This window comes from Anastrepha obliqua, chromosome 5, assembly GCF_027943255.1.
Source record: "Anastrepha obliqua isolate idAnaObli1 chromosome 5, idAnaObli1_1.0, whole genome shotgun sequence".
NCBI classification, from domain to species: Eukaryota; Metazoa; Arthropoda; class Insecta; order Diptera; family Tephritidae; genus Anastrepha; species Anastrepha obliqua.
This window is the reverse complement of record NC_072896.1, coordinates 12,593,478-12,737,656: the sequence shown is the minus strand read 5'-3', so window position 1 is coordinate 12,737,656 and position 144,179 is coordinate 12,593,478. Positions and strand designations below refer to the sequence as shown.

Here is a 144,179-nt window from a genome sequence, read left to right as displayed (position 1 = left end):
AGCTTCTGGCAGAAATATTTTAATTGGTTTTCAAACCACAAATTTCTCAACTTGAATTCGGTGCTTCTTCCATCAATACCAGTAAATTCCTGCATTTTTGATATAAATATTTATGTGGGTATAATATGAAGTCTGCGCTTCCCCAAACAACTGCACTGAGCCATATTTGAGTGAATGTCAGAAAATCTGTTTTTCGTTTAACAAAAAAAGCTGTAATGGAACCACCTGCCCTTCTTTGTAATGGATAAGCAGCAGCCAGGCATGCAATTGGTAAACGAAAAATAAATAAATAAATAGACTCACATACACACATACATACATATATAATATATGTAAAAATGAGGGTGGCGTCTGCTCTCTGCCAAAAAAAAAACGAAAATAAAAAATGCTTTACAAATACAATAAATATTTGTGTAATGTTTCGCATTGTTTTTTATGCATTGTGGTTCTGCTATTACAACATTTTTTTCTTCTTTTTTTATTCTACATTTTTTTTATTTATTTATTTATTTTTGTTTTTGTTTTTGCTTTTGTTTACACCCTATTTGGCGGGACTGCATTTCTGCAAACAGCTGCTCCACGACGCATACTCGCCTCTTTATTAGCCCTTTGGCAAAATGCGCTGTTGCAGCTAAGAGGGTGTGCCTCCTTCACGCCCCACATTGCAGTGGAAAAAGCTCGTTTGCAACACGTTCGGCAAACACAGCGAAAACAATTGCTGAAGTGTTGCAAACATTTATTTATTTTTGTTGTTGTTTTTGTTGTTTTTATAGCAGTTAAATGTTCGTATAGCAACAATAAAATGCACAGCAAGCAAACAATCAGAAGTGAGAAACTTCAAACAAAACTACACATCAGCTCCATGCTTATATTTATTGTTATTTTTTTCATTATTGCACAGCAAATAGTCGCATATTGCCAAAATGTGCGACAACAACAATGGCACTGCTGCCAAATAGCTAAAAAATTATGAAACAAATGTGTGTACTCGTATGTGTGTGTGTGTAGTAGGGAGTACTCATATGAATGTGTGTTAACGCCTGCTACAAAGCTGAGCGGGCGCGTTGGTATAAAGGGTGGTCCATCTAGCACTTAAAACTGAAATTCATGCGGGTTTAAGTAAAGCTTGGCAAACGTTATGCATGGAACTTCACTCAAATGACTTCAAACGGCTGGCGTTTTGAGTAGACCATTGCATTACATATCTCACAAGTGACTGCTTACCTTCCAACTTGAAACTCTTCACTCGTTTAACGGTAGTTCGCGTAAACCATTTCCTTTATAGTGCCCCCCAATTACAGCTTTTAGGCGGCCTATTAGCACCACCGTTTCAATTGATTACTCGATTTTCGATATTTTCCATTGATTCTTTTAAATTTTCCAGTGTTGATCAAACGAAAAAGGACACCTTTTTCAAATGCCTAAGCACAAACTGAATTCTTGACACATCACAGTTGTTATCTTTGCCGTCAAATTAAAATAACTCATAAGAGCATATTCATAACGCTAGATGAATGACCCTGTATCACAGTTTAGCCAAGGCGTGAAAGTGCAAAGGTGTGAAGTAGGAGTGAGTAGAAGTAAAAAAATTTTGTATTTTTGTCTGCGTGCGTAAAAGTTACGCGGTTCTGGCGGTTGGGAACGAGGGAGCTGTGTGCTAAACTGCCAATAACGTTGAGCAGGTCAAGTGGCTGCATGCAAATTCTCACTTTTGCAACTTTTCCAGCTTCCAGCAACAAATTATTTTGTTGTACAAGTTCGTGGTGTTAATTTTTCAAACAGCAAAATAAAAATAAAAACCGAGGTGTAAATAAAAATATGAATATAAGTAAGAAAATAAAGTTGAATAGAAATAAGATAAATAATTAAATTAAAAATAAAAATAGAAACATAAACATAAACATAAACGTAGATACAAATGCAAATACAAATACAAATACAAATATAAATGAAAATAAAAATGTAAATATAAAAAATTAAATTAAAAATATTATAAAAAAATAAAAAAAAAAAATTAGAAAAAATTAAGAAAAAACAAAAACAAGTTAAAAATAAAAAAATAAACAAATTAATAATAAAAATATAAACATAAACTTAGATACAAATAAAAAATAAATAAATATCAAAACAAAAATTAAATAAAAATAGTATAAAAAAATAATCAAAAAATTTTTTTTTAAATTGTAATCAAAAACTAAATCAAATCTTTATATTCAAAGCAACATTTGAATAAAATTAAAACTAAATTACTACAAAAAATATATAAATAAAGGTATAAAAGCATAAGAAAATATAAAAAAATGTTAAACAAAAACAAATGCAATGAATAAAAAAATAAATACGAATAGAAATGAAAAAAATAATTAATTTAAAAATAAAAATATAAACATAAATACAAACATAGATTTAAATACAAATACAAAAACAAAACAAAATTAATATAAAAACAAAAATAAAAAAAAATATTAAAAAAAAATAATCAAAAAAAATATAAAATTTTTTTTAACCAAGTATTTAAATTCAAACTAATATTTATCATAAGTAAAAATTAAAACTTAATTACTACAAAAAATATATAAACAAAGGTATAAAAAGAAGTAAAATTAAAACATGAAAGTAAATTTGCAAAAATATTAGGCTGGGGAATAAGTTCGTAGAGTTTTTACCGAAAACTTTACACAAAAAACAATAATTATATCAATAAGTAGTCAATTATTTATTCGCTGTTGCAGTTTAAAACTTCTTCCCACCTCTCGTCCAATTTGTTGACGCCGTTCCGCCCAAAATTACCTGGTCTGGTCTCAAAGAAGTGATTGAGCCAATTTTTAAGGAACTCTTTGTTATTGAAGGTAACACTCTTCATATGGTTTGACAGGGAGCGGAAAAGATGGTAACCCGTCGGTGCAAGGCCTTCTACCCCTACAAGTTTATGTTAGGTAAAAATTGGGGACTCAAGCCACAGGTCGCGCTGTGGATGTACAATGCAGTAGTTTTGCCCATTTAAACGTATGGCTGCCTAGTTTGGTGGGAAGCTCTTCCGAAGGGCTATAATAACACTAAACTGGGGAGGGTGCAAAGGACTCCGTGCATTGGCATCACCGGTGCATGTAGTGCTGCCCTGAATGTCTTTTTGCACTTACTTCCCATCGATTTTTCCGTCATTTCCATCGCAGCTCAAAGTGCAATCAGGTTAAAGGAGGTTGGCCTCTGGAGGCAATCTCTCAAGGGCCATGGTAGCATTTTCGGGCAGTTAACACCGTATTTCTCCGAACTTCGAACAGATCTCTCTATACGCAAACTAGAGTTTGAGGATCGTGCTAGGGCTATCTTTACAAATAGGCTCGAGAGGAAAACCTGCAACGAAGTTTGCAACTCTGTCTTCACTGACGGTTCCAAGATGGAATCGGGAGTCGGAGCGGGGGTTTTCTCTAAATCATCAAATCAAAATTTACCTATCACAGTTAAGCTGCCGAACACTGCTAGAATTTTTCAAGCAGAAGTCTTTGCGATCCTGCCGGCATACAAAATGCTTATGGAACGAGGGAGATATTAAGATTTTCCGCCGCGATCAAGGCTCTGGCGACGCCATGGTGCAGAACGAAACTAGTAAACTCCTGTGAGGAGGCGATCAAATCTCTTGGGTGTGCAGTTTACATTTCTCTTATCTGGGTTCCAGAGGGAATTGAAATTGTTGATGAGCTTGCCAGGAAGGAGACTGAATTGGCCTCAGAGTCTCCTTCCGGGCATCGGCATCCTCCTGACAGTTGTTAAAGGGGAACTGCACAAATTATTTCTCAGGAAAGAACAGAAATGATGGAGCTCCATTTCTTCATGTGTTATTTCGAAAACCTTTTGGCCTCAGTACAATATACGGAGGACTCTGGAGTCCATTGGGTGCTCACCATTCAGTTTCCAAACTCGTAGCTGTGTTCACCAGTCACTGGACGCTTGGCGCACACGCGGAAAAGTTAGGTTTATCATTTAACCCCCATTGCAGAAGCTGTGGGGATCTTTCAGAGAAGGAGACTGTTGAGCACTTTCTCTGTAAATGTCCGGACATTTTGGGAGCTAGACGATTAAGATCACTGGGTGTTCCTTTCTTCGACAGCCTAGGGCAGTGCGCCAACCTAAATCACATCCATCTTCTCCATTATATCAACAGCTCTGGCTAGCTGTAGATATCTGCCTGTTGGAGGTCTCATAATGGATCGAAACGGCGCTTTAGTGCTACTTGAGGGGTGCCAAAACGGAACTTCAACTATCTCACTTATGGTTTGAGCATGTCGATCAAGTATTTTCAGTCGAATAGCCTCACTCACGCGGTGCAGATACGCAATGTAGAGAAGCTCCTTGTTGACCGTGGCATTCTTTTCGAGCATTTCCCAATGCTAAATCTAAAAGGCTTTGGCGTATCTTCTGGAGCCACCCACTACTTTCTTTGCTTCATATTGATGTATAGGCACCATTTCTCATCTCCGATGACGATTCGTTGCAAAAGGCCCCGTTTATGACCGCGTGTTGCTCGACGACGGGCGAGTTGCTGAGAAGCAATTTAAAGGCTACTTTCTTTGAGTATTTCGCTGAGCTCGTAAGGCACCCAGGCTCCCAATTCCAGAAGGTATATCCCATTTAATGAAGGTGATTGTGAATCATTTTATGATCGCAGTTCATTTTTTCCGCCGATTCTCAGCTGATTTGGCGATAATTCTCCTTCAAAAGTGATTTGAGACTTTCTTCATCGAATTCAGAAGGCCTTCCACTATGGGACGTGTCGTCGTCGTCAAAGCCGCCATTTTTGAACCAACTTCGCAAACCATTGCCGTGCAGTAGACTCACCTATGACACCTTCTCCATACATGTCGCAAGTGTCCAGGGCAGCTTCGGCAGCTTTTTGTCCTCGAGAAAAAGCAAAGAAAAGCAGGTATCGAAAATGTTCACTTTTGCCTCCTGGGTATCCCAGTTCTGAGCCTCAAATCTAATAAAAAACTACAATAAATAACTCAAAAATACAATTAACATAGTTTTGTAGAGCAGAAAGAGTTCTATCGAATGAATAGGTACCATTTGGCAAACAGCAAACAAATCGTTGAAAGAGAAAGGGAAATATAAAATCGCTATGAACTTATTCCCCAACCCAATTCATATCCAATCTTTGCATGCAAATACAACAAAAGTGCAATAAACTATTCATAGGTCGATTAATCTAAGCCAATGCAACGTCCAGTGCCATGCCGTTCAGGCCGCTTTTGAGTATAACTAAGTTATTGTCTTAACTAAGACAATTCTGTCAAATTTTGTTTTAAGTTTAAAAACGCTTACTTAGGTTGACAAAGAAACAATTTCTAGAAGAATGAAGAGAAAACAATAAGTAGGCTCAAGCCATAATTTGCATAGTTAAGCGCTATTTAATTAAAATAATGATAATATCCTTGAGTTACGCCAGGCTGAAATAAATTGTTCACTCTGATATCTACATTTTCCCATTAATAATTGGTCACCAATTTCTATGCAAGGCAATGCCAAAACTAATTGAAAATCGCACTCGTAAGAGTTTACGAATTTCGTATGCCTGCAGCAAGATTAGAGCACGTGCCGCATTGATAACCGAAATTGTGGACCCCTATTAGTGGAAACCCATCAACGCCTTTGTTCGCTATCTAAATAGAGGCGATAGCAGCAATTAAACTACCCGCATGGCATTAATTACACCATTGCCTAATTAATTGGTAAAGTAGAGATGAAAGCAAAGGAGCGAATGAAAAGTGACTGAAAAAATTGTCTGAAGCTCTTGCTAAGATAAATTTATTGAATTATATTCAGCCTCTTGGTACGCACTGCTGCCTCCTACACCACCACTCAATCACTCTACAAATTTTGCCATTTAGCAACACTTCAGTGATGTGACTGCGACCAAAAATGTGATCAAATGGCTTAAAACACCCGACAGCTCCAATGAATATTCAAATGACAATAGCGAAACCGTTGGAATAAGACACCGGAAGGCAAAGGTTAGCAATGATGATGATGGCTGCTAGTAGTGTTGGCAATGCTAGTTGGAAAGTTTTGACTATATAATTTGTGTGCGTGTATGTGTGCTTGTGAGTGTATCTTCCTGTTTTTTACAGCATTTTCACATTTAGCCGTTGACAGTGAAAAGAGCAAATTGAGATTTATGCAACAAACGTATTGCAATACATCAACGTTGCCTGCCTCTCTAAAAGTTACTCTCACATACATACATACATTTCAGTAATCCCAGTAAGCAAATGGACTGTGATGGACTGTATAGTATTATCTGCAGTGCCGATATGGCTGGAGTAAAAGAAGTGAAACCCACGGTAGCAGGAAAGGCGGTAGAACGAACGCGATTGATGGCCGAATGGCAAAGAAGATGGGATGAGTCAACCAAAGGCCGAAGGATGTACAAACTCATACCAAATCTTGATGGGTGGATGAATAGGAAGCATGGCAATATTGACTACTACCTAACTGAGATACTCACCGGACGCGGCTGCTTCCTTGAATATCTACACCGTTTCCAGCTGGCCGACAACCCTTTTTGCCCGAGTTGCTCGTATACAGTCGAGAGCGCAGAACATGTGGCCTTTCACTGCAGACGTTTCAGTAAAGAACGAGCAATGCTGGCGAAGGCATTCGGACACCCGCCATCCCACGCAAGTTTTGTCCAGGATATGTGCTCGACCGTCACTAAATGATGTTTCCGATATTCCATTCCCCCCATAACCGCTTTCGAAGACAGTGGGAGGAGTGTATACTATCAATGGCGTAAAATCTTCATACGCTCACAAGAGCGCAACCTGGACGCAGGAACCTGTTGTGTCAATAGACATAAATGCGGCTCCACCTTGAAGAAATGCTAACTCGGTTGCAGGGTGGAAATCAGCCGAAGAGGAGGAATGTTATAATCGCAACGAGACAAAGCATATGTGAAATTTCGGGCAAATGCCCGATGACAAAAGAACATGCCAAGATAAGATAAGATATGATTATACCTCAAGCAAATATGCACAGGAGTAAAAACGCAGACCTGCTAATGGAGCGGATGGTCTTAGGAAAAGGAGTTTAAACAGTACTGATAAACGAACAATATGCTCAATCCGAGAAAGCTTGGATCGAAGACGAGTCGGGAACTGCCGCCATCTGGCTGCCTAGCGGCACAAATTTCGTAAAAACCGCGAAGGGATCTGGCGATAATTTCGTCTACGTTCAAAACAGCCAATTCACAATGATAAGCAGTTATCTTACACCGAACGATAATATAGATGAATTCACCTGGAAACTGGAAAGTATTAAAGACAAAGTCCTTAGCTTAGAGGGGCGACTAATAATAGCGGGAGACTTTAACTCAAAAGCAACCGAATGGGGCTTGGCGACAACGAACTCAAGAGGTAGACGAGTACTGGATATGGCAGCCAGACTAGCTTTAGTGGTGCTCAACACGGGAACGACTACGCACCGAAAGCCAGGTTGCGAAGGCAAAACACCCGACATAACCCTAGCATCGGAAAGCATAATCACCTTTACTAAAAACTGGAGAGTCCTGGAAGATTACAATGGGAGTGACCATCAATACATCACGTTTTACATTGAAATAGAAAACCAAAAAGCGCGTGAAAATCGAAATAAAAGTACACGCAAATGGAACATTAACAAGCTAAACCCAGCGACACTCCTTGCAACTTGTAATGCATTACGATAGGTTGCAACGCATCTATGCCTAAAATAGATAAGGACAAAAAAAGAAACGCTGTATACTGGTGGACACATGAGATCGCAGAACTTAGAAATATGTGCATCCATATGCGTAGAAAGTATACTAGAGCCAGAAGATTGGGCCCGGCGATAACGGAATCCGAAGAATACAAAAAGAGCAGAAAAAAATTGAGGAAAGCTATAAGCCAAAGCAAAAAAGACAAATGGGAAGAGCTACGAAATGATCTAAACAATAACCCATGGCGGTTGGGCTACAAAATCGTTATGAAAAAGCTAGGAGCCAAATCCCCTGCTGCTGATATGGAAACCGAAATGGTAAGCAAAATAGTCGATACACTCTTCCCAACACACCATGCTGAGAGAGAAGAGCTCGAGTATGAAGCAACGGAACCTGTCCCATTCACAGAAGAAGAACCTATGGATGCTGCAAAAGCAATGAAATGCAATAAAGCCCCAGGACCTGATGGCATAGTTGCAGAAATATTGAAACTATTGGCAATCAAACGCCCTCTTTTGCTGCTAAATATGTACAACGCATGCCGAAAAGAAAGAATTTTTCCAGAAATATGGAAAAAACAAAAACTGGTACTAATCAGTAAGGGGAAGGGAAACCCAACATTAGCGTCCGCCTTAGACCGTTATATATGCTGGATAGCGCAGGAAAACTCTTTGAGAAACTGATAAAGCACAGGCTTAGCGAAGCCGTAGTGGCGGCCTCTCCGACAGGCAGCATGGTTTTAGAAGTGGCCGATCAATCTTAGGAGCCATCCAAGATGTAATAGCTAGCGTAGAGCATGCCCAGGCAGGTAATCGATACTCCAATACTTCAACAGTTTAAGTTGGAAAGACGTAATTGAGGCCTTAAAGGTAAAATTCAAGATCCCGAATAATCTATTGAAGATTATTCGCAGCTATCTAAGCAATCGCGTAAGACCAAACAAATAACAGCAGGTGCGGCCCAAGGATCAATACTCGGATCTGAACTCTGGAATATAAGCTACGATGAAATCGTTCGAATAGAGATGCCGGAGGATGTGCATTTAGTGGGATACGTAGATGGCAACGCAGGTGTAACAGTCGCTCGAAACACCGACGAAGCCAAAATGAAGTTAAATCAGGTGATGATCCGAGCCCAGACATGGCTAGAAGACCATGTATTAAGGCTGGCCACAGAGAAAACAGAGCTAATCCTTCTAACAAACACACGTATCCCATTAGAAGTAGACATACAAGTACTCGATGCCACATTATCCACAAAAAGAGTGGTCAAATACCTAGAAATGCAATTAGACATACCACAAGAGCTGCCAAAGTAAGCTCATGGCAAACCTTGGAGGTCCAACGTAGAACAAGCGAAAACTTTTAATGGACACGACGAACCCGATTCTCTTATACGGGTGCGAAATATTGGCAGATTCGCTAAGGGTGCAATGCCGGCATAAAACTCTACAATCTGTGCAACGCACCTGCGCTCTCAGAGTGGCTTCGTCATACAGAACAGTATCTGAAGCAGCGGTGTTAGTTATCAGCGGAACCATCCCTATAGATATTCCAGCACAAGAGCGCAAACGGAGATGGGAGGCAAAAAACACAGGAATCCCAGTAACACGCTTCTCCGATATTAGAGTTCAAACGCTCACACTTTGGCAGGCAAGATGGAACTCTGAATGGTACGGTAGATGGACAGCGAGACTAATACCCGATCTAAAAAAGTGGGTAGAAAGAAAGCACGATAAGGTCACACAGTTTTTGTCCGGACATAGGTCCTTTCGCAAGTATTTGTGGCGAATGGGAAAAGTGAGCCAACCAAACTGCATATTTGGAGATACTGAGTATGATGATGTGCCACCTTCTGTAAATGCGAGAGGGGAAACGTAGAGAGAACAGGTCTGCAACGAGCTATTGGTGTATTTATACCTGAAGAAATTATCGAGAAAATGATGATAGACGAAGAAAAATGGAATGCCGTCGCAAATTTTGTGGAGGATATTATCCGAAAAAAGAAGCGTGAAATGGAAAGTTATTCTGAAGAGCATTGGGCATAGGTTTCTCAAAACAGGCAACCATGGACGCAGGGTGAGTAAGTAAGTGTCCTTCTTAGGACGCCGTCTTGGTCCTCTACCTTGAAGCAATGCGGAAGCAGTCCCGGGGTGGAGGGAAAATCCAAGAGAAGAGGAGGGATATTTTCAGTGGAATCACCACAAACGTTGTAGCGACGGTTACTATATGGTGTTAAGGCATTTTTAACCCAACATCACCGCCAAAAAAAAAAAAAAGAAATAAAAATAAAAATAAAATTGCCGAGAAGTCCACTTAGTAGAAATCAACACACTTACCAGAATGGAAAATCATATGACTCAGGCTGACACGATCTTGTTAGCAAAATGAAAGTCTGGCTGGAAGCTTGGGTGTAGAAATGCAAAAATTCACAGATTTCAATTGTAGAGCTAAAACTTTCTCAAAGCTTGTTGAAAACACTGTTTCGTGTTTATTGGGATGTTTTTTTTTATAAATATACACACACAAACATAAGTATGCATACATATTTAAAAGTATAGTTTAACGTCGCCAGTTCAACAAAACGAAGAGAATCAGCAGCAAAGCAGGAATGGCAAAAATAAGAAGTCGTCAGGCAGCAGTACTCTTTCTCACCACTGGTGTGGCATATCGCATAATTACAACTAATTAGTTTTGTAATTTTCCTGTCATAATACTTTGGCAGGAATAAGAAAATCCTATTTATATTTTATACCTCCACTTCATAAAAAACTTTACAACTTAATTGCCTTTGAAGTGGTAACTTTTTTGTAGGAATTGAGGCCACACTTTGCAACAAATCATGCAGTTAATTTGCTGCAAGACAATTTATAAACTTAAATTTCAAAAACCGAGCACTCGCTGTGAGAAGTTTGCCATCAAATTCAGGTTGTTAATGAGGATGGAGGAGATAGTGCGCGAGAAATTGAAGAGATGCAAATAAAAGTTTGCTTAAAGTTAAGCTACGGTTATGGGATTTGAGCAGCTGTTTACCGAAAATTTACAAGGCGAACAAAGAAAGCATTTTTAGATTTGTTCGAGGAAATGAAACGTTAAAATTTATTGATGCAGAAACTTTCGAAATTTTAACTACCTTTTTATGTAAAGAAAACTAGACAAATGAAAAACACGACCCAAATCATGGTATACTTCATTTTGCTTATGCCTCAGCTATACCTACATTTTATTTGCAGGTAAATAAATTTAAGCTCATGAACGGCATAGGCGCTGGCGCCTGAATATCAATGAGTAGGTACAGAGTTCGATGATATAACAAATGACAGCAATAACCAAGGATGATGGATTTACTAGGTTTGCTCTTTAACTATGGTAAAAAAGCAAGGCGAATTGAGTACTACAGGTGGCGCCATTAAACATCAGTTGATGCTTTCCATTTCAATTCAACCGGGCTATTAGGGTCATGTTCTTCGATTTCGATGTAACTCAAATATGTTGGTCTCTGGTCAAAATATTGAGACATGTATTTTTTTGTACGCCCGAAAAAAAATTTTTTTCAAGATTTATCGGCGATTTTGTTTTTCGGCCCAAAATCGATTTTTTTTTAATTATACTTATAACAACAATTTTTTTAAATGCTCATAACTTAGTCAAAAATGAACCGATTTGAATGCTTCTGGGTTCAAAATGATCATTATTACTTACACAAGCGACTTCATGTAGAAACAATTGCAAAAAGGTAGTTCAATTTTTTCTATTTTGCAAAAAACAAAAAGTGCGAAACAGGTTTTTTACTCAAAAATTCTTTACTCAAAAACAACTAATTTTAGTTACTGGGCATTCAGCTCAATCGAAGTTTGAGGTGTCCTCTTCATTTGGAAAAAGTTAAAAAAAAAAAAACAAAATACACTTTTTGAAATATTGAATTTCGAAAAAATTTCGAATTTTTGTTTTTTTGTTGTTTGTGAAAATTCAGTGAATGGTATTGCGATTTGTAAGACTAAAACTAAACAAACCAATGCAAACGTGGTGCCGCATTTTAAACTGTTAGGGGGACATATACCTGTAAAATTGCGAAAAAAAATTTTATTTTCATAAAATGCTAATATAACCTTTTAAGAATATGTCCAAAAAATTTTAGACCGTAAATTTAAGTATTTCTTATATTATAGATCGTCAACCGCGACGACTCTATCCTTTGCGTTCGAGCGCTGGGAGAGGTACAGTTACGTTGTATTCAAATTTTACCCGCGTTTTTCTCAAAACCATGGTTTTCAAATTGGTGTACACGATAACTCGAACAGTTATTCACCGATCTCCCTGAAATTTTGCACACATCTTTTTTATGATATCATTTTTTATGTGAATTTACAATTTCGTAAATTAAAAAAAAAAATTTTTTTCGAAACAACAATAGTAGGAAAATTTGCCCAAAAATTCATTTTTTTTTTTTTTTTTGAAGCATTTTATTCCGCGCATTTTTTTCCATGTTTTTTTAATTCATATAGAAATTATGTCATTAATAAACTGACTCCGACGCTAAAATGCCCGCCGATTGAGAAGCTCCGCTGCGATCTTCCTGGAAGAATTGAGTGTACATCCGCCATTTTTAATGATTAAAATAAAAAAAAATTGTTTATATTATTTTAATGTATAAATAAACTGTATGCCAATTTTGAAAAAAAAAAATATATTGATTTCTTCATTTTATATAATTTTAATGAAAATCAGAGAAAATATGGCCGTTTACTGGTATCTATCCCCTTAAAGAACAAAAGAACAAATGCATATAAAGCCTCAAAATCGAGCTTTTTGCGTATTTATGCGGAAAATGCCTTAGCTAGAAAGTATGTGTGTGCGTATTATTTCTTGTGTTTGGTTGTTTCCATTGCTTTCGTATATTCTTCTTCTTCACAAGCAAGTAATCCCCCTTCCTTACCATTTATTTATTGATGGACTCCTACGACACGGCGAATTCGAATGGCGCAGTCTTCTTCTTTATCATTCTTGGTAAAAGGAGAAAATAATTCAGAGAGGAACCTTGGATGCCACTCCACTTGGGGATTCGGCAGCCGAATTCTTTAGGATCACAACGAAGCAACATGAGACACCAACAAAGCAACACGAGTCAAGAATCTTTTCATTTTTTCCGTATATCACTCACACAATCTCAGTTTATTGCAAATATATTTCTTGTTACGTTAGCCAATCAGCTGCTTCTGTCAAATTTTCTGAGAGCCGAGAACCTCTAAAAATCTTTTCCCCATTGCTGAGAAAGTGCCGAGTATCAAAAGTTACTCGAAGGTTCAAGGTCACTAACGCGCTTAAGCACACAACTTGAGAAACTGAAAGCTGAAGGTACAATATTAAACATCTTTGAGTAAGTCATGTGAATACAGAGAAAGTCGGAGACAGCACAAGAAGGTAATCAGTGCCGCCAAAAAAGAGAGCTGGAGCGAATTTTGTTCGTCAATCGAATCCACCAGGGATTCTGCTAGACTCTGCCATGTTCTTTCCAAAGACCATTCAGTGACTTCTTGGGTTAAGAAACCTGATAGAACTTGCACTGCTAGAGCTTCTGCTAAACACACATTTCCCGGGATGCAGCGCTCACGAAAGTGGGAGGGGAAATATTAGGCGGAGCCAATATAAGCCACAGCGTCTTGCAAATGAAATTATTACCAAGGAGAAATTCGCATGGGCAATCAAATCTTTCTCTCTCTTTTAAAGCGTGTTTAAACTTAGGCCATATTCCAGATAGTTGCAAATTAGTCAAGGTCGTCTTCATACCAAAAGTAGGTAGGAGGGGTCTTTCGTCTTTCTTGTTAAAAACTTTTGAAAGACTTTTGGATATGCACCTCAGAAGCTCTTTGGAGGGCTCTGGTATATCAACTGCACAACACGCATACCTTAAAGGCAAATCTACAGAGACAGCGCTTCACGAGGTAATCCGAACAATATAGGGCTCTCTAGAGAGCAAACATTATACCAGGGCGGCATTCTTGGATATAAAAGGCGCCTTTAACAATGTTAGTACAGAAGCCATCCAACGGGCGTTGATAGACCTAGAGGTGGACAGTTGCATTAGTAACTGGGTCATCTCTATGCTAGACACCAGGATCATCAAAGCTAATATGGGTAATACCAAAATAACCCACAAGGTCCACAGGGGCACTCCACAGGGAGGAGTATTATATCCACTTCTTTGGATATGTGTGATCAGCAAAATCTTAATAAAACTTAATGGAAGTGGGGTAAAAGCGGTGGCGTACGCTGATGATGTGGTGCTAATGCTGTCAGGACTGTGTCCCAATACGATCAGTGCGATCATCCAAAAAGCGTTAGAGGAGCTTAACTTTTGGGCCTCAAAATGTGGCCTAAGTTTAAACCCACGTAAAACCGAACTTATGCTTTTTACCACCAGATACAAGGTACCAACTTTTACCCTACCAATTATCAACGGACAAACTCTTTCACTATCACCCAGTGCAAAGTACTTAGGGGTAATTCTGGACTCCAAATTTAGCTGGAAGTTAAACATCGAAGAACGGATCAGGAAAGCAGAAATTGCTTTATATGCCTGCAAACGTATGCTTGGAAGAAGATGGAAGATGGGGTATTCAACCTAATTATGCTTTATGGCGGTATAAGGCTGTTATACGACCTATTTTATCGTATGGCTCGGTAGTTTGGTGGAAAACTCTAGGGAGAGATTACAATACCAAATTACTCGACAGAATACAAAGATCAGCCTGTGCAATAACGGCCAGTGCAATCAGATCATGTCCTAGAGAGGCTCTCAATGCACTGACACACGTTATTCCAATAGGCCTACACATTAAGAAGACGGCAACCATGAGTGCATTTAGGTTGCATGAAGCGGGTCGCTGCAAAGAAAAAACGTATGGTCACGCTAGTCTATTATTGCGACAAGCTCAGTTAATCACGATGAGGACTGTATTGGTGGGACCAAGTTGGTGTTATTTATTATGAACTCTTAAAACCAAGCGAAACCATCACTGAGGATCGGTATCGACTTCAATTAATGCGATTGAGATGAGCACTGCCCGAGAAGCGGCCGCAATACACGGAGAGGCATGAAAAAGTGATTCTACAGCATGACAACGCTCGGCCTCACGTTGTCAATCCCTACCACGTTAAAACCTACCCGGAAACACTGAAATGGGAAATCCTACCCCACCCGCCATATTCTCCACATATTGCGGCGTCCGATTATCACCTGCTCCGATCGATGGCGCATGGTATAGCTGACCAGCAGTTCCATTCATAGGAAGACATCAAAGATGGCTTGAGCAGTGGATAGCCTCAAAAGATGAACAGTTTTACCGCGACGGTATACGAGATGTACCAGAAGTATGGGAAAAAGTAGTAGCCAACGATCTGAAATACTTTCAAAGATTCACTTGTAACCATTTTTTCAGAACAAAGCTGTATTCTCATCAAAAAAACAGCGAGAACTTAGTTGCGCACCTAATACTTCTACATATAAACCGCACGGGACTAACGTTAGCACATTAACATTTTGACCAATTTCGCTTATTTTCGTTCTATTAAAAAAAAATTGTTTATAGTAGTATAGCTCATTGTCTAGCAAAAACCATATAACACAATTTCCAAATTTTAAGCAAAATTCATAAAAAATCTACAAAATTTTAGCCCAATTCTCCGGCTTTTAATTAAAATTTATATTAAGGTTTTTCGTAAGCAGTTTTAAAGTCTATTAAATTTTAATAAAGTGCAAGTTTAAAGCAGCTAGAAAATTTCGTTGATTTCTTGTAATTTTTTCGTTGACGGTGTTGCGCAATTTCCCCATATAGCATTAAAATCATATTATGAAAGAACTCTGTGCATATAACAGACATTATAGATGCTTAGTTTCCCCTGCAAACACCTCTCATACAAAATATGTTTCCATATCTTTACATTTGTCTCTGTGAATCAAGGAATTAAAGCTCGTTATACGAGTACATAAAGCATCACAGGAGTTTGCTCACAAAGCGTATGCGTAACATTATTTTGCTCTGTGCGCTTACGTACATACACATGCACACACATGCGCCTATGCACATTTCTCTCAATTAAAATAACGACACAGAGACAAAAAGTAGCAAATAACCTTCACACTAACGCAAAATCATCTCATTCACCTTTCATCTCATCAAATTGGAGAAAAACGAACTAAGGTTAGATGCACAAACACAGCTTGACTACAAAAAAGAAACAAAAACAAAAACACGAGTAAACCTTGTATTGACGTCTTTGAAGCACATGAAATGAAAGGAAATGTAATGGAATGCCAGATTTTGCTTTGCCTTTTGACTAAAACTTGCATATTTTTGTTTGAAAATTATTCCCATGTGCAAGTGTTTGAATGTGTGCGTACATACGCAAATATGAAAGTATGTATGTGTTTCCTCTGTTTGTGCATCTAACTTAATTACGCACCACTTAAGAATGAAGACTTGGATGACGCAAATCATAAAGGGGAATTGTTAGAGCAGTGAAAAAAATTAGCAAGTGCACGGACTTAAATCTCGAGATTCTTTTTTAAATTCAAAACAGTTTCGTTATGTTTCTTTATTAAGGCACACGATGAGACAGACCTCCATCTGTCTTGCGCTTTTTTTAGAAAGAAGTTGTGTAGTTTCTTTTTAACAACGGTCAAGGGGGATCCAATGTCTGAGAGGGGGACAGCTGAAACCGGTTCTGTCGACCCCCTCCAGGCTTACGCGATTTTGGCCAAGTTTAACAAAGCGAACCAGTCGTTTCTTTCTCGTGCTAACCGGCGCCAATTGGACACACCAAGTGGGAGGAGGCCTTCCTCTTCCTCTGCTACCACCAGCAGGTACCGCATCAAATACTTTGAAAGCGGGAGCGTTTGTATCCATTCGGACGACATGACTCAGCCAACGTAGCCGCTGGATCTTTATTCGCTACGCTATGTCTATGTCGCCGTGAAGCTCATACAGCTCATCGTTCCATCGTCTGCGATATTCGCCGTCGTCAACGTGCAAAGGTCCAAAAATCTTACGCAGAATCTTGTACGCTCTTATAAAATATTGTCCCTGAGCGATTAAGTTCTGCGGCTCGTACGATGCTCTCCAGCATCAGGTTAAATATCAGTAAAGATAGTTCTCATCCGAGGCTTTGTTGCTGTTTTCATTGGGGGAGCTTTTTAAGTGGCGGGTCCCAAACCCAGCGCGCAACCAGCTATCCTGGAATGCTTCACCTTCTCAGAGGATAGGTGGGCTAATCCCGGACGTTGTGACCTGCTTGAGCCATATGCCGAAGAATCGTTCTGGCCACTACCAAGTGAATGGCGACCAGTAACTTTCCCCACTTGCGTAGACTTCTACACATGGAACCATCCTCTTCCCCAGCTTGGACTTGTCTAAACTCCCCACAAATCTAATCTAATCTAGAGTGGCATGTAACCTTGACTCGTTGCATAAACTTTATTTATTTTCTCGATGCTTTACGCGAGATGCATCTACCGAGAAAATGATGGATTTTTTTCTTTACTGTTGTTGGCCTAGTGCCACCAACTTTAATGAATTCGCCTTGACTCTTTCTGCGAAAATATCTCAAATTAAAAAATTGTTTATATCCTAAAAATTCTTTACTGATTTTCGTGATTTGGAGATAAGCAAAAAATAGCGTCAGCGCAAGAAATTTTTTTTTTTATTTTACAACCTAAAGACAATTAAAATTATGATGCCACAAATCTTCATCGAAGCCAACATTTTCCTTTTCCTTTAAGAAATAACTTAGGCAATAAATTTACTGGTCATAAAAGCCTTACAGCTCAATCGTGGAAATAAGCAATTTTAAAATTCTCAATTTCTCTTCACCCACAGCTTCATGACTTAAATCATAAAGTTAAAAATAATTACAGCCAAGCAATGGAAAAACGAAAAGCAAAAGGAGAGACAAAAATTACCCATCTCTTAATTACTCGCCACACTCACCTGTAGTCCGCCTTCGCATAGCAATGACCCAGAAATCGGCACTGCAGCGTATTGCACTGATACGCCTTTACCTCCTGTTGCACCTCATAGGTAATATTGAAGCCATACACATCCAACAGACGATCCAAGGCGCGCAAATGTGTGCCATCCAACGAAGACATCGTGAAACGTATCTCCAAATACTGGCTACTAAATTGCACCCATGCCACCTGAGTGACGTCATCCTCAGTGAGCGTGAACACACGATGAGCCGGCACTTTATAATCATCCGAATAGTACATATATTCGGTGAACTTGAGGCCACCCAACACATACAATTGTGTTAGATAAACGATAATAGAGATGTTGGCCCCGCCACCGCCGCCGCCGCCGCCCGTAGCCGTTGCAGCAGCGGAAGTTGTAATTGGCAGTTCAGAGGCATCAATTACCCACACGCATTCAATGGGTGTTGAGAATTTATGTGGAAAATTTGGTGTCTGTATGTTGCCATAGCGAGACTTGAGGACGCCGCCGCAAAGCGAATTTGTGCGTTGTGTGACTGAGGAAGACCCAACTGAGGAGCTGCTGCCGCTGCTGCTCATGCCAGCAAAGGCAAAGGCATTTAAAATGTTGCCGCCGGTGCTTTGCTTGGCGCCACCACTAAATGGTGAAATTGCGAAATTACCAGGAAAGGGTGGTGGTGGTGGTAGGGGCACAGCTGGTAGTGGATTATAGTGCGTTGCCGTATTCGTGGAAGAGGAACTTAGGCTGCTGTGTAATGCGCTCTGCTGCGTTTTGTGTGAGAGTGCGCTTTGTTGCCGTTTAAAACGTTGCGCTACCCATTGTGAGTGCTGTGAAAATTCTGTGTTGGGCTGATAATTGATATGGTTTGTGGGTGTGTTGAGTGCACGCAAAAGCGACGGCGTTGCAGTTGTTGGGAGGAGTGTTTTGTATCGGACCTTCGACTTGATATAGGCTACTGCATTTAAGGTGATTTGATGTTCGAAAATTTCCTGTAATCCGAATTTTTTCTCCGCCACACGCGCTTGTATTGAATTTCTCCCACTGCTCGCATTAAAGAAGTTTTTCGCTGTCACACCTTGGTTTACGTCTATGCTAAGCTGAGTATCACTCGTTGTTGTGCTTACTTTTGTGTCTACTCTGAGAGGATTTTCTCTCTTTTTCAGCAAGTTCTCCGCATCGCTTTCTTTTTCCTGCGTCTCTTCCGCATTTGTATGCGCTTCATTTTTACTTGTTCCACTCGGTTGGTTTGCCTCTTCAGCACTTTCTATTCGCCATTTTTCGGTACTACGATAGTTCGGAACCTCTTTAGTTGCCTGTTCTGGGTAAGCTTGTTGGCTACCAATTTCTATAAATCTTCTTGTTATTCTGTAATATTTCGTTTGATGAGCTCGTTCTCTAGTTGTTGCTGTGGGGTGTAGTAGTGCGGTTAGCAGCAGCATACAAAGCGGCAACTTGAAGGAGAAAGCCGTCATCGATTCCGGTCCACTTGATCGCACACACAGCTCAAAATATGAGCCGTTTTACGCTCCGCTCGCTGTGAGAGGCAATGGCTTCTTAATTTTCGCTCAATTTTTTCGCTGTGTCAATTATTTGAGTTCAAAGATATGATGGGCCTATCTGTAACCGGGTACTCTCAGGAGCTATACCAGCAGCTTCATTTGATTATTTGTATGAGTCCAGGGAGTTATTGGTGGATATTGAAACCGTTTTTGTATGCATTTTCATCTGGAAAAAAGACGAAAATAATAAAAAAATTATTGAAATGGCGTTTGAAGTGATATCTATATGGTATCTATATGTTTTTCTTAAGCTGATTCTTTTAATATATCATTCAAAAAAGTCCTTTAAGTTATAACCCTTTATCTCATTTTCACTTCATTGATTAGAGGAACATTTGAGATGTGTAAACAAAGCTGCGGAAATTCGTCAATAAACCACTAACACATTAAGTAACGACCAAAATTTGATCATCCCCTTACCCAATACCTTCTTTTAACACTACTCAATGTCAGCTGCCGAATGGTGCAGCCAAAGATGACGCTGCACACACCTTTAGAAGAACGTCGAAATCTGGAGAATACTGTCGGTCATATAACCACTGAAAATGTAATCGTTAAACTGCTAAGCCGAGAAGAAACGTGGGAAATCCTCAGTGGATTGGCGGAAAAAATCTCCGGATATGAAAGCGGCACCTGGACGTAGGCTCACAACCATACGAGTAGACCTTGTAATGATAGAACGCCACTCTGGAGTAATGCAAACACGGTTCCTGGGTGGACCATGCTTCCAAACAAGGGGGAGTTTTATAGTCTCTCGCCACACCATTGCTGCCATGGCAGCTTTGATGACGCAAGGCATTTTAAACCCCCTCATCCGCAAACAAGAAAAAACAAAACAAGAAAAATAACAGTCGCCCTAGTCGAATGGGTTTTTTGGTAACCATGGTCTGACAATGCCCGGGTTCGAAACCCACTGACGGCAAGAAACACCAAAATGAAAGAAAAGGATTATTCTAATAACAGTCACTCCTCGACAGGCAATCACAAACCTCCGAGAGTATTTCTGCAATAAAAAATCTCCACGTAAAAAGTCATCAGCAGTTACCGCATCGAGCTCAGAGCGCTATTAAGTTGACGGAGATTGGCCCTTGGGATCAACTTCATAGTAGCATCTTGAAGCAGATCTCCCCTTCCTTCTCAGTTCTTCGCACTGATTTTTCGCAAACTGGGTTTTGAGGGTTGTGCTAGGGCTATCTTTCCGAGCAGGCAAGACTGGAAAGAGGGGAGAGTCGGCACGGATATAGATACCTCTGTTTTCACTGACGGATCCAAGATGGAGTCTGGAGTGGAAACGGGGGTTTACTCTAAATCCGCCAGTATTTTGATCTCCTTTAAACTGCCGGAAACAAGCAGCGTGTTTTAAGCAGAGGTCTTCGCGATCCTACATGCATGGAAAACGCTTCGGGATCGCTGTTGGGAGGGAGACATTAATATTTTTTCCAATATTCCTTCAGGCCCTGCCGTCGCCGTATTGCAGCTCTCTTCTGGTGAACTCCTGTAAGGAGGAACTCAAGCATTTCGAACGTCTATGGCTTCAATACGAAAGAAACAGAACGCATAAGATGATGGGAATCCCCCGCCATTCAATTTCCAACCTCATTGCGGTGCTCAGTGGTTACTTCCGTACAACCTCTATTGCAGAAGTTGTGTGGATTCTGCAGAGAAAGAGACTGTTGAGCACTTTCTCTGCAAATGTCCGGCTCTGGCAGCTAGGCGCTTGAGATTCCTTAGCGTGCCCTTTGGGGATGGCTTGAATGAATTATCCAGCCTAGATCCCTTTTCTCTCCTCCACTACATCAACATCACTGGATGCCTGTTGACGGTTTTTCTCTTTCCTAAATCTTTTAAAAATAAATTTGTTTTCAAATTTTGGTGCTCTGATTGCCAAACTTCCAAAAAGGAAATCATTTTTAATGATGCCAATACATCTCTAATTGAATGGGCTCAAAAATAAGCAAAATATTGTAGTAAAATCGAAAGTGACTCACTAAGATGCGTCACTTACAGCGCGGTCGCTATTGCACGATTTGTTCTCCAATGAACCAACAAATACTTCACTTACACAATTTTCTTAGTTCATTTCAAAGTTCGAGTGCCCTTAGTAAGAAATCCTCATAGCAGAGTAAGACTACGCAGATAACGTCGGACTTATTGTTAGTTAAAAGGTATTTAGATACTCTGTATGAATTCACAGGTCTGCTGGTGAACGAGGGCAACACGAAGTGCCCACTGTCATCAAACAAACAGTCGTCCTTGGACGATGACCACATCCGATGGGTCGTCCCTTGGAGTGTTTGAAAGAAAGAGAAAGTGGACGATTTTTGATCTCTTGCATGCTGGTGACGGCCAATATCGCAGGCGATGGAACGATGGGCTGTATAAACTTTACGACGACAGAGGTATAGCGCAGCGAATAAAGATCCAGCTGCTACGTTGGCTGGGCTATGTCGCCCGAATGGATACAAACGCTCCGGCTCTGAAAGTATTCGATGCGGTACCAGTTGGTGATAGCAGAGGAAGAGGAAGGTCTCCTCTGCGTTGGAGATATCAGGTGGAGAAGAACTTGGCTTCACTTTGTGTGTCCACTTGGCCCCGGTTTGCCCGAGAAAGAAACGAAGTGAGCGCTTTTTTAAAGTCAGCTAAAATCGCGTAACCACTTCTCGCGCCATAAAAGAAGCGTAGTCGGGGAATGTTTTACTTCCTTATCGACTACATCCAAATACGTCAATAAAGGGCTCATTTGGGTTGCTGATCAAAGAGATCTGAGCTAGCTAGACAATTGACACTGGAGATGATTTTCTTGCCAGGACTAGGGTCCCCTTGAAAACTGTGGTCTGCACCTGAAAATGTGGGCTTCGCGTCAACTCAGTGAGTGCTGGACTAGTGCTCAAACCTGACAAAGATGGTAGATCCATCTGGCCACGGGCAGATCGAAGATACTTGAGGGAACTTCTAAATATAACAAAGCCGCAGCAGTCGAATTTTGTGGGTGTGCTTAGCGGACATAGTCTTTTAAGCTTTCACGCGGTGCGACATTGTGCGGCTTCGAGTTCTTTCTTCGGCAGCTACCTGGTAGGATAGATGGAATCACCTCAGCTTTCCAGCTCCAGCTGGGCTGAGATTCAGACATCTTGGCTCTCACTATTTTGCTACACCTCTCGATATAGCAGGCCCATCTCGTTCTGGCCAAAGTGGCAATGCTATTTGCATCACGCAGTTTGTACATTGAAAGGGGCAGTTTGTACAATCTCCATATCAAGCGGGAGGCGAGTGGTAGCGCCCTCTCTTGCTAATTTATCTGCCTTGCAATTACCTGGTGCGGGATGAACTTAGTGACATCCCCACGAAGATATTTAATCGCCGCTTCGATATCATAGTAAATATGCATTTCCCTGAAGGTAGTCACATTTTTCCTTAACCAGCCTATTCCACATTTATGACTAGAATTTCAACCTGTAATTCGCTACAGTGACTAGGAAGGCGAGCCGAAACGCTTACTTTTTACTTCTTACAGCAGACGCCAAGGCCAACTTTGTCGTCAACCTATGATCTAGCAGCAAAAAACCATAAGAACTTTTTCCAGCCAAGTCTTGGTCAACCCACTCACGTCTTGCTGGTATTCTAGCACTAAATATCCTCTTAAAATATGGTTTATTCAAACAATAGTCAACAAGATTTGTTGGATCTAAAACGAGTATTACGGAGGAGTGTGCAACACCTAAACCGCGCCATTATTTAGTTAGGTCAGACCAGCTACCAGTGTTACCTGCATACTGTTTACCAACTAAGTCTAGTGGAGGTAATAAGAAAAGAGTATTCAGAGCAGCAGAGGGTGTGGTTCTAAGAGCGCCCCTGATATATTGGGTTGGGGACTAAGTTCATAGCGCTTTTATATTTTCTTTTATTTTACAACCACTTGTTTGCTGTTTGGCAAAGAGTAAGAATTCCTTTGATAGAACTTTTCCTACTCTACAAAACTATTTTAATTGTATTTTCAGTTCTTTAAAATGGAAAAAATGAACTGCGATCATTAATCGAGTCTCAATCACCTTCATTCAATGGGATTTACCGAAATATTAGGAGCCTGGGTGCCTCACGAGCTCAACGGAAAAAACAAAAAAAGTCGCCTTCAAATCGCTTCTCAGCATCTCGCCCGTCATCGAGCATAAACAGCGCTTTTTGTACCGAGTCGTCATGGGAGATGAGAAATTTTTCCTAAACATCAATAAGAAAGCAAAGAAAGGAAAAGGTGACTTCAGTAGATAAAGCAAAGCCGAGAGTCAAGCCGGATCTTCATGCAAAGAAAATCTGGATGTGTGGGACTGGCAGGGCACGGTGTACTGAGAAATAATCGAAAAGAATATCACGGTCAACCACGAGCTCTACATTGCCCAGCTACACCGCGTGAATGAGTCTATTCGACTGAAAAGATCTGGTCGACATGGTCACTCCACATTGCTTCACGACAACGCCAGGCACCATGTTGCACAAGTCGTCAAAGACACACTCCAAGAGCTCGATGGGAGGTCCTTCAGCATCCGCCGTATTCTCCGGGTCTTGCACCGACCGATTACCGTATTTTCCGCTCCCTGTCAAACCATATGAGGGGCGTTACCTTCAATAACAAAGAGATCCTTAAAAACTGGCTCAACAACTTCTTTGACACCAGACCAGGTGATTTTTGGTATAATTATTGCTTTTTGTTTAAAGAAAAGTCTTCGGTAAAAACGCTACGAACTTTCTGAAGCTTTTTTCTAATTATAGTCTTGTCAAAAGGCTTCCACCAGACTACAATCGCTCCTATTCCTAGCCTTACCCTTTATATTTCCTAGAGAACAGCACAAATTCTGTTTTCTGTTTAGATCCCTTCTAGAGCCGTCAGCATTAGGTTGTTTATAGTTGAAAGATATTTTCCACATATGGCAGCAACGAGGTATTCTGCGCAAGCAAACGCACACGCAGAAGGACAACATCCAGGTGCACATCACAAAATTCCACCCCAATTGAAGCTATCGCAGTCTATGCGTGAATTTCGATTTCTTGCATGCATCTGGTAACACAATAACCTGATTCTGCTTTTTAACCCTGCACAAAAACCATGCCATTCAAATCAAATCACGAGGCAGCCTCCTAAATATAAAAAAAATCATTGTACAGCAAATTGCCGTCTTATCTTTTTTATCGCACTCGCATATGGAGTGAGTACGCGTCACTTTCCCATCACACTGTAAGCGGCAAAAAAAGACAAATAATGAAAAAAAAAATCGTTTTCCACATTCCTATATTTTGCCACTAAAACGCCTAAAGGTAGCGTGGAAATGTTTCCTGGTACAACACAAATGCAACCCTGCGTACTAGAAAACCAACTAACAAAAATTGTTGTATGCAAAAACCACTCTCAAATGAAAATTCAACTAAAATCAACAATTGTTCAAATTGTTTCGCTATTTTCTCTATGGTTGGCAGCCAACAGGCTTCTTTAGCCTTCACCGTTGCAGACACGGTTCAACGAAACGCGGCCATTGCGAAGCGAAACGTATAATTTTCATTCACCTACTGGTGTACTTCATGTATGTAGAGGTGCGTGCGCGACCTAGTTGTGTATGTGTGCGAAAACCCTTGCATGTCAAGCGGATGCAACTGGAAGCGGAAGCAAATAAAACGCACCAGCCTCCAAAGGCACACGGCTGGGTTAGTTCCATCAAAGCGAGATCAACTAATATGTTTCTTTTTTAATATCTAGCGGCTGTATTCCGGCTTGTCAATGTCAAGCAAACATGGTCGTGAGCGCGCGTACATAGAAAAAAATGCGCTATTCCGTTGAGGCAACTGCACTGACATGGAACAATAAAATCCAATGTGGCTTTCATTTTACTGCATATTGCAAAGCAATTTCAGTACTTTTTAGAAAACAAAAAAAGTTAGCTATTTGGTACAAATAATTTTAGAATACGTTTCTTACATGTAACGGAGGACTATAGGTGGGTTCTGGCGTGTTTTTAATGCGTGAACTTTTTAATATCTTGAAAAGACGTAGTGCGGACTGACAACTTTCATTTCTAAGACCATTGGAGCCCCGAAGATGCGATACTATTTATTTATACTTTCTTCTCCACGCCTAGCCCTGCAAGCACTCTACTCTCGAGAAAGTATAAATAAATAGTATCACATCTTCGAGAACTCCATTAGTCGCAGGAACGAGGCAGAGTAAGCGGTGTGTAGCATTTGGAAATAGAACTCTGTGTACTCTTTCATGGATGACTCGCAGTTCGGCAGTAAAGTTAGTGCAGGAGTATTCAGCTCAGAGCTCCCCATGAAGCTTTAGTTTTGGCCGCCAGTTCATTGCATTACAAAACTACGAGGCGCAACTACTCAATAAGCCGTGTAGTCTTCATCGTTGTCTAGTATAGCCTGGCTTCTTCTCGGCATGCTTTGAACCAGCTTTTCTGCGTGCCTCGTCGACAAACAGGACTAGATTTTGCGAACTTGACAAACGAGTTGCTTTAAATCATGGACTGGCCTTCCGGCAAGATGTGTTTTCATAGTTCGCCACACATTTTCAATGGGGTTAGTGTCTGGGGACTGGGAAGGCCAGTCCATTATTGTGACGCAATTTTCTTGTTATGTTGTTTCTCAATGTTTGTTTTTCAGAGAACAGCGGTTTTGATGATGTGGAACGGTAGGATATCTTCGCCTCCTTCACTCGACGTTCGTTAGTATTGATACTCACATCTATTTCCATTTTAGCAAGAATTTAAGTGCTTAGCGTAGTCGCAAAGAAGTATCCCGCTTAAAAAGTTGGACGATCTCTTTATCCTGCTTTTTTGTCGTCACTCGCCCCAAGCCGTGCTGGGAAAAGTTATCAACATTTTTGTACAGTTTGTACCGCTGATTCCACATCACAACAAATTTTTTTGATTTTTTAATTAATTTTCCAGCGCCGGCGTAATTTCGGCCCTTTCGAATGCGTGCATAAAAATACCGCCTCGAAACGCTTCCCGTACTTCTCACTCAATTTTGTTTGTTTGCGTTTACGGGAAAGCTTCGCACGACCCTAACCTGAGTTAGCCCTGGCGTCGTAGCCCTTGAGTTGGACTTTTACGCAGCAAAAAGCAGAACGAAATATATCTTGAAGTTACAAGGAAAAAACCGGTTCTTTTCTTCTGACACAGACTGTACATAGCTCTAAAGCACGGTGTGAGCCTCAGCTTCCTCCACAATTCTTCTCCATGCATCTCGTTCCGTAGCCATTCTACGATGTTTGATCACTCCTCTGCCTCTAAAATCGTCCTCAACGACGTCTAGCCATCTTCTCCGCGGCTGTCCTCTTCGCTTTTCATCATAAAAGAGAGGTATTATTTCATCTGACATTCTGCAAACATGTCCTAGCCACCGGATGCGCTGCAATTTAACAAACCGCACGACCTTTTCTCCCTATAGGAATTATTCTAGCTTGTTATTTTATCTGGTGCTGGCGCCGTACTTTGATATCAAGTTTACATGGGTTCCTGATTACAAGCGCATTGCTTGGCAGATGAAGTGGATAAGCAGGTAATCCAAGAAGGAGTTCCTTCTTGTAAAGATAAGATTGCGGGCTCCCTGATTATCAGCGTTCTACTCCTGGAATTGTGGCCTTTGCATAGCCTTAGTAAGTGCTAGGCAAGAACACCAAATTGTAAAGTTGAGAGATCACCTTGACCAAGCGTGAGGCACGGCGCTCTAAGGAACTCGCAAAGCCAATGATGCTTCAAGCACTAATAGTAGTGAGAATTCTAACCGCGCACTGTTCATTAGGCGGCCATTCGTTGAGGCTTGACATTTCTTCGAACAGCTTTTACCGCGGCTACCTGAAGGATGAGATAGAATCGTCTTCGAACCTACTCCTGAGCTATCCTGCTTTCGCGCGACTAAATATTAAAAACCTTGGACCTTACTGATACAGAAAAGCAGGCCTCTATATTAACCAATTACTGAATTTCATTATCTGAGTTCATTTTTTTTTTTTTTGAAAGAAACTGTAACAAAAGTGATGAAGCAAGACAATAAATCGGAATCCTTCAGAAATAAAACTGGAGAAAGACAAGGGGGATACGCTCAAAACAGTCACCTTCAAAGTAAATAACACAAGGACTCGACAAATATTAAACAGAACTACCCAATTATTTACATGAGCGATTGAACAGAAAATTAGCAATTGGAATTCGCGGAATCTTTTACCTACTTAGTCCTCAAACTGAGTAGACACAATGCAACAAGCCTCACCATCGATGAGAGAATTCAAGCAACTAGCAAATCATGCGCGTCACTAACGAAACTCTTCAACACGAAACTACTGTACAGACAATGCAAATTGGTTCCGTACTAAGCCAGAATTATTGTTTTTCCTTGTTCACTCCTCTCGGGAGCATACGGCCTCGAGAAGACTCAGTATTGCGTTGGTTTTGTTAATCTATTTTGATTTCTGACAGGGTAGATGATTAGCCTGGCGCTATCAGTCCTAAGTAGTGGGAGTTCCCACCTGTCGTTGCTTAGGAACAACGCCTTCTTACTGCTTAGAGCGCCATCTGTGTTTCATATTTTTCTGCCAGAAGGATCGCACAGATGGCTGATGACTTCGCTAAAGGGGTGTGTCTGCGCTATTACCGCAGCTTCCCGCTTCCTCTTGCTGGCACCACTAATGCAATGAGTAACTGTGTGTTTTTCTTTGTTTTTGCTTGTTTAGCAGCCACAATGCAAAGAATGCGCTAACTATTGTGCGGGAGTAAGGATGGAAAGGAAAAGTTTTTGGAGCTGATGAATGAGATTTTTTTTTAGAAACATGGAAAGTAGGTAAATTTGGAAAAGTGCGAGGACCATGCTTTACGTGGGATTGGAACCCACAACCTCTGAGATGGCAGACTAGTGCACTTACACTAGACTACCGAGGCCGAGGCCAAAACCAGCATACCAGTCGTATACTGTGGAGCTGAATCGTGGACGCTAATTACAGCAGATAAAGCAAAGCTGCAAACTTTCCAACGAAATATGCACAGAAAAATGTTTGGAGCGACGAGCTTATAAATGGCGAAAATGTTATACGTTTCTCAAAGCGCACCGGTTAATATGGCTGGCATATAACAAGAATGGACGGCACAAGGGCGCAGAAGAAAATTGTATAGGCGTTCAGCACTAGCGCAAGAGGAAGACCGCAAAAAATATGGGCCGACGAACTAGAGGAAGTGTTCTCATGCCGGCAGAAGTCAAAGCTTGAACTACCAAATAACAGAGAATTATCAAACTAATTATATATGATATATACAATATATATATGTATGTAATTGGCACTTACACCCTTTTTGGGTGTTTGGTCGAGCTCATCTTCCTATTTTTAGGGTGCGTCTTGATGTTGTTCCACAAATGGAAAACTAATTGCCAAAGCAAAAATTACAATTTTATGATCAAAATAAAAATATATGCAAATGTTGTAAGAGAAGTTCATGATTTTAATGGATTTTTGGAGGAATAAAAATAACCGGAAGCAAAATTAAGAAGAAATAAACTCCAGGCATTCCAAAAACAAAAAAAAATTATGAATTTTAAATACTAAAATTTATAAAATATCGACAAATTAGTTTAAGGTAGTAGCCCGGTGGGACGGGTTCAAAAAATCGAATTTTGTTTTTAACATGTTTTGGAAGAAAAAAATCTTAAAAATATGCTGTAAAAATTTAAGACAGAAATTTTAATTATTTTTAAAGTTATAGCTAAAATAAGAGAGTGCGCCGTAGTGTGTATGAAAGCGAGTGACACGCCAGCAGCAGCTGCTTTGAAACTTTAAACGCGTTTTTCTCAAAACCATGTTTTCGAAATTTCGGCGAATCACTGACTCAAAACTAATATCAACCGATTTGGCTAAAAATTTAACCCGTTATTCTAGACCCACATATCAAGATCCCGGACCTTTAAAACATTTAATTTTTTAATTATAAACTATTTATTTTAAACAATTTATGAAGGGAAAAAATTAGATTTTGAGAACTTTTTTCACAAGTCCGCCATTTTGAATTTGTTTTTCTTAGTTTTACGTATATTTTAGGTTCGGGACCTAAAATAAAGTCTACAAAATAATAATCTCTTTGAATTTTTTATTTCAGATGACTTTGGAAGGCTGTGTGTTTCCCCAAACCAACTCATCTTTTTTTAAGGACTCCACTTTAACGTCAAAAATTTTAAACAAATTAATATAAAATTAACTTTAAATAAAATTCTTTTAAATACTTCAAAATAAATAATATAAAATAAATAAAATAAAATTATATACTTAAAAACATGTAAAAACTGTAAAACGATCGCATTTTATTTTCTTTTTAAAAAAGATTAAGAGGATTGAAATCATACTTTGAAATGGCAGTTTCCTCTAATAATTTGTTGTAAAATTAAAATATGTTCGTTTACATATTGGGCTTGCATGTAACCAACTCTAGTGAGCATGCAGCAACATGCACTGTCATCATACTCATACTCATACTTATATGGACAGCGTACAAAAATAAAATATCCGTTGCAACCGCGTTAAAATACACCAAAAAACGAATTCCCTATCATTTCTCATATTCTCAGAAAAACAAATATTTTTAGCAGCCAAAGCAAAATACACCAAAAAAAATTCCCTATCATTTCTCATATTGCTACAAAAACAAATATTTTCATAAATTCTCTCGATAAACAAATACTGCACTTGTCGGTTCTGTTCGTTCGATTCGTTGTTACACTACAGGCAAACAGCCCCTACAAACTACTACTAAACAGCTACTGTTACTGTAACATTCTCTGCTAATAAAAACGGCGTGCTGTTAATAATTATATGCCTTTACCCCTACAAAAATTAGAAACGTGCATAAAGAAATTTTCACTAAAAAAAACACAAAAATAAACACAGAACACAGAAGTAAGCGTATGGTACTTGCCTTATCAAGGGATCAGAGTAAACTTTTAACAGGTTGGGACTTAAATCAGATTGTGCACTAAAGCAATTAGGTACTGAATACACCCTCCACCGTTGAATGATTTTCTTAGAACTAACTATTCGGGAGCGCCGAAAATTTTAAGCTGGCCACAATTTTTTTTTCTCTCTCTTTTTTTCTAGGCGTAGAAAATTAAAGAGGATTTGAAAATAGACGTTTGAGTAACCAACCATAGGGACACATTTTTTTTGTTTGTTTTTCTCTCTTTTTTTTCTAGGCGTAGAAAATTAAAGAAGCTTTGAAAATCAACGTCTAGTACACCTGACATAGGGCATACTATTTTTTGTTTTTTTTTTTTTGTGTGTGGGAAATCCTTCAAATTCAGTACTCTTCAGTAACGGACACGATAAATTATTACTCACTTTAAAGTGTCCTTTGATTTTGTTCATATTTTCAGTAATCTGTCGCAGGTTTGCCATTGCATGCCGAGAGGCGACAACTATTAAAAAAAACTTTTTCTCTCATTTTGCTCTTTAGTGCACGGAGGTTCGAACCTACGCACCCCCTTATGGTAATCACGCATTCACCAACCCATTCGGCTACGGTGGCCGCATTGCTTTACTAGGTGCATCTAATCAGCTAGCTTACGAAAATATTAGAGGACTTGCCTTCAATTCGCTTTTATACTAGATTCTAATACATACCAGATTCTTTAAACACATACATTACGAATCTATATACTTATAAATGTACAATAGGTATGGAAACTTTAAGCCTTTCATACTACCAAGCAAATATTTCCCCCAGGAGAAAACTTGTACTTCCTTCTTGGAAGATCCCAATGGGCGCTTTAAACAAATTCTATAAATATTTATGGAATTTTATGCAGGCATGAAAAATTTTAAGTCAGTTGAACTAAGACCTGAAGTTTTTTGTATTTTATTGTTTGTGTTTTTTCTTTGTTATTTTTAATATTAGCACTGTCGATATTTGTGAAATTTAATGCTTCGAAGCAAGTGTAAAGCAAATCAAAGCACATTTTACGTCAAAAACATTAAATTCCATTAATAATGGATATGCACGTATGTATTATAAAACACACACACACACATGCGTAATAAGATTGGTATGCCATGGACTTAAGCTCTTTATAGAGGCTTTGTCGGGGAACGGTAAAAGCGGAAAGTAAATAACAGCAAACTCAGAAGAGAATGCGTGCGTATTTGCGGAAAACGTATGAAATCTGCACGCACAGGTGCTGGAGAGAAGGGCCAATAGGAAAATCCAGAGCAAAAATGCAAAGGTAAGAAAACAATTGGAAGAAATGAAAGATTGAGGTAATAAAATAGTTTCAGTAAAACACTCAAAACGGAATGAAAATATTTTTAAAATAATTTTTTTATCCCGGTACACTACTAAAATAAGAGTAGAACAAATTCTAGGTATATGGAGCGATTCTATCTCTCATTATCTTTTTAATATTGTAAGCATAAACTATACTTAAAAAAAGATTATTTGAGAAGCCACCTTTATTTCTTTTTCGACATTTCTAAAAAAAGATTTTTTGGTAATTTTTGAAACACCCATTTTTTTTGAATAATCGCTTACCTTATGCTCAGTAATCGTATAGAAAATCTTTGAAAATAGAATAAAAAAAACAATTTTTACAAAAATGTTTAAAAGAACCGAAAATACATATTTCACTGCATAAACTCTGTACCATAATTTTCAACTTTGAGTAAGTCTCAAAGATATAAACATTTTTTGAGTTTACATCTTATTTCTCTGAAATCTACAAAATATTTCTCTCAAGCCTACAAATTTTTAGAAATATTTGGGTATGCAGCTTTACAGATCGTCGAATTTTGGTACAAGTACAAATTTCAAGTGGGTCGAGAATTGCATTGATTTGTTATCATTTTTTCTGCTGACGGTGTTGGGTGCTTTCTTCCATATAAAAACATCTACAGTAGGGGTTATATGGAGAAAATTCACAAAACTACATACGTCCAAAAAAAAAATTTCAAAAATCGATGTGAGTTTTGGTCTACTAGAGGTTTCTACTTTATTATATTGTACTAAAACTAAATTGTGAGACTGCGTACTCGTAATTTTCCCATAAATTCATATTAGAAATTTCGTTGAAAATTTGCCGAATTTTTACAAATTTTATGCAAAGTCGGAACTCTGCTTTATATGGCTCTTGTTGTAGTATGAACAATAATTTTATAAAAAAAAGAGGTTGTCTGTACAGTCGGTTTACTGAAGATAGTTTAACGTGACAACGTCATAAGAAAATACTGATGGAATGGCTGCATTTTTCAAAACAAAATTTTAATTTTATTTGTTTGACAGACATTTTGTATGGATATAGAGGAGGAGGTAAATGGAATCGCAATGGAATAGGTCAAGTTACATTTACACAAACGTGAAAAATGACGAAACATTTATCAAATTCATGAAAGATATGTTCAATTTCGATTGTGCATCAGACGTTAATAAGTCAACAACACTAAGAGGCAACATCATCGATTTGACTTTTTCAAGACACATTACACTCGAAACACCCCCTTTCATTTCCTACTTTTCCTATTATCGTCCTATTCTAAACACTGGAATGGTCTATTACCATGCACAGAGGAAGAAGGCATATGCAACACACAAATATGCGAATTTATATACAAATGCGCATATACAAACATATATATGCTCACTCAAGTAGGAGAGAGCCAGATGTCGAACGTTGCCGAACACGGGGACGATTGTGCCTCTTTGTCGTTCGTTCTGCGCTCTCGCTTGCTGTTCAAGCAAGATAACGACGTATTTTTTGGTGCATGCAGCCGGCTACATCGAATTATAAGACATTATCACGTCAAAAAAATTATTCTTTTAAATATTTTAAATATAAGGATGCATTTTTAAAACACTGTTTTCTCTATACAGTCGATTGTACATAACTATAACACTTTAAAAGAAAAACAAAAATAACGGACGCAGTAAAGACAATTTGTCACGCATACAAAGATCTTTAAGTTGTTCAATAAAAATTTGGTATTTTCTTTTGTTTAAATGGGCACTTTAATGCCTTTTTATATCGAAAGCTAGGCAACACTGCAGTTGCGAGAGAGAGGTTTGACTGCTCGAATGAGAAGAAGCAGAAGAAACTTGGAAAAAAATTCAAATAAAACGAAGGAATGTCACACACAAATAAACACCAGCAATAATCGCAATGGCTGATAAAGTGGCCAGCTGATAAAAAGTAAAGCTAAATAGAATCGAGTAAATTAATGAACTCACTTAAAAAAATTATATTTTACAAAATTATAAACATTAAATTTTTTAATATAATGTCAGGAAGATAAAACTAAAACTTCGAGGTTAAAAAACAAAAACAAAAAAAAAATAAAATCAAGTTATGGAATTTTGTAATCTGTTCTCACTAATCACCAATTGCGCTAGTGAGACGTCACGAAAATCAGCTGCTATAGTCAAATTCGCTGATAGCAAAGTAACGGTGCCACAGCATTATTCTCTCCATCGCGAGCTACACTGTTAGAAGCAGGGACGTTAACAGCTGCAGAAAAATCATTCCTGCAGGCAATCAAATGGGATAGATGATTAAGCTGTGTGTTCATATGTATATATTTTCATGCTTCTACCTATTTATTATAACACCTCTCGGAGCACACACTTCGATTATAAAAAGTTAGATTCTGCCTGCACTAAATTTTATGCGCAATTATTTCGCTGATCAAATTTCAAACTCAGAATAGTAATAAATTTGCGTGTACTTGGAAAACCTGGTTGGTGCCAACCATAAAATCACATATTTCTAAGTACATATATAAAAGTATGTATGTACCTCAGCCGCCATAAACCTTTCCCTATTGGGTATTCTGCTACTCTACTGAATTCATGTACGAACTTTCAGCTAAGTGCATATTCATATAGTACATATGTGAATATGTATATATATGTATGTATGTATGTATGTATGTATGCACGTTTGTGCTCAGTTTCACATCCGGCAAGTGGATTTGTACATACATTATCCTTCCGCTTTTCTGCTTCACAAGCCGACGCTACAAAGAATGTGAGTGCGGGGGTGTATGTGTTGATGTACTGGGATGGCGCAACAGCGGATGTATACCGGCAATGCTAAATTTCCCAAAAGATCAAGAACAACCCAAGCACATACGCAGCACACCAACAACAACAAATTATATTGAGATGCAAATTTAGCGCAAGAGTAACAAGCACACACACACACCTGTATATGTGCATATGTATGTATAGCGTACAAATAAACAAATATGAAAAACAAATAGCAACCCAAATGTAAACAAAACGCACCGAAAAAACAACAGCAGACATCGCATCAGGCGAATAATGTGGCAAAAGCAAATACGAAAAGCGATGGCTAAACAAAATGTGGAATTCGCCAAATGGGTTTGAATTTAGAAGGAGCGAAAGTTTCCGATCTGAAGACGCAATTTCCGCAAGCACTAATACACTTGAAAACTTGCATGCGTGCGTGCATTGGATTTCATAACTAATTTTATTAGGGTAAGTCATTGCGTTCGACACAATTTTCGGGAATTTATATTTAATGGATTTGCAAAATGGGATATTGAAACATGAAATTTGTGCGCACTTAGATGGATAATTCCTTAAGAATGCAGGATCTATTTATTTAATCTTTTTTTTTTTTTTTTGATAATTGGAAATACAGCACTTCTTATAGACTACATAAAACGGATTAATGCTATATAATCAAGTTCTATTAAACGATTCGTTTAAAAATAATTTAAAGTCACACTAACATAAAGAACTTAAGAAAAAAAAACAAATTTAAAGAACGTTACTCGATCAAATTTTGAGTAAAGTTAAACAAAACGAGTACCGAAACCATTGGGCTACTCAAGGAGGCTTACGGGGACCAATCTCCGTCCAGTGCCCAGGTAAAACGGTGGCACAAGTCGTTCAAGGAAGGCCAGGAGGACGTCGAAGACGAACAGCGATTTGGAAGGCCTTCGACGACGCAAACAGACGAAGATGTGAACCGGGTTCGTGAATTTTTGAACATTGAAATGCGCAAAGTGTGTGCCAAATTGGTTCCAAAGGTTTTGACTGATGAACCAAAGCAATTGCGTGTGGAAAAGAGTCGTGAAGTATTGGAAAGTGACGAACAAGATAATACTTTAGACAATTGTATCACAGGAGATGAAACCTGGTGCTTTGAGTACGATCCTGAGGGCAAGAGAGAGAGAGTGCGGAGTGGCGCACGAGCCAGTCGCCACGACCCAAGAAGGCGCGCATGTCGAAATCCAAGGTCAAAACTATGCTGATCATCTTTTTCGACTCTCGAGGCATCGTCCACAAGAAGTTTGTACCTCCAGGAAGCACTGTAAACGCGGCATTTTACAAAGAAGTGCTCCTTCGGCTGAAAAACCGCGCCACCTGGGTTCGGTCCGACCTCGTCAACAATTGGACCCTTCATCACGACAATGCGCCGGCGCACACCGCCTTCCTCTGCACCTCTGCATTGGCCAAGCTGGGGGTTCCGGTGCTTTCCCACCCTCCCTACAGCCGAGACCTGTCCCCTCCGGACTTCTTATTGTTACCGCGCCTGTAAAGAAAGCTGAAGGGGAGGCGTTTCCTCCATCGAGGCTATCCAAAAAGCTGTAACAACCGAATTGAAAGCGTTTCCGGCGGATGAGTTTAAAAATGTTTCCTGCAGTGGAAGGACCGCTACCAGCGGTGCATTCTCTGAGAAAGACAAGGTGCCCTACGGGCCCTGGATGCATTCCAAGTAACATCAAGGGGTGTCTTACGTTGTCGCCAATGTCTAAATGAGATGGCCAAACAATATCGTATTATCTTATGCTGGATTCCGGGACACAGAGATATACCAGGGAACTGTAGGGCTAACCGACTTGCAACAGTAGGTAGCTGTAATTTTAAAGTACCATAATTTTATGGGGGTACCTCTCTCAACTTGTAAGCTTCTTATTATGGACGCACTAATCAGTTCTGTAAATCAAAGATGGATTAGTGTCAATACCTGTGAAATTGCTAGGCAAACATGACCAAGGCTAAGTCTACGTTTATCCAAAAATATTATAAAATTGAGTAGACTACAAATTAGAACCTTAGTAGGGGCCCTCACAGGACAATCTCTCATAGGAAGTCATGCAAGGAGATTAGACGTTTACATGCATGATTTCTGTCGTAGCTGCAGGAATGAGGAGGAGTTGGAAACAATTCAACACCTTTTTTGCACATGCAGCCAGAAGCAGAAACCGATATTGAAGATCCTACTTCTTAATAAATATGGATGATCTAAGCACTTTACGTCTCAACAAACTATTACGCTTTGTCCAAAGGAGAAGTGGAAATGTAACCCAACCCCTGAGGCTCACAACGGATCCATTTCGTGGTCTAAACCTAACCTAGCCGAAGTCGCGCGAGAACCTGTGGTCCATTTTAATTAATTACACTGGATCACAAATTTCAACTTTTTTTCTGCACCAGAGACGCCGATATGAAATTCCTATGTAAAATCACCGTCTGATTCCGAAAATCAAGGTTATTTTTTATTCTATGGTAACGTTTTTGAGATATTTACGAATTACCGTTATTTCAATAAAACAAAAAATTGGGCCCACTTAATCATATATATCTCGAAAACGAATTGAGCGATTTCAAAACCGTTTAAAGCTTTTAAAAGGTAATAAAATTTCTTATAAACTGTGTGTAAAACACTTTTTGCTAGGTCCTGCAGATTCAAAGATAACGAACTATCATAACGGATTTTTTAAATTTTTTTTGTAAAAATATAAAAAAATTTGTACTTTGAGAGAAAGGATCTCGAAAACTGTTTACTTTTTCGTGTATTTTTTGTTTTCACTCTAAGCTCTGTTTTATTACAAAAAAAATAAACTTTGGTTAAACAAAATCGATGAACTAATACAAAAGTTACAAGCATTCAAGTAAATATATCCATATAGTAAAACTTAAGTACCCTACAAATAATAGCATATGTACATATGACTCTGTCTTAACTCTATGATCTTATTTTATAATTGAAAAAGTTATGTGTCTTGTTTTGACGCAAATTTATATAAGGATCGGTTTCTCTTATGAGAAACCAACAGTAGTCACCCATCATAGCGACATCCCAGAATCCTTGATACCGACTTTCAATCATTTTCATTTACTGGTGAAACCTTTCGCCGTGCTCGTCGCTAAGATTTTGCGGGAAAAAATTTAAATGGGAGTGGAGGAAATGAATTTTTAAAGACATATTTACTCCTGAAAGAAAATTAAAAAGGGAATTAGATAAATACATAAGTGACACATTAATCTTCCAATTCAGAACAAATTTTGGTCGTTCTTGTTTGTTCGGAGCAGGGCAATAAATTCAGATTAAGGGCTATATATTCTCATGTAAATTTAAAAATTTGCTTTCAAATTTTTTGTTTAGTTTTAAAGTTAACTGAGAAAACGGTCTTATATGTGTTTTTTATTTACTCATTTCTGCATAGTTTTTGATTAAATCGTTCACTATCATCTCGAAGTTAGGACTTTTGTATTTGCCTAAAAAAGAAGTAACGACCTTTTCAAAAGAGTCCCACGCCGCTGCCTCCACTGGTGACAATAGTTCTTTGAAATGGGTATTGGCCATTATTTTCCTTATTTGCGGCCCCACAAAAATCCCTTCCTATATTTTTGCTTCTGAAATCTGTGGAAAGATTGTTTTCAAATAATGAAAAGCTTCGCCTTCTTTGCCCAAAGCCTTGACAAAGTTTTTGATAAGGCTGAGATTGATGTGGAGCGGAGGTAGAATTATTTTTTCCTTTTTTATAAGTGGTGAGTATTTTATGTTATCCACCCCAACTTGAAACTCGATTCGTTCTGGCCAATCCTTTATGATGTAGTGTTCTTGACGTGCTCGGCTATCCCATTTGCATAGAAAGCAACAGTATTTTGTATATCCAGATTGTAGACCACATAGCTTTCCAGCGACTTCTAGATCGTCACATATTTTCCAATCATGTTCTTCGTATTTAATGAATTTAAGCAATTTTTGCATTGTCTCATATGTTTCCTTCGTATTTACTGCATGCGCGATCGGGATAGATGGCTTTTGGTTGCCAATATGCAATAATACGGCCTTTAAACTTAATTAATTGCCGTCTATGAACAATCGCCACTCTTTTGAATCATATGATTCACCAAACTGTTTAAATAGACCAGCAATGTTTTTGCAATAACAAACACTGTCCTTCTTCGTATAGTGCTGGGAGAATTGTTCGTGACGAGTCCTATAATATGTTACCTTAACATCGGATGAAACAAATTTAAATTGTTGCATACGAGGGGCGTGTAGTTCGGCATTTTCTTTTGACAATTCCAAATCCCTTATCCAATCAGTGAGTTGTGCTTGTGACAAAGGGTTTCTTTCGTTTTCCGTTTGCAATTCAGTACAACATGATGCCGCGTAATCAGATACTGCTGTTGACAATGAAACTGGAGCCGAAACTAAAGTTAAATTTGATTCTGGCAATGTAGCTTCCGTTGAATTTAGTTCTGGTAATGACACTGTAGATATGCTCGCATAGGTTACTTTTCTAGACTTTCCAACCTCAAATATAAATATAGCAGTCCGTTGAATGGCAAGTTGGTTCCCTCCACTTCATTGGTGTAAATGTCGCCTAAATAGATAGTTTAAGAATCATATGTACATATGCTATTATTTGTAGGGTACTTAAGTTTTACTATATGGATATATTTACTTGAATGCTTGTAACTTTTGTATTAGTTCATCGATTTTGTTTAACCAAAGTTTATTTTTTTTGTAATAAAACAGAGCTTAGAGTGAAAACAAAAAATACACGAAAAAGTAAACAGTTTTCGAGATCCTTTCTCTCAAAGTACAAATTTTTTTATATTTTTACAAAAAAAAATTAAAAAATCCGTTATGATAGTTCGTTATCTTTGAATCTGCAGGACCTAGCAAAAAGTGTTTTACACACAGTTTATAAGAAATTTTATTACCTTTTAAAAGCTTTAAACGGTTTTGAAATCGCTCAATTCGTTTTCGAGATATATATGATTAAGTGGGCCCAATTTTTTGTTTTATTGAAATAACGGTAATTCGTAAATATCTCAAAAACGTTACCATAGAATAAAAAATAACCTTGATTTTCGGAATCAGACGGTGATTTTACATAGGAATTTCATAACGGCGTCTCTGGTGCATTTTGGCTGTAAACCAGTGTTACAAGGGAAAAGTTGCATTATCAAAAAGTAGTGAAGTATTAGGCCTATGATGTATTGCCTGGAGAGAAGCTAGTGAGCCCTCAAATCACGTATCGACGCTTGCTCTGGGATGGAACATTCTTTCCATTTGGCTGCAGGGAAGTTCCAAACACCATTCCTATTAACTTCAAACTTGGATGAGGACCTAATTCCGCGGCTTGCAAGCCAACTTAGATCTTCCAGAATAACAGCGATTTCAGCTGAAAAACAGTTAAATCTTGTTATACAATGAAAATCTATACAAGGTAGTTTGGAAAGCAAGATATCATTACTTGAAGATGATCATTGATGATTGAGGACAAACGAACTTCAGAGAAGACCACAAGATATGTGAGAGTTGATCTACCGGTCACGAAATCGTTTTGCTTTACTGGAAAATACACTTTTTGTTTAACAATATATACAAATGAATAGAGAAGCTTTGGTTCAGTCCCCATCGCGTGTAAAAACATCTGCAGATGTTGCGGAAGACTCAGTTGAAGAAGCAGGCAAAAACCAAGTCGAAATCAATATTAGAATAAAAATACCAAACAACGTAGTGCCAAAGATAGCTGAAGAAGTAACCAAAAGCGGGGTCACTGTAAATGTCGGCCCTACCACACGAAAGTATGGGATAGCGAGCTCGAGGCACTGTAGCTACTCGGTAGAAGAAACTCGCAAACATATCCAGACACTAACGTATAATCGGAGCAAAAACCTGAGAAAACATATTTTACCGTAGCAGGAAATAAAACGCAGTCAAATGAGGCAAATAGTAAAATTTATTGAGAAAGGTGGGCTCATAGAAATACTTTGAATATTTGAAGGTAACTCAATAGATTTTTAAAGTCCCTGTGCTAAGTCCCCTCATATGATAATATATTCAAACATTTTTTAAACCGTCGATGGTTTGGAAATAAGCCTATAAGTAGCAGCATTTCCCTTACTCTTCACTCTTGGATATATAGCAAATGAGACTGATTTCTAAAGCATCCATAAGCTTGCAGCTATCAATCGATTCTTTAACCATAATTCTCAGATTGCACAGAGAGATTGATATGCTGAATGCTATCCTCTAAATCACTAAGGCAGAGAATACGGACACCAAAATTAATGTCGAATCAGTCAACAAAAAAAAAGTGCGTGGAGCGAAGTACACATAACAGAAGTGAAACCTTACAGGCAGACAAAGAGAGAGGGAGAGACCCGAGAGAGAATGAGAGAGAGTAACCTCGTATACAAAAAGATGTGAAAAAGGCGCATTGCGATCTTTAAGGCTATTAGCCCTAAGTAGGCAATAAAGCAATACAAAATATTTTTATACCAGCACCCGCTCGTTACGAGGGATGCCTTTTATGTGTCCGGATTAGAGAACAAAAACAAATTTAATCATCGAAAATCACTTTATTGTTTTTCAAAATATTCTCCATGAAGATCTATGCACTTTTGCATGCGTTTGAACCAATTGTCGAAGCACTTTTGCCACTCTGAATGAGGTACTTCCAAAACATGCATTCTGAATGCCGCAACCGCTTCTTCAAGTGTCGAAAAACGTTGACCTCTCAGTTTGTTTTTTACGTACGGGAATAAAAAGAAGTCATTCGGTGCCAAGTCAGGACTATACGGCAATGGGTCATCCGCCATCGATGTTTTGGGTGCTCAAAAATTCAGTTGTTTGAGCCGATGTGTGAGAGCTCGCATTGTCCTGGTGAAGAGTGATCCGTCTTTGGCGATTGGTTTTCCTAATTTCTTGGAAGACAACTGGCAAACAAATGGTTGTGTACCACTCAGAATTTACTCTTCTGCGTTGTTCTAGTGGAACGGTTGCGACATGTCCGGTTTTTCTGAAAAAAACAGGCGATCATTTGCTTGGAAGTGCTTCATGCGCGAACAACTTTTGTTGGATTTGGCTCATCTTGAAACACCCATACAGTCGACTGCTATTTACTTTCGGGCTCATACGCGTAAATCCATGATTCATCACCTGTCACGATGTCATAGACGTGTTTCGAAGCACCGCGATCGTATTTTTTGAGCATTTCCTTCGACCAATCGACACGAGCCTTTTTTTGAGCGATCGACAAATTGTGTGGGATCCAACGCGAACAAATTTTTGTGACAGTCAAATGTTTATGCAATATTGAATGTATGCTGGTTCCACTAATGCCTAAGATTGTCTCAATCTCACGATAGGTCACATGACGATCTTGCAATATCAGTTCGCGCACAGCATCAATGGCTTTCTTAACAACAACTGATTTTGGACGACCTTCACGAAATTCGTCTTGGAGTGAACTACGACCACGATTGAATTCACCATACCATCGATAAACACTGGTCCTTGATGGAGCTTCATCGCCAAAAAATGAATTAAGTTCATCCATGCAATGTTGCTGAGTTAATCTACGTCGAAAGTTGTAAAAAATAATCGCACGAAAATGTTCACGATTTAATTCCATTTTTGGACCGAGATGAATCTTTTAAGTTACTGTAAACAACACAAATAGCGCTGGTATTTCAAAATGTTCTGAGTACGTAAAAGCCAAAAAATGTCAAACTTTGCGATACAGCTGTCAGTTGCCAGATTGCAACACCAGGGTTGCCAAATCCCGAAATATAAAAGGCACCCCTCGTATAATTTTGTTTTATTTTCCGCTTTTATAGAAACATCTCGACTTTTTTACGCTGCTGCTCAGCAAGTTTGACTGGGTTATATTTCCACCGTTGGTGTTAATCTAAGGACTAGCAGTCTTATAATCAGCACGCCTCTTTCATCAGTAACTTTTTTATTTTATACATTTTAATACAGGATTGCCAAGGCCCTCTGTTTCAGCGACAGTGACCTGAAGAAATATCTTCAATAGGTAAAATAGTCTCTAGAAGCCAGATCTGGTGAACGCAGAGGATGCTGAGCTGAATCACTTCGCAATTTCTTTCAGTTTAACGCCATTTTCTTGGTGATGAATGTCTTCGTCATGCAAAAATGCTGCACCCAACGCTCGATAAACTTACATTACATACTCTAATAGGCGGAATGCCCATTCATGCCTCCACGAATAATCACTTCGACACTCCACTACTTTTGAATTTTTAAAATATTTTTCGGAGTGGTGGCATTAGAATGGCGTCTACTAAAGTATTGGTGCGACCGCGTTGAAATCCACACCGTAGAGTAATGTGAGTAAAATAAACAGAAAAAACAAAACAAAAAAAAAACTCAACCCCTTTTCATTAATTTCAAAAATTTTATAATTTCTTTTCGTGAATTTCGTGCATCAAAACATAAACACCCTTTGTATACAGATTTTCCATAGTACTATATGTATTCCAGCAGCTAAACAGCAATTACAAGTTGACTTCAACATGTTTAACATGCAAAAAGCGTCTTTGTGGCCGTTGTAAGACATTTCTCATTATAAACGCTGGATACATCACACAGCGCCAAGTGTGTAGCTGACATGACGGACGTACGCATAGGTGCATAACTACCTGTCAGGAAATAGAATGTGTAATAATACAATAGTATTAATGTGTTTTTTGTTCATTCCCATCTCATAACAAGGCCAGCAAAGCCAATGATTTTTTATGCATTAGTTTTGTTGGTCCCACATAAAACTAGCCCCTAGAACTCTATTCTTCATTTAACTCATAAACCGGGAAAACGATCGCTGAGGTATACACCGCCACGAACATCCAAGTCTAAGAAGTATTTTTTTTTCATGAAATTATTTTCTTCCAATTTATCAAAACCTTCATACTCCTGTTGCTGTAGAGCATTCCCCAACGTACATTTTTTTTTATTTTTCGCAGCCCGCATACGTGTAAGGTATTTGATTGTTAGGAAATACTTAGAGCTCAAAAAGGAGCCTATTTGTTATCCACTGGTAACGTAACGTTGCTTGCCTCCATAGCATATTTTGCTATGAAACTTGCCTCTAGCTTTAACAGCGGTTGTAAGAGGTAGGCAAGTATCTCTGTCAATTTACTTAAAAATATATGCATTTTTTTTTTGTTAGAAATAGCTGAAAAAAATTTTGTTTGTTGTCATTTTTGACGTCCTTCAAAATTTGAGTCTTATTATGACTAAGAATATTCATTATCGTTCAATAAAAAACGAAAATATTAACCCCTCGGTGACGGAGCCGCTCGACGTGCAAATGGCGCAGCGACTATATGCCGACCCGCGTCCCCAAAGGGTTAAAAATAATTCAAATTCATTCATTTTTGGACAAAAACTTTTCTTGTGACCGCCTCAGTAAATTTTTGTTTTTTTTTGTTTGTTTATTGAAGTGCGCAGTAAAGAAAATAAATACGCTGAACGTTATAAAAACTACGGCTTTCAAAACTAAGACACAAACGGATTTCACTTCTACTTCGCGAAGTAATGCCGTCATCTTCCGTCTTATCAGATGCAAAGTAATATTCGTCAGAACTGTCACTATCTAACGTATCATCTCTAGATCGCTTAGCCATTGTGCGTAAGATAAAATATAAAATATATAAAAAGCCTGCTGCTTCCTGTAGCAGTGAACTTCGTTCTGGATCAGCCGACGTCTCACATCGCAAGTTTACATTAGAAGGAAGATAAGACTTGATCGCTAGTGGCCCCTAATGTCTCTGAATGAAAACGCGACTCTTTTACTATACCTACAGATGCGTATCTATCGCTCAGAACGACAGACGTCGCAAGCCTTGGTTGGTAGGTTTAAGTGGTGATTCTTCCAAAATCCAACTAGCGCATCCGCACCATTTTGTTGCCACATCCTCGTTGCCAACTTGTTTTCCAGTCATTTACAGCATAGTCATAGTACATCCAGTCTGTGCGGTTCAGGAACCTTATCAGGTTGTTGACATCTAAGCCAGACAGCTGTTTCAGACTCTCGAACAGCGGTTAACATTATGTCCTTCCATTGGGCAGGGCCTTCGCAGAGGAAATGGAAGATTGTTTCCTTTTTCTCCGGTTGTTTACAACTGTGACAGTACGTGGTGTGGGGGATGCCCATTTTGGCTGCTTGTTCTCCCACAGACCAAAAGATTTTGAAGAGTCGGCCTCAGTTTTTTTCTTTTTTTTTTTTTGTTTTTTTTTTTTTTAATTATAGGAATTATACTCCATTATTCTGCAGTACAAAAACATTATTTAAAAAATATATATATTTTATTATTCATTTTGGACACCACCTCAGATTTTTGTTTTATTATTAATAGCTTAGACTATAATATTGATAAGTTTGTGATATATTTAATGTAGAAAATGTAGAAAAAACAGTTTAAGTTGGGACGACGTTTCAACAGTTTAAGTTGGGAAGACTCAATTGAAGCCTTAATGGTAAAATTCAAGATCCCGAATAATCTATTCAAGATTATTTGTAGCTATCTTCGAATAGAGATGCCTGAGGATGTGCACTTAGTGAGATACGCAGATGTCATCGCAGCTGTAACAATCGCTCGAAACACTGACGAAGCCAAAAGGAAGTTAAATCAGGTGATGATCCGAGTCCAGACATGGCTAGACGACCATGGATTAAAGCTGGCCACAGAGAAAACAGAGCTAATCGTTCTAATGAACAGACGTATCCCATTAGAAGTAGACATACAAGTACTTGATGCCACTTTATCGACAAAAAGAGTTGTCAAATACCTATGAGTGCAATTAGGCACAAGGCTAACTCACTAGGCTCACATAAATCATGCTGCCACAAGCGGCATGTTAAGTAAACTCATGGCAAACCTTGGAGGTCCAGCGCAGAACAAGCGAAAACTTTTAATGGACACGAAGAAATCGATTATCTTATACGGATGCGAAATATGGGCAGATTCGCTAAAAATGCAATGCAACTCTGGAATCTGTGCAAAGCACCTGCGCTTTTAGAATGGATTCGCAATATACCACAGTATCTGAAGCAGCGGTATTAGTAATAGAGCGCAAAACGGAGATGGGAGGCAAAAAACACAGGAATCCCAGTAACACGCTTCTCCGATATTAGAACTCAAACGCTCACACTTTGGCAGGCAAGATGGAACTCTGAACGGTACGGTAGATGGACAACGCGGCTAATACCCGATCTAAAAAAGTGGGTAGAAAGAAAGCACGGTGAGGTTAACTATTACCTCACACAGTTTTTTCACGGACATAGGTCCTTTCGCAAGTATTTGTGGCGAATGGAAAAAGTGAGCCTACCAAACTGCATATACGGAGATATAGAGTATGATGTTGCGGATCACATCTTTTTTAAATGCGAGAGGTGGAACATAGAGAGAACCGCTCTGCAACGAGCTATTGATGTATTAACACATGAAGAAATAATCGAGAAAATGATGATAGACGAAGAAAAATGGAATGCCGACGCAAATTTCGTGGAGGATATTATGCGAAAAAGAAGCGTGAAATGGAAACTTATGTTGAAGAGCTTTGAGCATAAATTTCTCAAAAACAGGCGACCCTGGACGCAGGGTGAGTAAGTAAGTGTTCTTCTTAGGACGCCGTCTTGGCCCTCTACCTCGAAGCAATGCGGAAGCAGCCCCGTGGTGGAGGAAAAAATCCAAGAGAAGAGGAGGATTATTTTTTGTGGAATCACCACACACGTAGTTGCGACAGTTACTATTTGGTGCGAAGGTATTCTTAACCCAACCTCATTGTCAAAAAAAAAAAAAAACCACAACAACAATTGTAGAAAATTATGGTACAGACTTTTTTGAAGTGAAATATTTTTGGTTAGTTTTAATTAAAAAACAAAAACTAGTACATCTCAAGATAAAAACTACTTAAACCAATTATTAAAAAACTCCATTTTTTCGTTCAACGTTTTTCAAAAAAGAAATTGTTTTTTGTCATTTTTGACGCGCATTCAAATTTGTTTCTTATGGTTTTTTTCCAAGCTCAGAAATGTGTTCAGTTATTTTTAATAAAAAAAAAATTGTATTTCTTAAGATAAAATATACTTAAACCAATTATTTAAAAAAATCAATGTTCCTGTTGAACATTTTTCGAAAAAAAAAATATTTCTGTCATTGTTGACGCTCATTGAATTTTTTTCTTATGGTTTTTTACAGCTCAGAATATTGTGTTCCATTATTGTTCAGTAAAAAGCGAAATTATTAAACAAAATTTAGATCTTTTGTTAAAAATTTTTGGGCAATATATATTTTTTTGGCAGTTTTGACAGCACCTCAGATTTTTTTTTTTTTTTTTAATATCTTAGACTTTATACTCCATTACTCTCCAGTAATATACCTATCCTGTCTTCACAATGAGGACTCTGCAGAGCATTTTCTATGTTTGCTAGAATCAAACTTAGGTTATTGGGGTGCAATATTCTGAGTATGGATAAAGTTCATACTCTTCCTATTCCGAACCTCTTAAGATTAATTCAAAAGATTCGCGGTCTTACCATCGGGGTGTACTACAATGGTCTTCTTCACTGAGTGCTGCGTATTATCCAACTCCCCACAAATTTAATCTTATCCAATCTAGATTCTCCAATAAAAAAAAACTTATTTAAAAAATAATATTTCCTTCTGAAAAAGTTTGGAAAACTAATTTTTTAGTCATTTTTGACACCCCTTCAGATTCTTTTCTTGTATTTTTTTAAGGCTTAGGCTCCATTATCCCCCAGTAAAAAAAAATAGTTTTTAATTTTTGAAACCACCTCAGATTATTTTTTAATTTTTGTTTTTACTCACAGTTTATACTATTATGCTCCTTCACTGATCACTAAGAATTACATTTGTTTTTTTTTTGCTCACTCCTCCCAGGAGCACACAGCCTCGACAAGACTTGTCTTGCGTTGGTTTCATTAATCTGAAAGGGTAGGTGATTAGCCAGCCGCTACCAGTCCAGTTCACTTGTCGCTGTTTAGGAATAACACCTTCTTACTGCTTGGAGCGCCATCTGTGTTTCACAGTTTTGTGCAGAAGGATCGCACAAATGGTTAAGGACTTCGCAAAATTTGGTGTGTCTGCGCTATTACCGCGGTTGCCCGCTTCCTCTTGCTGGTGCCACTGATTCAATGTGTAACTGTGTGTTTTTCTTTGTTTTTGCTTGTTTAGCAGCCACAATGCAAAGAATGCGCTGACTATTGTGCGGGAGTAAGGATGGAAAGGTTAAGTTTTTGGGGTTGGGAAAAAGATTTTGTTTTAGAAACAGGGAAAGTAGGCAAATTTGGAAAAGTGCGAGGACCGTGGGATTTGAGCTCACCACCTCTGGAATGACAGACTAGTGTACTTACGGTAGACTACCGAGGCCGCGAAAATTAGATAGACGTATCAAATTTATTTTTTTCAAATTTTTTTGGGTTCTCCAATTTTTAGCGGAATTTACGACAATGTCTGAAACACTTGGATTGCTTGGCATGGAATCACTTTGCTTTACATTACAACTAAACTTGGTATTTCCTACAGGGCACACCACCACATACGTGCACGTGCATGTTTACGTAGTTTAAACTTGAAAATAATCACAAGGGGTGTTAAATTGTTAAAGCAAGGAAGCAAACTGAGGCACAGAAAATAATCGACAAGCAAAAGGAATTTCCATCTACCAGAGAATATAGGCAAACAAGTAAGATGGAGTTGTGCGAAAGTTCGCTTGCAAGTGCTTGCAGAGCTACAAATACACACGTGCATGTATAGGTGAAGGCATGCATGCATGCCTGATAAGCAGATTAAACGGGCGCGCAGCTTCCCCAAGACTTAACCATCAGCTTTGTTGTTACGTGATGTTGGTTTAATGAGGATAATGATGATTGAAAAAACAAAAAAAAACTGAAAAACAAATCTAAGACATGTGAAGGCTAAAAGTCGTAAGAAGAGTTAGAAAACCAGAAATGCGAACAAAAAAGTCGAAAGATAGCGGCAGTGAAAAGGAATGAGAAAAACTTATTTATTTCACGCAATTATTTTTCACAGCAAAAAAACGACAGAATGTCAGTGCGCGTCTGCGGCAAATGCGCCGCACTAAGCGATATACAGAAAGTCGAATGGAATTTAAGTTTATCGCATGAAATTTAAAGAGAAATTAAAAATACATACAAGTATCTACATACGTACATAGAATATTTACAAATTTAACCACTTTTCGCCAACTGCGACAGCGAACGAAAAACAATTTTATTATTTTTTCATTACACGCAAAATTTTGCCAAAACAAAATTTAATTAAAATTTAGTTTTGCAGCAGGAACAGCAGCGCGCAGCAGCGGTTACGGTACTTGACGTTGATTAAAACAAAAACTTCAAATAGTCTAGCTACCGACCTACCAAAGGCAATCCACACTTCTCACTCTGCACTTCTCAAAAGCCAAACTCGTCATCATCATTTCACCACTCAGCCAGCACTGGCATCCGCTATAGCTGAACCTCTGTTTGTATGTATTTGAGTGTGTTTGTAGATGTCTGCATGTTTGCATTTGACTTGGCCGATGTTAACTTGTTGCTTTGAAGTCATTTTGGGCTAGCCAAATTTGCTTAACTCGTTGAGAGGACGCACGGTGAAATGCACTTTTCTCTGTGTGTGCGTGTGTGTGTGTGAGTATGCGCGCATTTTTGATTAAATTACACACGCCAGCTGCACAAGTCATCGCCCGTTGGGCAAAAGCGTAAAAATAGTGAAGAGTCGAGCCGAGTAAGTAACAAGCAAGGAAGGAAGGCAAGAGAGCAGGCCGAGAGTGGAAACTACAAAACTAAATTTGCGCGCAAATGAATGAACTTTTGAAACAAAATGAACAGAAAAAAAAAATTACGAAAAATATTAACTGAATGCTTTCAAGGCACACTTTGTTTAAATTTTCATTGCTACTTAATCATAATAAAATTTTATAATAATAAACTGGCACGCACACACATACCCACTTGGGGATTATTTAAGCAAAGCCTGTCTTACGATTTGTAGTATGCGCCCTGATGCTGCCCCACAATTGTGCATTAATGCAAATTACCAGCTTTTCTGAACAAAAGTGGAAGATCTAAAATGTCAGTTTACTATTTTTATTTTTTTGTTTTTTTTTTTTTCATTCCACAAACTTCAACGCAAAGCCGCAAATATTTTGTCTATACAAATTTCAAGTAGCGCTGTAAGGCTAATTTCAAATCATTTCATCGAATTCTTGATTAGCTCAAAAACTAGTCACAAGTTCAGTAATACTTGCGCAACTTAGCGTGGATTCTCAAATTTTTGCTACTAACACTGTGCAACACAGAAAAAACATACAAAATGAAAGCTGTAAAAATCGAAACTAAGCGATGGCGAAACAAGCTCCAGAAGAAATTTTGTCCTTTATATGTATTTCGGTCTATTTTACGCTACATTGTAATGAACTGCGATTCGGTGGTACGCAACCATTTGTTTACCACAAGTTTTTGGAGAAATAAAGAGACCCAACCGCCGAAGACGAATCGTCCTTCAACTAGACAATGGTCATCGTTTTTCAATGTATTTAGAAGCTGTTAAAGCCCTTAAACAGCTGGTTTTCGAGATAGCCACTTATGAGTGGCAAATGTGTTTCGAGATATTGATTCAAGTAAATGCAGAATTGTACTGGCTCCCAAGGAGAATATTTTTAAAAACAACAAGGCAATTTTCAGAACTATTTTACTGTGGTTTCATCATTGGGCGATGTGGGGTGTCTCCACACGCTGGACATATGTTTAGAGAAATTCAAAATAAGAAGTAAGAATAAATAACACTGTGCGACAGTGAAATTATACTTTTATAGAGACCTAGTACAACTTGTAGGTATAGTAAAACTAAGAAACATGGTATAGGAGAAATTTCCAATACACCCCCAAAATCTCATTTTATGGCCATAAAACCGTTTTTCAGTAGGTTGATGTGAACAATCACTCCTAACTTCGCCAATTTCCATCCGATTTCGAATTTATTTTTTTAGTTCGAAAGAACAAAAACAAGCCTTTTTGACAGTGTGTTGACAATTTTTCTGAAATGACAACTGACGAGACTGTATACGGAAGTATTCGGAATTTTTTTATTTTTTCTCTATTTTTTCAACTTTGCCATCATTTTTGCGATATTATCCGATATTGAGGATGTTTTTTAGTACACTACTGTTATAGTGAATTTAATTCTGCGTCGAATGGGCTATATTTGACTGTAATTGAATTAAAATTCATAGAGTTGTGCGAGTTGTGCGAGTTTTAAGATTTTATTTTTTTTACTAATTTTATAGCAAGTGTCAGTATAAACACATCATCAGTACGAAACAGTACAGGTTTAGATTTTAAAAGATGTCGGGAAAAACTAATCTTCATTTCAAAAATGTTTGCTAGACCTGCTCCGTTTATAAGAGTCATCACTTGTTTTACGTTTCAAGGACCAGCAGTAATCAGCAAGCATGTTGATGGAGTTCTTCCCTTGAAAACGTTTTTCGATTACTCCTATCTCCTGGTGAAATCGTTCACCCTGTTCATCGCTCATCTGGCCCAGGTTTTCCGGGAAAAAATTCAAATGTGAGTGCAGGAAGTGTATCTTGATGGACATATTGCATTCCATTTTTTCGTACGCACTCAAAAACTCTTTGACGACTTCAACATAATCAGAGCTCTTTTTATTTCCAAGGAACTTCTCACACAATGATTTAAAACTTTCCCATGCCCGTCTTTCCACTGCACTGAGCTTACTCGTAAATTTCTCATCTCGCATGAGTTTTCGAATCTGAGGCCCGACAAGGATCCCTAAAATTGTAATAAACTGTAAACTACTATTAACAAATATGAGAATAATGTGTTATCTCCTTTTAGCTTTGCATCGCTGACTTTAGGGAATGCAACTTCTTTCAGGTGACGGAATGCTTCGCCATCGACTTTTAGTTTTTTCAAAAACTGCTTCGCATACCCAAGTTTCAGGTGCAGTGGTGGCAAGATAACATTTTCTGGTCGGACAAGTGGAGGGTTCAAAACATTTTTTTGACCAATTTTGTAGAGTTGACGTGTTGGCCATTCAGATTTTGCATAGCGATTCGGGGCACGGCTATCCCACTCACAAAGATAGCAAGGGTACTGTTTCGTACTGATGATGTGTTTATACTGACACTTGCTATAAAATTAGTAAAAAAAATAAAATTTTAAAACTCGCACAACTCGCACAACTTTATGAATTTTAATTCAATTACAGTGAAATATAGCCCATTCGACGCAGAATTAAATTCACTATAACAGTAGTGTACTAAAAAACATCCTCAATATCGGATAATATCGCAAAAATGATGGCAGAGTTGAAAAAATAGAGAAAAAATAAAAAAATTCCGAATACTTCCGTCTACAGTCTCGTCAGTTGTCATTTTAGAAAAATTGTCAACACACTGTCAAAAAGGCTTGTTTTTGTTCTTTCGAACTAAAAAAACAAATTCGAAATCGGATGGAAATTGGCGAAGTAAAGAGTGATTCTTCACATCAACCTACTGAAAAACGGTTTTATGGCCATAAAATGAGATTTTGGGGGTGTATTGGAAATTTCTCCTATACCATTTTTTTTAGTTTTTCTATAGCCACAAATCGTGCTAGGTCTCCATAAAAGTATATTTAATTTCTTTTTTTGTCACACCGTGTAATAATATATATAATAAATAATAAGTAATAAGGGATACTTAACATTATCGAATGGCAAATACTTAAAGGCAAATCGAAAGTAGAATAAGTTTTGATTACAAGAACTCCTATAGCCAGCCCCAATAGGTGTACAACGGATGAAAGATTACTGGGGTTTGTCCATCAGATATGATGAAAAAAATTGTGAGGGCACCTTGAGTTGTCACGACATCGGGCAACGGTCTGATCTTGGCTACACCTTTTGAATTATTTTCACCATGATTGAAGATAGACTACCAGGTTTGGCATGATGGAAAGAATAGTGAGATGTCGCCTATCGTGGTACCATTACTTAGCTCTCGCTCATAATTGGTGACCAGTATGGCCAGATTACCATTTTCGTAACTTGATTTAGCATTTTTTACTGTGGGCAAAAAGTAAGGTGAATTTGGTTGTAAACTGAAAAATCTTTATTTATTCTTGTACATCAATTTCATCCCCTTCAAAATAATCCCCTCTCGATGAAATACACTTATGCCAACGATTTTTCCAATCCCCGAAACATGCCAAATAGTCCATTTCCGGTATAGCCATCAGCACCTTCTTCGATTCAGCTTTTATCTCCTCAATCGACTCGAAACGCGTTCCCCGGAGTAGTCTCTTGAGTTTTGGGAATAGCCAGAAGTCACACGGAGCCAAATCAGGCGAATACGGTGGTTGCGGAACGATATGCGTGGAATTTTTGGCGAAATGGTCACGAAGAACGAGTGCAGTGTGAGACGGTGCATTATCGTGATGCAAAAACCAAGAGTTGTTGACCCATAATTCTGGTCTTTTTAGACAAATTGCTCCAAATAATAATTCTTATTAACAGTTTGGCCAGTTTCGAAAAAAACTGTCATCATGACCTTTATTTTTGAACGACTTTGACGTGCTCTTTTCGGTCTGGCCTCGCCTTTAGCACGATATTCGCTTGATTGTTCGGTTGTTTCCGGGTCGTAAGCATAAATCCAAGTCTCGTATCCCGTAATGATGCATTTGAGCTTGTCCTGATAGTCTGAAAGCATTGTTTCACACACATCAACGCGACCTCTTTTTTCCAAGAAATTAACAGGTACCAAACGAGATTTGACTTTTCGTAGGCCCAAATGGTCTTTTAAAATGGTTTTCACAGATCCTTCTGATATTCCGATCATATCAGTAAGGCCTTTAACAGTCAACCGACGATTTTGAGCACTAACTCCTTCACTTTATTGACGTGTGGCTGTTGGTCATCTGTTGACGTCCGGAGCGCTCCAAGTCATCAACACGTTCTCGACCCTCTTTGAAGTCTTTGTACCACTTATAAACATTTTTCTGCGACATGGTTGAATCACCAAATGCCTTCTGCAACATGCTAAACGTTTCCGCAGCCGATATTTCATTCCGAAAATAAAATTTGATGGCACTTCTTTGCTCAATCAAATCAGACATTGTAAAAATCGAAAAATGCGAAAAATGTCGTTTGGTAAACACAAGCCTAAATATATTACTGATAATGACATTCACAGGAAAGTTGGCCCAGATGTTATTAACAGTGCTGCCAACTCATGAAAAAAATAACTAGAGCGAAATTTTAATCCCGCGAACTTTGACAAATAAATTCACCTTACTTTTTGCCCACAGTAGTATATTAGATATAAAAGAGGACCTAATACACTGCCTTGCGGTACTCCAGCTGTCATTGGAGGATATCGGAATATTCGTCTTCATATCTTATATACAATTTTCGAACAGTTATGTCGCTCTTCAAAAGTTCAAAGTAGTTTTGTGGAAAGATTCGTTTGAGCTTATGCAAAAGTCCTATATGCCAAACTTTATCAAAGGCTTTTGCAATGTCCAGGTATACAGCTACACAATATTTTTTGTCATTCATATCGTTAAGTATTTTGTTAGCAACCCTGGGAATTTGTTGGACTGTTGAGTGTTGCCGCCTAAATCCGAATTGATGGCTTGGTATCACTTTTTTTTGCTGTCAAAATTGGTTCTAGTCGGTAGAACAATATTTTTTCAAACACTTTTGAAAGTATTGGCAATAAGCTGATGGGTCGATATGTGGCAGTTTTGGTGGCATCTTTTGCTGGTTTGGATATGGCGGTAATTTGAGCAATTTTCCATAGTCGTGAGAAGTATTTAGTCTCTAATATACAATTAAACATATTTCTTATGAATTGCAGTGGTATTTCAGGTAACTCATTTGACTAACTTTTTCCATTTATTAGATCATAACCTTATATTTTAAATTCGAAACAAATTGCGCGTTAGTTAGTAATTTTTTTCTTTGTAACTAGTCGTAATGTAAACTTAAAATAAAAAATAAAAAAAATTCAAATATTCAAAAGTCTTCTTAAAAGGTGATTAATTGTGCGCCACCTGCCACCTTGCGTTAATATTTTAGACATAATCCATAAGTTAGAAAAAAAAGCAAAATTAAAATTTGGCCTTAAAAATTTGATAGAAACTTTGCACTGAGCACAGCCGATTCAGTCATTAGTCAATCATCAACAGTACCCATATGATTAGGCAAGTGACTGTCACTGTTTCTTGTTCTTTGCTATGAGCGATAAAATATCTTTTTTCACAGTAGTAATTGCACTTTAGTAGTAGTAGCCAGTAGTTTGCCCTGTTTCTTCCACATTTCCTTCTTTAAATAAGTCTGATTCGTGATTTAATACTTTTTTCTTTCTTCAATCAACCCTTATCAGTGCTGTCATACTTGTAAATATGTAGATATGCATGGATACACATTCTTGTGTCAACATGAAAAATCAATTAGCAGTACACAACTCTCTCCGAATTTACATACAATTTAAGTGGCAAAGATAAAAAGTGAAAAGAAAAAAGCAAATAAAAGAACTTAAAAATGTGCAACTAAAGTAAGTCAAAGGCACGCGAAATAAAGCAAAATGGCTAATGTGCGCAAAATCTCGATTTAAAAAGTGTTTTGTGATAAATTAATTTATTTTATAATTTTATTAATTTATTTTATAATTCAATTAATTAATTTTATAAAATAATACATAATAATGAGGCCGATAGTTTTAGCTACTAGTGGCTTTCGTAATGGAGTTCATTAATTATTCTTAATCATATACATATAATACATAAATGGGCAAATAAATAAAAATGACTATGAAATCACTTCTAATTTAGTGAATGCGTCTTGGATGTTATCCAACAAATGGTGGCTTCTACATTTCATGATACAAGAATTACTCTCAGAGACTTTTCCTTGACTGCCTTGTGGTAGAAAATAATTCTTAGTTTAAATAAGTCTAAAACATAATTATTGTTTTTACAGACCAGTTAGATCTAATATGAACTTAAATTACTACTATATTACTATAATTATTAAATATATTAGAAAAAAGAGTTAGATATTTATAAAATTCATTCTTTGAAACCGAAAACTCAAGCGGAATAGAACTCGAGATCCCATTGAGTTCTCTTGAAGTGCGGGCAATAGGAGCACTACGCGCATAATTCGTTGTTCATTTCAATTCTTCTTCTTTATTTGCAAATCCTTACTACAGAATGCAAGCGATTACAGTAATAAATTTGTCATTAATTTTAATACAAATGTGATAAATAATTCTTTCTTGTTTTTTGCATTTAACAAGTTTTACACCATAAAATAAAAATTGTAAATCCATTAGAGTCACGGCGCAATTTGTAGAAGAAAAGCAACGGAGGATGGCTTTTTTCGCCCAAACTAATATTACATAATGCAAAATTAATCACCCTCGCGGAAAATTTATAATTTTTGCAAATGGCGGCGTACGTTTGCTTAAATTTTATACTGTTATGAAGAACAAAGAAAGGGGACGAGACCCGAGACAGAATGAGAGAGCGAGAAAGAATATATATCTAAATAAATTCACAACATTTGCAGAGAATACAAATAGACAAAATTTACAAAAAACGGAGAAGGGTCGACCGGTGTAGGTAAACGCCGGGCACAAACTGTGGCAATAACGCGCACTACTCCAAGCGTTTATCACCCGCACAAATGCAGCGAGTCCAGGACCGCAGCAATGGCAGAAATTACCGCGAGGCAATACCAATAAATCCGACGCCAGAATGGATAGCACTTTATAGTACGTACAAGCACTAGCCAGGAAATGGAAATAAGCGCCAAAAAGTAGGCACCAAAAAAAGGTCAAAAAATTGGTTCCAAAAAACGCCCCAAACAGTAGGCACCAAGAAAATATAACGCCAAGAAGTAGGTACCAAAAATATATTTCCAACAAGTTTGTACCAACAAACAAGCACAAAAAAGTAGGCAGTGTTATTTGTCACTAGAAATTAGCAACCACAAGGAAAAACTCTGGAAAATATCCTAAATATCTCCTTTTCCTTTACGTTACATCTTTTTTCTCTCTCGCGGAACGAAAATGCCCAAAACGTTCCATGTCCTTGAAATTTTACTCTCCATTCTCGCTCGTCCATCGACGCCTAAGAAGTTTCACTTAAAAAAAAAAAGCATTTTTTTTATGTAGCTATAGCATGCAATAAACGAGCTTCTTCATAATTTTCATAGTCCGCTGAGAAAATTAAAAAAATGTATTAATTTTGTAAAATGTTTAATTTTTATGCCACCACAGTTGCCTAATCGCATAATAACTCTAAGATAAGCAAATAGTTTTCCCCTAACCATTTCAAACCATAGTAACAACCTTACGCTCATACACTCATACCTGCATGAGAAACAAAAAAAAAATTAAATTACAAAGCGAGGCGACCTTCTCACAATTAACACCTATAAATCCCCTCAAAAGCTTATAAGGGCAATTATTATCAACGCCTGATAGAGAGAACAAATGTAAACATGCATGTATGTGCGTTTGTATGCGTGTGTAATTACTCAGCAAGAAGTCATTGTTATTGTCTGGCACTTACATATCTACCCACAATCAGCCGCATACATACATACATACATACATACATACATACATATGTATGTACATGCGCCACCTCCTATCATTTCGTAACGGAAAATGCTTCCGCGCGCACTCAGCCGTGCTAAAGCCAAAAGCAAACATTCGACGCATTCTCGCCCAACGTCAATTTCACAGCGACTTCCCCACCTGTGCACACAAACAAATATGCTTACTCGCTACTTAATTGGAATTGCCGGCCTAGCATAGCCAATCTCTTAGGCCAGAGTACTTTGTAGGCGCTCTCATTCTCACTCATTTTGTGCAAATTGCCAATTAAAATTGGCCATATTAAATTAGTCGAGTTATCAGCCTCCATGCGTACGGAGGCGTAGATACAACCAAACGGCCGTAAGGTGTGACTCGCATGGTCGTTAGTTTCGCCTACTGGTAGACACCCAAAGCAGCCGTGCGCTGGGGTGCTGAAAGAAAATCAAAGTGTTTAACGCTTCAGCAAAAGTGACACTGTGATTTGATAGTGATTGGCGCTTCGGGCGGTAGTGGATATCATAACATTTTGGTATTATTTACATTTGAGTGATTTAGTGGTGATTTTTTTTTGTTATTTAATACTAACAAGTAATTTATGCAACGTTTTTAGTTTAAATTCATAAAAAAATTAAGAGTGAAAGTGATATGAATTTTTTGTGGTGCAGTAAGAAACTGCAAAGGCAAATTTTTCAGTGCTTGATAGCTGCTTAGAAAATTTTTGATAATTTTTTATATATTTCTACCGCAATCTTATTAGTAAAATTCGTGCATGCAATACATGGCAGTGCGATAAGAATTCCTACATAAATATTTATTCGAAATGAGTACATAAGTTTTTTTTTATCAGCCAAAGAATGCTCATGTTAAAGTAAAAGCTCACGAATATGAATGCAGAATAGTTAAAAATTTAAAAGTACTCAAAATTTCACTCAATTACTTAACAAGTGCAAATCGAACACAAACAAACTTAAAAGAAAAACACGAAAAAAAGCAAAAAAAAAAACAGAAAAGCTTACATACACTTAGAACCCTCTTCAAGTGCTATCGAGTAAATGTAAAAAACAAAAATATTTTTTTTATAAAGGGTGGTTAAATTTCAAGGACCGATGTTGAATGTGAACCACACCTAAACGTCAATGACACCATTGGACTTCTTTCTTTGAGGTTATTTGAAATCAAAGGTGTACGTCGATAAGCCAGCAACAATTTAAGAGCTAAAGGAGGAGATTATGCCTCAGCGTCATCGAAAATTCGGGCCATCGCGGACCACCGTGGCCGCCATTTGGCCGATATTTTGTTCCATGCGTAATTGAGCCATACCGATATTATCATAATAAAGAGAAATGATAATAATTTCTTAAAGAAATTGTATTTTATTCAAAATCAACACCGGCCCTTGAAACTTAGCCACCCTTTATATGTGCTTTCTTGTTACTAGACCCTTTTTCGCATGAAACTGCAATAAATATCATACCAACATAAATCTAACAGATTCTTGAAAAATTTCATAATAATAAACTTTGCTATATTATCGTTAAAAATCTCCGAATTTTACTTAAATAACTAATACGACTATGTGATTTCTCACTTCACTTCACTTCGGTAATACTGGGCAGTTTGGAGATAAGATAAAATACGAGAGAACTCAAATTCACTTTTTAATACCCAAGGCAAAAGATATTAGTAATTAATTAGTATAAGTGAACTTTTTGGATTTATTGAAAGTAAAAGAGTTTGCAACCACCTACATATACCTACAATACATAGTTACTTGATAATAACTGGATTCATAAATTTCAAATATCAACATCTCAAAAGTAATATTCTTCCCTAAATGTCCACAGTGGACAAGTTAGCTAACATTTAAAAATGGAAATCCCAATTAAGACTATTTAAGACTATTTAAGCGCTTTCACAACATGAGATATTAGTCTTCATGGTGGGTGGGTAGGCAAGTAGAAGTAGCAGGCGGTAGCCAAACCAACTCACTTAGACCTTTGCCGATACATTGTGTTACCACAGTAGTTTAACTGCTACTCCTCGTTAAACCATTTTATTTTAAATTCGAAACCATTGATCAGGCTGACACGGATGTCCTTAAGGTTATCAGTATCATTCAGTCACCATACATGTCTTACATTCCCAGTCGTAACTCATAAATCTCGTATCGAATGTCGGAAAGTCAAATAATATAAATCATATTTCAACAATGATAAGTCATAATTTTTTATTGAAATATATAATAAGTCATAAACATTAAGTCAAAAAGCTTGAGCATTTAGTCGGTAAACATATTTCATAAGTCATAGGTCCTAAATCATACTGGAAATATTACCAATTTACAACATCCCCAGTCATAGCTCACAAGTCATCGTTTTAAAGTATACAAGTCAAAAGCCAAAACCGTAGTTCTTACTTGGAAAGTCATAAATCATAATTCATTATACTCTTTGCTTAATAGAAGATAATAAATGAGACAAGGTCGTAATTAAAAAGTCAATAATCATATAATATTATATTTCGTCAATCATAAGTCATACATAAGGTGTCAAAAGTTACTTCTCATCAGTCAACAATCATATATCATAAGTGGCTCAGAAATTATAAGATACAAGCCTACGAGTATAAATAACAAGTCATAAATCCAACAAGAAGAGTTATAAGTCAGATTGAAAAAGCTAAAGTCAGAAGTTAAAAGTTAAAGCTTAAAGGTTAAAGATTAAAGATTAAAAATTATAGATTAAAGATTAAACATTAAAGATTAAAAATTAAAAGTTAAAAATTAAAGATTAAAGATTAAAGATTAAAGATTAAAGATTAAAGATTAAAGATTAAAGATTAAAGATGAAAGATGAAAGATTAAAGATTAAAGATTAAAGATTAACGATTAACGATTAACGATTAACGATTAAAGATTAAAGATTAAAGATTAAAGATTAAAGATTAAAGATTAAAGATTAAAGTTTAAAGATTAAAGATTAAAGATTAAAGATTAAAGATTAAAGATTAAAGATTAAAGATTAAAGATTAAAGATTAAAGATTAAAGATTAAAGATTAAAGATTAAAGATTAAAGATTAAAGATTAAAGATTAAAGATTAAAGATTAAAGACTAAACATTAAACACTAAAGATTAAAGACTAAAGACTAAAGATTAAAGATTAAATATTGAAACTAAAAAGCAAAAAAAAGGGCCAGTAGATATCAATATTGGTCACAAATTATAAAAAATGAGTTAGACAAATGGATGAAAAGTCAACAAACAGTCATAAATCATGAAACATAAGGCACAGGTAATGCATCATCATAAGTTATTCGTCATAATTCATGACTCATAAGTCACTATACATCAAATAAAAGTCATAAATCATAAATCTTTATTAAATTGTAGTACATAAGTCATAAGGCAAATGTTGTAAGTCGTCTGTAGAAAGTCAAGAGACACAAATCACATTTCATAAGTCCAGGCACACAAGTTGTAAACTGTTATCCATAAGTAAGAAGGCATTAGTCGTATGTCATAAGTCATAATGCATAAGACACAATACATAAGTCAGAACTCAGAATTCATAAATATTTATTGAATTTTGTAAAAGCTATGAGTCACAAATAACACTTCAAAAATCATGAGTTATTCATAAGTCATAAGTCAAAAGTATTCTATAAAAAGCGATGAGTCACAAATCACACTTCAAAAGTCATGAGTTGTTAACAAACTGTTGACTGTTTGTAAAAAAAAAAAAGTAACGACTGTTGACTCGTTTGTAAAAAGTCCTTAGACGCAAATTACATTTAAAAGTTATATGCCTAACAAATGATTTATAAACCGCATTCCATAAGTAAAATGGCATTAGTCCTAAGTCATAAGTGATAATTCACAATTCATAAATCACAAGTCACAAATTATAAGTCATAATTGATAATACAAAGTCATAAATCATAAATCTTGTTTAACTAATCGTGCATAAGTCATAAGTCCAAAGTTGAAAGTCACCTGTAAAAAGCCATGAGTCACAAATCACATTTCATGAGTCATAAGTCAGTTAAAAGTTGAAAGCCGTCTTTGTAAACCCATGAGACATAAATCACGTTTGATGGGCCATAAATCAAAAGGCACAAGTTGTTAGTCTTAATCCATAAAGACAAAGTCGTAACTCAGAAGTCACAATTCATAAAACATAAGTCAGAAATTATAAGTCATAATCCATAATCCAAAGGTCATAAATCATAAATAATTAGTTGCACGTAAGTTATAAGTAATGAACAACCATTCAAAAGTCTCAGATTGCATAAGTGACTAGTCAACACCCATCAAAACTAATAACTCTGGTGTCTCCCCAGAAGAAGGGGACAGATTGTTTTAGTGGCTACACCACTCAACGGAGTAGCGGGCGGTCTCTGTTAGGATGCATTTTGAAGCCTACCTCACCCACCATAAACCAAAAAATAACTCGAAGTGGTAATAGCGGTAGTGTTTTTATTTCTAATTTAAGTCAAATGGCTAAGCTCAAGTTTTGCGAATTCTTATACCGGCTTTTTGAAGTAGTGCAATTCCTTAAGGCACCATAACTCCAACGAATACCCAGCTTGAAATAAAGAAGCAATAGCGAAAATCCCACTCCCCAACATAGCCTGCTTCCCACGCTTTCTTGTCTTTAGTCGCTCCAAAGCGAGCTTTACGCCAGCAGAGGATGGAAATAAAGACACGATACTCAACAATGCAGCAAATCCAGTGGTGAGTAAAATAATCAACAAAAACAACAACAACTTAAATAAATCGCACATTCCAAAACCAATACATTTAAGCTCAGGTACAACAATACCCGTCGCAGATAAGCTGATTAAGTGCTTAATTAAGTTAATAAAAATACATCGTAAATAATATTAGCAAACATTTACATGCATCTACCCTGTAGGGAAATCTAGCGGCTTCATTATTGTGTTCTGTTATCGAATGACGCGTACTGATTTTCATAAAAGCCGCTACAAATTGGCTTATCTTAATGTGATAACATTTTGTTCCACTTGCAACTGATAAGGAACTAGTCTGCTTTAGACTGATTTCCATTTGCCTATTTATAGCAGTGAAATGATGCGAAAGAAAAGAGTTTCCGTCTATTTCCTAGTTTTCCTCCAGGCCTTATACAAATACAGAAAAAAAACGATTGCTGAGACGTTAATTAGTACAATGGCACGAACACAACCGATACAAAGTATGCACCGTTATTGCTAATTCCCGCTGTGGCAAGCACTGGGTCGAATTCAATTTGTTCGCTGGCTACGATATGATGTCGCAAATGTTTATTTAATGGTTATTGATATGTTGGCGATACCAATTAACGCTTACTCGATGACGTCATAGTCACGAATACTCTACAGAGACGCTTTTCCTTGCATGGCAAAAAAATTGGTGGTAATCTTATCTCACAAATAACTGTTCCGGCGTGATAAAGATTTTAAATTCAATTAAATGCGTGGAAATGATTGAAAGAAAGAAATCGTTATTTAAATTTGGAGAATACTTATAACAATATTTATTACTATTATTATTTAATTTTTGTTTTTTTTTTGCGAATATTGAAAAGTTCACACGTTTCAGAATTAAGTGAATTCTTCTTTTCAATAGTATTTATTTCAGAGTACCCAACCTGTACAGTTTTCACATAGTGTTCATTTTAGCAATATTTTTTCTCTTTCTGCTACCTCCAACCAAAACCTTCAGAGCTGGAGTGGCATAAGTCATACACCTGGCAATTTGCCTGGGCGTTGTCATCATCTGGAGATGTTAAAGTACTCGTTGTATTAATATATTATTTGTATTTATGTATGAACTGTTGGATGTCGATGGGAATATGCCAATATTTGTATCAAAAATCTGTATAAATAAAGGTCGGCAATTTGGAGCCCGTTTCTCTAATCCCAAATTTTAAGGAATTTGCAATAATTTGTAGCCTTTCAAAATTCTTGCAACTTTCGCCCCTTTTGATATTCAAAGTTTAAGTCTTTATTTCAAAGCAAATAATATTAGGAATAATTTTGAAACATGTTTAATAAATTAAATTACATTATTGTTCAAATACTTATAATGAAAATTATTATTTTTTCTTCAAAACTAAAAAATAAAACTTTTTAATAAAAAAACTTTTTTTAAGGGAGTGGTTTTCAAAAATTTCCACAAAAAATTGTTACGAAAAATGTTTATAAATTAAATAAAATTATTTTCCAACTATTTTTTAATTAAAATTATATTTTTGCATGAAAAACCCAAAAAAATAACATTGTTTAATACATTTCTTTTATAAATTAAAAAAAAATTGAATAAACCACACAAAATTCTTACTTACATATTTTTACTTTAAAATAATGCTTTTTACTGCTGTTTAAATTAAAAAATAAGTTTAAATAATTAAAAATATTAAAAAAAAAGAATTTTTTAAATAAACAATTTTCCAAAAATTAAAAAAAAAATATTTCGAAAATTTTTCACTTTTAAGCAATCTTGACTATATTAAACAAGATTCTTCTTCCAAATTTTTGTTAAAAAATTATATTTTTTTCTGAAGAACTAAAAAACAAATTAAAAAAAAAGTTCAAATAATATAAAAAAGAAAAGGGAATGTTTTTCGAAAAGGGCAAAGGAAATATTTTCGAAACATTTATAACAAAATAAAATTATTGCTCAAGTATTAATAATTGAACCAAAATTTTTTCAGGAAAAAACAAAAAAAAAAATTGTTAAATAAAGTTTTTCGATAAACTCGAAAAATATTGAACAAATGAAATAAAATTCTTACCTACGTATTTAAAAATGTTGGTTTTTACTAAAAATTAAAAAATGGGTATTCAAAATATAAATTAAAATAATTTCATAAATTAAGAAATACTGAAATAAATAATATGTATTTTTAATTTTTTTTTTGCAAATTTCAAATATGAAAAACAATTACTTCAAAAAATTTATAATAAATTAACTAAATTGTTCCTCAAATATTTACAACTGAAATTATATTTTTGCATGAAAAAAACAAAAAAAAAATAATTTTTAATAAATTCGAACAATCTTGCATAAACCAAATCACATTCCACCTGACAAATTTTTATTTAAAATTTGTATTTTTTCCTGAAAACTTAAAAAATAAATTAAAAAAGTTAAATGTTCAAGGGGAAGGTTTTCCAGAAAAAGCCAAAAGAATTTCGAGGAACGATTTTCCAAAAATGGGAAAATTTTTTTTTTAATCTTTGTAATAAATTAAATAAAATTGTTCCTCATAAATTCTTATTTAAAAATTGCATTTTTTCATGAAGAATAAAAAACAAAGTAATTAATAAAAATAAAATTAAATAATTAAAATAAATTTGGACAAACAAAAATGGACAAAAAAAGTTTTGAAAAAATGTTTAATGATTGAAAAATTGTTGCTGCATCCATTCAGACGACATGACCTAGCCAACGTAGCCGCTGGATCTTTATTCGCTGCGCTATGTATAATATATGTCGTCGTTAAGCTCATACAGCTCAACGTTCCATCGCCTGCGATATTCGCCGTTGTCAACGTGCAAAGGTCCAAATATCTTACGCAGAATCTTTCTCTCGAACACTCCAAGCGTCGCTTCATCGGATGTTGTCATCGTCCACACTTCTGTGCCATACGTTAGGACGGGCATGATGAGAGCCTTGTAGAGTGTTAGTTTTGTTCGTCGAGAGAGGACTTTACTGCTCAGTTGCCTACTTAGTCCAAAGTAGCACTTGTTGGCAAGAGAGATTCTACGTTAGATTTCAAGGCTGACATTGTTATCGGTGTTAATGCAGGTTCCCAAATAAACGAAGTCTTTTACAGCCTCGAAATCTTAACTGTCAACCGTGACGTGGGTGCTGATACGCGATGGCGCCGACTGTTTGTTTGATGACAGAAGGTACTTCGTTTTGTCCTCGTTTTGTCCTTTATCCAGTTTAGAGAACTAACAGCGCGGTTGTTAAGGCCGATTATGTCAATATCATCGGCATACGCCAACAATTGTACGCTCTTATAAAAATTTGTGCCTGAGCGATTAAGTTCTGCGGCTCGTACGATCCTCTCCAACATCAGGTTAAAGAAGTCACACGACAGCAAGCCAACCTGTCTCGATTGGTCTCAAGTGGCTCGGAGAGTCGGAGAGGTCCTTCCCAATTCTGACGGCACTGCTGGTGTTGAGCAACGTTATCTTGCATAGCCGTATTAGTTTTGTTGGGATACCAAATTCAGACATCGTGGCATACAGGAAATGCCTCTTTGTACTGTCGAATGCAGCTTTGATGTCGACGAAAGGATGGTGTGTGTCAATTCTCCTTTCATGGGTCTTTAACAAGATTTAGCATATTGTGAATATTTGGTCGATGGTAGACTTTCCAGGTCTAAAGCCACACTGATAAGGTCCAATCAGTTGGTTGACGGTGGGCTTCAGCCTTTCACACAATACCCTCGCTAGAACCTTATAGGCGATATTTAATAATTGGCACAGATTGCAGGATCGCCCTTCTTATGGATTGGGCAGAGCACACTTAAATTCCAAACGGCAGGCATGCTTTCATCCGACCATATTTTGCATAGGAGCTAATGCATGCTCCTTACCAGCTCCTCACCGCCATGTTTGAATAGCTCAGCCGACAGTGCGTCGGCGCCCGCGGCTTTGTTGTTCTTTAGCCGCGTTAGCGCTATTCTCACCTCGACATGGTCGGATAGCGGAACGACTATTCCGTCGTCAACGATTGGGGTATCGGGATCTTCACATTCTCCGTGACATGCGCAGCTAGGATTGCTCTGGATGTGAGTCACCAGTTCGCCGTCTTTGTTCTTACAGGAAAACGCCCCGGTCTTAAAACCTTCTACAGGCGGCATCCCTTCTTTCTGCGGCAGCATGACATTCCTCGTCGTACCAACTGTTTTTTCGGTACGATCGATCTGGTTTCGTGTTTTTCGATCAGGAGACAGTCAGGTAGCTTGGTGTATCTTTTTATGCTGGAATCTGGTGCTGCAGGCTACCATGTTTCGGGCCCCGGCGAAGCCGATCAACCTCTGTCCGTTACCGGATGTTTCGTTGTATAGGCTGAATTTTCCGACTGTGGGACCAAAAATTCTCTCCTTGCCCACCCTGGCGTTGAATTCGCCAAGCACGATTTTTATGTCGTGGCGGTGGCAGCGCTCATGGGAACGCTCCAAGCGCTCATAGAAGGAGTCATTGGTCGCATCGTACTTCTCTTCCGTCAGGGCGTGGGCCCAAATTAGCGATATGTTAAAAAAAACGGGCTTTGATGTGGATTGTTGCGAGACGCCCGTCCACCGGAGTGAACGACAGTACTTGGCGACGAAGTCTCTCTTCCACAACAAATCCAACACCGAATTTTTGCTCCTTTGCATGGCAGCTGTAGTAGACGTCACAAGGTCCTACGCATTTTTTGCCTTGTCCCGTCCATCGCATCTCTTGAATGGCGTGATGTCAGCCTCTACTCTCACGAGGGCATCAACCAGTCGGGCAGAGGCACCTTTCCCATTAAGGGACCAGGCATTCCAGGTTCATGCCCTTAAATCGTAATCCTTATTTCGTTTACAGGGGTCGTCATCAGTATAGGGAGGTCTCATCCGAGGCTTTTTAAATCTTTTCATTGGGGCGGATTTTTAAGTGGCTGGTCGCAAACCCAGCGCATAACCAGCTATCCTGGAATGTTTCGCCTTCTCTCTTTAGCTCACTTCCGAACGGGTGTTCGCAAGCTAATCAGAGGATACGTGGGCTAATCCCGAACGTTGTGAGCTGCTTGAACTATATGCAGAAGAATCGTCCGGGCCACTCCCAATTAAATGGCGATCAGTGACTTTCCCCACTTGCGTGGCCTTCTACATATGGAACCATCCTCCTTCGGCTGTTTAACCATTTTTATAGGAAAGTAGCTCGTAGAAGAAAAAGCATGTTATGTGCTTCTACCAGCTTGGAAGTGCCGGGAGCGACCAAGTTTCCCGATTAAAGGGATCTCTCTTTCGATATCATCGTACGTCTCCTCTCTTCACATTTCATTTATTTTATATTTACCGTCGATAAAGCAGATGGCAAAAAAAACAGATAAAACACGTAGCTAAACACGGAAGCACTGCGTAAAAAACACTACTTTTACAGACTCAAAAACAGAAGAGTTTAAACTGGAAAAACAATTAAAAAATTCCCATAAAGGCTACTTAAGTGTCAGAATTGTACAAAAATTAGCTTTTCTACATATTTTTGTTAAAAAAACTAAATTATACACAGCATTCTAAAAAACATCCTAAATAGTAATAATGTAATTTGACGTGCTTTTTTGCTTCGTATTACACTTCCATTTAATTAAATTCTATTTAAATGAGTATCAACATCTGCTACACCAACTTTTATTACTTTTCCTCTTGACTTATTCATTATAACGCACTTTTTTTGTTACTGGCCTTTTATATTTAAAAATAAAAAAACGAGTTTTTTCTGGCGCTCATAGAACACATTAACTAGAAAATTTATAGACATTTCCTGAAAAACACAATATTCCACTATTTAGAATATAACGCGACTGCTTAATACCAACTAACACAAAAACAAGTAAAGGGGGGAAAAAATTTATTTTACAGGCAAACTTATTTATTGACTGGCATTAAAACCGGTGCAAATTCAATTGAAAACAGCTGCATTATTGCATATTTATATTTTTCGTTTATTCTTTTTCATTTTTAATTTTCAATTTAAGCTTCGCCTATTTTATTTGCCATGCCTTTTATGGGATGATATTTTTATTTTTTGCAGTACAAAAACTTATTTCATACACATACACATACACATATACACCCACTTGCATTCCTATTTGCCAAGCCCATTTATTTAAACAACTGAAAATGAAAATATTCGAGGTACTATATTAAATTTTGCCGGTATTTATTGTGAAATGTGAATGGGTTATAATTTTGTTTAAAAAAATTTGCTTAAAGTTAAATTAATAATGAGTCATTTCTTTTGTTAATTGTCAATTTGAGAGAAAAAATTGAACTCGTGTTAAGTGCCCTGGTTTAGTACGATTTCAGCAATTGTGGGTCACTTGCCACTTATGCTTTAAGTAATGATATCTGTCACAAGGCAAGAAATGCCAAATAAAAACACATTTTTTTTAAGGTTAGGTTAGGTTAGCCTGGTTAGCAATAAGCCACACATAGACCTTTTGGTCCCTAGCGATACCAGATGGAGACCGACCTCTATGAATACCGAAAGTAGACGTCATGGCTTTCGACGAATCTAAACAGCGCTGGGAGATCCGCTTTTGAGACATCCTCCAGACCTTCAAACAATGGGGCTCCCAGGCATTTTAAACGCATTTTAAATAATGCCGGACAAACGCACAGAAGGTGTTCTAAAGTTTCCTCAACATCCTCTCTGCATTTCCTGCATTTGTCCGTGTTAGCAATCCCTATCTTGTACGCATATGCAGCCAATAGATTATGACCTATTAGCATACCTATGATAGTTCTGCAGTCCGTTCGTGAGAGCATAAGCACGAATTGAGTCAGTGTTTTGTACTTTGTTCTACACATGACTTTTGCTGTTTTGCATGAGTTCAGATTAGTCCACCTAGCTTCCCTTCGCTTTCTCATGTAGTCCTCCATTTTGTTGTATATTGTATTTAGCGGTTTTTGTATGTCGTTCTCTTGTTCCAAAGGTAGTCTAACAGCACTTTTTGCTATCTCATCTACTATTTCGTTTCTTATAATGCCTTTGTGACCAGGTACCCAATAGATATGCAGTCTACTGTTTGCAGCTAACCTCTCTATGGCCTCCCTGCTCCGTCGATCATTTTTGGACTTAATACAATATAAGCTTATTGCTTTTATTGCTGCCTGACTGTCCACGTATACATTAATTGTAGAGTTCTTTCTTGTTCTAGTGTAGGCTAGCTCCGCGGCTTTCCCCACAGCAAAAACTTCCGCTTGGAAAATATTGCTGTGGTCTGGCAGCTTGAGAGGCTGCCTTATCCCTAGTTTTGCGCAGTAAATACCCGCTCCCACACCATCTAGAATTTATTGTGAAATGTGAATGGGGTATAATTTTGTTTAAAGTAAAATTAATAATGAGTAATTTCTTTTGTTAATTGTCAGTTTGAGGGAAAAAATTGAACTCGTGTCTGTCGATGGACACTTAGTAATTTTTATAGCTTAGGTGGGATTAATTGTTACTTGAAATGAACATTTAAATAACATGATTCAACAATATACTTCCTACTCTAAAAAAATTAAACTTTCTTTAAAATTCCCAAAAATTCAACAAATTTAAAAAAACTATCACCAAAATTTCGAATTTTTGTGTAAGGTTTTCTAGAAACTTTCTAGATATGCAGTTTTATAGCTAATGCAATTTCAGTATCGAAGCTCAAACCGCGAAGAAGCCGCAGAAACTCGCGTTGTTTTTGAACTTTTTTTTTCACATACGATGCTGAGCGTTTTCTCCACACAAAAGTCCACCGAAAATGAGATTTATTTCCTAGATTTGTTCAACTTTTGTGAAATTTGAGTAAAGTTTGAAATTTTTATTTATATGGCTTTTTTCGTGGTAAGCACCACATTTTATTAAAAATATTAGCGAAAACGATTTACCATTACAAACATTGCAAGACTATTTCTGCCTAGTGTATGTATATATGTAAGTATGTCAATAAGCAGATACTGAACTCCCATTGCAAATACATGTTTAATTTTAATTTAAGAGAGAAGTACAAATCTGAAAACTACTGTATGTTCACATATATGTATTTAGGTATGTAAAATAAACCGAATAGCAACTTTAAAACTAACAACAATGTTTACATAGCGGGAAAACAATTGACACCAATAACATTTTGCGCTTATTGAGACGTTAATTTTGCTCTCCTATTTTTGTCTTTATGTGTTTATTGTTGTTATTTACTTGAACAGAGCATGACATGCAGTAACAAAGTAGTAAGTTCCCTGCTTAGTATTTTTAATTGGAAAAAAGAGTGTGAAAGTGCACACAATACGTGTCGCAAGAGAGTGTCTCAATTTTTTGTTCTTTTTTTTTTGTATTAATAATAACTTTAGGAAGGAAAAAGTCATGGGTTCCTATTTCCTTATCCAATATGTTAGGAAATAGAAATCATTATGATTTTCATAAAACAAAAAATGTATATTTAGTTATCATCTTGAGATTTTACAATTTTCGATTAATAAAAATAATAATTGTCTAAGATTTATTCTATAATTCAGAAAATTATTATTTTAGGAGTTGCTGTTTGCGTTACTTTTTTTTTTTGTTTTGATCATAAATAATCATTATTGTTTTTGTTTAAAATTGTTCATCACACAGTGATTATTTTTTGACTTAGATTTTTTTTGGTTGATCGACGAGAAAACTGATTTTTTGAGCGTATTATTTTTGATCAATAAATAAAACTTACTAGCATTTCTGAGTTATTGATTAAAAAGCGAAAAGTGATTCTTAATAATATTTTTTTACAAAAATTTTAAAAACGTAAAACTTCATAAAGAGACTCAAGTTTTAATTTTTTTTTCAAAGAAAATGTTATAGTAATGTTTATTCTCTGTGTCTGCGGATAAACCCAGTTAGTTTATTGCTTTCTTTATGTATAAGTAAATGCAATTTAGAAATTATTGTTGGCTTGATGAAGTGTCCTGGCCACTTATCCCATTGAGGCAGAAAATGACTGCGACACAAACATCAAATCTGACTCTTCAATTTAGTGTGTGAAAAATAGAATTAAAAGATTTCGCGATGAAAGTAGTGTTCACGACTATACTAGAAGTAGCACGAAACGAGCCACCACAAACACGAGCGATGATAAGATCCTAAAGCTTTTTAGGAAAAAAAAAGTGTAGCTTAGTACACATAATAGTAGAAACTTTCAAGGCAACCAAAGAAAGAGGAAGAGACCGGAGAGAGAATGAGAGAGAGGGAGACAGACAGAGAGAGAAAGACATATATCTAAATAAATTCACAACATTTGTAGAGAATACAAATAGACAAAATTTACAAAAAACGGAGAAGGGTCCACAGATGTAGGTAAACGTCGGACACAAACCGTGGCAACAACGCGCACTACACCGAGCGTTTATTACCCGCACATACGAGGCGACCGCAGCATCGGCACAAATTACCGCAAGGCAATACCAATAAATCCAACGCCGGAATGGATAACACTTTATAGTACGCACAAGCACTAGCCAGGAAACGGAAATAAGCGCCAAACAGTAGGCACCAAAAACAACGCCCAGGAAAAATAGCCTAAAGGGTACCTAAGATATATATAAGGTATAGCTCTCTCTCTCATTTTCCTCTACGTTATATCTTTTTTCTCTCTCGCGGAACGAAAATGCCCAAAACGTTGCATGGCCTTGAAATTTTACTCTCCATTCTCGCTCGTCCATCGTCGCCTTCACTTCAAAAACTAACCTTGCATGAACAAGAACAGGAAAAGTTACAGCGATTTGTCGGTCTACACACTCAGTTGAAAGTTTTCCAATAAGAGTTCAAACCTGAAACGAGTTTTAAGTGAAAAAGACGTGCAGCATTCGGATTGCGATTAGAGCAAAGTCTTCTTTAGAGACGAAAAATCATTTATTGTTTTCAATGCAATAAAAAGTACATGTAAGAGAACATAGTAAAGGGTATAATATAGTTACTTTCACTTGATTTTTTTTTTACAGATGCAGTGCTCTCAAGATACTCAACATTGTCACTACGTTTGAAATAATCCACCCGCAAATTGCAAGAAAAGCATAAGCAACTGCTATAGCGAACTCATTTTTTGTTACGCTAATGAACTCACCTTCATCTCTGAATTCGACTTGACTGTTCTCTTGAACGAGGTGGCGCAAAATTAATCACCCGTTTTTCTTTTTTGTTTTTTTTAACAAGCACCGAAGTCGTTGTTGAATGAAAATGGCAGATCGGTGATTTTAAAATTCGGTTGTAAAATTTGTGATTTTTAATGAAGCAAAAATTTCAAAGAGAGATGATTCGTTCAGAAAAACAGTTTATTTTATAGTACATTTGAGAAGGATATGTGGAGACTTTGAGACTTTTCAAATCAGCCAGCAATGATGTGTGATTTGTGCCCTAATTTGTGTAATTGTGCTCTCATTTTTATGCCAAAAAATGGCTGTATTGGCTATTAATCACATTTAGAAACTCATGGGGCAACAAACTTTCAGTAAACAATGGAATTTATGAATTTTTTTTATAGCAGAAACGCGCTTGTAATACACACTGTACATACTTATGCATACATACTTGTCACGCCTTCCCCAACTGCTATATTTTGTATGCGATTAAGTGTGTGATTCATGGCAATTATTTTTAACTAATTGCTTACATGAGTTTCAAAGCAAATTTGCATAATTCAGATAAGCCGCGAGTAAACTCATTCATATTATCATTTTTTAAAAATAGACTTTTAGAAATGCAATCAACCGTTTTTATATACAACTAAGTACAAAAGTATACAATTGAAAGCTAAGTTAATGCCTAACGGTTGTAGAAGCTTAATGAATGTTAGCATACATTCGCAGATAAATACATACTTATAGGTATGTAGGTACATGATGACAAATAAAAAATATTTGGGAAAAGTATGTTTGTAAATCTAGTGAGGCTATCCTTTGGACATTTTATGCCCCGGGAAAGTTAGTGCTTCAATAATGTACAGTAGCTTCAGAACATTTAAGGAAATCGATTTTTTTTACTTAAAATGCAGAAGTTTCAGCCGAAAATTTAGTGCCAATATGTGCCCATTTACACAGGGAAACATTTGGAAGGGAAACATTTTGTTCGGTGGCCCAAGGCACATCAAGAAGATAGCTGCAGTAGAGCGAAAAAACAAACAATGGCGTGCATTTTGTTGCCGCCTGAACTCTCTAGACAACAACAATGTGAAAAGAAAGCAAAGTATAAGAGTTTAGAGAACTCATAAACGCAAAAAAGTTAAATCAGCTGCTACCTAATTGAAATGAGTTCGTACGAAACATTCAAAATTGGAAAAATTTAATTGAAAATAATAAAAAAGTGCGTATAGCGTAGTACACATAACCGAGAATAAGAGAGAGAGAGAAAGAATATATATCTAAATAAATTCACAACATTTGCAGAGAATACAAATAGACAAAATTTACAAAAAACGGAGAAGGGTCGACCGGTGTAGGTAAACGCCGGACACAAACCGTGGCAACAACGCGCACTACTCCGAGCGTTTATCACCCGCACAAACGCAGCGATTCCAGGACCGCAGCAACGGCACAAATTACCGCAAGGCAATACCAATAAATCCGACTCCGGAATGAATAGCACTTTATAGCACAAGCACTAGCCAAGAAACAGAAATAAGCGCCAAAAAGTAGGCACCAAAAAAACACGCCAAAAAATTGGGACCAAAAAACGCCCCCAACAGTACGCACCAAGGAAATATAACCCCAAAAAGCAGGCACCAAAAATATATTTCTTACAAGTTTGTACCAACAAACAAGCGCCAAAAAGTAGACAGTGTTATTTCTCACCAGAAATTAGCAGCCACGAGGAAAAACTCAGGAAAAATAGCCTAAATTACATCTAAGATATATATAAGGTATAGCCGTCTCTCTCCTTTTCCTCTACGTTATATTTTTTTTTTTCTCTCGCGGAACGAAAATGCACAAAACGTTGCATGACCTTGAAATTTTACTCTCCATTCTAAAGCTACATGCATATAACTGTCGTCAGCGGTGTATCCATCTATTTGAAGCTTTCATGCTGCCTGCTGCATCGATTCAACTATGGATTGACGACTTCATGAGGTCTACCCATAGATGACGTTGGTCTGGGTTGAACTCGTGCAGAGTAGCCAAGTGATTTGTGAAAGAACCAAACAAGAAAATAGCAACGTATCTCCTAAAACTCAGCGGAAAGGACCTGGGCAGGGCACAACGCCATATCGTCGACAGCCCGATATGCCTATCCTGTCTTGTGGATGACGACACTTCAGAGCGTTTTCCAGAATCAGACTTAGGATATTGAGTTGCGAAAAACAGAAAAACTTTATTCTTAATTGTTTCCATCATTCAAGCCATTCAGAGCTGCCTGACTATCAGAATATATGTGGACATTTCTGACAGTAATTGCGTCTTTATTAAGCGCTAAAAGACCTACTTTAATCGCCATAACTTCAGCTTGGAATATGCCGCAAAGATTAGGTAAGCGGAAAGGTACGCTGATGCCCATAGTATCCGAATAGATGCCGCCTCCCACTTGATCACTAAGTTTAGAACCGTCGGTATATATACTAACTCCATTTTCATAAATTACTAAACCATTTTCTTAGTCCTTTTTAGATGAAAATTTGATCGTATAAAGCCCACCAAGGTGTAAATGCACCGACTCGTAAAAGTCGGTGGTAACCGGAATGCAAGGAAACAGCCTGAGAATTCGCTAATGCCCCTTGTTATTCGTTTTAAGGATAGATGGTTCTCTCAATCTCGATTAAAGTTTTTTACTCAAGAGTTGACTGCCAGACCAGCACATCCTAGGTCATGACTGCTCTTACAATAGCTGTATAAAGCCAGTGAACGGTCTTAAGCCTATTGTTCTTTTGCTGTAGCAGCTTGCTTTACTCTATCTTGAACGTTCAGCTTCCAAAAAAAATTTCTTATTTAAGACTTAGCCAAGGTATCTACCAGTATCTATGACTGACAGAACCGTACCGTTCAATATCGAGGGTCGAAAGCCAGGAATTTAACAGTTTCTTGCAAACAATTTATTTGTTTTCCTTGTTCACTCCTTTCGAGAGCACAGACCCTCGACAAGAATCAGTCTTGCGTTCGTTTCGTTAATCTATTTGATTTCTGGCAGGGTAGCTGATTAGCCTGCCGCTACCAGTCCTAAATAGTGGAAGTGCTCACCTGTCGTTGCTTAGGAACAGACAGAAGGATCGCACTTCGTTGAGGACTTCGCTAAATTTCGTATATCTGCGCTATACCCGCGGTTGCTCTCTTCCTCTTGCTGGCGCCGCTGATGCAATGTGTAACTGTTTATTTTTGCTTGTTTTAGCAGCCACAATCCAAATAATGCACTGACTATTGACGGGAGTAAGGATAGAAAGGATAAGTTGTGGGTTTGAGGAATGAATTTTTGTTTTTTTGTTTTGTTTTTAGAAATAGGGAATATAGGTAAATTTGGAAAAGACTAGACTATCGCGGCCGCTTTCGAGCAGGTCGCATCAAAGCTTAAACTACATGTTTTAGCCCATGACTTTTAGAGTACCCTGCATTAGACTACAGAGAGTATCTCAAAACTTCTTTCCTAGTAATATAGCAACTTTATTCACGTAGGCCACAACTTGTATTCTCCTCTTCACTAGATCTTAAAATAACTTTTTCATCGTCAGATTCCACAGTAGCTAGGAAAGCACACCACGTTGAGGAGTACCTCAAGAGAGTGATTTGCGCATCCTCAAAAATCCCAACATGAATTTGACAAAACTTTCATTATAATATAGAGAAGGTTTCTAAGCGGGTTATATACTTATATTTTATACTATATCTTTTTTCTTCTGAGTACTCCTTTGAGGAGCAGAGGGCCTCTATTAAGCTTCTGTATTCGTTACTATAATCGAAGAAAGTATTTCAACAAGGCAGGTGAATAAACTGCAATTGTAGACGTTAAGTGATGGGCTGCAATCTACCACTGCCTAAGAACAGCGTTACTCCATTAATTTGTTGTGTCACCCTGTACAGTTTTTCGAAGTAGAGAGTGAATGATGGTGCTAGGACTTTCTGTCCCTGCTAACGATCCAAGTTCTCTACTTCTCACTGCATTAACGGTGCGCTGATGTAACGGCATTGAGGAAAGTTTCTATTGCTTCTTTAAGTTATTTTTAGCTGCAGAAGTGCAAATTAGTGGTCTCGAGGTATAAGAAATCTTTCTGATCTATCTTTCATCTCTATTCCCAAACCGTTATTTGGTGTTATCGTGACAACTAAGTGACAGCAAAAAGAAATTATGTAATTTTCGGGCTCACCGATAAATTTCTCATGGGAATTGGATGATCAGGTTTTAGATTTTTTTGGCTGTGAACTAATGTAATCGAACGCCATGAGTTCGCTGGAAAAATTTTATAAAGGGTGGTTAAATTTCAAGGGCCGATGTTGAATGAGAACCACACCTAAACGTCAACGACACCATTGGACTTCTTTCTTTGGGGTTATTTGAAAGAAAAGGTGTACGTCGATAAGCCAGCAACAATTAAAGAACTAAAGGATGAGATAATTCAGCACATTAACGGCATAGAACCTCAATTATGGCTCAGCGTCATCGAAAATTTGGATCATAGGATGGAGGTATGCCGCCGAGGCCGCGGCAGTAATTTGGCCGATATTTTGTTCCATGCGTGATTGAGCCATACTAATATTATCCTAATTAGGAGAAATGATAATAATTTCTAAAAAAAAGTGTATTTTATTCAAAATCAACACCAGCCTTTAAAACTTAACCATACTTTAGATAAGGAACTATTTGCATTTCGTGGTCTTTAGAAGTGTGCCGCCGAGGCTGCGGCGGTTATTTGGCCAATGTTTTATTCCATGCGTAATTGAGCCAAACCAATATTATCATAATAAAGAAAAATGATAATAATTTCCTAAAAAAATTTTATTTTATTCAAAAATAAACACCGGCCCTTGAAACTTAACCACCATTTATTTGATATGGATAATCTTGGGCACAAACAGTTAGAAATTTGTGAACAAATTTATTAACGAACTCTCACGAAATTAATCCATACGAGCAATTACAGACACAAAGAATAGAGACGAATAATAGGACAAAAATTGAGTAGCTCTTCTAATGAAATGTTAATAAAAACCAAGTGTGGAAGATATACAACCAACTGTTGGTGCACGTGCGCCTATAAATACATTTTTATAAGGAAAAATAAATAGGAAGGGCAAAATCATGGCATATTTACGCATTAAATCATAAGCACACATACACACATAAACTCGTCAAAACAGGTGTGTCTATAATAAGAGACCTATGTACCTACATTTTGCACACACATACATATGTATTTGAATAGATGGATAAGCACATGAAACCTCGCTTCACACCTGCCATTTCCATTTGATACATTTATTGTGTCACAATAAAAATATTTCACTAGCAACCAAAAATCAAATTATATTTATGAGTGGCTATGTGAGCGCAACTTACTCACACATTCAGCAAAATATGTATCAGGCACTCCACAAACACGTTTCCACTTTCACAAGGGAATTAAAGTTAATGCAACTTAACGTTTGATGTGCGAGAGGTTGTACGAAGTTGCCTGCTCCTCCCGTTTGGCAGGTTATCAGTATTCTCACTGCGGCATTTGATTTAGTATGCGAAACTAGTGGATTTCCTGGGGAATAAAAAGATGAGCAAGTGTTCTTAAACGTGTGCGTATGCAAGCTTGTTAGGGTATTTGTATGGATGTCGGTACATTTGGTACGGTGTAACGGGTCGTATGAGTGATGTGATTTCTCCCAAAGGGAAGGGAATGTCGAAGATTTATGGCCCATATGTGATGATTGGGAGAATCATATGGTGAATGATTTAAAATGTGAGCTTCTGTATGAGGTTTTTATTATTAGTTTTCACCGCAGGAGTACCTTGGGGTGGAGAAATTTAAAATTTAAAAATGTGTCATCAAACGCAACAAATTCTCAGTTCAAATGCTCGAAGTAATAAAAAAACAGATTGCAGGTATTTTACCTCATATATTAAAATATGCAAATGAAATCTCTTTTAATGAAATTTGATTTATTTTTGTCATTAATGCATTTCTTTTGAGTACGAATATATGTAATGTATGACCGAATGGCCCAAAAAAATGTTTTTTGATGCAATTAAATTTGCTTTAGGGCTTAAATTAGACATTTATTTTTTTATTTATTACTTATTTTTTTCATATGTACTCATTCTGTTTTTCTTTGAAAACTTCTATAGAATTCACATGAGAAAAACATGCTTTTGATCAAATTCTTTATAAAGTATTTAACAATTGATGTTATTTAATTTCCTCTTTTAAATTCACTAGACAAGTAAGTAAAAAATTATACAAAAAAAATTAAAAATAAATATAAGTTATAGAAAAGTAAATATAAAAAAAAATATATCCGTTCGTTTATCTCAAAACAAAACAAATAACAATAATTAAACAAACCTTTATTTAAAATAATTTTGAAAGTTATTAAAAATTTTTATTAATTTTTTTATTATATTAAATTATTAAAACAAAAAATATGTATCTTATTAAAAAAGAAATTTTTATAAAACAACAAAAACAAAATATGCTAATTTTTTATTCTGACATAAATTTTAAATTATTTAAAAGAATTTGTTTAATATTTATTAACTTTTTTTTTGACTTAGAAAAAAAAATTTCAAAAAAACCCCACTTAAAAAAATTAAAAAAAAAATAAAAAAAAAAAATAAATAAAATGAATATAAATTATACAAAAATAAATATAAAAAACATTATACTCTTTCCTTTAACACACCAAAACTAATAGTTCAACAAACCTTTATTCAAAAAAATTTTAAAAATTAAGAAAAAAAAAAATATTTATCTTGTTAAAAAGAAATTTTCATAAAAAAATATGTCTTACATACATTTTAAATAATATAAACAATTTTGTATAATATTTATTAACTTTTATTGTCTAAGAAAAAAAAAATGTCCAAAAAACCCCAATTTAAAAAAATTTAAAAAAAATTAGAAAAGACATACAGTATGTAAATATATCTGCTTTCTTTTCAAAACTCACATTTTCATAAAAAGAAATTAGCTGTTTTGTTATTCTTACATGGTTTTTAAGTTATTTAAATCAATTTGTGGTTTGATATTTCGTAACTCGTTTTGTCTAACTTAGAAAGTGGTCATGCTGTCAGGGTCCCTATAAAAAATTGATAACATAATTGTTATTACTTTATTTTAAGTATCACTTTTTGAACTTTTGTGAAAGGACAACAAAAAACTATATTAAATAATAAGCATATTTAAAAAAAATGTACGGAAAAATTAGTTTTTCCCATGGGAATTCAGTGGTGATTTTCAAAGTGTTTGCGGCATGGATAAATATTAAATAAAAACAAAAATTTGGCCATCCCAATGTACAGTGCTTACATCTATTCGCATATATGTTAGGTGCGCAACTAAGTTCTCCCTCTTTTTATGAAAACACAACTTTATTCTGAAAAAATTGTTACAAGAGAATCATTGAAAGTATTGCCCATCACTGGCTACTACTTTTACCCGTCTTCCTGGTAGATCTCGTACACCGTCGCAGTAAAACTGTTCATCTTTTGAGGTTATCCACGGATCAAGCCATTTTTTGATGTCTTCATATGAATGGATCTGCTGGTCAGCTGGAGAATATGACGGTTGGGGTAGGATTTCCCATTTCAGTGTTTCCAGGTAGGTTTTAACGGATTTGGTAACGTGAGACCGAGCGTTGTTATGCTGTAGAATCACTTTTTCATGCCTTCCCGCGTATTGCGGCTACTTCTCGGGCAGTACTCGGCTCAATCGCATCAGTTGAAGTCGATACCGATCCCCAGTGATAGTTTCACTTGGTTTTAACAGTTCATAATAAATAACACCAACTTGAATATTCGGTCGAGGCGACGACGTAGAAGCATGACCGGACAGTCCCCATGACTTTCTTTTCTTCGGATTGATGTAATGAATCCATTTTTCATTACCCGTCACGATGCGATGAAGAAACCCCTTCCTTTTTTGCCGCTAGAGCAGTTGTTCACAGGCGAAAAAACGACGTTCAACATCCCTTGGTTTTAACTCATAAGGAACCCAAGTCCCCTGTGTCTGAATCATTCTCAAAGCATGCAATTGCATGGAAATGGATTGGCAGGTAACTCCTAATACTAAAGCAAGCTCTTCTTGCATTTGACACGGATCCTCATTGATCAATGCCTCTAATTCAGCGTCTTCGAAGGTTTTTGGCTTTCCTTCACGCAGACGGTCGTCAACATTAAAATTACCGTCTTTGAAGTGACGGAACCAATCTCGGCACGTTGTTTCACTTAAAGCAGCATCTCCATAAACTTTTTGTAACTCTCGATGTCTCAATGCGCTTCAGCCGCCGTTTTTTTTCGAATGAAAGACGAAAAGCAACACCTCCCGCAAATGACGATTATTCGGCACAAAATCAGACATTCTCACAAAACCAAAAGTATATGAGACCAAAACAAGTTATTTTACCATATGTCGAAGCTTGGTTAATGATGTTTAGGTTATGTTACACTGCTGGCGGCATCTATTGAAAAAAAGCGGGAACTTAGCTACGCACCTAATACTGTGTACAATTTTATTTTATTCACAAAGCACAAAAATATTAACCGCACGGTATTGTGTATACTCTACTCATAACAATACCTCATTCCAACACAGCTCTCTCAATAGAATTGAGATGGAGCTGGATGAGGCTGAGAGTATGTTATGTACCTTTCTTCCGGTCGCATCCGACCGAGATAGAAGGATTATTCTCGCTCTAATACATTCGAGAAAAAGGTGTGTTGGAGTTTCCGGGAGTTGGCCGCAGACGCAAAGGGAATCAGTGGACCATATACGAAGCAACTACAGATGACTGCATAATCCGCAATGACCTGTAATAGAGCCAAGGTGCATTCCCAGTTTGTCCCTAGGAAGAATTTTAAATTGGCTGAGCCCCTTTTAATTATTAAGTCTTTGGCTCATAGCCGCAGCTTTTCGCATCTAAGCTCCCCTTGATGGTGTATTGTCCGATGGCACAACTTCGTATATTTAGGAACCAGCATTAACACCGATAGCAATGTCAGCCTTGAAATCCAACGTAGAATCTCTCTTGCCAACAAGTGCTAGTGCAGTAAAGTCCTCTCTCGACGAACAAAACTAACACTCTACAAGACTCTCATCATGCCCGTCCTAACGTATGGCGCAGAAGCTTGGACGATGACAACATCCGATGAAGCGACGCTTGGAGTGTTTGAGAGAAAGATTCTGAGTAAGATTTTGGGACTTTTACACGTTGCAAACGGCGAATATCACAAGCGATGGAGCGATGAGCTGTATGAGCTTTACGAGGACATAGACATAGCGCAGCAAATTAAGATCCAGTGGCTACGTTGGCTGGGTCATGTCGTCCGAATGGATACAAACGCTCCGGCTTTGAAAGTATTCGATGCGGTACCAGCTGGTGGTAACAGAGGAAGAGGAAGGCCTCATCTGCGTTGGAAAGATCAGATGGAGAAGGGCTTGGCTTCACTTGGTGTGTTGGTGCGCCCAATTGGGGCCGATTAGCACGAAAAAGAAACGACTGGCGCGATTTGTAAAGCTCAGCCAAAATCGCGTAAGCAGTTATCGCGCCAATTAAGAAGAAGAAGAAGTGTAATCTTGATAGCTCTTAATGTTCAAAATATTTTTAAGCATTTGCTCTTTAACATACCGTTATTCGGCTCTGAGCGAATCTGAGAGAATCGGCTGATGAGCTAACGTCCCCAAGTGTTTACAAAAAAACTGAGATTGTGTTAGCGATATACGAAAAAAATCAACCAATGACACTTCGTTGCCGTCTGAGCAACGACTGCTTGGGCGAGTGTGTGAATAGGTGTGAAATGATGGCGCTGAATTCGACTACGGAATCTCCAAGTGACCTGGCAGTCGAAGTTCCCCTCACAATTTTCTTGTTCACCATAGCTAAAGAGCAAACCTGGTGGTAAATCTATCATTCTTAGTAACTCTTTACTTCTCTATGGTATTTAAATGTGAAATGGAGTATTCACGTGAGGAGCATTAAGGGAAATTTTCGAGATTTAAGTGAGTTTAACGCGATTTCGTGTTTTATCCAATTCAAATTTTTCTGTGTATTTTTAGTTGCTTTATATCAAAAATTTTGTTTGACCCAATCGTTATGTGTATACCGTAGTAGGAAACTTGCGTTCCTGACTAAATAAATAAATATTATATCGTCCCCTTAGTATTAAAATAGCCTATAAATTTTTTGATGTTTTGAGAAAATGAATTTCAAACTTTTTGTCGAAAGTAGCTCTCACTCAAATCTCGTTATGTCTGTAAATATTTATTATTTTTTGACTGACATTTTGACCCACTTTGTGGAACTAGAATTTGACAAAATTTTGACCACATATAAAATCGACGATGGAGAATCCAAAAATTCAATAAAAAAATAATAGCCTATGAGCACATATGCTATTGTTATACTAAGTGGACGATATGAGAGTAATATTTTCAAATGAACTTGCGGCCTTTCCTCACAAAATGTATTACTTATAAATCAACCTCTGACTGTTGGTGTTTTTTTATTTTGTAGCTAGATTATTTATAACAAACCGAACATAGAAATTCATTTAAAATTGAAATTCCCCGCATACTCAGCGGCATATTGAATTTTTTTCTTTTCAAGTTAGAAAATAAAATACATAATAATACTTTCGCACTTTGATATCGCACGTTAAAATTTCGTAACAATTCCAATGGTTTATTAAAAAATTTTTTTTATGAACCAAATACGTAACTTTGCTCATTCAACAATGCAGCAGTAAAATAAATTTGCAAAATACTTTTTGCACTTTTCGCACAAGAAGTCAATGTCACACATTATTTATTTGTCACGCGTGATAACAAGTCCGTTATCTATCAATTTTGAGCAATAAAAAGTAAAGAACAAAAATATCAACCGAGTTAACAGAAAGAAAATGTTGCCTTCCTTTCTTAATACTTTTCTCATTTTTCATTCTTCAACTTTGCATAAGCAACAAAAACAACAGAAATAAAAAACAAACTCCACAACAATTCACCGATAGCGCGTTGTGTAAATACAGCAACTTAAACGGTACACACACCCATGCAGTTGGACATATAGACTCACTCACACACACACACACACAGACACATAAACGCATATCTGAAAGCAATCAATTTTTTATCACATGTCTGTCAATTTTATGAGTCGATTTGTTTGTTTGTTTGTATGTATGTATATAAAGCAATGTGGCTGCCTACAATAAAGCCAATAACAATAAATAGGAGGTGTGGTAGAAAAGTGTACGGAGTACGTGGGTGATGCGTTGTCAATGATGGATCGTTGTCAAATGAAATCACAAACTGCAGAAGCACTCAAACTCACAAAGCCATTTATAGACGCATGCAAGTGTATGTACATTCTGATGTACGTATGATTGTGTGTAAGAATGCAATGCGGGTAAGGTGGTTACGATGGCTTCATTGCTGTTTTATATTTTATTTAATTTCTTCTTCACATTCATTGTTGATCTAAGGAAAACAAAGAAAGGCAGTTAACCTCAAGGTCGAAGGATGACATATTACACGCTTAAGTGACTTCATACACACATACGCAAATAATATATATTTACACACACTTGTACGCATGTTTATAATGTAAATAGTATTGAAATATTCGAAAGCATGAGATGACTGAACGATTTGATGGCATTTAATTTTGAACATTGATTAGATAAAAATTGACTATCAATTATGTAGAAATTTTATATATTTTCTATACATTGGCGAATTCTAAAAGAAATCGTAAACATATTTCAAATATTACATTTCATCAATCATTTTGTTTATCAAATAGCAGAGATATTAAAAAAATATATATAATATATAATATTCGTATGGCATTATTGTTGTTTTTGTAACGCAGTAACATCATTTTCGGCATGAAGGTGAACTTTGAGCTTAGGTTAGGTCGTGGTGCTAGTCGGTGTATACCACCAGCTCACTTAAGCCTTATAGGGCCTTTGTGATACCAATGTGCAATACCGGCGTCTCATTTATTGTTCTTCGTGAAACCATTTTGTGACTCTTATGAAGTACAGGAATTTTCCAATCTCCACCCGAACAGCTCCGTATAAAAATTGATATAGTATCTGCCCAGAAAACCTGCTCTGATTTTAGCTAAGGTTGGGAAAATGCAAAATAAGTGCTACACTGTTTCTTTCTCATCTCTATAACATCTAAAATATCCATGGGATAAAACTCCTAATCTCAAGGAATGCCTGCCAAATAGTCAGTGACCGGTTATACAAGCTAGGTTCTTCGAGATACCCTCTCTTGAGAGGCTAAGCAGTTTCTTTGCCTTTTTCTTATTTTTTTGCGGCCACAGTAGCCTAACTGTTACGCATGTCTCTATATCTCTCCTTGACTTATTGACCTCTTGGATAGTGTTGTTTTTAATTACTAGTTTGCTCGTGGCTGTAGGTATCCTAATGATACTTCTATCGATAAGCAGTTGAAGACCTGGCTAGCTCATCGGCTTTACAATTTCGGTCAATGTCTCTGTGCCCCGGAATCCATATAAGGCTGGCCTTGAATACGACGCTAATATCATTTAGAGCTGCCTGGCATTCCTATGCAACCTTCGATCTTAGTATAGCCGCAATCACTGATTTGATGGCCGCTTGGCTATCCGAGAATATATTTATATTTATTAGATATGAAGCCCACTTCTTTTATAGCAAGAATTCCTGCCTGATAAAGGTTCCAGTAGTCTGATAGTCGAACGAGTAGTTCAAGTCCTAACAAACATTTTGGTTGCAGACCATGGACATTTTAACAGGACTCGGCACCGTCTCACAAAGCTCGAGTGAACCAAGAATGGCTAAAAAACAAAGCTCCGAACTTCATAACTTCCACACAATGGCTCTCAAATACACCAGACCCGAATCCGATGGATTATTCTCTTTGGGCCATTTTGGAGAGCAAGGTCCGAACTAAGGGACTCACCAGTCTCGAGGCGCTGAAAAAAGCCATTGCCCGCGAGTGGGCCAAAATACCTGCAAATCCCATTCGGACAGCTTGCGATTCGTTTCTGGACCGTTTCAAAGCCATAGTCAAGGCAAAAGCTGGTTATATCGAGCCAAAGTAATTTGATTTTTAATTTTGTATTATTTTCACACATTTTTTACTTTGAATTGAATACAAGCGGTTTTCCAAAATAAATTTATGGTCATTTTAATTCGTTACACTTGGAGTGCCGGACCCTGTAATTTCTTCGAAAGTACTCCAGAACCAACCTTGAACCAACTTTGAGCTTGAAATGAAAATTATATACATATATATACATGGTGGCGCAAAAATAGTCACCCTATTGGATGATTAATATTTTTGCAAATAGCGTCATACGTCCATCACATTTGACACTTGTCAACTCGTCAGCTGCAGTATACAAACAGACAAACAATGGAGGACATAAAAGCAAAAAACAAACATTTCCATAGCTCAAAATAATTTTTTTTAATTAGTAAAAAAGTTATTTCAAACTAATTGGATGATTAATTTTGCGCCGCTTTGTAATGTATATTCTATATTCTCTCATAATTTAACATGTTGAGATTTAGTGTTTTGCTGCAGAAAAAACAGTAATGACTTTATTAAGGGGTTACATACGTCCAGCGGTGCCAAAAATGCGTTAATCGAAAAACTGTTTTTAGAAAAGATAACAATAGAAATGAATATAAAAAAATGTTATACATTGCTTATTGGTACTTAACCTTTATAAAAAAATGTATTTTAATTTTTCTTTACAAAAATTAGTACATAAAAAATCACGTGACCCAAAGTACTATATAATGAAAAAAAAAAAGTTGATGGATCTGTAGAAAGTAAAAAAATTCTCATAAAATGAAGTTGTAGTTATAGTCTGTCGAGCCAGATTTGCAACTTACGGCATTTAAAAAATAGTACTCATTTTAGGTCATAAATGTCACACTTTAATTATGTTTATAAAATTATTTATATACATATCAAAAAATATAAAAATAAAATAAAAACATACGAGTTATCATGCAGACCGAGACGGAAAAAGTAGTTTCGAGAAAAACGAGTTTAAAATTTCAAGTGCATTTCGCTCAAAAGCTGCCTCAAACGAAGGACAGCTGACTGTGCGCATCAAACTATCGTCGGGTAGTTATATTTTCTACCATAACTTTGTATCTACGGGGAATTTTTACAATCGACTTCCACTATATAGAGAATAATAATCTGTAAAAAAAACCGATTTTTTGAACTTGGTGAGTTCGGTTGCGTTACTTTTTTTTTACTTTACTCTTCAAAGCCAAATAAATAGGCAAGTCGGAGATTATTTTGAGCGAAAATAAGAAAAATAAAAATTATGTGGCAATCAGGTGCGGCTATGCTGCCCCACATTGCGGTCAAGTCGTACACTATTAGAGTTGTACTCAAGTCACGCGTGTGGTAGATGAGCATACCCAGAAATCGTTTATAATATAGGAATGGGGAGGAGTTGGAAACAATTCAACACCTTTTTTGCATATGCCCGGCTCTATCCACAATCAGGAACAATCCAGAAGGTTGTTGATACCTAAAGTGTACAGATCATCCATATTTATTAAGAAACTATTAAACAAATATTTTTCTATTCTTTAATTTCAGCAAATCGGCCGTTACATAAGACGCGAAGAGTCGGCGCTATTCGCACCAAAAACCAATGAGGTAAGTGAAATTGTTGAAAAAAAAAATTTACATTTATGCATTTATGCATTACTCCACGTTTTGGTGAACTTTTACTTTTGAGTGTTAATAAAAATTCGAAGTGCGTTAAACCGAACAAAAATTTTTGATAAAGATTGTGTGCATTGTTTTTTAGTTTGCACTAAGTTTTAAACTTGGATTTATGTGGTTTTTATAGCAGAATGAAGAAAAAAATATTTCTTCAGAAAAAAATATTAAAGTTAAATAAGAAACAAATAAATTGTCCGAACTTGTCAATAAATCCTTGTCTCACAGTTATGAAACGCACTGTATACTTCCAATAAAGCATATTCCGTACCCTGAGTAATGAGATTATAAATATTGTGAAGAAAAAGTAAAATTTTATTTTAGAAAAAAATTGTCTTATTTTATTTTAAAAGGTGGTTAAGTTTCAAGGGCCGGTGTTGCTTTTGAATAAATTACAATTTTTTAAAAAGTTATTATCATTTCTCTTTACTATCATAATACTGATACAGTTCAATTACGTATAGAATAAAACATAGGCCAAATGACTGCCGCGGCCTCGGCAGCACACCTCCATCCGATGGTCCAAATTTTCGATGACGCTGAGGCATAATTGAGGTTCTATGCCGTTAATGTGCCGAATTATCTCATCCTTTAGCTCTTGAATTGCTGCTGGCTTATCGACGTACACCTTTTCTTTCAAATAACCCCAAAGAAAGAAGTCCAACGGTGTCAAATCACATGACCTTGGCGGCCAATTGAAATCGCCGCGACGTGAGATTATTCGGCCATCAAATTTTTCGCGCAAAAGAGCTATTGTTTCGTTAGTTGTGTGACAAGTGGCATCGTCCTGTTGAAACCACATATCGTCCACATATCTTCCAATTCGGGTCATAAAAAGTTCGTTATCATCTCACGATAGCGGACACTATTCACAGTAACTGCCTGACCGGCCTCATTTTGGAAAAAATACGGCCCAATGATGCCGCCGGCCCATAAACCGCACCAAACAGTCACTCTTTGTGGGGGCATTGGTTTTTTGGCAATCACTCTTGGATTATCATTCACCCATTTCTTCGAAAATTGGTCATTCACTGTTGCCATTTCCTGCCACCATTCTGACCATTGACGAGGCTTCAAATGGTCAAGAAGCTTTAGTTCTTGAGACAATTGCACCTTGTAACCGTGTAAATGCAAGTCTTTATGCATAATGTTCATCAACGACGAGCGTGAGAGGTGCAATTGTTGGGCACGACGACGAGTTGAGGTGGACGTCTCTTCAACCACATTATCCCGAACAGCAGGAATTTTTTCTGCAGTAGGAGCTGTACGAGCATGCACTGGTGTTTTCACATCTCCTACAGACCCGGTTTGCGCAAACTTTTGCACAATTTTTCCGATTGTACGCTCATATGGACGATTAAACTGACCGAAAAAATCACGAAGTGCGCGATATGCATTTTGATTTGAACGCCCGTTTTCATAATAAGCCTGAATGACTTTAACGCTTTGTTCGATTGTGTATCTTTCCATGGTTCAAATTGAATTAATCCGAAATTAAAAAATGTCAAATGAAATACAGAAAAAAACTTGACGTTTAGGTGTGGTTTACATTCAACATTGGCCCTTGAAATTTAACCACCCTTTATATAAAACGTAATTTTTTACTTTATTTTTTTAAATTTTATTAATTTAAATTTGTCTACCTTTATATGTATGTGTGTGTACGTATGTATGTGTATTTGTATACTAACGACCCGTTAAATCTATTCTCCAACTACTTAACTATTCTCCAACAACTCAACTACCGTTACCTGCAACATTACCACCTTCCGCATTTCTTTCTATGCTATCACTTTACTAACAACAAAAACAACAATAATAAACTAACCACACAATAACGCCTATTATCCTCTGCAAACTCACTCGAAACTGTCAACTGCATATGCGCTGCACTTTCATGTGATTTGTATACGCGTACGCGTGCGTTTGTGTGCGCGTTCCTTTGCCTAACTACACCTACCAAACAACAACACCGCCAACACAAATAACAACGCACGAATTCACGAAACCACTCAACTCAACACAACTTGAACTGAAAATGCACGAAAATTACATAACAGCAAACAAGGACGCAGCAGCAGCGAAAATCACAGGAGCAAATCATTGACAACCGAAACAATCGCATTAGCAACAATGTCAGTAGTAACTACAACACCAGCAGCAACTACAACAGCAACAACAACGCGAACAACATAAGTAGTAACAGCGAAAATGGCAACTTGATAAACAATGTCAACAGTTTTGGGCCGAAAAAATTCATTTCCAACAAAGCAAACAACCTCTGCCGCAACAATAGCGCCAACAATAACAACAACGGCAGCAGTAACAACTCAACACTTGCTGCTGGAGGCACCCTACTGAAACTAAAACCTGTCAAAGGACGACGGCCGACTGCCTTGCCCAGCGATGCGCCAAATTTAGAAGAAGCGGAGGAGGAGGAGCAAGAGGAGCGGCAGGCGAAGGGAAATGAAAAGGGTGAAATAGTAGTAGGTGCGGCAAAAGAAAATCTGGTAGCACTTCATGTCAACGATAACCAAGTTGATGGCTATAAAAGCAACTCCAGTGACCTGGATACACCCACCACACCGAACTCGGTCTCCTCGCTGGCCGTACGCTTCTTTATTGGCCAGCAGGCGCAAGAGGAGGACACTATGTCCGGGCGTTCCTTAGATGCGGGCAGCTATCGCAGCCTGAAAGAGGTGACAGCGCATGGCATGCAGCAGCAGCAGCAACTACAACACAGGAGACAATTTCAAAATGGTGATGTCACAGATAATAGTGCCAGCGCTCCACTACTGTCCCTCCCTCCATCAACCAACAGTGAAACAAATACGCTTCGCAACTCCAATCGCACTGCCAGCTGTAGCTCCTCACCAACCCTATACGGTCCACAACCTAATCGTAAATCGCGTTCGAAAAGTTGGCGAAAAATGCGTAACACCGGCAACGAACCACCTGCGGATGATGTTCATATACCGACGCCACCGCCATTGCCACCACAGCTGCTCACCGCTAATTCATCGTGCGCTTCGTTGCTTTCGTTGCGTAGCAACAAAATCAAACGCAGCTCTGCGGCCGCTATTAATGGCGCTGCAACGCCACACATCGAGGAGGGTGGCATCAGTGCCAACGCAGAGTTTGCCACCACTACAACGACAACAACAACGAGTGGTGCAACAAATGACAAAGTAAGCGCACAATATTTGTGTAAAGGGTATGAGCAACTACTTTGGAGGGAAATGGTTTGTATTTACATATGTAGCTTAATGCACAAGCACATATGCACATGCGCGTGTGTGTGCGTTTAGTGTTTTTAGCATTTCGTGAGTTTAATTGACATGCTGCAGGTAGTAGGCAAATATGTTCAACAATTTGAGGCAGTTTGGAAATTTCACAGCAAAGTCTTGGTTGTGGAGTTTTAGGCGGCCAACAAAGCTTTTGTGCTAACAGCGTAAATCAACACAGCTCGCCGCAAATGAGTTTCGAAAAGTGTCTATTATAGCTCGCTAGTTACTCGTATTGTTGACAATGGGCTTTGTGGCGCTGATGAAGAAGGCCTTTGTGCTTTCGTGCGTGTGAAAGCTTATATACAGAGGGGCGCCTATCTGTGTGCGGGAGTTCGTGTGATTGAAATTGGAAATTTAAACATAAATAGTGATTTGCCTTAAAGTTTCGAAGGAAGAGATTGAAATACGAACTTTGTATTTAGGTGAATTCATATGTAAGCGCAAAAGGAATGGATGGGAATATAGTTAAATTGATAGTTAAACATAGAAAATATTCGTTAAACTTTTCTTCCTCAAACACAAAAGTTTTCACACCGCAAGTTCAAGTACTTATTTATGTACTTAGGACAGTTTCACCACTGTTATACTAGTTTCGCACTTGCTAACAATTTCCAGTCGAACTTAGCTACTATTTTAATAGGCGCCCATGCACTCTGTGTACTTAGTACTAATTATGACCACGAAAGCTGTAAGCCGTAATTGTTTCTCAGCGGAAATATTGCATTCATTCGGAGTTCGTAGCAAATATTTTATGATGTTTCTTGTTAACTTAAAATGTGGATCCAGTAGATTTTTCTAGCTTATTTTAAATAATTAATTAATTTGCTATCAACAAGTACCGAAGTGGTCTCAGATGCCACATACAAGAATACACAACTTCTTGAACACCCACTTTTATGTTTAAAACTTTACACTTAACTGATTTATGTGCCTACCCAAAAATGTATGTTTTAAATTTGTGATTTGTGCTTCTCTTTTCCTCGTATTTTGAAGAAGATGTTGTCCAATTTCCATTTTCTAATAGCTGTCCTACGTCTTTTCAAATTAAATACCTTTTCAAATAACAATAACCTCAAAAAACAAAATAAAGTTAACTAAAAAAAATAACAGAATAAACATAACAACACAGAAATTAACAAAATTTAACATAACATAGTACAACAAAACGTAACGTAATACTGCACAACATAACATAACGGGTAAGGCTTTCTCAAGTGGGCATCAAAATTACCAAAGTGAATATTTTGCGATGAAATTCAGCCAGGACTGAGTTCTATCATCCAGAAGCACACTCAGAAAATTTTGTTGTAAAATTATAAATAGTTTTTTTTTTATTAACTATCGAAGTTTTTTGCAGCGCTTGAATAATTATCACATTTCTCGTAAAGTAAGTATCCGATTACAACGATTTTTCAACTGCAGACTGATAAAGGATGATATTTTCTAAAAACGTTATTTTTGTTCCGAAACTTGATGTTTTGTTTTTGTAAAAAAATTTTTTTAATAAACAATTAAAAATTTAACTCATTTCTGCGCCTCTGGGATGAAAATTTTTTAAGGATATTTACGTAATAAACATCTGTGCATTTATGTATGGAAGAAAATGCGTGCAATTCGGCAAGGATTGATTACAATTAATTTTTTTGCGCCAGAATGCGCGCTTCGACTTACGCGGACGCGCACGAACACACAAACGGCGACTCGCGGGCGGCTTGCGAAAAACCGTTTTTCGGACACGTCTCAACGCGATATGCTTCCGTAAGATCAATTTTGCCGACATTGTCATTAGTTGTGTCTAGTCTCCTTCCGACTGCTGTGGTGATGTGTTTCGGTGATAATAAAAACTGTGATATGATGTAAATCGCGTACGTTAATGTGTACAAAACTAAGTATAGACTAATATAATGCCACATGTAAATCGTTGTTGTAAACCTTTCGGAAACAAAACCATAGTCGTGTTTACACAAATCTAGTCCGAATAAGTGACCAAAATTTGAAATTTAGCGAAATAGCTGGACAATTTGTGTGCCGTTCTTGCAGGACGTCTTTATACCAAGGAAAAGTTCACGTCTCCCCTATTGTATGTTCCACATACTTAATAAAATACCGTATTAAGTGTACTTATTATAAATGCATCATTTACAGGTTGGCCTAACTTTCAAAAATGATCCTCCGAATCCCGTTGAAAATTTCCCTAACGAAATTATTACTACTGAAGATAATGAACAAGAAGATCCTAATTTCACTTGTGCGGCTGTTGATAACGAAATAAAAATTGATAATATCAATAATTTACTAGAAATTTGTGATAATTTCGGAAGCACTGGAACATGACAGTTCCGCAGTCAATTTGTTCAATTCTAAATTGATTCAATATTTGATTAAACAGTTTGGTAAACGAAATGTGAAGAAAATCTATTATTTTTCCGACGGGGCGGCCTCACAGTACAAAAACAAGTACAATTTTATAAATTTACTATTTCACAAAAAAGATTTTGGCATCGATGCCGAGTGGCACTTTTTGCCTCTGCACATGCGAAAGGTGCCTGCGATGGTATTGGTGGTGCTATAAAGAGAGATGCGTACCATGCAAGCTTGCGAGATAAAATCCCGGTGAAAATTACGGGACCGAAACAGTTGTATGATTGGGCAAAAGTCAATTCTAAGAAAATTAGTTTTGATTACTGTAATAAACAAGAACATGAAAATCACTCTAGTAAGTGGAAAAAGCGCTATTCCAAAGCGCAAACTTTGAAAAACACGAGGCAGTTCCATTCTTTTATTCCAAAAGTTAAAAATTCCATCGAGTGCAAAATATTTTCAGCCCACGATCATTCTAAAATTATACCCATTATGTAAGGATAAACTACATGAAAAGTGTAAAAAGCGTGAATGATTTCAATTTTTTCTCGAAATAACAAATGAATATGCGATATCTGTATAACTTTCTATATCTTTTCACTTTTTGTGTCCATCCGTGAATTGTTGTTGTTTTTCAGCGAGAAATTTTAAGGGCATTTGCTGACTGAACTTACAATGTAGGTATAGATCTGATATGTAAACATAAACGTTAGTAATAAAGAAGTATATATCAAACCTTGCATGACAGCTTATACATTCCTTTGAATACATTTGATTTAATTATCATTACGCATTTCCGCGAGAGTCAAAGCGCAAATTCTGTTATACGTAAATTATTTATATGGCCAATCTTTAAAAACAAGTAAACACCAGTAATGGAAATGTCGGCAAAATTGATCTTACGGAAGCATATCGCGTTGAGACGTGTCCGAAAAACGGTTTTTCGCAAGCCGCCCGCGAGTCGCCGTTTGTGTGTTCGTGCGCGTCCGCGTAAGTCGAAGCGCGCATTCTGGCACAAAAAAATTAATTATAATTAATCCTTTTCGAATTGCACGCATTTTTTTTCATACATAAATGCACAGATGTTTATTACGTAAATATCCTTAAAAAATTTTCATCCCAGAGGCGCAGAAATGAGTTAAATTTTTAATTGTTTATTAAAAAAATTTTTTTACAAAAACAAAACATCAAGTTTCGGAACAAAAATAACGTTTTTAGAAAATATCATCCTTTATCAGTCTGCAGTTGAAAAATCGTTGTAATCGGATACTTACTTTACGAGAAATGTGATAATTATTCAAGCGCTGCAAAAAACTTCGATAGTTAATAAAAAAAAAACTATTTATAATTTTACAACAAAATTTTCTGAGTGTGCTTCTGGATGATAGAACTCAGTCCTGGCTGAATTTCATCGCAAAATATTCACTTTGGTAATTTTGATGCCCACTTGAGAAAGCCTTACCCTAACACAACATAACATATGAAGACAGCATATCACAACATTTCACAGCATAATAACATATGGTCAACCTTAAGAAAAACAAAGAAAACATTCAAAAAACATAAGAAAAAATGTATAAAAAAATAACATAACATAAAATATATTAAAACATAGCATAACAAAGCATAAAACTACATAATATTACATCACAGAACAAAACAAACAAAACATAACGTAACATATCAGAAGAACAGAAAAAATTAACATAATTGAACATAACATAACGCAACAAAACGTAACATGGACAAGAAGACATAACGCAGCATAACTCAACATATCATAAAAAGCATAATAAAATATAGCAAAACATAAGAAAATATTGCGAAAACACTGCAACGCATAAAACTACATAATATAACATAACACAACATAACGTAGCATGACACAACGTAACACAGCATACTAAAATAGAGTAAAACATAATAAAATATAATAAAAATATAACATAACAAAACTTTATATTGCATAACACAACATAACATAGCAAGACATACCGCAGCATAACACAACATTTCACAGCATAATAAAACATGGTAAAACGTAAGAAAAAAATATTAAAAAAAACGTAACATAAAATATATTAAAACATAACATAACAAAGCATAAAACTACATAATAATACATCACACAACACAACAAACAAAACATAATGCAACATTTCAGAAGAACAGAAAAAATTAACATAATTTAACATAACATAATACAACAAAACGTAACATAGACAAGAAAACATGACGTAGCATAACTCAACATATCATAAAAAGTATAATAAAATATAATAAAAACATAACCAAAACTACATAATATTACATAACATAGCACAATACAACATTTTACAACCAAATAATATATAGTAAAACATAAGAAAACATAACAAAAACATATCACAACAAAGCATAAAACTACACAATATTACATAATAAAACATAAAATAACAAGGCATAATGCATCATAACACAACATATCATAATAAGCATAATAAAATATAGTCGAACAACAGAAAATATAACAAAAGCATAACAAAACATACCAGAATATACAATATATATATCGCACCCTAAATACAAAAGGGTCACAACTCAAAATGTACTTCTGCTCAAATATGAACGACACGTTATCAATAAAACGGTCCGCGGATGACATATGGCAAAAATAAATTTTTTGTTTTTTGGTAGGACTGTTATAAGCTTACATGGCAAATTTCAGCGTGATATATCACATAGTTTGTTTTCTGTGCTACTGTAAACAAGTCAAGCTCGAGTGTGGAAAATTTTGAGTTGTGACCCTTTTGTATTTAGGGTGCGATATAACATGACATAGCGTACGTTCCCATGACAGTCGGTTCTACGTTACCGGAACGACCCGGATATACAGGGGGAACGATATGAAGTGTTACCTATTCAAAGCACCATAACTTTTTTGTATGAAATTAGTTTTTGCATCTGGCGAATTCGAAAGCCCTTGTGTGGACGAAATGAAGTGTGGAACATGATTTTTTAACCATTCTTGGTTCACACGAGCTTTATGAGACGGTCCATGGTCTATGACCGAAATATTTGGTGTCCACGGCTCTAAAGCAGCTTCTAAAACATTTTCTCGATAATAAATCGCATTCACTTTGACACCAGGCTCGAAAAAACGGTTGAAGAGCGTCCATCAGCGGTCACTGCGGCCCAAACCATTACTTGCGATGGGAAATTGTTTGGAGTGGCCATACGTAGGCTCAAATTCTCGTATAAGCGTTCGGTCAAGTAAACACGATCGTTTTGAGTGTTTATGAACTGCTCAATTCAGAAATTTTTTTGATCAGATAACACAATGCTAGGAAATTCGCCACGCTCGTGCACGCACAACAACTCCTTTGCTCTTTCGCACCGAACTTTTTTTGCTGGGGATGAAAGATAGTGTGCTTTTTCTAACTTGTAAGCCTTTACCTTGAGCTAATTTTTCAATACGCGTCGAATGCTGTCTTGCGATGTTTTCAGTTCTTTGGCCATTTTTATTCCACTTCGACGTGGATTTCATTCAAGTCGAGCCTTCACTTTCCGAATCACTTCTGGCGTTGTTGCGGTTTTTTTTGGTCCACCTCCATAGCATTTTGCAATGCTACCAGTATCACTTTATTCACTTTGAGGTGACTGAGCTCCCGAACAATGGCTGGTTGTGATTTTCCAGCCAAATATAACGCAATCACACTATTACGTTTGAATTCCATCACAGAAAAAACAACAACAAGAACATGACATAGCATAACAAAACATAATAAAATATAGTAAACCACAAGAAGATAATAATAAAAACATAACATAACAAAACATAGCACAGCACAAAATATCATAACATATTAAAAAAGAATGTAACATAAAAGAACATAGCATATAATAAAACATAACGTGGCATAACATAACATATCACAAAATAATAAAAAATAACAAAACATAACGTAGCATAACGTAGCATAACACAACATATCGTAACCTATTGAAACATAACAAAAAAAATATAACATGGCATAACATAACAAAACATATCATATTATGGTACAACATATTACACACAATAGCATAACATAACACAATATACCATAACATAAAATAACTTAGCAAAATACAAGATTGCATAGCATAAAATAACATTAAATAAAACAAAAAAATCCACTTTTTAGATTACAAACAATTATTTCTTTCATTTATTATTCTCATCTGTAGCTTAGCTTTGAATGCCAATTTTACACCCTTAGTGAGATGCTAAACCTTAGCGAGAACTCAACGATAACTGCCAATAGTGAGCTGGGTCGTGATTCAGGTGTACTAATCGAGGTAAACTACCTATAAGCTGGAATTTTTATACAACAACAAAGAGATATGCCGCAAAAGTCTAAAATTTTCTTTCTTGAAGTAGTTAGCGTGTATTTATTACGTAGTTCTAGTTGCGCACTGCTAGCAAATACTTTTCTTTAGTACTAAAGTTTAAATTTCGTTACCCAAATTTTTTACAAAAAGGCTAATTTTGTTCTTCTGTTGATAACTAAATAAAGAAAATGGGGTTTTTGGTGCCTCAAGAAATAATGCGCCATTCCTGCCGCAGTTTTTGAGTGAGCACCAATGTTCTTGACTACGGATAACGGCTGCAAATAGCGAAGCATCTAACCCATATTTTTTTAATTCCGATAACTTTTGTTTAGAAAATTAATTAATATCAAAATACAATCACAACAGCCTCAGAAGTATTTGCAAGTTAGCTCAACATTTTTTTTTTTTTTTCTTTTTACTTTTGCAATGGTCGCGCTGCTGTCAGTTATATCGATGCTCACTTCCTTCAATTAAACTCGTCTGCTTACAGCTCAATTCCAATATTTCACTCGACCTCCAGTTTAGTGCTCATTTATCCCGACATGTTATCTCAATTTTTACTACTCACATTTATTTTAACAACCCATTCAAAATATATTTATTAACTTTTTACAAAAAAGGATCAATCGCCCACGCTGAAGGATAGCGATAAAAGCGACCCACCCCAAGCGCATCGCATCGAGGGTGGGCTCATATTCACGCGTCCCAATTTACCCGCCAAGAAGGATGTTCATATCGAGTTCATTGAAAAGGACAATGAGTAAGCGAATTTCGTGAAAATTTATTGCTACATATACGCAACCAGCATCCACTAACACATCTTTTTTTTCTCTTCTCATCATCTTCTCATGCACGCGCATTTAACAAATACTCGTATTTTTATACGCACTCCGGCTTATCCCGCACTTGGCATGCAGAACACGCAATCTCATACGCAAGGCTATCGAACGCAATGACTTCCTGAATAACTATATGGACAAGGAGCGTAAGGAGATGGTAATCGATGCAATGGCGCCAACATTCTACAGCAAGGACTCTTTCATCATACATGAAAATGATGAGGGTTCGGAAATTTACGTCTCCGAAACAGGATATTTTGATGTGATCAAAGGTGGCAAAGTGGTGGGTAGCTTTGGGCCAACGACGCTATTCGGTGAATTGGCCATACTCTACAATGCCAATCGCTTAGCATCGGTTAGAGGTGAGTTGGGCGAAAATAGAATTGCGTGTAGTATAGCAGTGGTATAATCTTTTCTGTAGCAACAACAAATGCGCGTGTTTGGAAAATCACACGCGAAACATTCCGTCAAATTATGGTGTTATCCGAGTCGAAGGAACGAGATGAGAACTTGACTTTCTTGCGCGCAGCGCCGTTCCTTAACGATCTGTCTGATGAGGTGTTGAACAAGGTGGTGGATCTGCTACAGCGGGTATGTGAGAAATATATTAACTTTAAAAGATTTACGGTAACTTTTTTTTATCCCCCTTCTATTTAGAAATATTATGAGCCCAAGGCGTGCATCGTGCGCGAAGGTGAAGTGGGTAATGAGTTTTTCATTATACGCGGCGGTACGGTAACCATTAAGAAGAAGAATGAGCAGAATGTGGAACGTGTGGTGGATCGACGCAAGCGTGGAGACTATTTTGGTGAGCAAGCGCTACTCAATGCGGACCGACGACAAGCGAGTGTGTATGCGGATGCGCCCGGCACCGAAGTGCTCAAATTGGATAGAGAGTAAGTGAGCTTTTGTCATATTCTTAACTGAGATTTCATTTGTTTATATGTATGTGTACTCATCCGGACTGAAATTTGAAACTAGCAAAAGGCGTGCCAAGAAGCACCGATAGATTTGGTAACCCCTAGAACATTCAGGCTAGGTTAGGTTAGGTTTGGCAGCCGCATCGCATATAGAGACAACGATGTTACTTACACAATGAAATGGGTCCGTTGTGGGCCGCAGGGGCTGGGCTATATTTCCCTCTCCATATTCAACCATTCTGAGCTTTTGAGAAAGCATAAAAGGTTGTTGATACCTAAAGTGTATAGCTTATCTATATTCGTTAAGAAGCAGGATCTTCAATATCGGTTCTTGCCTCTGGCTAAAGCTGGGCACATGAAAAAAAAGGTGTTGAATTGCTTTCAGCTCCTCCTCATTTCTGCAGCCACGACAGAAGTCTGTGTGACAATGGCCTGTGAGGACCCCTACTAAGGTTTTAATTTGTAGTCTACTCAATTTTATAATACTCTTGGACAGACGTAGACTTAGTCTTGGCCATGTCTGCCTAGCAATTTCACAGGAGTTAACGCTAATCCATCTTTGATTTGCAGAACTGATTAGTGCATCCTTAATAAGAAGCTTACAAGTTGAGAGAGGTACCCCCATGCAATTACCTATGTTTGGCATACGGATACCTTCTCTTGCAAGTTCGTCAGCCCTACAAGTCCCTGGTATATCTCTGTGGCCTGGAACCCAGCATAAGATAATACGATATTGCTTGGCCATCTCATTTAGAGATTGGCGACAACGTAGGACACACTTTAATGTTGTTTGGAATGCATCCAGGGCCCGTAGGGCAGCTTGGCTGTCTGATAGAATACAAATATCTGTTGATGATTTTCTGTTTACCATATCTCTAACCATTTTAAGGCTTCCGCTTGAAAAACACTACAGCGATCTGGTAGTTTAAAGGATTCTCTGACAGAAAGCCCTACGCAATACAACCCTGATCCTAGACCGGCGTTCATTTTAGATCCGTCCGTGTAGATCTTAATGGGCGTGTTAGGTCTTGGATCTCCTCAAGCCATTCCAGTCTAATAGGGATTTTCATTAGGAAATTCCTTTCGAAGCAGAGAATGGGAGGGTGATCGTCACAATCACTGGGTATATCCATATAGGAGTCTAAGATGGTTGAATGTCTATGTGTGACAGTCTTCCATTGTGAGCTCGCTCTGAGCCGGAACAGGCCGCTTAGTTTTTGCAGAAGAGATCTAGGGGTGGCAGATGTAGTATGATATCCAAAGCCATGGATGGCGTGGTTTTCATGACGCCACGTATTGCTAATTCCGCTGATCTCTGCACCTTATTCAATAAATTAGAATAGGTTTTTTCTGCGTAGCACACCACCAGACAACATTTCCATATAGACGAATGGGTCTGACGAGAGCAGTGTAAAGCCAATGAGCAACCTAATATTTAATTCCTCATGTCTTACCTAACGTTCTCTTAGAGGCATAAAAAGCTAGGTTTGCTTTCCTAACTCTTTCGAAGATGTTTGACTTCCAATTCAATTTCCTATCTATATTTAGTCCCAAGTATTTGGGGTGTTCCGAAATCACAAGACCTTCCCTCTTCAGCATAATTGGACTTAACTGAGGGATTCTGTGTTTCCTGGTGAAGAATATGAGATGTGTTTTGCCTAGACCACACTTGTATTAGTTCTCTTAATGTGTGTAAATACAAATTTACCAGAGGCAGCAATAACAACATCATCAGTGTAAGCTGTCACCTTACAGCCTAACATTCAGGCTAAAAAGCCTGTATTCAAAGCTCTAGAAAGTAAAACAGTAGATAGTCAAGGAAGAAAGGAGAGAAGTAACAGCGAAAAAGACACATATAATAGGGACAGGACAGAGATGGCTAGTCTTATGAGAATATTCCATACTTTTTGGCAGATCTAAAAATATCATCCAGTTTGAGAGAATGAATATTACAGAATCTCGCGGCATCGGAACTCAAAATTCGTAGCCTTGCTCTAACGAAGGCAGGATACGCACAAAAAAAATGCTCAGTCCTATCCACCTAGTCCAAGCAAGACAGGCAAATCAGGTCCTCAATGATTGCAATGGCGGTCATATGCTCATCCCAAGCGTGTTGCCTTGTAATAATACTGACTATCAATTGAATGTCTTTCCTACCAAGTTTTAGAAGAAAGTTCGACAGTTTTTTTTGTTGGGGATTGTCCCACAGCACTTTTCAGTTCTGCAGTGTTCTAGACTGGGCCATCGCTCTTTATGTAAATTGCATAGATAATCGCTGATCCAATTCATGATTCCTGTAGAACTGATTCTGATTATTGGCCCTCCTCGCTGTGGGGTAACCACTGCCAATTCATCGGCAATCTGGACTATCTTAGGGTTTACTAAATTTGCCTTATTTCTGAACTTAAAACAAATCTATAAACTCAACTAAAACTCTAAAAATAATATCACTGATTTTTAAGCAATTGCAAATTTGATACAGATATCTTAGGCTATTAAAATTTTAACAAAGCTTGGACCTTTGTAAGGTTTTCCAAACTCAGCCAACGTAATTCAAACCGAAAAACGGCTCCGCGTTTTCTCATCTTGAAGTCATGTGAACTAACATAAAAAACAAGGGCACTATGAACTCATGCTTTCACTTGAGCTTTCGCACAAAGTCGTTGCCGCAGTAGCCGAATTGGTTGGTACCTACCTACAATTCGGGAGTGCATAAATTCAAGTCTCCGTGCATGAACATGAAATAATAGAAAATAATTTTTTTTATAATTGCGGTTGCCCCTCGACAGGCAATGACAAACCAGCGGGTAAATTTCTGCCATGAAAAAGCTCCTCATATAAACCATTTGCCCTTCGGAGTCGGCTTAAAATTGTAGGTCTCTGTATTTGTGGAACAACATCAAGACGCACACCACGAATAAGAGGTTGAGCATAGATAGGTAGGTAGGTAAAATGGCAAGAGTACCCCAGGCACACTTCAAGTAGCACTTACGTGCCGTTTTGATACCATAATTTGGACCACTACCTGTGCAAAAAAAAATTTTTGGGAAGTGAAAGCCTTCTACAGCCATACAGTGCTGTTGATGTAGTGGAGGAGAGAAAAGGGATCTAGGCTGGAGAATTTCTTCAAGTCATCCCCAAAGGGCATGCTAAGGTGTTCAACAGTCTCTTTCTCTGTAGGATCTCCACAACTTCTGCAATAGGGGTTGTACGGAACTCCAAGCTTCTCCGCATGAGTACCGATCACCCAGTGACCAGTGAACACCGCAATGAGTTTGGAAATTGAATGGCGGTGGATTCCCATCACCTTAAGCGTTCTGTTTCTATCGTTTTTGGGCCATAGTGTTTCCCAAATAGCACACGATGAGACAGACCTCCATCTGTCTTCCGCTTTTTTAGAAAGAAATTGTGTAATTTCCCTTTAACAACGGACAAAGGGACACCGATGTCTGCGAGGGGCGCAGCTGAAACCGGTTCTATCTACCCCTTCCTTGGAAGCTCGTCGGCAATTTCATTTATCTCTACATTCCTGTGCCCAGGAACCCAGATAAGATAGATGTTTCCTGCTCGTTCGAGATGTTTAAGTTCAGGAGTTCACCAAAAGAGAGTTGCAATACGGCAACGAAAGGGCCTTGATCGCAGCTTGGCTATCGGAAAAAATATTAAAGTCTCCATCCCGAAGCATTTTGCAGGCCTGCAGGATCGCGAAGACCTCTGCTTGAAAAACGCTGCTCGTTTCCGGCAGTTTAAAGAAGACCGAAATGCTGGCTGACTTAGAGAAAACCCCCGCTCCCCCTTCAGATTCCTTCTTGGATCCGTCAGTGAAATCAGAGATACCTATATCCGTGTCGACTCTCCCTTCTTTCCACTCTTGCATGCTCGGAAAGATATCCCTAAGGCTCATAATAAAAAAGCAAATCACTTTCCAAATCCGGTGAGCTTTCACCCAAAGTAGAATAAACAGGAAATTGCTTGGCTTTTAATCTAAAATAACACATACAAATATTTGCTATGAATTAGAAAAAAAAACTTTATCATAATGCAAAAAGCTTTGAGAGCTCTGAAAGCTGTCTCGCTTAGCCATTATTCGCGATAGAATTGTTCTTCTTCACTCTCGGTGAATGCAAAAACCGTCTAAGAAAAAATTTCATTCTTCCCCCAACAGAGCTTTCATCAGCTACCTTGGCACCATACCACAACTGCGCGAGAAACCCGAGGAGCGTAAATCTGCCGAACGCAAACAAAGCAGGCAGCAATCCGAATTTGATAACGAATACGCCGATATACAGTTAACTGATTTGAAAAAGGTCGCTACATTGGGTGCTGGAGCTTTCGGTTGTGTTGATTTAGTTTCCTTCAAAGATAAAACATTCGCGCTGAAAATTATCAAGAAAATTGATGTAATCAAACAGGATCAGGTGGAGCATGTCTATAGTGAGAAGCACGTGATGATGAAGTGCCGCAGCTCGCCATTCATTATTGAGTAAGTATTGTGAAAAGCCTATATACATATTTTACTACAAACATTTGAGCTTTCACGCTTTCCCCTTTAAGGTTGTATAAGACTTTCCGCAATGAAAAATTCGTTTACTTCCTAATGGAAGCTTGCATGGGTGGCGACATATGGACGGTTATGTCACAGCGACGCTTTTTCGATGAGCGCACTGCCAAATTCATAGCTGGTTGTGTAGTGGAAGCTTTCGATTTTCTACATTCGCATAATATTATCTATAGAGATTTGAAGCCAGAGAATTTAATGCTGACAACAGACGGTTACTGTAAATTGGTGAGTGTTTTAGATAATATTTGGAATCTGTATTTTATCTCACGACATTAAATTTTTGAATGTAACTTATGAAGCTTTAAAAACTTTCACTGCTCTTTCTCCAGGTGGATTTCGGCTTCGCCAAACACATACCACCGAATCAGAAGACCAATACCTTTGCTGGCACACCCGAATATGTGGCGCCGGAGATCATTTTGGATCGCGGTCATGATCGCGCAGTCGACTACTGGGCGTTAGGTATCCTTATATTCGAGCTGCTAGTGGGCAAAACACCGTTTCGCGGGCAAAATCAAATAAAAATCTACCAACAGATATTGGGTGGCATCGATGTTATACAGATGCCATCGAAAATCCCTCGCTCGGCGCAGGGGCTAATCAAGCATTTGTGCAAGCAATTGCCGGCAGAGCGTTTGGGTTATCAGCGGCGCGGAATTTTGGATATTAAAAGGCATAGGTGAGTTGGGTGAACAGCAAAGAAGAGGCAAACAAAAAATATAAGTGGAAAATAAAAACATAATTTCTTTGTAGTTGGTTTGAAAACCTCGATTGGAATAAATTAAAGTACAAGCAACTGCCCTCGCCTATAAAGCGGCCCATTACAAGTAACATTGATTTGCAATATTTCGGAACAACTGGTGTGGAGAATGACTTTGAACCACCGGATGAGACAAGTGGCTGGGATATAGATTTTTGAAGGGCTGGGCGAAAGACTTGAAACATTAGCCATATAAATTTGATTTTCTAAAAAGCAATTTAATTTAAGTTTATTAAGTATTTAGAATTAAGATAAATATTTCTAATGCTAATAACTACTATTAGGAATTTTGAAAAAAAAAAAATTTATATGAAAAATTTTATTCACGTACACAAGTAATTATGACAAATGAGTGTTCTCTGAATTTTCACGGATATTTTAGCTGTACTGCATATAAGAATCAAGCCTAATTATTATAGTTAGACTTTATACCGAAATTATAGATTTAAGTAATATAATTCACACGAAAATTAAAAATGTTTATTTTTTAATATTAGGATAAGTGAAAAGTTCTGAACAATTTCCGCCAATTGTTTTTGAACAGGTTGATGTTGTTGTAGCAGCAAAAACATCACAATAAATGTAAGAAGAGTGCTGCTGGAGTGACAGTCCGGGAGCCAGGCGTCGATTTCGGACTGCGTTTTTATATTGTTAAATTCTTGACTATACTTGTGACTTAGCTTTCATGAATAACGAAAGTGAACGTCAGCTGGCGCACCCGCGGTCGGTGTGATTGTGGGAAAAAATTTCTACCAACTCATTTTATACCGGCTGAAATTTGTTTCATGTATTGTTGACATTTAGTAGAATAAAAAAAAATAGTCAGCTGCGCGGTAGAGGGGAAAAAACACGTCCACGCTCTAAACCCAACAATCTCTCGCGGAAATAGCTTCAAACATTTTTTAAAAGTGTACCTAAAAATATAAATAAAATATCCTCTAAACTTAAACAATTTCTGATTATTCCTTCCTTGTTCAAAAAATTCTCGAAAAACACCAAAATTTTGGCATCCTAAACCGGTTTCCCCGGTGAATAGCTTTTTCATGGCAGAAATACACTCAGAGGTTTGCCATTGTCTGTCTAGGGGAGACCGCGACTAGAAAAAACAAAGTTCTATCATTTTGCATTTCGTGTCCGTGGTTTTGAGCTTATGAACCTCCGAATGGTAGTCACGCACCAATCCATTCGGCTACGGTGGTCACAGGGCATAGCAATAAAAGTCAAGCATTCGTTAGATGAAGAAAACGCATTAGGCTGTCATCAAAATTAATTTTTGTGTCACTTGTACGTTGCACTTCATATCACCAAAATTTAATGGGCTATTAAGCTGCATACTCGAAAATTTTCTAAAAATTCTGGTTAAAAAGTGGGAACTTTTGATAAAAAATGTATTAATTCTTTTTAATTTGTACACGATTTCAAACTTGGGTTAAATGGTTTTTCATAGCAAAACGAACTATATTTTCAAAAAAATAATTTAAATTAAATGAGAAACAAATAAATTAACTTAGTTCGTATTCTGAGCACCTGCAAAGAACCGGCTGCCACACGCGAGGAGTCTTCGCGGCTTGGGAAATATGGCAGTATTAACAACCACCAGTTCGTTATAGATATGAAATTATAGTACCTTTTGTAATGAAGTCAGTTTTATTTAATCATGTAAATATCAAAGAAACAAATTTTAAATTTTCATTCGAAAAAATCGCCACTTGATTTTATACAAGCCTTTAAAAGATTAGATCATTCAACTATTGCAGCACGCATGGTTTCGATGGATATTGACGTCGCTGCTCGAACCAAAGATGGTTTAAGTGTCTCCAAATTTCTGTGAGGTCTTTAACAGGCCATGGTCTTCAATTTTGATCAAAAACTGTAGTCCAACGGTTTCAGATCTGAACTTCCCGACGGTCAACCTTCTGCGGCTAAGAACACAGGAATATTGTTTTTCAGCCACTGCTGGGTGGTTCTTGCCTTACGGGCTTGAGCGAAATCTTGCTGGAAGATCAAACGCTTTCTATTGAAAAGAAAACTATTCGACTGCTTTTCCCCGCCTTCTAAGCCATTCTCGTGGAACACTTTTGCTCCGGTCTTAACCCCATTTTCGCAGAAATGAAAAATGTAACGCCTTTACAAGACACTCCCACCAAACCATTACGGAGGCTGGATGGCGGCTACAATTGGAACAACATCTTTGGAAGTCTTAGCATAGATTTTGTGGTTTTGCTTTTTAAAAACTTCTTCAACAGTGAAAATTTTCTCATCTGTGAAAAGATTTCCCTGGCCGTTGACCGCGTGCTGCCGGAAAATCTGCTTGCATCTGTCGAGTCTAATTTTTATCAAGGGCCTTGTCATAAGATGACTAGTTGAACGATGGAAGGCTTTTATGTGGAGATCATCTAATTAGCCTAGACTGGTCGATACATTCATTTATTAGACATGATTTCTTGCTTCTAAGAGGATCACTGCAAATTCTTTCTCGAACGGTTTGAATAACTGCATTGCTTCCAACCACGCGGGGGCGTCCACTTCTTTTTCTGTCTGTCACTTCAGACGTTTGGGAAAAACCATTGATGATGTGGTAGACAACCATTCTTGAAATACTAAGTTTTTTCAGCAATTCGTAAATCTCACTTGCACTTTATCTCACCACATTTTGTAATGCAATCATTACAAAGCGATTTTCCTCAGTCCATTGTTAAAAAGAGAAATTTACCAAGAAACTGAGAATAATTTATGAGTAGGTAATGCATATGAAAAAAGGCAAAAATAACGGAACTTTTATCGAATTTGTTCTCGCCATACAGGCTTTGATTGAAAAGAAATTAGCCTAATTTTTTTTAAGCAGTTTTATTAAACCTTTTGGCTTATACAACTAATATTCTTCAAGATAGGACCCTTGAGCGTCAATGCACCGCTGGTAGCGGTCCTTCCACTGCAGGAAACATTTTTTAAACTCATCCGCCGCAATCGCGTTCAATTCGGCTGCCACAGTTTTTTAGTTTTTTGGATCGCCGCGATGGAGTCGAAACGCCTCCTCTTCAGCTTTCTTTTCAGGTGCGGGAACAAGAAGAAGTCCGGAGGGCACAGGTCTGGGCTGTAGGGAGGGTGAGGAAGCACCGGAACCCCCATCTTGGCCAATGCAGAGGTGCCGAGGAAGGCGGTGTGCACCGGCGCATTGTCGTGATGAAGGGTCCAATTGTTCGACGTCCTCCCGGCCTTCCTTGAACGACTTGTGCCACCGTTTTACCTGGGCACGGGACAGAGATTGGTCCCCGTAAGCCTCCTTGAGTAGTCCAACGGTTTCGGTACTCGTTTTGTTTCGCTTTACGCAAAAATTGATCGAGTAACGTTGCTTCAACGATCGCTGCATTTTCGCCACTGCAAAATCCTAACACTCTTTTAAAACAGCTTTCACGTGCGGAGCGATGTTGACTGCACCGCTGTTGCCACCGAACTGGGACCGGTTTCTAGTGGAAGGGGAAAGTCCAACGATGATTTTCCCCCACCAGCCGATTCGGTTGATCGCTTGGCAGACGCTCCGCGCGGTAAGGTTCATTCCTTTTCAATCAAACCCTGTATGCATTGTAAAATTGTTCACAAAGTTTATGGCAAGAGTAAGTATTGTGTGTATGAATCAAACAGTGATCTATGATTTTATTAAGCTTTCTCTAAACACGTTTTTCTACAGGTAAGCCTTTAAGCTAATCATTTTATGCACCTACTTATTACCCTTAAAAACCATTCACACGATAATAATCTCATAATATGCACTACATAGAAACAACAGCAAAAGCTGCCACGAAAACAAGACCGTTAAAAAAGTGCACCCTTAGTTGGAGACAATAATTTTTGCTATTAGCAACATTCATGCGCAGAAACAAATGTCCAATTATGCATTTGGCTACAATGTCATACACAATTATTACCGCACGCACACACACGCGTGCACTCGTCCACAAAATCATAAGCAGCTGCAGAAAAGTGTGGCATGCCACAGTTACAAAGCAAACATGCGCGTACAAAAAAGCTTAACAACGAGTCAAACAACAGTTGGCAACGTGACGTGTGCAACAATTATGCCAACAACAACAACAAGGTCGTCAACAACTACAACTGCAGCAACAGCTAAGTGTACAACAAAAACACAACAAGCAATAACAGCAACTTGCAACGGCAATATAACGGAGAACAATGAAGGCGTTGCTGAGGATATAAGTATGAAAGGTATAGGTCGCGGCAAGGCAACAACAAAGTAAGTGGAGGTAAACATTAAGTCATACTTGTATTTGAATACAGACACAGTCATTCTGCTGCTCATTCACACATGCAAAGTTATGAGCCTTAATGTGTTTGTTCTGTTTGCACATTCTGTTCACAACGCTGCACTTTTTGTTTCCAATGTCACTGAGTTGTGTTGCCAGTGTTGACATTGCAGAAAATGGACACTACAATAAGCATAAGTAGCGAAGTCATAACAACCAGACCATAAAAATAAATTTATATGCATGTGAAGGTGGAGTGAATTTGTTTGCTCTTAATTTTGATTACTGAAGAGCACTAACAGGTTGCATTGGACTTTAAGGTATATGGGAAAAAAATTTAATTTAAAAATGAAAAACAAAATATGTAAAAAACTGTAATAGATTCTGTCAAAAAAGTACCGGGGTCAGAAAGTACCTTAAAAATAGGCTCCATTCGAAGCAATACATATATGCCAACAATTAGTCCAGTCATCAAAGAACCTTTTAAACGCATTTGAAAAGATCTTCTTCAGCTCTTTCGACGAATTCTCCTTAATGGCCTCTATCGACTCAAAGCGGCGTCAGCGAAGTGGCAATTTAAGTTTCGGGAAAAGAATAAAGTCACAGGGGACTAAATCCGGTCAAATTTGGTCAAAAAAGGGTTCACAATATGAGTCTTGTGAGGCGGTGCGTTATCATGGTCCTAGAGCCATGAGTTTTCTTTCCACAAATTGTGCCGTTTCCTATGCACATTCTCTCTCAAATGGTTATTTACCGACTTTGACGCGATTTTTCGGGTTTCAGCTCATGTGGATAGCGTCATTCAGCCGCCTGTTGACTGCTTGACTGGTTTGCATGTCAAACTCATATACCCGCGTCTCATCACCTATGACGATGCGTTGGATAATCGTTGGGTCCGAATTCACTTGCTCAAGCATGTTTTCCGCCACCTTCTTCCGATGAATTTTTTGAAAGAAATTCAACTCTCTTGGAATTGATGGTTTAAAATGTTGCGTATTAATTCGTGAGGTAAACTTAAATGATGATTTTCCAGCACCATTTCTTAGACTTTGTCGATGTTTTCATCCGTTGAAGGTATTGATGGGCGATCAAATCGAGGCAAATCTTCCACGTCTTCTCGGCTAACTTACTGGGCGCACATAAACCATACTGCCACAAGAGCTACCAAAGTAAGTGGCATGTTAAGTAAGCTCATGGCAAACGTTGGAGGTCTAACGCAGAACAAACAAGAACTTTTAATGGGCACAACGAACTCGATTATCTTATATGGATGCGAAATATGGGCAGATACGCTAAAAGTGCAATGCCGATGGAAAACTCTTTTTTTTGGGGCCTACTCTTTGGCGCTTATTTCCCTTTCCTGGCTAGTGCTTGTGCGTACTTTATAGCGCTATCCATTCCAGCGTCGGATTTATTGGTATTGCCTTGCGGTAATTTGTGCCGTTGCTGGGGTCCTGGAATCGCTGCGTTCGTGCGGGTGATAAACGCTCGGAGTAGTGCGCGTTGTTGTCACGGTTTGTATCCGGCGTTTACCTACACAGATCGACCTTTCTCCGTGTTTTGTAATTTTTTTCTATTTGTATTCTCTGCAAATGTTTTGAATTTATTTAGATATATATTCTTTCTCTTTCTCTCTCTCTCTCTTTCTCTCTCTCCCTCTCTCTCATTCTTCTCGGGTCTCTCCGTTCTGCAGAGAATATTGCTGCTGTAGCCGAGGATGTCATGGAAGCGCCGTCGACATCGACCAGACGACGTGCCACGCAAATGGGTATCAGTCGACGGTCTTTACAGCGAATTTTGGTACAAGATTTGAAGATGTTTCCGTACAAAGTCCAGACGGTGCATCAGCTGTTAGCTGCTGACCGCCAATCGCGTCTAACATACGCTCAAGCCATCCTTAATCACCACCAAGAGGAAGATGATTTTTCATCAAAAATAATCATGAGTGATGAGACCCATTTCCATCGTAGCGGGTACGTAAATAAGCAAAATTTACGCTTCTGAGGCACTGAAAATCTACACTCAGAGCCATTACACCCGCTCAAAGTCACTGTATGGTGTGCTGTTTTCGCTGGAGGAGTCATCGGACCTTTTTTCTTCGAAGACGTCGCGGGCCAAACGGTTACTGTGAATAGTGAGCGCTACAGAGCAATGATCAACGAGTTCTTTTTGCCGCAACTTGATGAATTGGGATTGGAAAACATGTGGTTCCAACAGGACGGTGCAACGGCACACACTGCACGTGCCACAACCGATATGCTGAAGGATGCATTTCCCGAGCGCCTAATCTCCCGTTTTGGCGATTTGCACTGGGCAGCAAGATTGCCCGATTTTACCGCTCCAGACTTCTTTTTGTGGGGCTTTTTGAAGTCGCGGGTTTATGTCAACAAGCATCAGACTCTTGCAGCTCTTAAAGACAATATCCGTCAAGAATGTGAGGACCTATTGCCGGAAGTTTTGGCCAAAGTGATGGAAAATGCCATAAAAATGGCTCAAATGGCAATCAACTGTGGAGGCGGCCATTTACATGACATCATATTCTCGACTTGATGAAAAAAAATTAAAAGACCAAATAAAAATAATCCACAAGAAGAATCAAAGTTTTTCATTTTTTTTTAAATTACAGCCAAAAAACATGACAAAGTTACTTTTGCGCCACCTGTTATATATTTTGAATATGAGCCGGCTATAAATAAATTTTTAAATAATATTTTCTGGAAAAAAGTAACAAGCAGCCAGCTCAGAAAATTCCTTCGCTCTCTAATTTGGTTTGTTCATTTCTAAGATCAGCATATTTAAGAAGACATATCAAGATTTCTGTTCCCCTTTCTATAAATGCACCCGATTTTTTTTAATGTTCAATTTTGCTATGCGCCTGGTAAAACTGAAGGAAAACGCAAATAAAGATGTAGGAAAACTGAAAATACTCACTTTTTTAAGCAACAGCTTCAATATATTTTTTTTGCCCCCTTTAAGGTGTGTGCCGTGCGTGCTTTTCCAAAAACTAATTGCCTTTCATTTTTTCTCTCAGGAAATGTTCTTCGTGGAAAATTAAAAGTTCTGAGAAACAAACAGTAATAATGGAAAAAAGAAGGACGGCTACTGCGCCCAAGAGTATGCTTAGCAACGCTGACAGCAATTAACTGTAAATTAAGACCCCTTGTTGCCGCCATTGTTGCAGAACCAAAATATGTGGTGTAAAATGAGGAGAATTACCAGAAAGATTGGAAATTAAAAGTAAAAGTCGCAAATAAGAAAAAAGTAAAAATTCAAATGTACGTAGCTGTGAAAGACAGAAGGCAACGAAGTACTGGGCAATGGAAAACCGATTTCGTTATTAAAAACAGTGCATACGGAATAAAGGGTGGCCAAAACAGAAAACCCAATAGATAGCCCGAGGTGACCGCAGAAGAAATGGCAAAATTTAGTAGAGAATTTCATTAGTGCAAAATACCAGCAGGCGGGCGGAAGAATTCATTCCATGAAAGCTGTATGCAACTTAAGTAGGTATCTACATGAATGTGTGGGTGTGTGTGTGTGTATGGAAAAATATTGTAATTATGCAGCTTTTTATGCGTATGTTTGTGTGTGTGCGTGTATGTTTGCGCATGAAATTGAAAACTGCAAATGTAAGACTTCCAGAAAATTGATGAAACCCACTAACACCATTTTAATTGAAATTTTTTGTCTTAGGCAAAATTAGCAATGATTTTCAAACGCACGAACAAAAACTATACACACACACGCACATATATAAGCTCTTGTATGTTTTTGCTTTCTTATCTACTGTTTATTTCAAGAAAACACTTTGAAGGCATTGAGTGTTGAGAACTCAGTTGAGTTGCTACTCTCCACTTTAGTTAATTAAAGAAGTTGAAGTGCCATACAAAAATGCCATTCAATGAAAACAAAGAAAAAAACAAAAAAAAATCTTCTAAGAAGAAAAACATTCGAGAAGTCAAAGCAAAGCCTGAACATAGGCTGCGCTTGCTATAGGCTCCAACCAGAAGTCTAAATAAAGTTTGCCGTCAACTCTTCCTCTGATAGGGACAAATGTGAAACTATTTTTCGAAGGTACTTCCCATTTTTAGGCAGACAATACCCGATTCCACCGTCCAAGTAATAGCACTTACGAAGAACTTAAACAATGACCAACATCAAAGCAATCTTCTAGACATTGTATAGTTACTTACGCATGGTTGATTGTTATAATGTATGTATGTATTGTGTACTATATGTGTGCATGTGTATTAGGGTGGTACATAAAAAGGCGCAGTACTATTGTACGCCGAAGATTTTCTATGTGTGAACGAGTTTCCCGGAAGCCTATATATATTTATATATATAGTTGGCGCGTACACCCTTTTTGGGTGTTTGCCGAGCTCCTCCTTCTATTTGTGGTGTGCGTCTTGATGTTGTTCCACAAATGAAGGGACCTACAGTTTCAAGCCGACTCCGAACGGCAGATATCTTTATGAGGAGCTTTTTCATGGCAGATATACAGTCGGAGGTTTGCCATTGCCTGCCGAGGGGCTACCGCTATTAGAAAAATGTTTTTCTTAATTTTGGTGTTTTCACCGAGATTCGAACCAACGTTCTCTCTGTGAATTCCGAATGGTAGTCACGCAGCAACCCATTCGACTACGGCGGCCGCCTATATAAGGTTCAAAATTTAGATTTTTTTGCTTTTTTTAATTCAAAATTTTTTTAGTGCTTTTAATTTTTAAATTAAATATTTTAATTCCGATGAAAAAAATGCGTTTTAAATTTAGCAAAAGAAAAACTTTTTAATTAAAAAATTTTTTAATTAAAACTTTTTTGTTATTTTTCTTCAACATTGTTTTATTTTTTTGTTGACATTTTTTATTTTTTCACTTATTTTTCAAGAGTTTTGTTTTGTTTTGCAGAAATTTTTTATATTTTCACTTATTTTTCAAGCGTTTTTTGTTTTTCTGAAATTTCCTGGCAAACAATGTTTTTTATTGACAAAAATGGCACAAAGCACGCTTTCAGGCGCTTTTTTTATTTAAAAATTATTTTTAAAGTTTTTAATTGGTTTTCAAATTCGTTGAAAAAAAAATAACTTTAATTTAGCAATTTTTTTTTTTAATTTTAAAGTTTTTTTAATTCCTACGAAAAAAAATTATTTTAAATTTGCCAAAACAAACTTTTTGCTTTAAATTATTTTTCAATTTGCGTTCTTTTTTAATTCTAAATTTTTTTTTTAATTTTAAATTTTGTCCTTACTTTTTCACTTATTTTTCAAAAGTTTGCAAGTTTTTAATTAAAAATTATTTTCATAAAGTTTTTATTTTATTTTCAAATTCCGATGAAAAAATTTACTTAAATTTAGCAAACATTTTTGTTTTTAATTGTAAAGTTTTTTTTAATCCTACGAAACAAAATTATTTCAAATTTGCCAAAAAAAATTTTCAATTAATTTTTTTCTTTTTTAATTTACAGTTTTTTTTAATTCTAAAATTTTTTTAACTTACATTCTTTTTCTTTTTTAATTTTAAATTTTTCTGTATTTTTTTATTTTTATTATTATTTTTCAAAAGATTTTTTTTGGAATTTCCTGACGAACAATTTTTTTTATTGATAAAGTACACTTTCAAGCGGTTTTTTGAATTAAAAATTATTTTCTTAAAGTTTTTAATTTATTTTCAAATTCTGATGAAAAAAATTTACTTAAATTTTGAAAAACATTTTTTTTTTATTTTAAAGTTTTTTAATTCCTACGAAAAACTTTATTTTAAATTTGCCAAAAAAATGTGTTCATTTGCGTTTTTTTTTAATTCCAATTTTTTTTAACTAACATTTTCTTTTATTTAAAATTTTTGCTGTATTTTCTTACTTGTTTTTCAAAGGAATTTTTTTGGAATTCCTGACGAACAATTTTTTTATTGGTAAAAATGGAACAAAGTACACTTTCAGGCACTTTTTTTAATTAAAAATTATTTTCTTAAAGTTTTTAATTTGTTTTCAAATTCCAGTGAAAAAAATTTAGTTAAATTTAGCAAAAAATATTTTTTTTTATTTGAAAGTTTTTTTAATTCCTACGAAAAAATGTAATTTAAACTTGCCAAAAAAATTTGTTTTTAAATTTTTTTTTAATTCAAAAATATTTTTTTAATTTACCTTTTTTTAATTTAAATTTTTTTTAGTTTGGGGTTTTTTTAATCTAAATTTTTTTCTGTATTTTTCACATAGTTTTCAAAAGAATTTTTTTTGGAATTGTCTGGCAAAAAAATTTTTTTTAATTGAAATTTTTTTTTTAATATTTTCAATTTTTTTTCAAATTTTGACATTTTTTTTAACTATACTTAAATTAAAGCTTTGAATTGTTCCTGTAAAATGTTACTATATTAGCATTTAATGAAAGGCAAAATTTCTTCATTGAACTGTAATCTTGAATGCACTCCTCCGCCACGGCACGTTGCATCGTTCAACGCAGAGTAGTTAGAAAGAACCACCAAGAATCACTTCACTTTTCCATCGGCAAGTATGGAAAAAATTCTATAGATAGCAAATCTTTAGTTTTCCTATAGAAAACAAATCTTAAGTTTGACTTTCAATTCAAGGAAAAAAGATTTGCAGAAAAGAAGTCGAAGTTTTTAACCTCTAAGTCTCGGCAACCAGTAAAATTTGCTTCCTCTCTTTGGCGCAATTTATGCTACTTTAGAAAATTTCATGGAAATCATAGCGATGAAGTTTTCAGGCAGGTATACCTAACCTGTTACCTAGCGGCTCTCCAAAAAATAATCAATATAATTATTGAATTTTTACAGTTTGATCATTTCCGACGAGAAATATCGTTTGCCCACTCAAAAATATAAGTTTTTAACGATTTTTTATCAAATTTGCAGAAAAAAAATATTTTTCCATATGAAAAAATTTCACAAATTTCTTGTATATGAAGTACTTTCTTGGAGTACATTTACAAAAGTATCTTTTTATAGCTTTACAACATTTATAAATTAAGTCGCAAATACTAATCAAGCACTTTCAAGTAAAACTGGTAATATCGTGGGATATTTTGAGTTGCTACTTTTTACGTAATTCGCTAAATTTGATGGCGTTCTTTGATAGGTTGAAAGCAAAAAGATTATAGGGATAGATATTTCGAATATTCTGTTTTTCGAACCACCCTAATCTATGGTGGCTTGTTTGTGTTTTGCTGTTGTTACTCGATTCTTCGCTTCATGCAAAACTAGCAATTAGTGCTGAGCGTCTGCGGCTACTATTCGCTGTTGTTTGCTTGAGGCATTCACTTAAATTTGAATAAGTTGTGGCTAACGCTTGACTGTCAAGGCAATAGGCAAATAAATAGCCCGCAAATAAATGTACACTAACACACACATAACTTCACATTCTTGCCGCCACGCGTACCCATAAAATACTTCAAGTTTTGCAATTCTCTTTCAAGTTAGTGATAAAGAATCTAAAGTTGGAGAAGAACAAAAATGTAGCTGCTGTTAAAAGTTTCATAATGAAAATTTATGTGAAAATTCGAATGAGTTGAGTGGTGGCAGTCAAGATGATAAGTTGGATAGTGCGCTTGAATAATATTATGAAATATATGAAAGGATATTTCCAAGCACCATAAGATTGTGCCACCAAGGCGATGAAGTAGTCTTTTTTTTATAAACAGAGTAAAAGGGAGAAAGGGAGAAAGGGACGGTGTTTCGCAATTAGCGGTTGTATGAAGTATATAGGTTTGAAAAGCGCTAAGCACATTTTAATGCGTTTTTTACTTTCAAACTTTTTATTTCATGAGATAAGTTTATATCTTCCTGATATTAAAAGATTGCACAAAGCACACACTTCCAGGCGCTTAAAGCCTGTTTGTCCAAGCTGTTATACTTCCCATACAAATATTGATCCAGTTAATGCTAGTAAGGAATCAGTGTAGTAGTGAACAAAATAAGCAAATTTTCGGAATTTTTTTCAAAAGGATAATAAAATAAATAGCTCAGAGTTGTAACTTTTGAAGGGTGCAGAGATGTAGTTTGGAGGAATAAAAACATGGCAAATGAATCGCATATATATAAAACCACAAGCAGGTCTATACTGATTTATGGAGCTGAGGCACGAGCAGAAAACTCAAACACAAAAAAGCTGATGCGTACAATTGAAATCCAAGTACTCTGATCAATTGTTGAAAAAACACGATTAGATTGCATTAGAAACGATTGAATTCGAATCAAAACTTGCTTAAACAACATCGCTAAGTTTACCAGAACAAGACATCGAGTTTGGAACGAACATGTGACAAAAATTGGAAGAAAAGCTGGAGGTGACAGAACTATTAGAGCAGCGAGAGATTTTAAAACCTTCTGAAAGACGCAAACCGGGCGGTCCACCAAAACAGTAGCGCGAAAGCTGGGTTTCTACAGGGTTATAACTGTAAATTGCTCTTTTTTATCTATAATTTGTGTGACGAAAAACAGGTGCTCGCTATAAAAAGACTAAGAAGAAAAAGAAAATGTAATGTGAAATCTACATCCATCCGCAACTTTAAGTCATTGGCTCAATTAAAAGTCTGGCCGGGGGGTCTAGGAAGCAGAAATACAAAGCAAAGTGCGTGATTACATTTAACATAGCAAATGTCACAATCGAAATATGAAATAGAAAAACCGTTCGAAGGGAAAAACATATGCTCAGCAGTCTTCCTGGGCGTCGCGGAAGCATTCGATAAGGTTTGGGATGAAGGCCTTATCAACAAATAGAACTCAGGCCTTCCACTTCAATACAGTGCATTTATGAAATCGTGTATAACTGAACTCCATATTCGCGTAAAACAACGGAATGAGTATTCCAAATTGCAGAAAATAAACGCTGGCGTGCTGCAAAGGAGCATCCTTGGACCCCTTCTGTACCTTCTGTATACCATAGATATGATCGACACCTTTGCTGACGGCACAGCAATTCTTGCAACAGGAAACACCGCCGAAGTAGGTGAGCGCACTGCTACAGGCTGTAGAAGAAAACAGCACCCAGTGACCTTAATCGTCTAGCTGTCAAACCCGGACATTTACAGAGCAAGTGCTTTACAGTCTCCTTCTCTGAAAGGTCCCCACAGCTTCTGCAATGGGAGTTAAATGGTAACCCTAGCTTTTCCGCGTGTGTGCCGATCGTCCAGTGACCGGTAAACACTGCTACGAGTTTGGAAATTGAACGGCGAGGAGTCCAAAGGATTTTCTGAGTCCCTCGTATATTGTGCTGGGCCCAAAGGGTTTTCGAAATAGCACATGAAGAAATGAAGCTCCATCTTTTCTGCGCTTTTCTGAGAAATAATTTGACACAGTAGAAAAGTGGACAAAAATTTGGCTACTAAAATTAAACAGCAACAAATCAATTCATATGACATTCACCAATAAAAAAGCAAATCATCACCCAATAACGCTACTAGGTGCTCCAATTCCATACGCAAACACTGCCAAATATCTTGGTATAACCCTCGATGCTGAGCTATATACTTTGGAAGGAGCATATAAAAATAAAACGAAGCGAACTTAATTGGAAAATACTAAAAATGAACTGACTCATTGGACAGAGTTCAAAATTCTCCAAAATAGCGATATACAATCAAATTATAATATCAAACCAGTTTGATCTTATGGCGCGCAAATTTGGGGCTGTGTCAGTCAAAATGATATTAACATAATCGAACGATTTCAAAATGAAATTCTCAAAAAATTTTGTGAACGCACCTTGGTACATTCGCAATGCAGATATTGATCGTGACTACAACATTCCTACGTCCACTGAAGTCGTTAAAATACAAGCAGAAGCCCACTCTAAAAGGCTCCAGAGGCACGTAAACGAGGAAGCCAGCAAACTTCTCAACACCGCAGGTCTAACCCGACGATTCCAGCGTAGAAAAAATGTGATCTTATTGGTAGTTAATGTAAAGAAGGTATTCTAAAACTCTTTTCATAAAAACCGAACAAAATTGTTGAAGTCACATTCCTTGTTAGTTCCCTTTAAACTAGTTGTAGGTTCATCAAACATTGCATACCAATATACATATATTTAAATGTTCGTAATACAAAAAAATCAAAAAATGAGTTTGAATTTTTAAGCTACCCATTGGCACGTAAAACCTACATTACCAGACAAAAACATGAAAAATTCTAGCTGGTCTGTGATGACGCATTGCTTAAATAAATCCTCTTGGTAGCGAATTTGTTAAGGTGTAAGGATCTGTGGATTCCCAGCTAAAACGACCAAAGAAGGTAAGCGAAGCATCCGACTTTGGAAAAGCATATTCATATTTCAAATGCAACTTTTTCAGCTAGCAAAATATTTGAGCCCTACTATGCCGTGCTTGGCTAATTAATAAATAAACTTGAAAGCCTCATCAAATGCTTTATAAAATTATTCCTCACTTGCACGCGATTTTACTGTACCCCAGCGATGTTTGGCGCTATTTTCTTTAAGTAAATTTAAATCTCGCAAACTGCCCATTTCCAAGCAAACGCCAAGCTTGCGCCTTACCTGCTCGTAAATGCACGAAATAGTCCCTGATGTGTACTTAAGCCAAATGCCTTACGTGATTATAAATTTTATCAGCCTGCACAATTCGGCAGATATCAAAGCGGCGCAATTACTTTTAGTCTAACGCAGAATTCAACTTATGGCCGAAATTCATGCCTTCGTTTCACATTTTTCCAAAATTCAACGGAGATAAATTACATTATTTCGATTTCAAAATGTATCCAACACACTAACAACACCAACAGTGGCATGAAAAATACAACAACTTGTTAATTGAAGTGAGACTTAGTTAGATAACAAGAATTTCCAGCGAAAACTTTTCCCCAATTGATTTCTGCGGGTCAACGTTCGAAACGAAACGCAAACTTTCAAACTCTTAATATCGCCTTTCAGTAGACGGTAGTTTTAATTGCTTGAAGGCTTAAAATTTTCTGCTCTAATTTTCAAACAAAAATCTTCACAACTTCCCCCCTCCCACCATTTCAGGCGTTCAAATACAAAGTTCGGTCGCACACACGGCTGATAACTCATTATTTTCGGCAACTTTTCACACTTCATGAAATTCAATAAAAGCACAGGCAACTTTAGACATGCAGGTAAAAGTTTCCAAATACTATGGCTAGGCAGATAGTAATTACGCAAAGCGGAAAAAGCAAATATACTATGAAAGTTTTAGTTTAATCAATTTATTTGCAATGAATTATGGCGGCGCTCAATTGCTAAAACTGTGAGGAGGTATGAATCGGGTTGCCCGTTGCCAACGATTTTTATAGCTATGGGAGTAGCTAAGCCAACCTGGTTTCTAAGCTTATTTGAAAAATAAAAACCAAAAACACTTGCAGAAAATCAACATTTTTGGTCAATAACTGCTTCTCGTTTAAGGTTCAACCAACTAAGTGAGATTTTTTAGTTTAAATCCTCTTTTTGCGCCACCTGAAGTTAATGCTTTGGAAAAAAGTTATACTCTTCTTTATTGGCCTTTATTTGGTTCTTCCACATAATTACAAAGCGCGCCACCAAAAATAAAATAAGGCTTCTTCTTTACCAGAGGGAGAAAAAGTATAGTACGTGGGAATCAAAGGGGGGTTGAGATGGTAAAAATTTACACCATCCTGAGATGAGATAGCATACGAAATCACAATATTCTTACTTTTGAGGTATAAAATAATAAATAAAAAAATTATAAACAAATTGAATCTCAGTGAGGTAAGTATATGCAAGGTGGCGCAAAATTAAGCATCCATTTTTTTATTTTATTTTATTTTATTTTTTTGTTTTTTAGTAAATAACTTTTTAACTAAGTAAGCATCCATTTTTTTATTTTATTTTATTTTATTTTATTTTTTTGTTTTTTAATAAATAACTTTTTAACTAAGTAACAATGAATGAGTGATGTAAATTTTTATTTTGGCCTTTGCGCGCTCCATTGCTTGTCTGTTTGTATATTGCAGCTGTTTAGTCACAAGTGTCACATATGATTGATATAAATCTTCCAATGGGGTGATTAATTTTGCGACATAGCAGAATGAGATATTGCAAAGTTTTGACTATTTATTCATTTAATATTTAACTTTTTGTTCATTTTTTATGAAAAAATAATTCATTCCACTACATTTATCATATAAATCCGATCTTTAAACTTTGTGCAAATTAAAGAAAAATCAACAAATTTTCCTCAAAATTTCAAACAATTTTTGTAAACATTCTGGGTATGCAGTTTTGTAGGCCATCAAGTTCTGGTATAATATTGTGTTAATTTGAAGTGGCTCAAAAATTGAGCTGATTTTACAGAATTTTTGTTTTTGGAGTTGTGCTTTTCATCCATATAACCAATGCTCGACATTTCTTTTAGTTATATGGAAGAAAACAGACAACACCGCCAGAAAAAAGAATTCTCAAAATTCAACACGATTTTCGAACCACGTGAAACTTCCATTTTATGGTACCTACTAGAATTAAATAGACTAGGAACTTCATACCCGAACTTTTTCTATAAATTCCAATTAAAAGTTTGAAATTGGTTGAAAATTTTCTGGTGCATTTTTTTTAAAGAAAAAAAAAAAAGAACGAACGAAAACTTAAGAAAACTTAACGAACTCTTTCCGATTTAGCGGGAAAAATAAAGTAAATTATTAGTATCAAACTAAAAGCTTTCCATACAGATTCTACCTAAAAATTTTTATTTAGAGAGGGTTGCCACCTATATAAAAAACATTAATGGCATTTATCATTCAGAAGTTATATAGCTTCTCTTAAGTATGCCAAAAAACCAATAATGAATTCCCAAAATATTTTTTTGGAGAGGTTTGCCATCTATTTGAAAAAATATGAACATAACTTATCATATGTAGATAAGATTTAGATCTTCTCTTAAGTATGTAAAAAAGCAAATAATTAATTCCCAAAATATTTATTTGAAGAGGGTTGCGACCTCTCTAAAAAATATTAATGTCATTTAATCTTTCAGAAGTTTTATATTTTCTCTTAAGTTATATATTTTCTCTTAATTCCCAAAATATTTATTTGGAGAGGGTTGCCGCCTGTCTAAAAAATATTAATGTCATTTATCTTTCAGAAGTTTTATATTTTCTCTTAAGTTTTATATTTTTTCTTAATTCCTAAAATATTTTTGGAGAGGGTTGCCATCTATATAAAAAAAATATTAATATAATTTATAATTCATAAATATTTGATCATCTCTTAAGTACGTCAAAAAACAAATAATAAATTACCAAAATATTTATTTGGAGAGGGTTGCCACCTATCTGAAAACAATATGAATATAATTTATAAATCATAAATTTTTTATTTTCACTTAAGGACATCAAAAAACAAATCACGAGTTCTTAAAATGTATATTTTGAGAGGGTTGCCACCTATATATACATATATACATATATATACATATATAATTGGCGCGTACACCCCTTTTGGGTGTTTGGCCGAGCTCCTCCTTCTATTTGTGGTGATGTTGTTCCACAAATGGAGGGACCTACAGTTTTAAGCCGACTCCGAATGGCAGATATTTTTATGAGGAGCTTTTTCATGGCAGAAATACCCTCGGAGGTTTGCCATTGCCTGCCGAGGGGCGGCCGCTGTTAGAAAAATGTTTTTCTTAATTTTGGTGTTTTCACCGAGATTCGAACCGACGTTCTCTCTGTAAATTCCGAATGGCAATTACGCACCAACCCATTCGGCTACGGCGGCCGTCAACGGGGTTGCCACCTATCTAAACAAAATTTAACATCATTTATCGTAAATACGTTTTAGATCTTCTTTTAAGTATGTCAAATAACAAATAATGAATTCCCAAAATATCTATTTGGATAAGGTTGCCACCTGTCTAAAAAACGTTAAATCATTTATTGCTCATAAATTTTAGATCTTCTCTGAATTATGTCAAAAAATTATAATAAGCTCCCAAAATATTTATATCCTTAAAACAATACCAAAAGCATGTGAAATTTTTAATATTTATAAAATTCATACTCAAGCCTTGAACTGGCGCAAGTATTCCACTGTGCGTCGTTACGCTTTTCGCTGTTCTTCGGTTTCCTGTGGCCTGCCCGCCGGACGATTGGTCTCACACTCATTTAACAATTTCACGCTTCGTTTAATAATGCCCCGCGGCGTAAGCGTCCCACTCAATTGCCACATGCTTTTTAGTAGCTGCATGCAATGCTTTTTAATAGAAAATTCCACCCAGAAAGCACTTCACGGAATTCACAAGCAGTTGTCAATGCTGCTTAATATGCCGCACCTTTGTTTGTGGAAGTTTCATTACCGATTTTCTTCGCTTTTCATATCCTTTTATTTTGTGGGATTTCTCCAATAGTCATTTGCCCCATTTTTTTTGTTTTGTTTCTTTCTTGCTCTATATTCTTCGTCGTCCTAGCACGTATAAGGAGCAAAACGTACTGACTTGAAAATAAGTTTTGTACCCGAAAGAAAACAATGGATATTTTCAGATTTTCCTTTATTTCTCTCCCATTCCCGACTATTCAATTTCCTTTATTTAAAGTAATGCGATTCTCCGTAGAATTTCACATTCACATATTTGCACCTTTCATCTTGTGATTTCAACTCCATCTAATTAAAATATTTTTACAGTTGTCATAATTTTTTGAGACCATTAGCGCTTATTTCCTGCGGCTACATTTCAAAAGCAATGTGGCATTACAATAAGGAGAAAATGATTATCGTACGAGAATAAAGGATAAGCAGATAATTCGGTTGTTGGCAATTAGGTCAATTAAAGAAAATAATTACTTTTGTGAATTTCTAAATTCGCACGCCTTATGCTTAGGCCAGTGCTTCCATGTGCAAGTAGTGATACGTTTTTTGGTAGATATAATTGGCGATTACACCCTTTTTTGGTGTTTGATGTTTTTCCACAAATGGAGGGAGCTACAGTTTTAAGCCTACTCCGAACGGCAGATATTTTTGTATCAGGAACTTTCTCATTTAGGTAGGTAGGTAGGTAGTAGCTTTAAAGCGCACTGCCCGAGGCTGTTGAAGAAAGGAGCGCCCAGTGACCTTGGTCGTGTAGCTGCCAAGCCCGGACATTTACAGACAAAGTGCTCTACAGTCTCCTTCTCTGAAAGGTCCCAACAGTTTCTGCAATGGGGGTTAAATGGAAACCCTAGCTTTTCCGCGTGTGTGCCGATCGTCCAGTGATCGATAAACATAGCTACGAGTTAGGAAATTGAATGGCGAGCAGTCCAAAGGACTTTCTGAGTCCTTCGTATATTGTTTTGGGGCCAAAGGATTTTCGAAATAGGACATGAAGAAATGGAGCTCCATCTTTTCTGTGCGTTTCTGAGAAATAATTGGTGCAGTTCCCCTTTAACAACTGTCAGGAGGATGCCGATGCCCGGGTAGGAGGTCTCTGAGGCGATTCAGTGCCATCCCTGTCAAGCTCATCAACAATTTCACATCCCTCCATGTTCCTATGTCCTGGAACCCAGATTTCATCTCTTCCTTACAGGAGTTTACTAATTTCGTTCTGCACCATGGCGTCGTTAGAGCCTTAATCGCGTCTCGACTATCGGGGAAATGTTAATATCTCCCTCGCTCACGCGTTCCTTAAGCATTTTGCATGCCTGCAGGATCGCAAAGACTTCTGCTTGAAAAACACTACCAGTGCTCGGCAGTTTAAAGGAAATAGATAAATTGGCTCATTTAGAGAATACCCCTGATCTGACACCCGATTCCATCTTGGAGCCGTCAGTGAAGACAGAGGTGCAAACTTCGGTGCAGATTTCCCCTCGATCCAATCCTGCCTATTTGGAAAGATTGCCCTAGCACGACCCTCAAACTCCAATTGGAGATCAAAGAGATCTATTCGAAGTTCGAAGGTACAGCCAAAGGTCCGTGCTATGGATTGAGTCCCCATTTTTTATATAGTATATTTATATAATTTCAAGTGAGATTTTTGAATGGAATGGAACCACATAACCATTTGAGCGACATGTGGTGATGAACAAGACGCTTGGCTTTTGACTACCTTACGACCGGATTAAACGATTTTGCAAACTTTTACAATAGATGTGATGCTTCGAATAGCATTACGTTTACATAATCGCAAATAAAGCAGTGCTGTTAAATCATATGCAACTACTCGCTAGCTAGTTGCTGAATCGAAAGCAGCTATTATCTGAGTGTTATGTGACGCTTGAGTGAGCAAAATACTCGCAAAAGGCCAGAATTCCTAAGAACAAATTCTTAGATTTTGTACCACAATCAGACGTCATCTTGAAATCACCTGATATGATTCTACATGACTTCAAAGTCAAACCACCACAGGTACCCGTCCTCGGCCGATAAAAACAATGTCTTCCCAACCTAAAATAAAATTCGCGGTGAGAACTGAAGACAATTCTGAAAAATCCCATACGTTTAAAAAATATTTTCGGATTTTAATGAATTTCTCGAATGCATTTTTTATTGATGTGTACACAGGTAATTGCCATCAAAGTACACTGCGAATGAAAGTTTTGATTGAAGCAACAGTACGAGTGAGCCCAAGGAATGATTGTTTATGTAAAGGAACTATTTTTCTTAGCTGAATTTTGGTTAATTGTGCATCGAAAATTTATTTATGAGAAAGTCTCCTGGAATGTATAAGTAGGACTGTCCAAATTTTCCCCTTTCAATAATTTTTATTGCACAATATACCTGAAATAGGCCGATTTCCGCAATCTGGCATCACTGCAGGGTATAAAAGTAAGGTATTTAAAGTATCCATCACAAGCAGTTACGGCTTTTTTCGATGTTCAGTTGTTAACTATTTTTTCCTCTTGACTATAGAAAAATCTCAGTCTGGTCAAATATTTTTATATGCGGAAGAGTGAAGTTAAAAATAAAAATAGCGGCCGCAAAAGAAATCAAAATGCCTTACAATAATAAAGAAACCCGTTTTGTTGGTTATTTCGTCTTGTTTTGTTTCGTTTTGTCTCATAATTATATAAACTTTACAGACTTGATTCAAATAAGATTGTATGGCTAAGTAAATATATAAACAAGGAAGCATTGATTATATAAAGCTTGAAGACTAGAACCAAAAATTCAACTTAACCATGAATATTTGACTAAAAAAATCACAGATACAAGCATTGAGCCGAAATAAATATTTAATGTTTGTTTATTATTAGAATTATTAGCAAACAAAAGATTGTCATACCGTAAACTACGCTGACGTACCCACCGAAAACTGACTATGAATTACCATCTAAGAGTTTACTATTAAAAGCAACAGAAAAAATAAGTTTGAAATTAACTTTTGATTCGAAGTAATAAATCCAGCCGCGATATATTTAAGTTGCAGAGGAGACAAAGCAGACGATCTTACGAACAGGGCGGACGACATGCCTGAAAAAATACTACAATTACATACTCGTACACAAAGGAGAGAATAATAAGTTGGCGCCGATCGTGGTACCGCTACTTTGCTCTCAGCGAGTTTAACAGAATCGGTGTGTGTGTGATGTCGCACTAGTGCAATTTGTTCGGGTATTGTTTGTGCAATTTCTTCTTCTTCTTGAATTCTTGTGCACAATTTCACATCTCTCTCATGCAACTGCATCGGTGCGACATCGTGCACTCTTTGATGAGCGCAGCAGCAACAAGATTAGATGAAAACAAGCATTTGAGAGACTTAGAAAGTTGTTGAGTAAGAGAATGTAAGATTACAAATTTTAGGCATCCGCCACGAGAAAAAATAAAATTGCGAAAGCAATTGTCACATTTCCGGTTATGGGGTTAAAGATAGTCTTCTTTCATAGCGTTACAACGCGGGGTGCGTCAAAGCTTCCTTCAAAATGCTCCTCCAAAGCGGTCTATCTTGAGCTGTTCGTGTCCCACTGCGTCTATTCAACGGTTCCTCGGTCTGCCTTTGGCCTTCACGCACATTAGCTTTCCTGTCAAGGCTTTCTTCACGGTACAGTCAACAGGCATACGGATCACATGACCTAGCCATCTTATGCGCTGCTTTAACAAAACGCACAGCTGTCTCGTCCTGAGTTAAATCGTTCAGTTCCAAGTTCAATCGGATTCTATAGGTACCATCATCCATTCTTATTGGATCTTTCTTAAATTTTTTCTTTCCATGCGAGCAATATGAGCACAATCATCAACCTTAAGAGTCCATACCTCACAACCATATGTTAGGATTGGTCGAATAAGAGTCTTGTACATAGTGAACTTTGTAGCTTTAGACAAAAGTCGGGACTGGAACAAGTTAAGGTGGGCGTAATACGCTTTGTTGGCGGCGTTGATGCGATCCCTGATGGCAGAAGTTGAATCACCGCTACATGCGAACATAACTCCTAAGTACTTAAAGGTAGTCAAAATTTTAAAAAATTTGGATTTTTGTTTTGCATTTTCTTAAAGTATAATATCTTAAAAATATTGTATGAAAATTTGAAGGGAATTCGAAAAATAGTTTTCGAGTTATTAAACAATTAACAAAGGGCGCTCGGGCGCTCCGGAGAGTGCGAGAGCAAGTAGATAGCAGCTAAATGCGTTTTTCTCAAAACTGTTTTTTGAGCTGGTGATAAATGTAACTTAAAAATCGCTTGGTGAATTTCAATAAAATTTATACTACTTTTGAAAAACAGCCTGATCGAAGGATTTTTTTTTCCAAAAATTTCGTTTTTTTTTTACACAATTAATTGTCGGTTTTTTTCTCTAAAATCTGAAAAATACTTAGTGAGGTCGCCATATTGTTAATTAAAAAAAAAGCTTCGATCAGGCACAAGATTGATTGATTTTAGATGAATCTCCAAGGACTTGTGATGATCACTGCATGGGACTTCTGGAGAAACGGGTTCCACACAATGATCGATAACTTTTACAATTATTAATTGTTGTTTTTTTTTTTTTTTTGAAATTTTGCTAAAGTCAAGTCAAAATAAAGCAAATGGCTAGCAAAAAAAAATTATTGAAAATCATCATTTTTTCGGGCCTCTGACTACCTCTAACCCGTTATGTCAGCCAATCAGCTGACTCCTTGTGAATTATTGAGAGGCGGTTAACGGTCTAATGTTGCGCTTGGGCCCAATCTGGTCTTCTATCATGCTTGAGTAGGACTAGATGTCAATATGTATAAATATCTAAAACACTTTTTCTGTATGGCGGAAAAGTTGCACCGATTCTTTAGGCACTTCAAACCTTCACTTTATTTCCCTAGAAATGAACATAAGCAATAAACTTACATACTCAAACATTTGCTAAAGATTCAGATAAGAAGTTGAAAATTTGATGAATTTTTTTGAGTTTCGTACATACGGCTATCGTTAAAGAATGGCCATTGCTTTTATTGTCATTTACTTGAAATTAAATTAAACAAATTAAATGTTAAAATTTATATTCACAGAGAGTGCGAACCAGCAAGGTTCGACAGGTGCATAACCAGCAATAATTTTATAGCTTTCGGGTCCTGCTGAGCTCTCGTATACCGACAGACTTCCCGCTCCTTTGACAACTTTGACGCCGAAAAGGCTCCACTGGTCGCCTCATTATTATTCTAAATACCCAAATATACATAAAATTCAAAATTTTAGCAGCATAACTCGTACACGCATCAGTGACAAATATGAATAAAATCTGAAGGCAAGTCACTGGAATTAAGATTGCTTGTTTATTCATGCAAACCACAGCTAATACCCCAAAAATACTTAATCATCATCATTAAAGTGAATGGCAGCAGCAAAACATCATCCGCATATCCTATAAACAGCAAATAATATTAGCTACTACAACTAGTTTTTCATTATCCTGCATTTGCTGGATCACTCCGCATCACTTATGCGTTTGAAGGACAATCTGTAGTGGATGTTATCTGCAGGCAGGCTTTGCTTTTTAATGCCAAAACAATTTGATTTCCGGTTTTGCAATTTAACCAAAATCCTACTTGATAATAAAGTCGTTCCGGTTATACACAACCAAAGTCCACTCAGCAGCAACGAGCTGCGATGGTGACTTTTAGTCATCCAGCCACACAACCACAACCACTTTTTCTACGAAAAACGAATATGAAAAATCCTCACCAGCTTGTGCGCCAGCTTACTTGAAAGCATATTAAAAATTCAGTTCGACTCTCGTTAGTCCACTTATAATCATTAAATCGACGGATGAGAGCGCACGGGCTTGAGCAAATTTGAGGATATGCCAGTGTAGAGTGCAAAAAAGCATAGAGAAATGGCAGCTGAAAGCAAAAGCACAGATAAGAGGCAGGCATACGTAGAAAGTGCTGACGACAACTTCATCACAAGCTATTTGCCCCTTTTCGTCATTTGCTGACCATTTTTGTACAAACATAGCAAAACCAGCAGCAACAAAAAACATTTTTTGGCAGGAACTAAGAAGACTTCCACTCACCTGACAACCAAACATCTACATAAATATGGAAACCTACACTCATTGAAACACACAGGCCGCATAGTTAGGCAATCTTAAAAAAATTATGTTAGCTGTGTGCAGAAAAACACTGAGGCGAGCTAAAAGAGATGAAGCCATAAACCACAAGCATTTCATATGCCACCAGCCAGCCTCCTCATGCTGCAGGTTCTTTTGCTAACACTGGAGAACAAAATGGAAAAATTTTAGGCATTTTGAAAATGGTAGCATTTTTTTTTTTTTTTGGTAGGAACTGAAATTTACACACCCAGTCGTTTAACAAACCCTCAAATAATCGACTAAAATTCGCAAGCAGATCTCATAACAAGACTAAGTTTTACTAACATATTTTGATTTTCGCTCCAGTAAACTCATCTACATATACAGGGTGGTACATATATTGGTTTTTATTTTATTATATTCGTTTTTTTTTTAAGAGTGACAGCTTTTTCTCGCTTGAAATCTTAATAGAAAGTCAGTAGCATATTTCAGCGAAACGAAATGAATAGCTTTAGGCTTGAACAAAGTTGATTATATTTACATATAATAATAAAATTTAATAGAAAAATCATTTTGAAATTTGTTTCCTCCCACGTCCGTTTAAGGTCATTTAAGCCTTCAGCCGACGATGTAGGCAGCCTTGTGTTCGGCAACCGTAGTCTTGCACTGTTCATTCGTGAGTCTCTTAATGTTCCAACGTTTCTTCACGCCGCCGCTCTTAGTTTCCTTCTTCTGGTTGGTAGGATCGGCGCGAATAGCTTCGCGGGTTTTCTTGTAAAGGGTGGTTAAATTTTAAGGGCCGCTTTTAAATGTGAATGACACCTAAATATCAAGTTTTTTCTGCATTTCATTCGACATTTTTCAATTTCAGACTAACTCAATATGAGCCAAGAAAAGATACATAATCAAGCAATGCGTTAAAGTTATTCAGGTTTATTATGGAAACGGACGTTCAAATCAAAATGCATATCGCGCACTTCAGCTTCAGTGATGAGGCACATTTTCACCACAGTGGATTCGTCAACAAGCAGAATTTCCGCATTTGGGCGAATGATAATACTAACGTATGCGACACTAGTTTGGTGGCCTGCAACAGAAAAGAAATACAACAAAACTAAGCTGAACAAGATACAAAAAAACTGCGTGAATCTTAACTACAGGAGCCCTGCCAAACATCTCACGCATCACTGCAATTCTTACAGGTCATTGGAAAGTAGGAGAACATGCAGCTAAACTCAACCTACCCTTCTATCCTGTCTCATCCTTCTGCAGAAGCTATCGAGCGAAAGGAGCGAAGGAAAATCTTTTCCACTATTTATGTGAATGTCCAGGGCTAGCCAGGGCACAACTCCGCTCCTTTGGTAAGCCTTTCTTGCAGCAAATTAATGACATCTCAGACATCGAGATAAAGAATTTGCTGCTATACTTGGACCTCACAAAATGGATCTGACTTAGAACAAAAAAAAAACTTAAACTAGGACGGTGGTAGTAAAACGGTGTCGTCACTAATTAGGATAATTTCAGTGGAAATACTCAAATTCACTTCAACAACAACAACAACAAAAAGGACAAAAATGTCGGCCGCAACAAAAAAACGTTTGACGCCAAAGCAACGAAATTGGCTTAAGTACCTCCAATGTGTTCCACAGTGTAAATGTTTCACGCTATGCCTTAGTTTTTGTCACGAAAACCCTTCTTTGCCTCATACACATCCGCCTTTACATTCTCCGCCGTTCCTACGCATAAGTAATCCACAAAAAAGCCCGCAAGCACGTCAATATTTAGTGCAACCAAGAGGAAATGGAAATGATGACATTTCGTCTAACAACTTTGTCGGCAATTCGTTATCTGAAAAAGGACCACCAGCCGGCGAGCGCTGCCCAAAATAGTGTTTGATTATTAAGAGTAGCAGGAAGAAAATGCAAAAGAAAGATAATACTTTTAGATGGAGAATTTTACAGTGAACCGCCAGCCAAGTAGTTTAAGTAATAGCCAAGTCATAAAGGTGAAAATTTTGCGACTATGCACAATTGAGTGCATCCCCGACCATTTGTACGCACATCCGTTTGTCTGTGAACAATTGTATTGATGGCGCCAGCAGATGGAGCGCATGAATACGCAACGGAAGCCGGAGGGATAGAGGAATAAAGGGAAATTGTTGGAAAGTCATTTGAGGTGCCACCGTTCGTCGCGTGGCATGTGGCACGTAAGCATATTCAGGTTAACCTGGTCCATTTGAAACTTTACGCATACTTGAATAATCAACGATGTGGCCTTTTTCCATTTACCTTAGCCATTTAAGTTCTTTTTTATGGTCATCCACTATATTCGGTGGGTGTGAGAATTGCAAAAATTGGGAGAATTTTATTGATTTCCGTTGAATTGAAGTTGACAAGCAGTAAAAGAAAAGCAAGAGTACTAAAATGCGGGCAGTTGTTTGATCAACAAAAAAAACTCGTATAGAGCGGATACCAAGCAACATGAAAGAGGGCATGAAATGTACTAAAAAATTAAAGCGCTGCTTTCCCAATTTATTAGAATAACAAATTTTAAACAAATTAAAATTACATAATTTTTTTTGTTGTTGTAATTTTTCCATGAATCAACATTACCCTTCGCCCGTTTTCAATGAAACATATACCGATTTTAAGAAAATTAGAGAAATGTATCCACATCTAAAGCATCTATCCATTCCTCATTTTCAGATTCCCCAGTATAACTTTCAATTATCGGTATATTTCGCTTTCTATTTCTAAAGGGTTTTCCAATAACAGCTATTACAGGTGAATGGATTGCGCTATCGTGAGATGCTTAACGATTTTTTATGTCCGAAATTGGATGGTATTGATCTGGACAACGTTTATTTTCAACAAGACGGCGCTACGTGCCACACAAGCAACGAAACCATTGATCTTTTACGGGGAAAGTTTCCGGGCCGTGTTATCTCTCGAAGAGGTGATCACAATTGACCACCGAGATTTTGTGATTTAACACCTTGTGACTTTTTTCTTTGGGGCCACGTGGAAGAGAAGGTCTACGCCAACAGCCCAGGGTCGATTCAAGACGTCAAAGATGGATACTTTGCAATTCGGTTGTGAAAAATTTCATGAAAAGGATATTGTCCTGTAAGCGTGGTCGTGCCGGTCATTTGTGTGATGTTATTTTCCACTGTTAACGGCATACCTTCCTCTTTATAATGAACTAAACATCCGATCAATTAGATTAAAAAATAGCATTTTTCTTTGAATATCAAAATAACACCTCTGTTTGGAAAACCCTATACTTTTTATATTTCTACTACTTAAATTCGCTACTACTTTTAATATTACTACAATTTTTACAGATTTATCTTATATTTGCCATGCCAGCGTTATAAGAGGTTAAAAATTGACCTGCAAAATGGTGACTCAACTTCCGAGACTGCAAGAAAGCCATCTTTTAAATTCGGTTCAATATGAGCATAGCAGGTAAAATTGAATTTCTATTGAATACGATAACACGTTCTTATGCTTATGCACAACGCAAACAAATGTCGCTGTCGTCGTTATTCTCAGGAGTTGGATAATTTAAGTCTAACTTTGCCCTTCGTATCGATCACTCGTATCAGCCATTTGTTGACTTCTCTCAGCATTGTGAGCATTTTGGTATACATACATAGGTATATACATATATACGCATCTATATCACGGCTGGTTCTCTACAAGACAGCTGGCTATCATATAAGCACTCATATTATCATCATCACGATCCTCATCCAACTACACATTTTTGTTCTAGCCATGGGAAAGTTCTAATAGTTTCCCCTTGTCGATGTGATATTCTATCTCTCTCTTACCAATAACAATTTCTTATAGCTTCTTCTTATAATCAGTAACAATTTCTTATCTCTATGCCCTAAAATTAAGGCAACTTCTAATTTTTGTTCTCAACAAGTAATCAGCACTGATGGGCCAAACTACTCATTTTCATCATCAAAAAGTAATCAGCACAAATTCCTCATTTTCATTAAAAAGTAATCAGACTGAAGAGATTCGTTAAAATGTTTTATTTATATTTTTTTGTTTTCATCAAAAAACTTTTACACACCAATTCGGTGTTTAATCCACGGAGATTCGAACTCGCGGATTTTGAAGTTTTAGCCAAACATCTACTCATTCGACTATGGCGACCTTACAATAACAACAGCCAAATTTCACACTAGTAAATATATTTTTCGCCGTAGCCGAATGGGTTGGTGCGTGATCACCATTCGGAATTCACTGAGAGGTCGTTGGTTCGAATCTCGGTGAAAGCAAAATTAATAAAAACATTTTTCTAATAGCGGTCGCCCCTCGGCAGGCAATGGCAAACCTCCGAGTGTATTTCTGCCATGAAAAAGCTCCTCATAAAAATATCTGCCGTTCGGAGTCGGCTTGAAACCGTAGGTCCCTCCATTTGTGGAACAACACCAAGACGCACACCACAAATAGGAGGAGGAGCTCGGCCAAACACCTAACAGAAGTGTACGCGCCAATTATTTATTTTATTTATTTAAATATATTTTTCACTTATATGAAATTACTATTGGTAAAAGAGAGATAGAACTCACACCGAACAAGGGAAAAGAATATCAAATGAAATATTTGATTTCCCCATTAAAAAATGTTGTATATACTATTCTGATAATGCGCATGTATTAGAGACTAATAAAATACTTATAAATGTGTTGGAATTTTTGTCGAAAGTGCTCAGCACTGTCTTGTAGGGTTATGTCACAGGCATGCGAGTCAAGTTTTTCTCTTCTACTATGACACATACACGACGCTACTGTGCTGCTTTCACACCTACATACATTAGCGTACTCTATGAAGCAGTGATGCCGACGCCTATCGGCTTACGATCTATGATCGTGCTTAAATGATACGCAGCTTTGAACCAATCATGGTACAGCAATAAGTAGATATGTAGGTATGCATATGCACGAAATTTTGAAGAGTTAATTAGTAATTAGAAAATTAATATTATTTTGCAATAATAAAATTGTACATACATAAATACTCATATATAAAAAGGATCAATTTAATTACGTTAAAAATGTATATTTTTAATAATATATGATTTCAAGCTTTTAAGGGTTATTCAATAGGTGCGCTTCAACTTTTTTCCGATAGGGAGGGCGAACGACGCAATATTTTTTATTTTTCGCTTGTCATTTGTAAACTTCATTAGTATACATTTCATCATGGAACGCTACACACTTGAGCAACGATTGCAAATTGTGCAAATTTTTTATGAAAATAATCGTTCTGTAGCTGCTACTTTAAGAGCATTACGGCCATTTTACGGTCCATTTAACAAGCCGTCCCCTTTTGGGGTTATATGAAGTCATTGGTCTACAGTAACAAGCCGGCGACGATTTGTGAGCTCAGAGCCAATATTGAATGCGAAATTGCTGGAATTTCGGCCGATTTATGCAAAAGAGTGGTCGAAAATTGGGTGGTCATGCAAAAGAAATCGAATTTCATACTTAAATGTGTATGTTCAAACTCGATAATAAAAAAAAAATTAGTTAAAAAAGTCAAACCGTTTGTGTTTTATTCAAAAAAGTTCAAAAGTTGAAGCGCTCTTACTGAAAAACCCATATATTTACATACTTATAAGCTAGTTTTTCAAAATCAAAGAGCTTATACATTTCAATTCAACGAAAATGGAATAATTACAAAATGTTTTTTTATTTTTTTTATGTATTATAAAATTTATATACATTATCAGTTACCGCAGGGTGGTGTCCTTTCGCCCCTACTTTGGCTAGTTGCTATTGACGAAGTTCTGATAATGCTAAATAAGGGTGGGGCTAAGGTAGTAGCATACGCCGATGACTTGGTCCTGATGGTATCGGGACCATTTCCCTCAGTCATGGCTGAATTTTTGGAAAGGTCACTGGCTGTGCTCAGCCGCTGGGGCAGTGCGCCAACCTAAATCCCACCAATCTTCTCCATTATATCAACAGCTCTGTTTGAGGTCTCATAATGATATCAAAATGGCGTTTTAGTGCTACTTGAGGAGTGCCAGGCTGGCACGCCCACTTTTGTTGCACAACACGTACCTGACTCAGATAAAAATATTAGGCCTCTTCTTTCCACTAAGCGTTAGCAAATGGCGAATAGATGAAGCAACTGATATAAATAAACATAACCTGGTAGCACTGGAAGAGAGCTGCGTAAAATTACATTTTTTTGTGAAATAGTGAGTTGCACCAGTTTTATGAGATATAACCGTATTCGATAGCAGCGAATCTTACTCGATAACTTTGTTGTTGCTTCCATATGGAAATTTTTCCTCAAGTGAGCGGAGCAGAGAGAGAGAGCGAACAGAGAGACACCGAACAAAGAAGCAGAGAAGTGGCGAATAGAAGAGACATATTATTGAATCGGACAAACAACACGCCCACTTTTTATATGGCAAACAAAATTTCCATTAGCTCGTCTCATTTTCGACCTTTAATCACTTGCTTTCGTGTTTATTTTTAACAACCACTTACAGGTACAGACTTCCACAACAAAACAGGGTGTGCGCTTACCTTTTGTAGTTCTGGACACACAAATGTGGCCGTAGGCACATAAGAATAGCAGCTCGCGAATAAAATGTACACAAATTAAAAAACAACAACTATCCTAAATATGTGAGCAATACTCAATGAGTAAGTTGAGCATAACAGGTTCAATCCCTGCGCGACCGCACAATGGGTGGAAAGTGCAAAGTGCAAGGACGAATATAATGGGTGTTTATTTGTGCGCAGGTAGTTATTGTTTAAGTTCGATGATTTCGAAAACATATTTACATACAGAGCGAAACAAAAACATCTACAACAAAGACACCTGCTGTTGGCGGGGTTTTGTTGGTAGGCAATGCACTTTGCATATATCGCAAAGTTCTGCCGCATACACATAAATAGATGTTCTCGGAAGAGAATTTTTATTCTTTGAAATCACATCCTACAGACAAGATATCGACGGAGAAGTGAAAGAAATTTTAACAAAGCGTATTTTATTATAGAAGTTCAATATAAAATCAAAAATGAATTTTGTTTACACGCACAAAAAATTCAACGCCACTAAATATTTGCGTGAGAATATTCCACAGCGCGTTATGGAACAGCCGATGTCAACCAAAAATGATATTCAACAGAGTTCACGAGCGCCATTGGGCATCAACAGCAATGCCCACAACATCGGCTTTACAAAAAAACCATCACCATTGGCCATCACCAAAACAACCTACCGAATTGACGACAAACGCTTCAAAAGCTTGTTTAAGAGCACGGAAGACGGCACCCTAGAGTTGAACCCCGATGGCGACGCTTCTCTATTGGCACTCATAGACCTAAATCAACTCAAAGCTATGTGCAAATATAATGGAAATATGGCGCGCCCCTTTCCGAAGAAGGAACGCACGCCTAAGGAACAGGAGCGGCGTCATAAAAATACCTTCGCCTGCCGCTTAAGCCGAATCAAAAGAAAATTGGAAAGGATGCTTGCCGAAGCTTTCTGGAAACAAGCTTTCTTGATGAAAATGGAAGCATGGCGAGATGAACAGTAGTGCGGAAGTAGTGCCACCCGCTCAATTGGCATATTGTTACAAACTCCAGCTTTACCTTAGCAGAGCAGGAAGTCAGAAAGTTTTAGTGGAGCCACACCAAGGATCTGCTGAAAATAATCCAAGCTTTGTTTTCAAAAGTCATTGGAATGAAAACTTTTAAACAATTAAAATTTAAGCATTTTTTATATTTATAATGAATTTCATTATTTTATTAAATAACGCAAACAAAACAGCCCACCAATTTTTTCGACAAGTGTTTATTTTTTGTTATTTACCACTATTCACGAGGAGGGTTCAATAAGTACACGTGTTAGAAATGAAAACTTCATTTAAAAAAAAAAAATTATTTTCAACATAGTCTCCTTTTAGAGAGATACACTTCTTCCAACGCTCCGACCATTTTTTTAATTCCTCCTAAAACTAGAATTTATGGAGCTCTCCAAAATACGCCTCTGTCTCGGCGATGACTTACTCGCTTGAACTAAATTTTTTTCTCGTGAGCCATTTTTTTATCTTAGGGAACAAGAAAAACTCACAAGAAGCCAGATCGGGTGAATGCGTGGCGTGAGACCGCAATTCATGCAGTTTGGCGGCGACAACTCCGGTTGAATGTGCCAAATGCGGCCGTGTCTCCTTCAATTTTTTGTGAAAGCGGTCCGATAACTCACTGTAGTAGTGTCCAGTGATCGCTCTTCCTTTTTCTGAAAAATCCATCAGGATGAGCCCGTTCACCTCCCAAAAAATGCCACGATCTTTAGGGCTGATGTAACTGTCTTTGTCTTCTTTGGAGCAAATTCACGGGGAGCAATCCATTGTTTTGATTGTTACTTAGTTTCTGGTGTGTAATGATGAATCCAAGTTTCCTCAACGGTGGCAACTCGACGCAAAAATTACTTCGGATCGCTCTTAAATTGCTCCTAACACTGCTTTGTGCTAATATGTTCAGCTTAACAGTCATTTTTTCTCTACAACGACATGGATTTCGTCTTTTTCAGATCACCTTCAAGACATTGCGCAACGCTGGCGGCTTGTTTTCAACCAAAAGTGAGCCATAACAAACCTTTAATTAAATAAATTTTTCTTATGTAATTTGCAATCAGACTATGAAAATTTGCTTGTCGTATTTTATTGAAATTTGAAAAGGATTTTTCACCAATGTGAAAATAAAAATTTTTGCCATCGAAATCTGAAAAAAAACACTTTCCAATAGGTATGAGTGCACCTTTAGTTTTTAAAACTAATTATCGCAAACCTTTTAGTTTTAACTGACCTTCATATTCCAATCTATTTAACTAAGCACACGCATACATATGCACGTTAGTACTTGTAAATTTTCCGCCTTCATCGCTAAGCATTCACGCACAATTTACTGTGCTTTCTTTGTAACGCTCTTTTTATTAATAGCTTTTGCGCTGGATAGCGGAAAGAAAAAATCGATTAAAAAGTCGCTCACTCAAATTGAAGTACTCGTTCTTCCGCATGTACTGATTTAAACCCTTAACGAATATTTAATATCTTATCTCACTGGAAATTGCATAATAAAAATTACAATAAAAATAAAATGGCGCATACGAGTAGATGATTTACAGGTTTGGGCCAAATTTCTCCTTTGAGTGAGCGTGTTTTTGGTAATTTTTTCCTCTCTGAACACCCGCTGCTATATATGAGCATTTTTGCGATTGTAAAAATTGCATACAGACATTTTGGTCATTATAAAAAAATGTTATTTTTTATTTATTTTTATTAATTTTTTGTTTACTCTTTATAAAACACATTCGAAAAGTTGGTATCGTACCCCAACCTACAGTCAATATGCCACACACACACACACAAGCAGCACGCTCAGCTTCAGTGGCTCCGTACGGCAAGTGATGCGGAGCGTAGCTGATTATAAGCAGCTCAACATTAATTTCATCCCACTCTTTTAATTCTCACACTCAGTGACACGTACAATCAATTTACCCAATTAGTTGAGAATTCACCGTATACGGTGTTGCTGTTTTCCCCTACTTGATTTAATTCATGCTGGAAATGGGTAGGAATTAAGATCGCCTTAATTGAGAAAAACGAAGAATATTCAAAAAAATTGGCGAAGCAAGTGCGCTTGTGAGTATGAAAAACAGTTCCTGAATTTGTTTTTGCATGCACGTGTACATGTCTCGCCTCGCTCGTACTCCCTCCACACTCACTACATGCACGAGTATCCCCACATCAACTAAAAACAAGAGAGCATTTCACCTGAAGCTCAATCAATACCTTGATACGAACATACACACATACCTTTTCCTTTTACTTAAATTTTATTTCATTTCTTTCATCCTATTATTATCATTTGCTATTATCCCGTAGCTGGTTTATGAGCATCTACAAATTACAACTAATCCAATTGTATGACCCTCAACGAGCTCCCAGCTGTCGCTTCACTTTTTATGTAACTACGCTTTTTCTACACATAATCTCTCTAATGTATCTCATACATACACGCTGATTGACGACTTCTCATCGTACAATGTATGTATGTGTAAGTATGTACACTCATTTTTGCACACAGAGGGAGCAAGAAAAATAAAATACCTACATAAGCTCCATTAGAAAATGCCTTGAAAACCATGTAGCCTCAACTTGTGCTCAATTGCGGTTTGATTCTGTTTGATTTGACAAAGCTGAATAAGCCAATCAGTAAGGCAAAAATCACAAAACGAAAAGAAAATAGGCAGGGGAAGCTCTTCTCTACCAAGCTGAAGTCTGAGTGCAAAGCTTAATGTAGGATAACAGGCAGGAAACCCAATCAAAGTCAGTTAGGGAGAGTGTAACGTGAGGGTAAAATGCAGCCTAACGGTATTTTAATTGAGATGACATTTCGTTTTTGTCGGAATTTTCTTATCTTGAAATCTACTTGACTGTTGGTTCATTTAGCAAGGCAGGGATAAAAATGTGTAGATCTCTCGTCAAAAAGTTTTCCTAATATTTAAAAAAAATTGTAAATGACAGAAATTTGTTTAAGTGGATTTCAAAGCTAATCGGTGAATATAATTGGTGCGTACAGCCCATAATACGTGGCTCGATTCGCGTTGATTTTGGTTTTTTTTTTTTTGCATACGAATTATAGGGGCCTAGCTCAAGAAAATCCAGGAAGACCTTGACATGAAATTTAATAAGCTATATTACCTCACTAGCAGGCGCTCAAGGTTACCTATAAGACCGGTTTGGACTTCTGGGGATGTGCTCGCCAAAAGTACATCACCTCTATCCAACGTCTGCAAAACAAAATCCTGCGGGATACTACATAAAGAATAGCGACCTTTTTGGCATACCAATTGTGTCTGAAGGAAGGAAAGAATTTGCCATAGCCCACAAAAAGCGAGCAGTCCCAGTTTCAGTTCGACTAAAGACGTATTTTAATGAAGAAATGATTTTTATCCCATAGCCTTTTTCAGTACGTTAGCAGAAAAAGTTAATAAGGTGCGTTTCATAATCATAAGACACCTTTGGTATACGATTTTTGAACTACTATAAGCTCGCTTTTACTTTCGGTAGTAGCTTTTATTTGGCGTAATTTTAACAGTTATAGACTTAAGACTTCAATCAATTGTTTCTGGTGCGAAAGCTCATCCTGCTTTGTAGAACCGTTATCTTTTTCCAAGAAGATGCACTTTTGCTAGTCTTTTCGGCGTTTCATAATCATAAGACACTAGTCGAAAATAAGCTTCTGAAGAGATAGAAGGTGCTGATTATTGTTTTGAATGACTTTAATTATAAATTTTGTCAATTTTATCTAATATGCCGAGGGGTCCCTATTATCACAAGAAGAGCGTGGAAAAATGTTGGCCTACAAGGATTCAGGGTTGGCAATCAAATTAATAGCAAACAAACCAGGCAGAAGTCGTTGTGGTACCCGGAATTTTTTACGGAGTCCTGAGAATTACAACATTTTGAAGCCCGTTGGAAGAAAATTATCACTATCAAGTCGAGAACATAAGAAAAGCTTCTAACTCGACTAAGTCTTGCGCCAATTTGGCCGCTGTTGTTCAAAATAAGGTTTGGCGCATATTACAGAGGTGCAATCATTTAAAATTATCAAAAATAGTAAAAAGACCCCATCTTTTGCCACGGCACAAGCTGGCGAATACTCAGTTTGCAGAAAAACCCCTAGACACCAACTGGGATACAGTAAGATATTTGGAATATTTTTAATGTTGGCCAATTTCATATTATTTTTTAAAAAGGTACTATTTTCGTTTAAAAAGAATGGAACCTTAATGAACCCCATGGTTTTTTTAAATTATTGGAGCACATTTTCCAAGCGCAACTTTTCTGGAGGTTCTGTAATGGTTTGGGATGCATTTACATCGAAAGCAACTCTTCATATGCAGTTTACATCTTCGCGAATGAATAGTGGTGACTACAAAAAAGTTTTAAAATAAAAAGAGGTTGTCTGTAAAGTCGGTTTACTGACGATAGTTTAACGTGATAACGTCATAAGAAAATACTGATTGAATGGTTGCATTTTTCAAAAGAAAATTTTAATTATATTTGTTTGATAGATATTTTGTATGGATATAGAGAATGAGTTAACATTAACATAACATAATATAATTACTGGGAGAGGTACTAAATTCTGCTTTTCAAAATTCTTTTGGATGAAAATTCTGTAAAAATCAAAAAAAAAATTCTGTCCAGCCTAAATTCTTTTGGTTCAATATTCTGTATTTAAAATTCTGTATGATCAAAATGATGGAGAACTGAAATTCTGTATATTAAAATTCTGGAATCAAAATTATTTTTGATCAAAATGCTGTAAAAATATAACCAAATAAGCAGATAACCTGATAAGCACGCTTACCTGAATAGCACATTTATTTTATGAATAATGGAATTCTGATTTCATAGAAACCATAGTATATATACATACATACGTCAATTAAAGAAAATTTCAAAAATTCATTCAAAACAAAAGTTATTACATCATAATGGCGAAACAATTATTATGTTATTAAATTTTTAGCAATTCGCTTTAGAAAAGAAACATGCCTTAATATAAGCCTTTTTTTGTTATTCTTTCAATTCTGTTGTTTGATTTTACAGCCTTCTTCGTTTGACTAATTTTGTGACCATTTTGAATTTTAGTTAGTTGTGCTTTCGCACAAACCAGCTCGCCTTTTAGATCATTAATTAGTTTGTACAACCCTGAGTTTCGTTTCCCAACAATAACTTTTAGCCGACGATGCCAAGCCTCAATACTGTTTTGCGTTCTGGGGAAAGCGATATTGGACTCATCGTGCACTGACCAAAATTTTGGTGGGTATTTTGGCTGGGAGTTGTCTCGAGCTATGTAATTTCTTTCAAACCACGAGCAAAACTATTTTGTATCTTCGTCTTCAAGAGTACTATAAAATTGATTATAGTACTCAGAGACTTCGTCGTGAGGCAAAAAAGCCAGAGCTTTTAACATTCTAATATGTAAGGAAAAATATGAATCATTTCCATATTTCTGAACCAATCTGCAAACAAAAAAAATTAAATATTTAGTACTTTATGGTAGTTGGGATGAAATTGTTCAGTATTTCAATATATTACACAATATACCTTCCTTTTTGTATTTTACGCCAAATTATTTGACTAAAATGAAAGAACATCCTTGCAATCTCGTATCGGGAAAATATTTTTTGGTAGCCGATATAATACCTATCTCAAAGTCACTAAGGATTCGTTTTGGATTTAATTGTATGCCATATCCTCGAGCAAATTGAATGAGCTCAATGAAAAACGTCTCATAGCTGGTAAGTGATTTTCTGCTCATAATGCAGAATACGGTTGCTCAAATTTCATTCACATTGTTTCTGAAGCTATAAATACATACAAACATATGTACATTTGCTTTATGTAAATCTGTTTTGATAATATAGGAAACCATATGGGTCAAGACAAGTCATGTATTGGCAGTATTTTGTTTTGCAAAACTCTATATTGAAAAATCGGAAGAGCTTATGGAAAAATAAAAAAAGTGCGCACTTTTTTTATTTATCCATATGCTCTTCCGATTTTTCAATACAGAATTTTGCAATGCAGAATTTTGACAATACATAATTTTGATTTACAAAATTTAAAATTACAGTGTTCCGCAATACAGAATTTTAACATTACAGAATTTTGCATTACAGATTTTTGAATACAGAATATTGAATACAGAATTTTAAATACAGAATTTTGAACCAAAATCATATTGTACCCAACCCATAATTACTTTAACATAACATAATATAACATAACATAACATAACATAACATAACATAACATAACATAACATAACATAACATAACATAACATAACATAACATAACATAACATAACATAACATAACATAACATAACATAACATAACATAACATAACATAACATAACATAACATAACATAACATAACATAACATAACATAACATAACATAACATAACATAACATAACATAACATAACATAACATAACATAACATAACATAACATAACATAACATAACATAACATAACATAACATAACATAACATAACATAACATAACATAACATAACATAACATAACATAACATAACATAACATAACATAACATAACATAACATAACATAACATAACATAACATAACATAACATAACATAACATAACATAACATAACATAACATAACATAACATAACATAACATAACATAACATAACATAACATAACATAACATAACATAACATAACATAACATAACATAACATAACATAACATAACATAACATAACATAACATAACATAACATAACATAACATAACATAACATAACATAACATAACATAACATAACATAACATAACATAACATAACATAACATAACATAACATAACATAATATAACATAATATAACATAACATAACATAACATAACATAATATAACATAACATAACATAACATAACATAACATAACATAACATAACATAACATAACATAACATAACATAACATAACATAACATAACATAACATAACATAACATAACATAACATAACATAACATAACATAACATAACATAACATAACATAACATAACATAACATAACATAACATAACATAACATAACATAACATAACATAACATAACATAACATAACATAACATAACATAACATAACATAACATAACATAACATAACATAACATAACATAACATAACATAACATAACATAACATAACATAACATAACATAACATAACATAACATAACATAACATATCATAAAGCATTCACCAACAGCTTTCATTTGATACCCATATTGTACATACACGTCCGAAGGTTACCCGGGTCCACGTTTTGACCTATATCTCGAGACCCTATCTACCAATAGGTATTCAAACTATGCGGAAATCATCTTCAATACCTACTTAACAATGTGTGTAAGTTTGGTATAATTCGGTTCAAAGACACGGCGGGTCCACGTTTTGGCATATATTTCCAGACCCTAGTCATCAATAGGTATGAAAATTACCCCGTATTAAAGCACTTGTCAACAGCTTTCATTTGATATCCATATTGTACAAACACATTCTCGGGTCCACGTTTTGGTCTCTATCTCGAGGCCCTAGTCACGGAGCGGATGGAAATACTCTGAACTAAAGCATTCACCAACAACTTCCATTTGATACCCATATTGTACATACACATCCGAAGGTTACTCGGGTCCACGTTTTGACCTATATCTGGAGACCCTATCTACCAATAGGTATCCAAACTATACGGAAACCATCTCCAATACCTCCTTAACAATGTGTGTAAGTTTGGTTTAATTCGGTGCAAAGACACGGCGGGTCCACGTTTTGGCATATATTTCCAGACCCTAGTCATCAATAGGTATGAAAATTACCCCGTATTAAAGCACTTATCAACAGCTTTCATTTGATACCCATATTGTACATACACATCCGAAGGTTACCCGGGTCCACGTTTTGACCTATATCTCGAGCCCTATTTCCAAAATAAAATATAATCCATGTTACTCGTGATGTAGCTTTCGAATGGTGAAAGAATTTTTAAAATCGGTCCAGTAGTTTTTGAGCCTATTCATTACAACCAAACAAACAAAGTTTTCCTCTTTATAATATTAGTATAGATATAGTAAATATTACCATACATTTTTTCCTTCATATACATGTATAATAAAAAAAAAATAATAATAACATT

General features: G+C 36.9%; 2 protein-coding genes across 2 annotated transcripts; both read left to right on the top strand.

Moving 5' to 3' along the window:
- Positions 1-61,618: 61,618 nt before the first annotated feature.
- LOC129247443 (cGMP-dependent protein kinase 1) lies at positions 61,619-104,181 on the top strand (the record flags this gene model as incomplete). The annotated part of the gene is made up of 11 exons (XM_054886572.1): positions 61,619-61,762; positions 86,540-86,599; positions 88,726-89,853; positions 97,287-97,426; positions 97,584-97,867; positions 97,927-98,096; positions 98,163-98,401; positions 102,591-102,908; positions 102,980-103,211; positions 103,316-103,665; positions 103,740-104,181. Coding segments are annotated over 11 exons (3,231 nt in total), but the record flags the coding sequence as incomplete, so codon positions are not given.
- A 31,283-nt stretch (positions 104,182-135,464) lies between these two features.
- On the top strand, positions 135,465-135,986 carry LOC129247440 (protein Mabiki-like). The gene has a single exon (XM_054886570.1). The coding sequence runs from the start codon at positions 135,465-135,467 to the stop codon at positions 135,984-135,986; it is 522 nt and encodes a 173-aa protein (XP_054742545.1).
- The last annotated feature ends 8,193 nt before the right edge of the window (positions 135,987-144,179 follow it).

Bases quoted from the DNA above. Each gene is read 5' to 3' on its own strand.
- LOC129247440 (XM_054886570.1), top strand. From the start codon at position 135,465: ATGAATTTTGTTTACACGCACAAAAAATTCAACGCCACTAAATATTTG.